General features: G+C 38.3%; 2 protein-coding genes across 4 annotated transcripts; one reads left to right on the forward strand and one right to left on the reverse strand.

The window, feature by feature from the left end:
• Positions 1-23,694: 23,694 nt before the first annotated feature.
• DCLRE1A (DNA cross-link repair 1A) lies at positions 23,695-46,215 on the reverse strand. 3 transcript variants are annotated; one of them, XM_081268736.1, is made up of 10 exons: positions 46,080-46,215; positions 44,473-45,598; positions 41,661-43,334; positions 39,585-39,718; positions 38,375-38,493; positions 35,875-36,015; positions 33,676-33,821; positions 32,684-32,838; positions 25,843-25,984; positions 23,695-24,450 (listed from the first exon to the last, which is right to left on the reverse strand). In XM_081268736.1, exons 2-10 carry the CDS (start codon positions 44,933-44,935, stop codon positions 24,290-24,292), a joined length of 3,135 nt encoding a protein of 1,044 aa, XP_081124862.1. In that variant the 5' UTR covers positions 44,936-45,598; positions 46,080-46,215; the 3' UTR covers positions 23,695-24,289. The 3 variants fall into 3 exon arrangements, with proteins under 3 accessions (XP_081124862.1, XP_081124863.1, XP_081124864.1); XM_081268737.1 differs by lacking the exon at positions 46,080-46,215 and adding an exon at positions 45,877-45,983; XM_081268738.1 differs by lacking the exons at positions 35,875-36,015; positions 46,080-46,215 and having other exon boundaries at positions 44,473-46,013.
• A 117-nt stretch (positions 46,216-46,332) lies between these two features.
• Positions 46,333-104,809, forward strand: NHLRC2 (NHL repeat containing 2). The gene is made up of 11 exons (XM_081268739.1): positions 46,333-46,730; positions 51,086-51,238; positions 70,718-71,173; positions 73,434-73,555; positions 80,841-80,970; positions 92,775-92,874; positions 95,716-95,947; positions 96,502-96,624; positions 97,686-97,895; positions 98,886-99,105; positions 102,200-104,809. The coding sequence occupies exons 1-11, from the start codon at positions 46,553-46,555 to the stop codon at positions 102,454-102,456; spliced, it is 2,181 nt and encodes a 726-aa protein (XP_081124865.1). The 5' UTR covers positions 46,333-46,552; the 3' UTR covers positions 102,457-104,809.
• Positions 104,810-107,192: the final 2,383 nt, after the last annotated feature.

The raw sequence follows: 107,192 nt of genomic DNA on the forward strand, positions 1-107,192 counted from the left end.
GTGGTTCCATGGTAAAGTGCCCTGGGTTCAATCCCTAGTACAAAAAAAAAAAAAGGTAAAAAAAATTTTTTCAATGTAAGCAAGAGAATAAAGGAAACCATGCTTAAGTAATTATGGGCTCCCAAATGTCACTTAAACCACAGGAAGGTGGTCCTTATGAGGTTTTCAGAAATTGTGAGCTCAAAGTACTAAAAGTAAAACCAAACATCATCAAAATGTGAAGCATCCTCGGGAAGGATGTGCAAACCAAACTCAGCCCAACTGTAATGAACCCAGGGCCTTTTAGCAGTTTTAACTGTCTCATCCCGTGACCTATCGGAGTGGGATCAGAGCTGCCAAATTAGGATTCCTGGAGATGAAACTTGGGGCTCAGAGATGACATTCTGTAAAGCAAGAGCATGGCCTGGGAGGAGAGGAGTGAGCAGTCTGTGCTGAGCAGCCACATGCATGATGCTTCTTGTTTCTTAGCCATAGTCACTCAGGAAGTGAAGCCTATTAGCCCACTTTACAGAAGGAACTGAGGCTTAGAGGGTTCAACAACATGCTATTAAAGGGCAAGAGTTCCAACCAAAGCTATTTGACCTCTGACTATACTAAACTGCTTTTCTTTAGTTGTTTTTTAATTTATTTACTTATTTATTTTTAGGTACCAGGGATTAAACCCAGGGGCACTTAACCACTGAGCCACATCCCCAGCCCTTTTGTTTTTTATTTTAAGAGTTTCCATAAGTTGCTTAGGCCCTCACTAAATTGCTGAGGCTGCCCTGGAACTTGTGATCCTCCTGCCTCAGTCTCCAGAGTTGCTGGAATTATAGGCATGCACCATCATGCCCAGCTAGATTGTTTTTTGACATTTTTGCCAGTCATTGTGTTACATGCTTGTAATCCCAGTGATTCATGAGGCTGAGGCAGGAGGATGGCATTTTGAAAGGTCAGCTTCTGCAATTGAGTGAGACCTCATCTCAAAAAATAAAAAGGGATGAGGGTATAGCTCAGTGGGTAGAGGACTCACCCAGAATATGCAAAGCCCTATGTTCGATCCTTAGCACCAAAGCAAAACAAAAATAGAAAGGGCTGAGTGTGTAGTTTAGTGGTAAATCCCTCTGAGTTCACTCCAATAAATACTATCAAATAAATAAATAAAATAACATCTTGATCTCCTTTTTCTTGGGGAGTCCAGACTGTAGACTTTGTAATCAGAGTCTGGGTGGTCCCCTCCCTCAGGTACCCCTCCACAATCAGCCTATCTTTTAGGACTACAGAAGTTCTGCCATGCCGTTCTTCCCTCTCCCTGCAATGTCCCCAAGGAAGAGTGACCATAAGAAACCAAGCTTGGGGCAGACCGAGAATAGAGAAGTATTCAAATTTTAACAGTATAATTTGAAAGAAATGAATTTAAGATAAATAAATTTCTGAGAGCCTTATAAAAATAATCCACTAGGAGAGACAAGTTAAAAATGTAAATGAATTCAGTCAAGCTTTAAATGAGCTCTTGAATGGTGTGTCCAAATGACTTATTCAAGGACACTGGGAATGTCTGAGGGACATCTCTAATCCTTCAGAAATGATAGAGCATTGAAATCAGGTCCTTTAGTATTAAAATCCAAGGTCATTTTTATACTGGATGAATTATAGTCTAATGTGATTGGGAAACTTTTATTTAACAAATTTTAAAAGATTTCCAAGTGTCAACAATTTGGGGGGGTTATCTCAAAAATTACATAGTCACCAGCTCTGAAATTTAGTGATATTTTATGACATCATTTTCTGTCATTTCCATTCACTGTAGTCAGATTTCCCCCTCAGGGAACTGTTTGAATAACACTTTATAGACATTATTGATTCCCATTCATTACCTGGGCCTCTTTCTCATTCACAATAAATATCATCAAGCATCTAATATGACTTGCTCTGTGCTAGTTTCTTGACTACATTTTTAGTTATCCCCAATGTATGGTAAGTTTCAAGTATTTATTTATCTCAAAACAAGATGTACTCAGTTAGCAGCAGCAAATAATCAACTAAGAGTCAAGATAACAAATATGGACTATTCTATTTTCTTCTGATTCTATCTTTATTCATTGTAAATTTTGAGAAATAAGTTTAAATGCTGAATATATGGATCCAGTTATTCCCGGAGTCCTCTGAGCATCTTCCTGAGCACAGAACCCCATTTCCCGATCATAGTCGGCCAATCTTATATGACAGCATCTCTGCCAGCATTGTCATTGCCCCTAAGTCCCCCACACTCCACCTACACTGTTTTTTGTTTAGCTCCCCAGATGCTCCATGCCTCACCCACAGTGAGACATTTGCACATTCTGTTCCCTCTTACTGTCCTGTTGTTTCTTCGTCTCCCTTTACCAGCTAGATCTTTCTTATTTGCTGCTCTTTAGAAAAACAAAAATGCAAAACCAACCTAAGTACGAAGGGTCAATACAGTGTGCATTTTTTTGTCAAAATCTATCGGAACCGAGTAAAAATAGTAAACTCCCTGCGTTACTCAGCTTTGGGTCGCTGCGACCAAAAAAAACCTGAGAACAACTTGGAGGAGGAAGTTGATTTTGGCTCACAGTTCCAGAGGTTTAGTCCATGGTCAGCTGAGTCCATTGCTCTGGGCCCAAGGTGAGGCAGAGCTCCATGGTGGAAGGGTATGGTGGAGGAACAGGAAGCAGAGAGAAGGAACCCTTTCCTTCCAGGTCACACCCCCAGTGACCCTTCTGCCTACGATGACCACCATTGTGGAATGAATGCCAGTCATTCCATTCAAACCACAATGGACTGATTAGGTCACATCTCTCACAGTCCAATCCGTTTACTACTCCTGAATATTTCTGCATTAACACAGGAATTTGGGTGGGGGGACACCTCATATCCAAACCATAGCACTCCCTAATTTATCAACATAAACTTTATTAATTGAAAAAGATGTTTTTCTATCCAATTCATTTCTTCATAAAATGTTCATTTAATCTACTCAGAGTCGATTATTGACCACTAAAATCTTTGACTGCATACTAAACATCCACTACCATTCACTTCTTGAGTTTTCAGTTCATCTCCATTGCTTATTTAAAATGACCCTATTTTAAGTTTCAACAAATATGAGGATTTCTTTATTCTACTCCTGCCCATGAAAAATGAAGTTTAGCAGTGGGTTATTAAGGAATAGAAAATGGAAAATCTGAGGGCTTTTGGGTTGTTGTTCAGTGGGTTGGTTGATTGGTCGGTTAGGTTTTGCCCTGCGCACACTCAATGGTGGGTGCATTCAATGACGCTCTGTCTTTCCCCACCATGTCAGCTGGATGGTCCTCCTCCCACAATCCTCACTTCCCTCCCCTTTAGGGTGTTTTAATGATCACCTTCTGGAAGCTTCTGCACATTAAGCCCATGGCAGAGGAAACGCAGCCACACGGGTTTGCATGTGTGGAAGTGGCCAACCGCCTGCTGGGCCCTGGACCCCAAGCATTTTCCATTTTCCATCTTGGATTATGTTACAATTAGAAGTTGGCTGTACTTCCCGGTCCCACAATATGCAAACTGTGGGTAATGAGCCGTTGCCCTCCACGGGGCCATGAGAGGGCTTCCAGCGTGGACAGAAGGCAGCTTACACTAGAAATGCAGTACAGTGAGGTGCACCAAAAGTCCCAACAGAGTCACTCTTATTCTCAAGTACGTCATCAAATATGTACTTTTTTCAAGTATGTCATCTCTTTACTTATCATCCTCATTTTCTTTTTTTTTTTTTGGTACCGGAGATTGAACTCAGGAGTACTCAACCCCTGAGCTACCTCCCCAGCCCTATTTTGTATTTTATTTACAGACAGGGTCTCACTGAGTTGCTTAGCACCTTGCCGTTGCTGAGGCTGGCTTTGAACTCATGATCCTCCTGTCTCAGCCTCCCAGCCGCTGGGATTACAGGCATGAGCTACCATGCCCAGTTTATGCTCATTTTCTTAAGCAGATGAATTTCCTAATCTTATTCTTAAGTGACCCATCATCTTTTAGGATGTCCAACTGAATGACATAGCAATGCAGAAACTCCTTTATTTTTCAATATTTGTGCATACAAAATTCTTTAATGTTTCAGGGTGCTTAGAGTTAAGCAACACCCAGCCTTGAGCAAAACAGTTTCCGAATCCTAAGGATTAAAGGGATGATTCACACATTTTTGTTGGCATTAAGAACCATCTGGAGCCCTTCCCTAAAAAAAAAAAAAAAAAAACCTGTAGACTGCAGAGTCTCAGAACCCATTCCTGCAAATACCCACCTTTCTCTTCTTCTTCTTTTTTTTTTTTAAAGTCTGGAGCCCTAGTCTTTACAAAAAGAATTCTGAGAAAGGCCCATGAATCTGAGAAACCTTAGAATAAAGAAGAGCTGAAACAGCTTCTTACTACTTGTCAAGCTGTCTTCTGGAAACAGAAGAAACCCAGCAGGAGTTAGGACGCCCTTTTGGAACGACTCTGCAGTGAGAGGTTTCTGAATATCTTGGGAACTGACAAAGGAAAATACTTTGTTGAAAAAGCATTTCTGACTGGAGTGGGATAAAATCTTAGAGTGGTTTTGATTTGCATTTCTCTAATTGCTAGTGATGATGAGCATTTTTTCATGTATTTGTTGATTGATTGTACATCATCTTCTGAGCAGTGTCTGTTCAGGTCCTTGACCCATTTACTGATTGGGTTATTTGTTTTTTTGGTGCTTAGCTTTTTGAGTTCTTTATATACCCTAAACATTAGTGCTCTATCTGATGTGTGAGAGGTAAAGATTTGCTCCCAGGATGTAGGCTCTCTGTTCACCTCACAGATTGTTTCTTTTGCTGAGAAGAAACTTTTTAGTTTGAGTCCATCCCATCTATTGACTCTTGATTTTAATTCTTGTGCCTCAGGAGTCTGATTAAGGAAGTTGGGGCCTAATCCTGCATGATGGAGATTAGGGCCTACTTTTTCTTCAATTAGATGCAGGGTCTCTAGTTGTATTCCTAAGTCCTTGATTCATTTTGAGTTGAGTTTTGTGCATGGTGAGAGATAGGGGTTTAATTTCATTTTGTTGCGTATGGATTTCCAGTTTTCCCAACATCATTTGTTGAAGAGGCAACTATTATGCATATAAACAATAATAGTGTTGGCAAGGATGTGGGGGAAAAGATACACTCATACATTGCTGCTGGGACTGCAAATGGATACAGCCAATATGGAAAGAAGTATGGAGATTTCTTGGAAAATTGGGAATGGGAACTACCATTTGACCCAGCTATCCCTCTCCTTAATCTATACCCAAAGGACTTAAAAACAGCATATTACAGGGACACAGCCGCATCAATGTAAATTCACAATAGCTAAACTGTGCAACCAACCTAGATGCCCTTCAATAGATGAATGGATAAAAAAATGTGGCATATATGCACAATGGAATATTACTCAGCAATAAAAGAGAATAAAATCATGGCATTTGCAGGTAAATGTATGGAGTTAGAGAAGATAATGCTAAGTTAGCCATTCCCAAAAAAACAAATGCTGAATGTTTTCTTTGCTATAAGGAGGCTGATTCATAGAGGGATAGGTTCGTGGGAGCATGGGAGGAATAGACGAACTCTAGATAGGGCAGAGGGGTTGGAGGGGAAGGGAAGGGGCATGGAGTTAGAAATGATGGTAGAATGTGATGATCATGACTATCCAAAGTCCAGGTAAGAAGACACGAATTGGTGTGACTATACTATGCATACAACCAGAGATATGAAAAATTGTGCTCTATATGTGTAATAAGAATTGTAATGCATTCCACTGTCATATATAAATAAAAAAGAAACATTGCTAAGAAGAAGAGAAAAAAAGAAAAAGCATTTCTGACTGCCCTGTTTTCTTTCTCCTCCTCCTCACCCTCCTTCTCTTCTTTCTCTCACTCCACCTTTTCCTTCTCTCCTTCTTCCCCCCCTTTCTTCTTCCCTGCTTCCTTCTTCTTGTGAATTTAGGCAGATACTCCCTTCTGCTCTCATTATTCAACCTCCTTTTGCAGAGACTGATGTGGAGTCTGCCAGGTAACTAGGTAACTATTTTTGCAAGCTATATATATATATTTTTTTTTCATTGCTGGGGATTGAATCCAGAGCCCTGTGCATGTGAGAAAAGTGCTCTAACACTGAGCTATATCCCCAACTTGCAGACACCTATTTTTAAGAAGAAGAAGTAGATACAGATCAACTGTGAGCACAAATTAGACATGGGCTTCTGAACTCCAGAGAGCCATGGGACCACTGTCTCCAGATTTCTTGCATCAGTTGAGAATAAATGACAGTTCTTATTTTTAAAGAAGAATATGGTAGGCATGATGTTAAAATACTAGAGAAATTCAGTTGCATGCCATTGCTCAGATCCTAGCAAGACAGCATTCTTCCTTGTCCCACTCCACCCACATGACTTGAACTTGAACAGGCAGCAGTCCACAGAATCCTACCAAGTTCAAAGCCATCACACGCAGGACCTAGGGAAGAGGCTGTCACAGGCTCTCAAGCATCCACAGTGGAAATCTCCAGGAACTGATTATCAAGATTGGTAACCAGGGTAACTCTCAGGCTAGAAAAGGAGCAGTTTTTGAAGCAGCTGTTGAGAGACACAAGGATAGCAAGACTAATTTAAGAGGTCATAAACATAGTTGTGAAGATAGTCAAAACTATTTACCAGCAACGTCTTTCATTCTTTTATCACTGAAGAAAACCAGCTGCCCTGTCAGTCTTGACACTGTCATCTGGGCGTGAGATGGAAATTGGTTAACAAACTCTCTCACCAAGCCAGGGGATGATGAAAAATGTCTCCATGAACCCTGAGGGATAAACAGGGGAAAATGTTCATTGTCCTTTGGACACTTAGCTGTTGGAATGGAAAGAGGGGAGCTTCAAAAACGGGTGTATGATCCAGAGTGGAGTTTGAATCCTGGCCGGATTTGTATTCACCTCCCTGCAGTGGAAGGTGTCATCCTGGGAGAATAATCCTGGGAGAGAAAAGAGAATGCACTTTCAAAAGCTATTCATTTTTACAGAAACAGGACAGCCCTTTCCTCTATACTCCCCTCCTGGAGTTAGACGTCTGTAGTGCCCTTCCAAATAGGGAATTAGCCCACTTCAACCTGGAAACCTGGCCCTCCTAAGCCCAGAGAGGGAATCCTGAGTAACAGCAGGGAATGGCCAGCAGAGCGTCTCCTATGAGTAGGAAATGGGCAGTTCTTACTCAGGGGCACTCCTGTAAGTCAACTCTAATTCTTCCCCCAAACCACCTGAAATTTTCAAATATCCTTTTTGTTGGTGCCTCTTAGATGATTGATTTGTTCGATGTCAGGGGAGGGACAGATACTGCAGTGGATTGTCATCCAATAGGAATCACCAGAGACGATCCATAGAGCTGCCAAAATATGTTAATCTATTGTACATTAAATTGAATCAGGAAATTGCAGTTCTGAGTGATAAATCAGTACTTCACAACTGACGTAATATATAGAATTTACCAATTGTTTGTATCAACACATTGTTTATCAAAATAAGTGATTGGCATGGTGGAGTTGTTCTGCTCCTGGGTGCCCTCTCTATGCTGGGAATACTGAAGAACTAATGTGCTATGCATGCCCAGTCTTCGATTCACTTACTGATGGGCTTTTCCATTGCTATTGGCCCATTTTATTATTTTATGGCTAACACAACCATACTGCAGTTAATACCACTGTAAGGTATAAGATTCTTCTGTTGCTCTACCTCTGAAGTCTAAGCAGGAGGAAATTCAGCTGCTCTCATAAACACACACACAAATAGGTAAGTAAATATTAATAAAGAAAACAAATAAATGGACTCAAAGCATTTTTTCACCTGACATATTTTAATATTAGAGAACATATTCATTGTGATAATTAATTTGAACATTATGATCATAGCCAAGACCTGGTAAAGTGTGAAGCACTCTGAAAACAAATAGCGGCTGAACTCACAGGCTCATAGAAAAAGCAGGACCTAGAGATCAGTTAGTTTTCTCCTTCTAGTGGAGAAAAATGAGACCCAGGAAAGTGAATTAATTTTCTCAATGTCACAAAGTTAGTGGCAGAAATTGTACTAAATTGTAGTCTCTGGACACTAAGTTAAGACTTTTCATTACTGTACCTGTTGCCCAGCAATTTTTCTTCTCAATGCGTTTTAAAAGACTGACAAGTTGCACAGAGATAATGTCAATGGCCTTTATTCCAGAGCTCACCCCTGAGTCCTCTGATCATCAGGAAATGGCATTAGCATCCTGCTGTGGTTTGAATGATGATGTTTCCTCCAAAATTCATAGAGGAAATTCCAAAACTTAACCTCCAATGCAAGAATATGAAGAGGTAGGCCCTTTAGGAGGTGGTGAGAGTTCCTCCCTAGTGAATGGAATCAAGGCCCCCGTAACAGAGACCTCACACAGGGTTCAGCCCTTCCTGAGCCCATCCCTGGCCCTTGTCAGACAGTGAACCTAATGGTGCCTTGATCTTGGACTTCCCCACCTTCAGAACTGTGGGAAAACATTTTCTGTTTTTTTTTTTTTCATAAATTTCTCAGTTATATAGTATGGTGGCACCAACAGGTGAAGATATGCTCCCAGCTCATTTGCTTAATGTCACCTTGTTTAACTGAAGCTGGCAAAATTCTCCTCTTCATTGGTTGGTGAAGTCTCCCTCCAAGAGGGGTTCACCATCTAAAGAGCTGTGCTGGGGACTGAGGGTGATTTGCCCACTCAAGTGCACCTTTAACAGGTTCCAGGACTTTCCATCTATCACTCATCTGGCCCTGTCTTGGCAGCTATGCAGAGGCCACCACCTCCCTGTGGATTGCTGTCATGGCTTTAGCTCTGGGGCCTTTTCAGTGTGGGTTCTACCCTGGTCTCATCCCTTCCCCCAAATCCTGTCCATTTCAAAGACAGCTTGAGGTGTCTCATTCATCCAGAGACCAGCTGAGTAGCTAGCTACTGAGTGACAGCAGACCCCATATCTGCCATTGATACCTACAGCACATACATGGTGCCCACCACCCAGAAGGTACTCAGGAAAGTGTTTCTAGCATAAATGTTTTGATGACAAAACAAGTAATAGTGCAGGAAAAACATGTTGTTTGAACCTGGTCCATGCTACCACAACACAATTGTGCCCTTAGTATTTCTAGGGAACTTGCCAGGTCACCAACGAGCAAATCAAGAAACACAAGATGGGAAAGATGACAGAGAGAGCCTTCTTGTTGCTCCAACAGAAGTCAGGAACAGGCCCTGTTCATTACACAGGGGAAGTGATGATATTCTGGAGTCCTGATGAAAGAGAGAAGCAATGTTCTGAGGCAAAGAAGAAAGAGGGGAATAAAGTCGGCCCTCAGGAAAGAACTACGCGCTGAGCACATCCTGGGCCAAGGAAATCTGGAAAAACACACAACTGGCTACGAAGAATATGATGGCAGCATCGTTTTCAATGTTTCTAGACCTCTTACCCTTTCCTGGAGAGAGAGGGGATGGGGAGGGAGAGTCTTTATTCTAGAAAGGATGAGAAAGATACACAAGAACGGCGGATGAAATCATAAAGCTGGAAATCCAAGCATTTGGAGGACTGGTGTCCCAGGAGCCATGGTCTGAACGAGAACAAACAAGTCTCTGTAGCTTACTGATAGTGAACTGATTACGAATGTGACTAAGTGGAAAAACTTTCCTGCTGCCAAACAGTTCCAAAGTCATTGGAACTTTGATAAGAAGGTGATAGTCCAGAGGTGGGTACAAACAAGTTCAGAGACCCATTAAAAATTAGGGGAAAAAAGTGAAAGAACATTCATTGGTGCCGAAACCCAGGAGGGGGAATGCCTCGATGTTTGAGGGCCCCCTCTTTCAAGGCTTGCTGACCTCGTCCACTCTTTCGAGAGCTGCTGCTACTCACACAACACTGGCTCTTCAGTAGGCTTAAGCCCGGCACTCCTACACCTTCATCAGAAGAGCCAACGATCGTCACCTGTCATTAAGTACTCTTGTCATCCCTCCCCACAAGATCTCCTCAAGCTCTTCCTCTCCCGTGTCTCTGTTCTTAGCCCAATGTTCCATAAATGAGTTCTGCTAATGCTCCCCCTCATTTCTGGCCCCTCTTGGGTCCTCTCTTTGCCCTATATTCAAGGCAAGCGACCCTAAGGGCTCCCTTCAGCCAGACCCCCTTCTCTTCCTTACAGACCCCCTACTTGCTTGGATCTGGCCAGTAGTGGGACCGTTGTGTGTTGTCCTTCTGAAAAACCACTTAGGTGTCCAGAGCATGGTAACCCCTGAATAAGTGTGATCATAAGAGAGCACTTTACCAGTTGTCTTTTGGGACTAAGAAGGAACATGTGTGTTTTGTTTACCCTCCCAGTTTCGTAAGAATTTCAAGTATCAGTATTTAAAGTTGAGGTGTTTCACATAAACCTGGAGAGATATGACTGCTCTCAAAGGGAAATATGGTAACAATGGGCCACCATCCTCCTTTGGCCGCCTTTGAGAAAAGCAAAGAGAGAAGCAAGCTAGTACACCCAGTTAGGAGAAAGTTTGAAGAGCAGCCTTAATAGAGAGGGGAGGGAGCTAGATTGGACTAGGAATGAATAGTGGAATTGAGGGTGTTAGGTGCAGGACAGGCTGGTCTGCAGGTCATGCCAAATAAAGTTAGCTGCAGGATGACCTGGCTTCTCAAACCCTCTGTCTGGTTCTTTATCATCTGTTTGCTTCAAGCCCAAATGCCCAAGCCCCTGCTCAAGGCTGAACACTTAACCCCCCTTGTGCCAACAAGGCAGCTTGCAGACCCAGAGACCCCATTAGATTTGGGCTATAAAAACTCCCTGTGCCTGTTCCTTCCCTTTATCATAAAGTTCATTCAGATTCAGGTGGGTAAGAAATTTCTAATCAAGCTTTTAACCAGCTTCTCCTCAGGAATTACCAACTCCTGGCTACTGATGGTACCTCCAGTCAAGGACCTATGCTGAATGGACTGACGTCATCATGGATCTGTGGTGGCAAGGACCCTTCGTTGATCTGGTTCCTGAAGTTATACCAGTCTTCTCTGCCCTCCTGTGGGGGCTCTTTACTTCCCTCCTCCCTTTCTCCCATGCCACCCTATCTCAGCAGGAAGCAGCCAGAATGAGTTTGACACCCACTCTCATTTAATAACAAAGAGGGGGGAATGTTGGGAATCACCCCAGCTCCAAAGACTAACTTCCCCAGCCCCCAAGAAGAACCATCCAATGGTGAGCCCTGCTGGCTCACATGATCCTTACCCACCAATCAGAAACTGTCAAACTGTTCAACCATTAAACTGTCATACTGTCAAACCGCCCCTGGCTTTATAAATATGCAGAGCTATTCCTCAAAAAACGGGCATTTTCTCCGGAGGAAAAAAAAAGTGAAAGAAAAGATTGCTCACTCATTAATCTCCTGAACACAAGAAAATGGTGCTCAAGCTTGGTTTGCCTGGACATTCCAGAACTTCCCCAGTGATCACCCTACCAGCTTCCTTTTTCTAAGTACAACTGGCATTTTCAGAACCCATCTCTGGGCTGTGTTGGCAGTGTTTCCACTGCTGACTGTCCCCTCAACTGCGACAGCAGGTTTTCCCTCCTGCCTCTCTGGCTGTTCTTTTTTGTTCTTCCTGGGCTCCCTGCCCCTTAATTTGGAAGTTGCTTGGAGGTTCTGTCCTGTCTTCTCCCCTCACCCTCCTAATAAACCATTGCTCACTGTCTGGCTACAGGTATCTGTACACTGATGACCCTCAGGCCTTTCTCTAGCACAAGTCTAAACCTGGACATCCACCTGTTCACCAGTGGCCTTCACTCAGGTATCTGTAACCCAATATGGCCTCACCGAGCTCACAGGTACCTCGGCCCACACTAGCCCTCCTGTCACTGCCCAGAGGACAGCCTGTAGTTTGTCCAGGCAATCTAGCCAGACTCCCAGGTCTCATCTTTCCCTTTTCTTTAAATCGTAAGTATTAACTGAGTGTCAACATGCACCTGGAAACCATTTTAGGTGGGCCCCTGGGATGGAGCAGTGAACAAGGTCAGAGCTGTCCTTGAGCTCCTTGGACACTTCCTGACTCTGACTGCTGTTCTTAAGACTGCCCTCTCTCTTATCCAACCACTGCTTTCCTACACTAGGTGTCCATAATTTCTTATCTTGATGGCATTAATAGCTTCCTACTTCATTTCTCTGATTCAAACCATTTCCACAAATCTGCCTGAAGCCCAGCTTGTCACACCACATCTACTTAACAGACTCCATTGACTCCACTGTTCTTAGGGTAAGGGTGAAACTCCGCATTAAGTGGCCTAAAGGAAGAACTGACCCAAGGCTTAGAGAAACCCTGGGAAGAAGTCCCACCTGTGTCCCTTCAAGCCTAAAGTCTTCAAATATTCATTTAATATTATTAATCATTTCCTTATTGGAAATGGAATACTCACTTATATCAAAGGCAGGAATTTGTCATATGTATTAACTATAACACAGCATCTTTTTATGCAGATGTGTTTCCTACAAGTACAAAAATGAAATCCTGTTCTATATAATGATACATAGTTTTTCATTTTATTTTTACATGGTGGATGTCCTTTCATATCAATAAACATTATTCTACCATACCATTTTAATGAATGCACAATATTTGTTTATTTTAAAATTTGGTGTTTTTCAAATATATATATATATATATATATATATATATATATATATATATTTGTTAAAAATCCAATAGTATCAAAGGAAATGAAATTGAAATACATGATGAAAAACAATTGTGTCCTGTGGCACCTGTCCCCACTTTAGTCTGGTCCCTAGAGTAGCCATTTAAGAATATTTTAGCTGCATTTCTCCTCATTTATCTCTGCATTTCTAAACACTGTGTGTAAGCTGCTTTTTAAAATTGATGTATCTATTTTGAATACTGACTTCCCAGAATGATGCAGTCAATCAGTCAACAGATACATAATGCTCACCTACTGTGTGCCAGCCACTGTTGCAGGATTTAGGGATCCAGCAGTGAGCAGAACAGACAAGGATATCCCATTCATGAAATTTGGATAACAGAGAAAGACAATAAAAAGCAAATCATTAAGCAAAACAATTTACTACACTGCTATACGCTATACAGAAAGTCGGGCAGGGATAGAAATCTGAAACACTGACTTTCAGTAGAGGGATCAAGACATTTGCAGTGACATCTGAGTTGACCCTGAATCATGGGAAGGGACTCAGTGTGAACATCTGGGAGAAGAACATCTGCTGTGCAGGTTGAATGCACAAAACCGAACCTCTGTAACAATGGCTTAAGCAAATGGAGTTTATTTCTGCCTTCCTGGGCTCCTTTTATCTTTGTGCCCCTCCAGCCCTTCATCTGGAAGGGCCCAGTTGGCTGTAAGTTCCAAACAGCAGGACGGAGGGAGGAGGAGCAGGGCACACTCCTCGGTAAGAGCAGGACTCAGCAACCTCCTGTCTCTTTTGCTCACCTCTCCTAGGCCAAACCTTAGTACTAGACAAACCACGCTGCACGGGAAACTTGAAATGTGGCTTCCACTCGGGGCAGCCACACACTGAGCTGAAATGCTCTTACCGTGGAAGAAGAGCAGAATGGGTACAGGGACCAACCTATTTTCTACCAAAAGAACATTTTACACAGAGGAAAGATCAATGACAAGGGCCTTGAGGAGGTAAAGAGTTGACTTTCAAAGAAGAGAAAGAAGGCCAGTGTCACTGAAGGGAGGTTAAAGAAGGCAGAGTCGGAGGACACGAGACCAGGAGGGAGTCGGAGAACAATGACAGGATTTTGAAACTGAAGTAAGGCATCTCACTTTTATTCTAATTGCAACTGGAAGCTACAACTTGGGAGATTTTCACTGGGAAACTTGATTTGAACATTCTCCCATCTACTTCTTTCCCTGTTCCTTGGGAGCAGTAGATCACTCATTCTAATTAAATACTTTACCACTCACTATTTAGACAGGAGTATATAAATATTGTTTATTGCAGAAGTAGAATACTAGAATTACATGCCCTTTCTTGTACAGCTTTTAGTTTTCTTCAATTAATAATGCCCTTTGCTTTTCATATGTATAATCATATGGCCTCCATACACTCCAGATTCTCCATTGTATCCTCTCTCAAATCATCTTTTCTGAACATTTGGTTCTTTTCCTGTCTTCCAAAATTTGGTTAGCTCTTCCATCCCCTGATGTCTCCCCTGTTAACTTCTGATCTTTGTAAATCTATTCCTTTTTAATATCTTTTCTACCATGCTAATGAATTTTGGGATGAAGTGGAGGAAAGTTAGCATGATTTATCCACGAATTTAGTTGCAATTCCATTATTTTTGCTAAAGAATTCTCTTCTTTTATAATAACTTTTAACCTTGTAACATACATTGAAAATGAGACTCACATTTTGATATTTTTGACAGGCTACAGAAAAGGTTAAAATGACCTTCAATAGGTCTTTGTCAAACTTTTCCTTTTTTTAATATTCCTGAATGCCAGAAGGGGACAATGAGGTGGCTTTGCTTTAATGAGGCCATCTATGCTTCCGCATTCAACTCCTGGCTGTGACATCACCTCTGCCCACACAGTTCTGCTAACCCTACAATATATTATGATTTATGACTTCCTGTCCACTTCTGTATATCTCAGTAGCCCCTTAAAGGCTGACATTTCTGTCTTATTTTTCTTTTCAGTACTGGGGATTGAACCAGGGGCGCTCTCCCCTTGAACCACATCCCCACCCAGCCCTTTTTATCTTTTATTTTTGAGACACAGTCTTGCTAAATTGCCCAGGTTAGTCTCCAACTTGCAATCCTCCCACCTCAGCCTTCCAAATTGCTAGGACTACAGGTGGCACGCTTACACTCAACATGTTGGGGTTTTAGCTGCTCAATTTATTGCTTGAACTATGTTAGTGAGCTCTATCTCAAATGCTACCTTGTCCCTGAAGATTTCCCTAAGGAATTCAAGCACAGTGTCTCAACATAATTAGCATTCAGTAAATACTTCTTGAATGAATATACAAAATCACCCAAAGAGGATTCCAATGACTTGCTTTTTATAGTATATATTAAATTTTTTTTCAGCTTCTATCACTAAATGTTGAACAGCTGAAAAGGCTAACACTGTTATCATCGAACATTCCTCGCCTAGAAGCAGATATGGAGCTAAAAGATACTTAATGTTTTTCCCAACTGTTTACTCGGCAGAGCAAGGATAATGTAACCAAACCCATCTGTTTCCTCTTGTCCAGGGATTGCAGATGGTCACCAAAAAAATGTGGTGAACTTCAAACCCCTCCTGACTTATCTCACCTGTTATTTGTCAGAAACTATTAAATATTTTAATACATATGAATAAATTACAGGAACACAACCTGGAATAAGTATAGGACTCTTATATGTTTCAATCTTCTTTCTTGAAACAAAAGGAGAAGTTTCTTAGCTGATTGTTTGCTTCCGTGACATGAATAGCTGGGTTGTTTAAAACGATAATCTTTTACTACACATGTTTAAAAAAACTTGACCTTACCCGGGAATTATGTGATTATAGGCTTTAGAGCTAAAGGGGACCCAGATAAGTTATCTATTTTATTAAAATCCAACTTTCAGATATGATCTTTGATACATGTTACAATTTTAAAGTGTAAAAACTGGTTAAAGATTTGCCTGTTATATATGCACATCAGCATCCTGGAGCAGCAACTATTTGGTGACACCTGGAATGCTGCTATGCGTTTTAAGTTTGTCCTGTTATTAATTCAAATAATTCTCACTGGGCCAAAATTGCAAGCTCATTGTTGTTGCACATCATCATTTTCTGGTAAATCAAAGTTAAAGTCTGTAAAACAGACTATTTTGCTTAGGTTTCAAGCCTATATTTTAGAACACACATTTATTTGAACTTCCTGTATATTATTCTTTTCCCAAACAGAGTTAGTAAAAAAGATGCTCAATGCTAATCATTAGTCATTAGGGAAACACAACTAAAACTACAATGAAATCCCACTTTGCACCCACCAGGATGGCTGGAAAAAAAAAAAAAAAACATAGCTCGTGTTGGGCAGAACAGGGTTCTGGAAGCTCGTCCGTTGCTGCTGGGAATGTAAAATGGCCCTGCATTTTGGAAAACACTTTGGCAGTTCCTCAGAAGGTTTAACATGGTTAACATGTGACCCAGTGATCCTGCTCGAGAAATGAAAATATACATCCACACAAAGACTTCTACACAAATGTTCACAGCAGCATTATTCATAAGAGCTCAAAAGTGGAAATAACTCACATACCCCCAATAAATGAGTGGATAAACAAAATGTGGTATCTTTAAACAATGGGATTTGGTCATAAAAGAATGAAGTATTGATATATGGCAAAACATGGATGAACCTCAAAAACACTATGTGAAGTTCAAAAGTCAGTCACAAAAGATCATGTAGCATATGATTCTGTTTACAACAAATGTTCAGAAGAGTAAATCTTTAGAGATAGAAAGATCAGTTGTGATCTAGGGTGGGGGGAAGGGAGGTGAGAGAAAATAGCTAACGGGCCTCAGGCTTCTTCGTGGATGATAAAAATGTTCTGAAATGGTGCTGGGTGCAGAACTCTGAATACACTAGGAACCACTGTACTGTATACTTTGGGTGAATTTTATGATATGTGAATGATAACTTGATAAAGCTATTTAAAAACAAAGAAGCAAAAAATAAAAGAAAAAAAAACAGTTTGGCACTCTTTTCTTGGATAAAAGACCAAAATATATATATATAAATTAATAAATAAATAAAAAGCTATGGCCGATTTAGCAAAACAAGGGCACTTGGCTTATATTCCCCTTCCAGACACTGTTGCCTTTAGTTCATTTACAATTTTATCTGTGTATCCCATGTGATATGTAATCGGAGCTCAGAGCCTCAACAGGAAGTCTGTAATAGTTCTTTGAAATGGACTTAAAAACAGTTTAATAACGTTATCTAACAGCATATTAAAGTCCAGCTTTGATGCCATTTTATGATCTTAAGCTCTTGCTTTCCATTTTGAAATAACAGAAGGGCTCATACAGATAATGTAACTTGTCTTTACTAATCTTTTTTTCCTGAAAAAAGTCAATCATACTTGGGACAAAGCACATAATATTCTCGGGTGTCTTTGAATTCCCATGCAAACTACTGCACTTTTAACCAGAATTTGAAACCACAAAATTCAGTCCAAAACATTAAGAGTAGCACCTTCAGAAAACCATGTTTGATTTAAATCAAGCCAGTTGTTTAAAGACAAGTCAGATTGACCACCATGAACTCTTGATGTATTGTTGTTTGTAAGTGGCTTCCTTGTGTGTCCTATTTCACCAAGTGGGTCAGCAAGCTTGGCCCACCCCAAAGTCACCTTTGTCAGGATATGAAATCACACCAGTTCATCTCTCAAAGATCATTTTCTTAATCGTTCTTACACTAAATTGGACTTACCTAACGGATGCTTGAATGTACTAAAACAATTCACTGTGTTTCGTATATTTTTATTTCCAGTGGTTCTTCTGGAAATAGTTTCACTGGAGGAACACACATAAAAGAAATGTGGAAGTTGATTATTAGAATGTAGATGGGGTTTTGTTACTGTTTATTCAAGATGTGTTCAAGCATCTTTCATTTTTGACAACTGTCCCTGGGTGGGACTTAAAAAGGTACTGGGTCATAAGATGAATAAGATATAGGTGTTGCCCTTAATATATTTTGTATTTACAAAGGGAAGGACCTCAAAGGAATCTGGATTTTAATGCTTCAGAAAAACTGCTATTGATTAGCTTGATATTGATGAGTGCTTTTAAGAGTGCTTCAAAATGCACTCTTAAATTCAGATTAAAATCTTTGTGTTTCCATATATACTAAAGACAAAAATAAAACAAAATTTTCTTTACAAATCAATTTTTATTCACCCAAGAAGCAAAAGAACATAATTAGATGCTCTGACTCAGGGTCACTCTGTGTCTTGTAAGGGAGCACCTCTTAACTTATGCCTCCACCTCACCTTAGTTCTGGCCCAGCTATGAATCGTTAAGAAAATAATAATTTTGTGTTATACATGGTTGTGTATACTTGGAACACTACATAAAACAAATAATTTATAAAATATTTGTTATCAAAACTTGAACTGAACTGTGAGGGCTAGGGATGGAGTTCAGTGGCAGAGTGCTTGCCAAGCAGGTACAAGATCCTGGGTTCCATTCCCAGCACGGTAAAATAATAATAATAATAATAATAATAATAATAATAATAATAATAATAATTTTTAAAAAGAAAAAATGAACTGTAAAACCATGAGGAGAAGATGTTACTGCATAAAGAATATGTCTTTTGGGAGGAAAGGGTAGACACTTTTGAGAGGAAGGGGAAAGATGAAACATAATTAACATATTAAAATGACCACCAAATTAGAAGCTTCCAAGTACTCAGATTAAAAGGAAGTTGTCATAGATGAACTATTCTATTATCCATGACCATTAATTTATGCTTTTGCTGATTTCACATAAATTCTTTATTGGCTTCTAAGATCAATACCAAATGAACTAAATGAACAGAGTAAAATAATTAGGTAAGTCATAAGCTAATATGGATTCTGAAGTACCTGAAGATGACTCACTTCTTAGTTCCTTTTTTATTTTTTATTTTTTTATTGTTGGTTGTTCAAAACATTACATAGTTCTTGACATATTTCACACTTTGATTCAAGTGGGTTATGAACTCCCATTTTTACCCCGTATACAGATTGCAGAATCACATCAGTTACACTTCCATTGATTTACATATTGCCATACTAGTGTCTGTTGTATTCTGCTGCTTTTCCTATCCTCTACTATACCCCCTCCCCTCCCCTCCCCTCTTCTCTCTCTACCCCCTCTACTGTAATTCATTTCTCCCCCTTGTATTATTTTCCCTTTCCCCTGACTTCCTCTTGTATGAAATTTTGTATAACCCTGAGGGTCTCCTTCCATTTCCATGCAATTTCCCTTCTCTCTCGCTTTCCCTCCCACCTCTCATCCCTGTTTAATGTTAATCTTCTTCTCATGCTCTTCGTCCCTACTCTGTTCTTAGTTACTCTCCTTATATCAAAGAAGACATTTGGCATTTGTTTTTTAGGGATTGGTTGGCTTCACTTAGCATAATCTGCTCTAATGCCATCCATTTCCCTCCAAATTCTATGATTTTGTCATTTTTTAATGCAGAGTAATACTCCATTGTGTATAAATGCCACATTTTTTTATCCATTCATCTATTGAAGGGCATCTAGGTTGGTTCTACAGTCTTGCTATTGTGAATTGTGCTGCTATGAACATCGATGTAGCAGTGTCCCTGTAGCATGCTCTTTTTAGGTCTTTAGGGAATAGACCAAGAAGGGGAATAGCTGGGTCAAATGGTGGTTCCATTCCCAGCTTTCCAAGAAATCTCCACACTGCTTTCCAAATTGGCTGCACCAATTTGCAGTCCCACCAACAATGAACAAGTGTACCCTTTTCCCCACATCCTCGCCAGCACTTGTTGTTGTTTGACTTCATAATGGCTGCCAATCTTACTGGAGTGAGATGGTATCTTAGGGTGGTTTTGATTTGCATTTCTCTGACTGCTAGCGATGGTGAGCTGCGACCGACCGGCAGAACAGACCCAGCGGCCCGCCAGCGTGGTAGACAGATCACGCCACTTCTTAGTTCCTTAGCTATTAATGGTTATTCAGGACCAAATAAATTCTAGACACACTTCATCCACGGGAATATAACTCAATAACAGCATTATTTTAAATTAGATGCCCCGCAAAACAATCTTGTATTTAGGCCCATTTTAAATAGTGATAAATTGGAATTAAGAGGCATTGACATCAGGGAGAAAGGTTTTCCTATTAGCTCAAAACATGTATGAACCTCAAAAACACTATGTGAAGTTCAAAAGCCAGTCACCATCTTTTCAAGCATCAGTGTACCTGGTTACACAACGTTCAATGTCAGGTAAGGCTATAAAAAAGCTTTCTGAAAAGTTCCAAGTAGAATGCAGTAAGCATTTCCCCCAGTATCGGCTTCTTTCTACTTCCCCTTCTAAGTCACTTAGGATGTTAAGAACTGCCAAGCTGGGTGTGGTGGTGCATGCCCATAATTCTAGTGACTCATGAGGCTGAGGCAGGAGGATGGCAAGTTCTAAGCCAGCCTCAGCAACTTAGTGAGACCCTGTGTAAAAACAATAAAGAGTTGGAGATGAAGCTCACTGCTAGAAGCACCCCTGTGTTCAATCCCCAGTACCTTAAAAAAGCAGTCATTCGTCTATTTGGGGTTGATGGTAGATTTCTTCGTCTTTCATTTCAGTATTAATTTTTTTTAACTTACCAAAGCGTTGGGTATTAGAATTAAGAATTCATATACAATTCTCAAGACAGCCTAGAAAAATTTGGTTGTGGTTGTGACCTATTTGTAAAACTATTTGGTATGTCCCCTAAATGAGGCTATGCATGTTTCCAGGAATAGTAACAAAACAAAATCATTCCAAGCTGCCATAAATTGTGATGTTCATGCGGAAAGGTATCTTTGCACAGGATAATAAAAAGGCTGGTACTGCTCTTAAGACAACATGGCTACCGTGTGCAGTGATACAGGCCCACAACCCTAGCAATTCAGGAGACTGAGGCATGAGGGTCACAAGTTCAAGGCAAGACTCAGCAACTTACTGAGGCCTTAAGCAACTTAGCAAGATCCTGTCTCAAAATAAAACCAAATAAATAAAAAGAGAGAAAATGACAGTTCTAGGGGGGAAAAAAACTAGTCAATAAATTTAAATGACCCTGAATGACTTGACCAGCTCCCCTATGTTAAAACCTGTAACTATGGACTATATAAATTTTTTCTAATTATAACTCTTCATTAGCAACTTCAAAAAGTTTATAACATCAAGACAAGTTAAAATATTTAAAATTTGTAAATGAAGTAAATGAGGATAGTTAAACACTACGACCATGCCTCCTAAAAGCTTTTTTTCCCCACTAAACGTGATCCTCAGAAGTTTTACCTCCACAATGAAGTACAAGCCAAGCTGATAAAATTCTGAAAAGTTCCAAGGAGAATGCAGTAAGCATTCCTTCTCATGATTAAAATAATTATTAAAAATTTTGTGAGTGTTTCTATGAAAGCTTATCAAGAAATACCCCAATTAATGTCATTGCTGGAGTTAAAGCCACGCACGCACGCACACACACACACACACACACACATTCATTCCATATATAATTTTCATATTTAGGTCTCATAAAAGCATTTTTTTAACTTGCATTGGCCCAAGTTTTCACTTTGGATCAACTACTCAGTCTAAGTTATAGAGATATAGATCCATAAATTACATAATTCCACTTTAGAAAATAATAATACTGCAGTGTAAACTTATAGTTAACCAATCTTTTGAGTAAATAGTTCAGATAAACACCATTCATGCAAACTTTTCTGCATCCTTCATTATGTGACTACGTAGGCTCTTTGAATCATCTTCTTAAAGTCAAATGTTTAATTCAATTGAGATTTTGTAACACTGCATGAATATTGCAACTGTAAATCCTAAAAGCCAAAAGAACATAACATGGATGAAATAGGCCAATTCCTTGATAGATTCAATCTTCAAAACTCACACAAGAGGAAACAATGGTACCAGGCCCATATCTATTAAAAGAAATTGAATCAATAATAACTTTCCAAAAACAGAAAGTACCAGGCTCAAACAGGTTCACTGGTGATTTGTACCAAATATTTAAAGGAAGAAATTATTGGCTAGCATGCATTAGGCCATGGGTCGAATTCCCAGTACCAAGGTGTAAAAAAAGAGAGGGAATATATCTTCTCTTTCAGAATATAGAAACAAGAAATATTCCTTAACTTGTTCCATGAAGCCAATATTACCCTATTATCAAAACTACACAGACATTATGAGAAAACTACAGACCAATATTTCTGATGCATATAGAACCAAAAAAAAATCCTTAATAAGGCTAGGCATGGTGGTGCATGCCTATAATCCCACGATTTGGGAGGCTGAGACAGAAGGATTGCAAGTTTGAGGTCAGCTTCAGCAATTTAGTGAGACCCTAAGCAACTTAGCAAGACAACGTCTCAAAATAAAAAATAAAAAAGGCTGGTATATAGCTTGGTGGCAAAGCAGCACTGGGTTCAAACCACAGTAGCACCCCACCACCACCACTGTTTTTTTATACATACATACATATACAAAAAACTCTAAAACTCAGCAATAAGAAAACTAACAACTTAATTTAAAAATTGAGCAAAAGACTCAACAAATTCTTCAACAAAGAATAATACAGATAAGAAACAACCATATGAAAAAAATGTTCCACACAATTTGGCATTAGGAAAATGTAAATTAAAACAACAATGAGAAACCACTATGTACAATGACCAAAATCTAGAATGCTGACACCACCAAATGCTGGCGGGGTCAAGGAGCAATAGGAACCTCATCTACTCTTTGCTGGTGGGAATACAAAATGGGATAACAATTTTGGAAGACAATTTGGCAGTTTCCTATAAAACTAAACATACTCTTACCATGTGACCCAGCAATTTCAATTCTTTATATTTACCTAAAGGCGTTCAAAATTTTTGTACCCACTACCCATAAAGACCTGCATACAGATGTTTATAGCAGCTTTATTCATAAGATGTGCTTCCACAGGTGAGGGGGATTGGCAGATTGTGGTGCATCCAGACACTGCAATAGAATTCAGCATTAAGGGGTGGGGGGAAGCTATCCAGGCAGGAAAAGATAGGACACCAGACCAGCGGCTTAACCTTCAGCCTCTGAAGACTCTAGTTGACTCAAAACAGGCCTTCCAACCCTTCTCTTTGGTACCTGATCTTTAATAAAGGAGATATAGGGATTTTGAGGATTTCATCTTTTTTTTTTCTTTATTTCAATTTTTTTTTTCAGTTTTCAATGGACCTTTATTTTTTTTATTTATATGTAGTGCTGAGAATCGAACTCAGTGCCTCACACATGCTAGGCAAGTGCTCTGCCACTGAGCCACAGACCTATCATCTTCTTCTAATTGTAGCTTCTGTGTTCACTGTAAGGAATTCCTGAATGACCAATGTAAAGACATGGTCTACTAAATATCAAACTAATAAAAAAGTGCTCTCCTTCCCCTTCCCTCTCCCACTATCTGCTAAGTGAAAAAAGCCAGTCTGAAAAAGCACATGGTACATAACTGCAACCGTAGGACGTGTCGGAAAAGGCGAATCTGTGGAGACAGTGGAACGATGAGTAACTCTCAGGGCATAGGAGGGAGAAAGGGATGAACAGGAAGAGTGCAGAGAACTTCTAACACTGTAACAATTCTGTATGATACGGTAATAATAGATGTGCTCTCATAGGTTTGTCAAGACCCACAGAATGTACCTAACCAATAGTGAGCCCTAGTTAAACTGTGGACCAAGGTGTTTCTGATATGTCAATATAAGTCCATTAACTGTCACACATGTACCTTCTTGGTGGGGGATTGCTCTTAATGGGAGAGGACATGGGGGTATGGGGGTATGGAACCCTGAACTTTCTGCTCAATCTTTCTCTGTGCCTAAAATTGTTCTTAAAAAAAAAGTTTATGAAAAAGGAAACAAAACAATGACAAAACCCACCAAAAGACACTCTATCAAATTTTATAGTAATTTTTATTTAAGAATATATATCATATAAAAATTTTATTTCATAATTTCAAAGATACATAATTACTTGTATATAATACTTTCGGTATAGTTTTTCCATCACTATGAATTCTTTTGCTCACCAAAACTGCCTTTGTTTTCTCCCCTAAACCATAATGTGAAATATAAATGCCTCCAAGGAAGAAGAGGCAAGAAATTGAGGATATTCAGTTATTTTTGATGAATTTTTTTTTTTTTGGTTCCAGGGATTGAACCCAGGGATGCTTAACCACTAAGCTACATCCCAGCCATTTTTGAGGCAGGGTCTCCTGAATTGCTCAGGGCCTTGCTAAGTTGCTGAGGCTGGCCTCAAACTCCTGATCCTCCCAAGTCACTGGGATTACAGGAATGTATCACTGTACCCAGCTACTTTTGATGATTCTGAGAGGCATTCAGCACCATGAATATCTTATTCAAATATAAATGAGAAAATAAATTATGTGATCTTCATGGGGCAGTTCACATAAAATGTATTTCATACCATTTAACTACTAACTACACCCAAGGAACTTAACTACTGCTGAATCCTCTGTGGTGGTATCATCAATATCCAGCTTCCAATTTCCACTCTTTAAAATATTTCTCCATTGTGTGCCGAGATTTCAAGGTGCCAACATTTACGGTAGGTATAATTTTCTGCGGTTTCAGCCACTGGACAAAACGCTTCATCTCTAGGTAGCTGCTGTGTTCACTGTAAGGAATTCCTGAAAAGACCAATGTGAAGACATTGCCTACTAAATATCAAACTAATAAAAAAGTGCTCTCCTTCCCCTTCCCTCTCCCACTATCTGTCCCCTTCCCCCTACTGATCTTTCTTCTATTTACCCATAGTTATTTTTAAAATTAATTTCTTATGGATGTACATGATGGTGAAATTCACTGTGGTATATTCATATATGTACATAGGAAAGTTAAATAAATAAAAACCAAACAAGCTCTCGAGTACAAAATAAAACAGAAAAGTAATCCTGAGCATTCTTGTCCAAATTTCTTGGTGCGTTAGTTCTCATAAGAAAATTTGGTATTTTTATAGAAAATAAAGATTAAAACATTAAAAATATAAAACTTAGAACATTGAAAAAAAACTCATTACTTTTCTATGCATATACTTAATAATATCCATTTCTAGAGAGTCCCATTTAATTGGGATTTTCTTATTTTTATTTATTTATTTAAAACACTCAGCTATAGATTTCAGGAAAATCTTGAAGAAATACAAGTCAAATGTGAAGAATGGCAGGCAGGAGATTTGACTTCTAGAACAAGTAAGCAGGTTCTAGTCCCAAGCTTTACATACATAAACAATTAGAAAAAGATGAAACCCTCAAAATCCCTTATCTCCTTTATTAAAGATCAAATACCAGAGAGAAGGGTTGGAGGACCTGTTTTGAGTCAGCTAGAGTCTTCAGAGGTTGAAGGTTAAGCCGCTGGTCTGGTGACACCAGCCATCCATGGAACTAAGCCAGCTCTGCGGGCAATGGTGAACTCCCTCCAGGAGAGGAGAACACCAAAGTCAAGTCTGTCCCTCCTGCTGTCGCCACATCTAAGCCATTCTCCTCCTGCTCACAATCTCATGCATAATCTAGACTTCCATTTATAGACACTGAGTTCCTCCTTTCAGTAGTTCTGCAATTTCCTCTAAATATCATTGATCACACAAAGGAAATAATCTGTCAATACCTATCTATTGGTTGAGCTCCTCTGTATCAGTGTACAATGGACTAGACAGAGGTTTAGAGTTGTAGAGAGATTTAAAACTCCTGAATTATTGCTGGGTGCAGTGATCCATGCCTGTAATCCCAGGAGAGGCTGAGGCAGGAGGGCTGCAAGTTCATGTTAAAGATCAGACTCAAAACCTTAGTAAGACCTTGTCTCAAAATAAAAAATTAAACAACAAAAAAGGACTGCAGATGTAGCTCAATGGGAAAGCTCCTCTTAGCCCTAGTATACCCTCCCCAAACAAGCAAATAAACAAAAAATAACCCTCAGGGATTGTTAAATTATTTTGTGCTTGGTTTTGTTTTGGCTTTGGGATGTTGATTTTAAGAAATGCAAATGATTATAAACATTAAATGTGAGAAAATTTAATAATATACCATATATTGAAATGTTTCCCTTGGTCTGAGGAGTAATATCTGCTATGCTGGAGAACTTGCTAGAGTGCGTCCATCCCGTGGGTCGAAAAGCCAAAATCCGATCATATTTCCCATCATACTTCTTCAAATGATTCTGCAAACCCTGTTTTAAAAAAAAAAAAAAACAGCACGTTGATTCAGCAGTCAATGGAGATGGGTCATGTGGAATTAAGCAGGATGATTACAGATGTCACATTGGCATGGTCACGAGAAGCTTTTAGTTGCTAAGACTGGCTTGCAACGACCTTTCAGCCATGTTTCTAAAAAAATGGAATCATTGAATAGATTATCAGCTCTTCTTTGCTTATCTAAACAAGTTCAGGTACTGTTAAAAAATATGAGGAAACAACTTGAAACACCGAGTAATTAAATGTAAGCAAATTACAACTCAGATAGTTAAAAAAAGCAAAGAAACACCTCTCTCCAAATTCTACTGCAAGAGACTCTAATATCACTAGTGGTAAACATCAGTGCCCACACGACTCCATACACATAAACTGACAGAGGATTGACAGAATTTTGTAAGGATGGCGACATTATGCTTCTAACAGATATATATTTTAGGTGGATACAATATTTTTTACTTATGTATGATGCCAAGAATCAAACCCAGTGCCCCATGCATGCCAGACGAGCCTTCTACCACTGAGTCACAACCCCAGCCTCCAGATATATATTTTAAAGATCACATTAGCATTATTCTCAGGTGTTCATACCTTTCTACCATTTAAACATGAACTAAATTTCAAACTCTTTATGCCACTATAATTGGAAGTAAAATGCCCCTTTTATAAATCTTGAATAGAGCTGGGCATTACCATGCTCATACACATGCATAATCTCAGTTACTTGGGAGGGTGAGGTAGGAAATTCACAAGTTCGAGGCCAGCCTGGGCAATTTAAGGAGAGCCTGTCTCAAAAAAACAAAAAACAAAAAACTAGAAGTGTGGCTCAGTGGCAGAGGGTCTCTGGGTTCAATCCCTAGTATTGTAAAAACTATATCTTGAATGGAACTCCAAACCAAAGTCACAATAAATGATATTCGATAAAACTCTTAGAAAATTGATAACCAAACTTCAATCTTTGAGAGCTAAGAGAAATCCAACTAAGGATAATAGTGGCATGAGAGATTTTTTTAAAAAAATCTTAATACTTTTAATTTTAAGAATACCACCCAGTTTCAGTTTTTTTTTTTTTTTCTGGTGGGGCTGGGGATTGAACCCAGCATATGAGGCAAGCACTCTACCAATGGAACTATATCCCCAGCCCAGAATAACATCCAGTTTCAATTATTCAATAATTCATTAGAATGGATTAATAATAAAATACACTTCACCGATGAAATGAAAATCCTTGGATTTTTCTTTTGTATCAATTACCTGTTTATTAATTTGAGGTCAATACAAGAGCATCTACCACAAAACAGTCCTATTTCTAACCAACTACTAGGAACATCAAAAAAAAGAAAAAAGAAAGAAAGGAAGGAAGGAAGGAAGGAAGGAAGGAAGGAAGGAAGGAAGGAAGGAAGGAAGGAAGGAAGAAATTTGCATGGATGGATGTACAAATAAGCTTCAATTACAATATTCTCTGCAAAGTTTCAAGCTGCTGCCTTGGTGTCTAAGCCTGAGCTAACCCAGTGTCTTCTCCCTCCCTTGCCTTCACGGAGAAAGGACAAGACAGGAAACTGGGTTTTAGTGTAATTATACATGAAATGCCATTAGCTCAGAGTTCAATTTTCAATCTATGTCATCAACCCAATCATTCCTATTTGTTACTTCAAAACACCCAGGACAATTTAAAAAGAGAACTAATTTCTGCTTTTTATGAAACAAATCAGTGACCACAAAAACACCATGTGGTGCAGTCTAGTGCCACAAACATAAACTTAAGATGTTATACAAGCCATCCTTCAGAAGAGACCGTCAACAGTTACCAGTTGTCCATTTACCATGATTTCAGAACAACTCTCATGAGGAAATTTATTATAAACAGTTTAGTTGACACAAAATCTCTGTTCTATGACCATTTCTGCTTATTGAACCAATTTGTGAGAAAAGTCCTTTTGGCAATGTCACCAGAACTATTTTTCAGTATGAAGACAATCATCTATAGCATCATTGTTTTTAAAATGTTTTACCACATTTGGCCAATCAGGTTTAAGTCAGCAGTGGTAATCAACCATATAGCATAAATAGGACCCAGGGGTTACTTTTTATAGCTTTTCAGAGGGTTTTAGGAAGACCATGGATACCCAGAAAACTGTATTAGGCTTATCTTTTCATAAAAAGTCATTACCTCTGATGCAATAAAATTATTTTTGGCTGATTAAAAAAATTATCTAATTACTAACTAAAATATAACACCATGATAACCAACAGCTTCTGCTACATCTGTGTTTTGAAGAAAAGAAATCTTCAAGAAATATCATCAATACCAGGACACTTTAATGGAGGAATCATCTGCTCCAGGATTATGCCATGTAGATCAGGAGGAGCAGAGAGGATATAGAGGTCACCTTCTGGAGGCCAACAGGCTCCAAGGCAGAGGATCTGTTAAGCCCCGCCCCCTGGGTCTGGTTTAATGGAAATCCTCCGCCCTTTCTTAGCTTTCTCTAACTCCCATCATCAGGGAGCTTCACAGAGGAATCTTGTCACAAAGGACTCCTTTTTTAGCATAAGTTCTTAGAAGTGGCAAAATACAGATAATGAGTATTAAAAATATAGATTTAATGAACATTTCTGAATCCTTAAAACCAGTTTGAATTCTTACATAAAAATTCTTGAGTTTGTAGCTGCTTGAAGATTTAATTCTTGTTTCAGTTTGGACTCGTAAATACAAGCTGTCTAAAAGAAGACCACATATATCAGAAAATAGCCTGTAAAGCCGTGGGCTGGTGAATCTACCTGTGTTCCAAATCTCACTCAGAAACCCTACTTCATCAATAACTGCCTTCCTCAGTTATCTTCCATTTCTCCCTGTGACTCACAATATAAAAACCCTTGTTTCTAATAAACAAACAAATCCTTTTTCTGGGCACAGGTTCTGTATTTCCTGTCTTCATTTCCTTGACCCTCATTCTTTTCTTAACCCTCCTTGGCTTCCAGGCAGATAAATGCCCCACCCTTTAAGAGTTCAATTCAGCAGTTTCTAGTATTTTCACAAAGCTGGGCAACCATCACCACTATCCCCTTCTGGAACAGAAGCCTTGAGCACTGGCAGTCATTCTCCATTTCCTCTCCCTCAAGCCCTGGGAACCATTAACCCACTTTCTGTCTCTGCGGATTTAATGTTCTGGACAATTCATGTAAGTGGATCATACAATAAGTAGCCTTCAGTGTCCGGCTTCTTTTGTCTGGCATAGTGTTCTCAAGGTTCAATCATATTACAGATGCATTAGTACTTCATTCCTATTTACAGGTGAATAATATTCTGTTTTATGAATAGATCTATTCATAGATCGAATTTCATTTAAACATTCACTATTTGATGGGCATTTGGGTTGTTTTGACTTTGGGGCTACTATGGGTAATGTTCTATAAACATTTCCATAGGAGTTTTGTGCAGACGTGTGTTTCAATTCTCTTGGGCATATAGGATGAAATGGCTGGGTCACATGGCCACCCCACATGATATGGTTTAAGGAATTACCAAACTGTTTCCCAAAATAGCTACACCAGTTCAAATTCCACCAGCAAAGACCCAGGTTCCAATCCCATGTATCCTCATCAATCGTTACCATCACTTTTATTACAGCTCTCCTAGTGGATGTCAAGTGGTGTCTTGGTCTGGTAACGCTTTGCAGTTTCCTGATGGCTAACCACAGAGACCCTGAGCCTAATAGAAGAAAAAGTAGGCCCAAATCTTCATCATGTCAGATTAGGCCCCAGCTTCCTTAACAAGACTCCTATAGCATAAGAAACAAAATCAAGAACCAATAAATGGGATGGATTCAAACTGAAAAGCTTCTTCTCAGCAAAAGAAACAATCAGTGAGGTGAAGAGAGCCTACAGAATGGGAGCAAATTTTTACCACATGCACATCAGATAGAGCACTAATCTCTAGGGATATAAAGAACTAAAAAAACTTAACACCAAAAAAACTAAAAACCCAACCAGTAAATGGGCCAAGGAACTGAATAGACACTTCTCAGAAGATCATATACAATTAATCAACAATATATGAAAAAACATTCAATATCTCTAGCAATTGAGAAATGCAAATCAAAACTACTCTAAAATTTCATCTCACTCCAGTCAGAATGGCAGCTATTAAGAATACAAAGAACAATAAGTATTGGCAAGGATGTGGGGGGATAAGGGATATCATACATTGCTGGTGGGACTGCCAACTGGTGCAACCAATCTGGCAAGCAGTATGGAGATTTCTTGGAAAACTCTGTATGAAACCACCATTTGACTCAGCTATCCCACTCCTTGGTTTATACCCAAAGGTCTTAAAAACAGCCTACAGCAGTGATGCAGCCAATGTATATAGCAGCACAATTCACAATAGCTAAACTGTGGAACCAATCCAGATGCCCTTCAGTAGATGAAGGGATAAAGAAACTGTGGTATATACACACAATGGAATATTACTCAGTATTAAAAGAGAATAAAATCATGGAATTTGCAGGTAAATGGATGGAGTTGGCGAATATTAAGCTAAGTGCAGTAAGCCAATCCCCAAAAACCAAATGGTGAATGTTTTCTATGAGGATGCTGATCCATAATGGGGATTGTGGGTGAGGAGCAAGGGAGGAATGGGGAACTTTAGGTAGGGCAAAGGGGAGGGAGCAAGAAGGGAAGGGGCAGGGGGACAGGAAAGATAGGTGAATGAGATGGACATCGTTACCCTAAGTACATGTATGAAGACACGAATGGTGTGACTCTACTTTGTGTACAACCAGACATGAAAAATTGTGCTCTATGAATTGAAATGCATTCTGCTATCATGTATAACAAATTAGAATAAATAAATTTAAAAATAAAAAAACTATAAAATAAAAACAAACTTGGAAATAAAACTATAAAATAAAATGATTACAATATGCTATACCCTTTTCAGGATATTACTGGACATCCTTATGACTGATGACATCTCATTAGTCTTCACACTAATTGCCTCCCACATTTAAAATACATCTGCAAGTCTCGCTTAAACATCAGGTGCCCGGCCCAGTGGTGCACGCCTGTAATCCCAGCAACTGTGGAACCTGATGCAGGAGGATCCCGAATTTGAGAAAAGTCTCGGCAATTTGGCAAGACATTCAGCAACTCAGTGAGATCCTGTCTCAAAATAGAAAATAAAAAGTACTGGGGAAATAGCTCAGTGGGCACCCCTGGGTTTAATCCTCAGTACCAAAAAACAAAAACAAAAACAAAAACAAAACCATCAATGGACAATGGACAAGCCAGGCACAGTGGCACATGCCTGTAATTCCAGTGACAAGGTAGACTATGAAAGAAGATCTCAAGTCTCCAGCCAGCGTGGGGAATTTAGCAAGACAAATTAAAAAATAAAAAAAAAATTAAAAGGAATAGGGATATAGCTCAGTGGAAGAACACCCTGGTAGAGCACCCCTGGGTATAATCCCCAGTACTGGGGTAGGGGAGAAATAATGGACAATACTCTGGCTTGATTGTGCCTGAATTGTTGGGTTTTGGGTGTGTGGGGGGGGTTGTACCAGGGATTTCACCTAGTGGCTCTTTATCATTGAATCACATCCCCAGCCCTTTTTTAAAAAAAATTGTTTTACTTTTGAGACAGAGTCTTGCTAAATTTGCTTAGGGCCTCATTTAAATTTCTGAGGCTGGCCTCAAATTTGCAATCCTCTTGCCTCAGCTTCCCAAGTCCCTGGGATTACAGATGTGTTAGGACAAATGCCAGGCATGCCTAAAATTTTTATGGATTACACATACTCATGAAAATAGGCCATAAATAGTTCACCTTAGTCTCACAGAAAAAAGTAGTTAGACCAGAAAGAATTTCCCTAATCAAGAATTAACATTCATTTTCTTTACACAACGTATTATTATTTATAAAACAGAGATAGCAATAGTAATTAGCATCCCATTTCAAAAAGTTCCAAAAAAGTTATTTTACAAATATTAGAGCAAAAGTAAAAACATATTTCTTTGTGCGGTATGTTCTGAATTGTGTTTAATACAAAATATCAGTATTTTTCGAAATATTCCATTGACAAGTATCAAAATGTAAATATATGGAATAAACCTCTTTATGTGAACAAACCTGACAGACAAGCCCCCAAATCACGGTAAGGCTGTGTCATATGTGCCTCAGTTTATAACCAAGAACTAATGCTAGAACTTCCTCTCAGGAACTTCCACTATTTGATCTAATCCTCAATAAGTAAATTTTCAACACACACCAATGTTACAGAGGTTTAATATTAATATTGGAACAGAACAGAACAGACCTGAAGTAAGAACTCAGAACTCTCCCCTCACTTCCACCACCCACCCAGAAAGAACTGGAAAGTGATCTTGACATGGAGGATTCAATGAACACACATGCATTCTTTTCTATTTCTGTTCCTTCCTGTATGACAGTTCTTTATTTTCTAAACACCTGGCACACAAACTACTTTTTAGAGTTACATATTCAGAAGAACTAAAAACATTTAGAATTCCCTTGAAAGACTTTCTAAGGCAAATTTTAAAATAGGTGATTTCATTATACCTGAATTTCTTGAAGTTTATATGCAAGTAAAATGGGATTCTAGTTTATGATCATTAGATCTTTTTCTGGTTCACCCTAAAAAACATTTCTCTTGAGTCCTTACCTTAAAATTAATTTGCATCATTGGGAGAAGGTGGACCAATGAACTCCACATGTCTGTGGTGATGAGGGGATTAATGTCAGGCATATTGAGGCACCGCAATGTTTGAAACTTTTCTCGGGACATGCCCACCTTTGAACCTAAAACATCAGCAACAGCTACAGGCAAAACAAAAGGTTAAAGACAGAAACATTACGGCATATGGAAAAATCATAAAATTGTCATTTAATCACATTTTAAAATAAGAATTTATCAAAAACAAATTCAAAACATTTGTACATTTACTATATCTCTAAGTGGCTGAATCATTTAATTGTTTATCTGTGTGAAATAAATTGTGATAATGCCAAAGAACTTACTTTTTATTTTATTTTTGGTACTGGGGGTTGGGATGCTCTACCACTAAGCTACATCCCCAGTCCTTTTTATTTTTTATTTTGAGACAGGACCTCACTAAGTTGCTGAGGCTGGCCTGAAACTTGCAATCCTCCTGCCTCAGCCTCCGGAGTTACTGGGATTTCAGGCGTGTACCACCATGCTAGGCTAACACTTCATATCTTAATGATTGAGATAATGTGATCACACTTAAGAAGAAATCGAAGTACCCCACAAAAATAGAACAGTATCTCCTAGACAAACTAGTGTAATATATACATAGATAAAGCAACAAAAGTTAACTAGCAGGTATCCTCAAAGGATGATACAACTATGCATTACTCATCCTTCAAAGTTAATGAAAATAATAATGTCACATGGGCACTTGTTTATAAATATCTTATAAGTACTAAGATAAGCATATTCATGTTTCAATAAAGTTAAGCCTTTCAAAGTTTAAATGTATCAAATATTATGAATCTTTCTTCAACTTCAAAGATAATATGGAATAATTTCAGAAAATATGTACAAATGCAGGAGTAGACACTGACAGGGCTTTATGCAAAAAGAATCTGGTGTTTATAATATGTTAATGTAAATTAGATACAGCTACCACCCACCTAGGAAGACTTTCTCTTTTCCGATACTGTAAGTGCCACAGACAACCAGAGTACGGGGGTTTAGAGTTACAGCCTCAAAGGCGGTGTTGATGGCAAACTGGATAACTTCTTGCTGAGATGGAAAGGTGTACTCTGGGCTGCAATAGCTTAATATGGAAATATGGTACTTATTAAAAGAGCAGAAGAAAGCTATGGTCTTAACATAGATGCTATTTTAGAAGATAAGCTGCAGCAACTCACATATGACAACAGTATAATATATTAAAACCACAATGGTTAGGTCACTTCCTGGAGTTAAAGTTATTTGTCACAAGTTATGGCTAATTTATGATGGGGATTGTGAGTTTTCATTTCTTTTTAAGGATTTTTTCCCTTTTTTTTTGTTCCCCCCGCCCCCTAGTAACGGGAATTGAACTTAAGAGTGCTTTACCACTCCCTTTATTTTATTTTTCCTGTTTTGAGATAAGGTCTCACTAAAGCCAAGGCTGGCCTCAAACTTGTGATCCTTCCCCTTAGCCCCCCAAGTTTCTGGGATTATAGGCATGTGCTCAAGTACATTTCTTTTATCAACTTCAAAGAAATTGCCTTTCTCAAGACTTTTTTCCTTCTAAGAATATTTCCAGCCAGTCCCCTATTTTAGTTATCGATTATGTATCTCAGTATCTTTTCTTTCCAACTCAAATACTATCAAAGAAAATACTACTGATAGGGATTATATGTGGACTAAATAATTTAAAATAATGAAACATGAATTTAATGTTTAGATCAATTCATAGTTTCATGGTTGATACTATCTCTTCTTGCACATACAGAAATATATATAGAATTAAAGGAACACAAAAGATCCAGTTGGGCCTAAACAGACTAACACCCAGTGAAAGATTAATTTTAAAATACTATCTATACATATTTTGAGATGAAAGGTAAGCACTATTTCACTAAAATGTAATAAATTACAAATACCCAATAAATACATTTTCCCCAATTTTCAAAATCACTTTTGCTAGTCAATCACCAGAAAAGAGGGAAAAATTCAGTCCTTTCTTCTATCAACACTCATGACAAAATACACAATTTTCTTTAGAACTATGTAACAATGTTTTTTAACTTCTTTTCGTTTCTTTCTTTTTGGGGTACTGAGGATTTAACCTATTGGTGCTTTACCACTGAGTTACATCCCAAACCCCAGAGTCTGGCTAAATTCCTGAGGCTGGTCTTGAACTTGTGATCTTCCTGCCTCAGCCTCCCAAACTGCTAGGATTATAGGTATGAACTGCCATGCCTGGCTTTCACTTATTTTCTTAATTTATCTACTACTTAAAGTAGACATAAAAGAATGGAAAAAATCAGTTACTATAAGAAAACTGGATGTGGAAAGGCCATTTTTTATTAAAATATCCCATTTAAACTTCTTCCAACAGGTTGAACTAGTTAATAGAATTAATTTATAACAAATTGATGAGGTATTATAGTACATAATATCACACTATATACCAGAAATATATAGTACTTTTATCTGTCAATTATACCTTGATCTATAGATTACATATATAATTAAAATGTAATGATTTGTACTACTATGTTTAAATTCAAAACTATCACTTATAAGTTACCTTTATAAGCAATTTTCAATACTCAGAAACAGAATGGCAATTTGGCATCATTTTCCTGTTTTTATCTGATATGTTAACAGACACTTTGGAAGAATAACCTATAAGGGTATTTTTCTTCAGTTTTTCTTCCTCCTTTCAGTAACAGGGTGTCCTATAAACATACTCAAAAATAGCCAGGTGTGGTGGCACATGCCTGTAATCCCAGCGACTTGGAAGACAGAGTAGGAGGATCTCAAGTTTGAGGCCAGCCCCAGCAAGATAGAAAGACCATGTCTCAAAATAAAAAAAATACAAAGGGTTGGGATGTAGTGCAGTGGTAAAGCAACCCTGGATTAAATCTTCAGGACAAAAAAAAATTTTGTTAGAAGAACTATGAAAAAAATTAGCTATCATCAATTATGTAGTAATTATGTAGTCCCAAATATGCTCTTTTTCAAGTGTATATTTTCCAAACAGCATTCCTCTGCTAATACTTTAAAATAATAATCATCATTAAGCCATCATTTTAATTACCAAGCAAATTCATAAAATACAGAATAAATGCTATCAGCAGGAAAAGGAAGCACTCAATGAACGCCTCTCTTACGTGGTGTCTAGGTACAGTGTGTGGATTTTCTGGCCTGCAAGAAGAGACCGCTCCATGCTGGGATCCGCTCTGAAGTCTCCAGTGTGCAATACAACAGCACCATTAGGAAGGTAGAAAAGGATCATGGTGGCACCTGGGCAGCTGAACACAAACATGCTTAGGGAAGATTACAACAGACTCGCACCTAAAGGGAGGGTACCTTCTTCACAAGTTAGCAAACCATTAGCTGACCACAGTGACACAACACTGTGCTCAGAGGGAATGCAACACTCAGAACTCAAGGAAACTTAGGTTGAAGAAAGAAAGGTGTGCAGGAAAGGCCTGACTCCCCAGGCAGGAGAGGCTCAAACCTTGCACATTCCCAAGAAAGGCCAACTTCAGGACTGGTCATTGGCCTGGGGAATGAGCTCTAAGCCCCTGGTATATTTTGTCTGATAAGACAAATATTTGTATGCTTGAGGCACAGGCTACACCATACTAGCTTGATCAGATAGTTATGCTAATTATGTAATCTATGGTGAACACCTCAATAAAGCTGGCTCAAAAACTCAGAACTTAAAATGATGTCTGAAAAACGAAATAGCAGAGCTAGCAGACAAAACCTTGAAGGAAAGCAACCCCAAGTATAACATTGGCCTGGATTTTAGGAAACTTGGATTTAGTCTTACTTCTTTCCCTAAACTTCTCTGCTCTCAACAGAACAGGAGCTAACTAACATTCTAGGAAAAGTGAAAAGAAGCAGAGTCATGTATTATGGGAACATGAGTGCTGATAGTGTTAGGTAGGTTAGTTAGCCATGAACAGGTGGGCAGAGGGAAAGGACAATGAAGGACACATATCAGGCCTATGCACCAAGAAAAACAGGAATCATAAAATAGGAACAGCAGGAAAACGTATCTAAGCCAGCAGCATTTGAATGCCCAACCTTCCCCAAGCTGTAGAGAATTATAATCCCTTGGGGGAATCATGATTTAAAATCCTGGGGATCCTAACTGAAACAGAAGAACATCAGAGAAGAGGCGTCTGGTATGTCAAGACCTCCCCTCAGCTCAGTTAATGAACTCCTAAAGAGGGACCACGGTTTCCAGAAAATGTCACCACCATCTCCTGCAACCAAGTTACTGGAACCCTTCCTTATCACCAAAAACCATTTCACAACCACCCAACTGCCCTGTCAGAATATGAAGACCCCGACAGAGAAAGTTTGCTAAGGGTAATGAACCAATTAAAGGGGACAGGAAAACTGAGGCAAGAATAAAGGACGCAATTTCCTTAAAAACCCCAACTCTGTGAGCACCGCACGGCCCCTCTCCAGGCAGTCTGTGTAGTCCCCATGCTGCACACTACCCAGCTTCTCACGCTATTAAACCTTCACTTCCTACTGTATGTTTCACTCAAATTCTTTCCAGTGGAGTCACAAGAACTGGCACCCAAGGATTAGTGGCTTCCAGGCCCCCACCCCTAACATCAGCACTTGACATTTAAAAGTGGGGGGTGGGGTTGGGGGAGTTAAAATAATTTCCAAGAAAGAAAAATCTGAATCATTTTTCCCCCAGTACTGGGGATGGAACCCAGGGACTCAACACACACTAGGAAAGCGCTCTGAGAGCTATATCCCAGGCCTCTTTACTTCTTATTTTTAGATAGGGTAGTTAAGTAGTTGCCCAGGCTGACCTCAAATTGTAATCTTCCTGCTTCAGCTTTTGGAGTAGGTGGGATTACATGAGTGCAGTACCAGGTCCAGTTTACATCTTTAGTATCTAAAGCCTGGTGGATTTCTTAATTTAAAAGTGGCAGTGGGGATACTGGGCATGGTAGTGCAACTAAACCCCTAGTAGGTAAATGGAGGGTGAGCTCTTGGTTTACATAAACGATATTAAAGAAAATTGCAAAAGGTATTTATTTATTTGTTAATTTTATTTGGTACTGGGGATTGAACCCAGGAGTGCTTTACCACCAAGTTACACCCTCAGCTCTGAATTTTTTATTTTGAGACAGAGTCTTGCTACGTTTCTTAGGGTCTCCCTAAATTGCTGAGTCTGGCCTCCTGCTTCAGTCTCCCCAGTTGCTGGGATTTTAGGAATGGGCCGCTGCTCCTGGTCAAAAGGTTATCTTTTGAAGACCAACATGTGAAAGTATTAAAAAAAAAAAATAAGATGGAGTCTCATATGTCAAGGATAGTGATTTGGGAATACAGTTCAGGGCAGAGTGCTTGTCTGGCATGTGCAAGGCCCTGGGTTCAATTCCTAGCACTGAAAAGAAAAACCATTAAATTAAAATAAGGTTAGGCAACATTTAGAGGATTTCTCTATATTTACTCTCTGATTCTGTAATTGGGGACATTTTTTTAACAAGTGGAAACATGTTTTACTGGAGTTTTAAGAAGCACCAGGCATTCCAGTTCTAACAGAAAAGGTCTTAAATACCCATGCCAATGTGATTTCCTTGTGAATATTTTTTTTAAAAAATGAACCATTATTAAGGTGACTGTAATACTCACTGATTGGCATCAAGTAGAACAACCCTGACACCATCCACCAAACACTCAGTGTCCATCGGCAATGGATGGACATATTGTTCTTGCACATGAAGCTTGCTCTTCAACAAGTTGCCAGTTATCTACAAAACAGGATGTGCTTACTTCTGACACAGCAAAACACTACATATTTTGTTTCATATCTAATTCAGAATTACAACATCTTAATAATCTCCCGATTTCACACTTTTATTCATTTAAACCCTCCACAATGTCAGGAAGGCCTTTCTAAAACAACCTGTCACTTTTCTACTTGAACATCCACACCGGCCCTCCCTCACTTGTGAAAGGCCCATCATTCCCAGCACCATGCACAAAACCCTTATCTGGTCCCTGCTATTGCTATGGGCTTGTCTCCTGAGGTTCCCCATAGTGTGTTCCAGACTTTCTGAATTTTCTGAAGAGTCTAGAATAGGTAGACTGCCTTTACACAGTCTAGAATAGGTAGACACCTTCTGAGGTGTCTGCCTTTACACAAATTCTCCTCTCTCATTGGAAAGTTATCTTCTCTTTCCTCTGCCTCATTCTGTGATCAGACATACCTTCATTTAAATTTGGGCTCTGCCATTACTTGCTGTGTGACCTGGGCATGCCACTTAACCTCAGCAAGCCTCAGGTAGCTTCACTAAGAAAAACAGGATACTTAATAAATTCTGTGAAGACTAAATAAAATCCCAGCTAAAGCCCTTGCGATAGGGACTAAAGTCTTCACCTTTTAATAATTAGTTCAAAGCACCTCTTTCACATGAAATGTCATTCTCTAACCTTGGCCTGTGACACAGTTCTCTTCTCCCTAGTCCTAGGCACTCCATTTTTTTTAATTACAACACAAATTCCCTGCAGGCTTAAGCTCTTTAAAGTTAGGTGTTTTGCCTTTTATACCTATTTAGGCACTCAAAGAACATTCACTGAATGAAATCTTTTTTTTTTTTTTTAGCGCGACATGTCACATGGTTTATTCTCCTCATGTAACAAAACGCATTTTTCAAAAATGGACTATAACTGCTGATTTTAACTCATTTCATTTTAAAACTTTTAAAACCTTGGAATCTGTTTTTTATATCTTTCCTACTACAATGATAGGTCTTAACCATTTAATTAATCCTCTTGTAACCAAAATGCTTAAAAATCTGCAGCAGTCTATAAAGTTGGAACTTAGAATACAAAAACTTACCTCACTACAATAGACTGGAAATGTGAAGTTTTTAGACAATCCGGCATAATGATCAGAATGGAAATGGGTGAGAAAATAGGCCGTGCAGCCTTCCACCACACCGTACTGAAAGGCGTCAACTGTGAAGCTGGTTCCTGCAAGGAAAGCACCACCAGGCTGGGTGAACCAACAACGGGGATATCAGCGACACCTGATCTGACCACAGATGCTGAACACCTATCCTTTTCACACCTCATTTCCTATTAACCATAAATTATTTAAAAACTTATGCTGCATAAATTTAGTAAAAGGTGAGAATAAGTCTTGTAAGTTTCTCCTAAATATTCCAGTATAGTGACTTTCATGTGTGTATAACTCCACCAAATAAATAAATTTTTAAACAATTTAAACCAATCACAAACCAATTAATTCTTTGTTAATACTTTTACAACATTTACTGGGCACCTGAAATCCTTTACTTCTGCAAAACAGCAAAAGGAGAATGTTTTGGAAATTCTGAAAGGTGAATTTTCAGCAGGTGATATTGATATGCTTCTAAAGGGGCAAAAATGGTTGAGGCCCCAAATAATCCCAAATCTTACAAAAGTTTGTGGCCCTCTAAAAGCCACAGCACTATATAAAAAAAAAAAAAAATATGGGGCTGGTGTTGTGGCTCAGTGGCAAAGCACTGGCCTCGAACATGTGAGGCACTGGGTTTGATCCTTAGCACCACATAAAAACAAAAACAAAGTAAAGATATATAAAAAAAAAAAGTACAGACGTAATCTGAACTTCATTATGGGGTTGGAATGGAAAAAAAAATGCCTCAAAAGTTTTCTCATAGGGGAAACAAGGAATACAGTCTTCAAATGTGTTTAAAAAAGAAGAGCCATGTGTGAGGACAGGTGACAAGCAAGTAAACAAGCAGCTTTCACACTTCTAGAGGCTTTTGACATGTGGGTTAGTCGTCCTGGCTTACTAAAAGTCCAGAAAGGTATTAAATAATACAATAATGATTAAAAATAAAACAAACACATTGAACAAATTATAGCTCCAAAACATCAATAAAGCACCTCAACAGAAATCTTCTAAAACCCAGTATATTTTGGCTGCTTTACTGTACATTCTTCTAAGAATAATTATGGATTTCTTCAATAATAAAATTCATAGTTAGATGTGGTGGTATGGGCCTGTAATTCCAGAGACTCAGGAGGCTCAGGAGGAGGATGCCAAATTTGAGGTCAGCCTTGGCAACTCAGTGAGGCCCCATGCACCTTAATACTTTAGTGAGACCCTGTTTCAAAACAAAGTAAAAACAGAAAGGGCTGGGAATAAGAACCCATGGGTTCAATCCCTAGTACCACATACACACATAATAAAAAATTGCTACACATTTTTCTATGAACTCATCTGAGAAGGTAGAAAAAAATTACAAAAATATGAAAAGGCAGGGAAAGTTCTAATATGGTTTTAGAATGTTTGGCTTTTATTTTGATAGGTACAACCTGTAGGATTTTTCTTCTTTGAAGGACTTCATACTTCTCACAAGTGCTTAGACACTGCCTCTTATCCATAATAGTTACTTAGAGCCTTTCCTCAATTTCTACTCGTCTTTCTATAATCTGTAATATCTACCTAACTAGCATAGTAACTTGTATGCAGAATATATTCAATAAAAGTTTGCTGAGTTAAATGGAATAACAATATAAAGCAAATAAGAAAAAGGAAACTAACAGGTGCAGTGGCACAACCCTGTAATTCCAGCAACTAGGGAAGCTGAGGCAGGAGGATTACAAGTTCAGGGCTAGCCTCAATAACTTAGTGAGGCCCTAAATGACTTAGTGAGATCCTATCACAAAACAGAAAATAAAAAGGCCTGGGGAAGTGGCTCAATAATGAAGCACCCCTGGGTTTGACTCCGAGTACCAAAAAGAGAAAAAAAAAGAAAATTATATTAGAGACTCATGACGTATCATGAAAAGCAAACACAGAGTACACAAATCGTTTCCATAAATATATACACACACATAAGAAAATGAATGTTAAGTTAAAAAATTGGGGGTCTTTGATAAATTGAGCACTGATGTTCCAACTTACCAGGTATTTTCTTATAGAAGGGACATGTCTTTTTTCTTAATTCCCCTGCATTAGCTGAGTCCGAAAATCTCATGTAACCTCTTTGCAGCCTTCCATGAGCCGATTTCTTGAAGGTATTGTCTTCAATGGAATTGGTTGTTCCCAATTCTGTATTGTTAATAAGGTGGCCTGACCTCTTCCCACGTACGCCTTCCTGTGGTGAATTTGACTTTTTATGTCTTTTTCTTTGCCGCTGTGACCTTTCAGCAGGCAGTTCCACAGAAAGTTGACTCTCATTTAAGTCCTTTGCATCAAATTCTAAATCACTTAAAGATTTTTCTGCTTTCCTCTTGTACTGCCGGGACCTCTTTCCATTAGGACTTACAATGGGATTTAAGTTCATCCCATCTATTGCACTTTCCCTCAGTGATTCCTCTTCTTTTCTTTTTGGTGGTAGTCCAAAATACACACCTATATCCATCTGCTTCATTACCTTGGTAGAAGGATTTCTTTCATTGCACTTAGGATCAGAGGGCAATATCTTCAAAGGAAACTTAGCAGTAGTAGGTGTACTTGATTTTTTTCCTGTATTCAAAACTGTAATGCCACCATCTAGCATACCATCCAATACCTTTCTGCAGAAATGTGGTGAGTTAGCATCATTTCTAGTACAGAAGTTCTCACTTGATAGTTGTCTAATTTTACTTTGGGTCAAAGGAAGATACTCTCCTCCCTGGCTTCCAAAAGGTTCTGACATCTTTCTCTGAAGTAGTGGTACAGTTGGGTTTTCAATCACCTGTTTTTGTTTATTTGGTTGAGATGCGTGAAAGTCTGGCTCACCAGGCTTTGCTTTAGTGGTCTGACAATTAGAAGCAGCAGGCTCCCCTCTTAATGCAGGTGAAGACAATAAAAACCGTCTATCAGCATATTCTGGATCATCATATAAAATACTACACTCTGTTTGGGAGCTAAGTTGAGAAGAATTTAGAGCACTGCACTTATACAATTCTTTAGTGTTATTCTGCTGGGCTAAGAAGCTATTCACTTTGGGGCAGCTCTCCTCCAGGTCCTTCAGGAAGGGACCAGGGAGGTTTTTAAAACTGGTAGAACTATCATCTTCTTCTAGGCTGCCATCTTTAGAACTCTCAGAAAAAAATAGTTCCTGTTGTGAATCATCCAGCTTTTCATCTATATCATAAGTTTCTTCGTCACTCTGAAGTGGAGAATAGGAGATTTCACAGCTGCCAAAGTCATTTTCTGGCAATGGCAAATGTGTGCGTTGTAAGTTGTTGTGGCTGTCTAATTCTGCCCCAGCAAAAGGCAAACCAGCTCTTACCAGTTTGTCATTCTTAACAAATGCTGTAAAATGTAAAGCTTGCTTCGAGGTCTGACTGTTTGTAGAAGAAATCTTTTTATTGGTTTCAGTTGGAGGCTGAGACTTTTTTAGACACTGTGTCATCAACAAGGGATCATTTGAAATGTTTTTTAAGTTCTCAGTTTGTTTCTGTTGCAGAGACCATCTTTCCTCTAGGCTACAAGAAAAGCCTGGCTGGGTCTCACTGAAACTCCCACCTGCCACATGTGACGGGCTGCTAAATGGATCAGTACTAGCCCTACTTTGAGCAAGCAGGAAGTGAGTGTATCTCTTATAATGAGAAGGAATTGTTGAGGTACACAGAAGGCCATCAGGACACTCTGAAAATTTCAATGAAGAAAAAAGTATTACAGGGTAAGTTTTGACAGTATCAATACTACAAAGTAACCTACCAGTGGAAAACCACCAGTCCTCCTTTAAGGACTTGAGGATTTCCAAGGATAGCTATTGTTAACTGCACAATAAAGAGATCAGCATAAAAATACTGATACAATTCAGCATCATGTTGCAAGCTACTATTTATCAATTTATTATTTTAAAATCAAATACTCTTTTAAATTGCTTTTCAAATAATCTTTTCTTAAAAAAAATAAGATGACCTTAAAATATGTCATTCAACTCCTTCAGATATTTAAAGTAGAATTTTCTACACATTAAATATGACCTTCAAGTTTAAAGATAACGAACACATAGCATTATTTCGGTTATTTGGCACATTTTTCGTTATTACATCTTAATCAACTAAGACTCCTTCCTATACACTAGCCTGATGACTACAACACAATCATATTTAGAAACAAGGATGTATTTTCTATACAGTTCCCCAAAAGATAATAAGTTGGCCAAGATATTTAACTTTTAAGAGCCCTTATCTGTAAAATTTCAGTATCACCTACCTTATATGTTCATTGTGAGTCAAATAAGTATAAAGAATGAAAGTACCTAGTGCAGTAAGGGTTCAATTAACATTTATGAAAAATAATTGAGATGTTCAGACACCTTTATGAAAAAGTCAAAATATATTTAAACTGTATTTAGGTTTGGTGTCGTGGTGCACACCTATAATCCCAGTGACTTGGGAGGCTGAAGCAGAAGAATTGAAAGTTTGAGATCAGTCTGGGCAATTTAATGAGACAGTGTCTCAAAATAATAATAATAAAGGGCTGGGGATATATGGTTCAGTGGTAGAGCTCCCTGGGTTAAATGCCCAGTACTACCTACCTTCCTCGCCTCCCCCTGACCCCCCAAACAGACACATACAAACACACACAAGCAAAACAAACAAAAAGCTGTTTTCAGGGTTGTAACTTTCTTTGCAATGATATCATCACCTGGGATAGTATCTCATCTTTCTTTTGGTTTATTGCTTGTCTTGCTCATTTCACTGAGCAGATACATCTGACTTCATACAGGCCTTTTAGACCACTTAGAGACTCTTGCATCTTTTTGTAACCTTACCTGTTTCAGACAATGGTGGAGAATCCAAACATTCAAAAACATGCCATCGAGGTGTTTGGCCTAGCAATGAGGAAAAAGGCATCTGGCAGTACGGGCAGTACCCATCATGAACTGGACGCGGCTTTGGGGACACTTGCTTGAGCTTTTGAGTTCTTCGGTGCCTTCCTGGAGTGGTCTCTTGGTCTTGGGACTGTTGACTACCATCTCCACAACTTGAATTCTGACTAGAAGATACAGGAGTCTGGGAACTGGTTTCTCCAAAGCACATTTCACAGTCCACCCTTCCTTTAGCTTCTTTGTTTCTCTTTTTGTTTCCTTTTCGTCTTGACTGGTATTTCCCATCTGTTGCTTTTTCAACCGATTTTGGAATATTTTCAGAGCAATTATTTGGATGTCCTAGTTTTGGTTTTCTTTTAGATTTGTATTCCCAGATGTCTTCTTCCGAAAACATGTCTTCTATCATGGCAAAATGATTTTACCATTACAGAAGCATTAATCTTTAGTAAATCAAGTCCATTTCTTGTCACAAATTTTTTAAACTTGTTACAATTTTTTTTTTTTTGGCTGAGGAATAAACTGAATGTAATGAAAAATCTACTAACTCAATGGGAACCTAAAGCTTTGGCAACTAACACATTGGCAAGCTACAAACCCTGTGCCCAAGAACACCTTCTGTTCTATTAATACCACAGCAAAACTCAGAATACCCACCACAGGAGTAGCACCTGTAAAGTTTTCACCTGCGGCTGTTATTTCATTCTGGTATTTTGGTCCTTTCCAGAACTTGATTCATAAAAATAGAAATACTTTGAAAATTAAACCCTAATGGAATGTATAGGTTCAAAAATATCCTAAAACAATCCTTTGTAGAACTGTTATGCAGTTACTGTCAGTTCTCTTTCAAGTGGGCAATTGTTCAAATAGCACAAGTTCAGGTACAGTCTCTGGGCAAGGAGCTCAGCAAGTGTCCCAAACACTAACTGGCTACCTCAGTTTACTAGTGAAACTTGACACACCGTCATCAAGTAGGTGTGTGATTAGTGTCCTCATCCGTGACTCCGGGATGTTCAACATCTGCAGTTTGCTGGGTCCGTCCAGTATCCTCCTCCTTTAGCAAGGTACAAACCTTGAACAGTGAACAAAGTGTAAATATGGGTAGTGATGCTTCATTGAGGTCACACTCGGGCGCTCCAGACCACAGAAGCTCTGTGTCCCGCAGTGGGGGCGACCCTTTCTCCACCAGCCTCCTCTGGAGGTCCTTGCCAGAGGCCTCCCACCCTCCTCTTTGGACTCTGGAGGTTGCGAGGAAGCAAGTGCGGCCTTAACTCTCCCCACGTTAAGCGCAGCCAGCTCCAATACTGCCGTCAAATCTCTCCCCTTCAGAAGTCCCTCGTGGCCACCCACCTGCGACGGCACCCAGCGAGCAGCTGCAGCTGCGCCAGAAGCCCTCCGCGCCTCCACCGCCCGCTCGGCTGGCAGTCTATTCGCGCCCGCACTTTCAGCACTCCCAGAGGCACAAAATAGCTTTTGGTTACAAGTCAAAGCCACTGGCCAGTCATTCCCAACTTAAAAAGCTTTCTCCCTCGAGGACATTCCTATCCCTTTACCTTTGGTCCTTGGCGGGAACTGCTTCTCGCTGCCAGAGCTGTGTCGAATCGGCTGATCTTAGTCTAAAAGTGGGACTCTAAATGAAGATTTTTAAGTGCCCTTTTAACTTCTATGGATTTATTTATTTTATTTTGTTTTGAAACCTATTCGTTTCCGAAGTGGAGGGTTGGGGAGGGGTCCCTTAGCGAGCAAGAAGCCCCCCCATCCCAGGCTTTGCCCCTGTTGAATCTGGCGCTCTGAATGTCCAGACTCGGCCGCGGCGAGGGGACCTGGAAGGGGCGGGGTGGGCAGCGACTGCAGCCTAATTACAAGCCCGGGAGTTGCGGCTCTCTGGACTTTGGCATTGAAACGCATGCTTGAAAAAGAAAAGCCGTGCCTGGCGGTCAGTGGGGCTGGCGGGGCCGAGGCGGAGGCGCCGCTCTGAAGCCCGGGGCCGGGCGGGAGAGCGGGGCCGCCTCGGAGCCCGCGGAACATGGCGGCGCCCGCATCGCGGGGCGGCAGCCTCTCGGGCCTGCTGTCCGCGCAGACCTCGCTCGAGTACGCGCTGCTGGACGCCGTCACCCAGCAGGAGAAGGACGACCTGGTCTACCAGTATCTGCAGAAGGTGGACGGCTGGGAGCAGGACCTCTCGGTGCCCGAGTTCCCGGAAGGTGAGGGGCCGGCCAGGGACGGGGCCGCTCCCGGGACCTCCCCTTCCTCGGCGCGGCAGCCCCGGGCTCGCGCGCTCCGGCCCTGGGTGTCCCCGAGAGGCGGTGCGCGGGGGGGTTTCTGGAGGGTGGGGACGTGCGGCGGCCCGCGTCCGGCCCGAGTCCGGCGGCAGCTCCGGAAACTCGGTGGTTGCCCGGTGCTTCCCGCCCGTGGCCCGAGCCTGGTGGCCCTCAGCTCTGCATCCTGCTGGCTGCCTTTTACTGACCGCGGCTTGCTGAACTCTTAACTCTTAAGGGGAAGTTATCTGAGCCCAGTAAAGTGCTCTTACAAGTCCTGTTTCATAGTGGAGGAAACTGAGGCGCAAGAAGGCCGGGTAACTTGCGCAGCTAATGACCGCCCGAGTTTAGTTACGGTCTGCAGGCCCCGTGTTTGCTGGTTTCCTCGGCCCAAAGTCGGGAAACTTATAATTTTTAAAATCTGAATCATTTATAGCCTGTCTCCAAGGGTTTGCATCCTGGCTGGGTGCTCCTTTGGAACCTAAGGGGAATAGATACTCCCAGCAGTGCAGTTTGAAATGAAACCGTTCCTTACCTTCTTTGGGAGTGGCATTGTTTTGTCTGGTGGTGTTGGCATGTGTCCGGGCATGACACTGAAACCACATGTATAGTTAATTGGTTAGCTGTGGCAGGGTTCGGTTATCTCTTGGAAGGGATAGCTAACCTCTTCTGACAACAGTCTTTGGTGTCTTTGCACACCTTTTGCACTCACCTTCAAAAGTGCTTTTTTTTTTTTCCCCCCCTGGAGATTGAGCCCAGGGGTGCTTTACCATTGAGTTACATCTCAAGCCCTTTTTATTTTTTGAGACAGGGTCTTGCTAACTTCCTGAAGTTGGCTTTGAACTTGGGATTCTCTTGCATCAGGCTCCCAAGCTGCCGAGACTATAGGCGTGAGCCACGGCCACCACCGGCTTCCTTTATTAATCTTACATTGGATTCGAAATGTTGGGGAATACCTCCAAAAGAATTGGGTGCATGAGCTGAGTGCATGTGGTGCAAGACTGTAATGCCAGGGACACTGCAGGCTGAAGCAGGAGGATTACAAGTTCAAATCCAGTATTGGCAATTTAGCAAGATCCTGCCTCAAAATAAAAAAATAAAAATAAAAAAGGCTGGAGGTGGAGCTCAGTGGTGAAGTGTGCCTGTGTTCAGTTCCAAAAAATGCAAAAAATTTAAACACTAGAGATTTTTTTTTTAAATTAATAAATTCTAAAAAGGGCTAGGGATGTAGCTCAGAGACAGACTGCTCCTGGTTTGAATACCCAGGAAACCACCCCCCCGCCCCCCCCCACACACAGAACTGGGTACATGAATGCTTGAATGCTTATCCCATCAGAAACTTCAAAAACATTGTATGTATATATGCGCAAATGTATGCATAATTTGTAAAAACCCTGTAAAAAAGCAGCTATATAGTTATAATATAACTAGTTATAACTATAGTTATAGCTATATAGTTATAACTAGGAAGCCACCAGCTAGGGTTTTGGAGTGTTTTTGTTTTCTAGTCTTGTTTATATTTATAGTAATGTGTATATATATATGCATGTTTTATTATGAAGAGGTTTGGCCTCTGTGACCCATAAGGAATACACATAATAAAGGAATCAGACTTTGTCAAATACAAAGTCTAAATTTTCTACTGAACCTCATTATTGAGAACATAATGCTAGAAATGAATATTTTCTTGGCTTATTAGTATACTGTAATCAAGTCATAAACATACTTTATCTCAAAAACTGAGTTCTTGGTCCATTTTTTAGAAGAAACAATGTTTATGGGAGGTCTTGCAGTGTAATGGATGGATTTAGGCAGGTCTGGGACTAAATTCCTATTACTCTGTTAGCTGTGCGATTTCTGAGCAATTTACTCAACTTCTCCAAGCCTTTTCTCATTTGTGAAGTGGAACTAGTATTATGTTTCAGGATATTATATGGAGGGCATATATGTAAAGTTCTTAATTAACAGGAGAGCTTACTAAATGTTAGCAGCTTATTGCATTCATTTTTATGATAAAATGCATTTAATATCAAATACATTAAGCCATTATTATTAAGGACCTAGCACAACAACTAAAATATAATTTCTTCCCTAAGCTCTCAACTTAAGTACTCTGGACAATATATAGAAAAGGCATTGAAGCAGATTTATAAATAAATGTCTTGCAAGTAGAATATGAAATTTTCATTAATTGTTAGGTATAAACTAGGCATGGTGGTGCACACCTATAATTTCAGTGACTTGGGAGTCTGAGGCAGGAGAATCACAAGTTTAAAGCCAGCCTCAGCAACTTAGTGAGGCCCTATGCAACTCAATGAGACCCTGTATCAAAATAAAAAAATAATAATAAAAAAAAAGAAGGGGTTGGGGATATCTCAGTGATTAAGTGCCCCTGGGTTCAACCCCTGGTACTACCCAAAACAAAAGCATCCCTGTGTTCAATTGCTGCCTTAAAAAAATTTATATGATTAGTAGGTATCTAATAGTTCTGTATAATTGCTTGATCTGACACATAATTAACACTTTTATCAAAATGGATAATAGAACTACCCTGAAACCTCACTAGTTAAGCCTATTGATAGAAATATTGGTTTGATTTGGAAATTTTCTTCTAGAATTTTATTTTAATTAAGTAATTCCTGTTACTATTAGTAGTAATTTGTTTTTACTATATTAGGCCCCCTTGTATGAGGTTTCGGTTACCTGTGGTCAACTGCAGTCCAAAAATATTAAATGGAAAATTCCAAATTAAATAATTCATAAGTTCTAAGTTGTGTTCTGTTCTGAGTAGCTGGATGAAATCTCATGCCTTCCTGCTGTGCCCTGCCCAGGATGTGAATCATCCCTTTGTCCCTTGATGTGAAACATCCCCTTGTCTGTATCCCTGCTCTGTATTCTGCCCACTCTCTGACACTTAGTAGTTGTCCTGGTTATCAGATTGAATGTAGCAGTACCGCAGTGCTATGCTCAAGTAACCCCTATTTTAATGAAAAATGGTCCCTGAGGGCAAGAGTAGTGATTCTGGCAATTCAGATATGCCACAGAGAAGCTATAAAGGGCGTTCTTTAAGTGAAAGGGTGAAAGTTCTCAATAAGAAAAAAATCCCATGCTGAGGTTGCTAAGACCTATGGTAAGAAGTAATCTCTTATCTGTCAAATTGTGAGGAAGGAAAAAGTGATTGGTGCTTGTTATTGCTGTCACACCTCAAACTTCAGAAGTCACTGGGGCCCAGAACATGATGTGTTCAGTTGCAATGGAAAAGGCTTGAGATGTTAAGGTTCAGTGCTGTTGGTATTTTCAGGTGTCCACTGGGGGTTTGGCACACAGCTTCTGTGGATAAGTACTGTATGTATTTATACCACCTAATTTTGGTTTTAAGTTGCTATAAAATATTTTCCAATTCAATATGCAATAAATATTTTTAATAGCTACCTTTACTTATATGCAATGAATTTATCTTTATTTTCTTAAATTGGTTAAATGGGGATGCTGTACTTTTAGTATTAGTTTAACAAAATCATCATAGTACAGAGTTAAAATTTGAATCATAGTCAATTATAAATTCTGTTTTACAAAAGTACAGATCAATAAGATCCTATTTTTCTTTGAAGGGAAGGGAACTCATTCTTCATCAATATTAATGTTACTTTCAACTTTGTATTTAAAATATTTTATTTTGTACTTCCGGTCTCATCTGACTAAAACATTTCAGCTTCTCTTATGAGATTGGCTTAGGCATTTTGTATGTTATATTTTATGTCAAACATTTTGCTCCTGTTTTTGGTTAGTCCTGTCTTACTGTTTTTAAGCTTGAGCTGCATTCTCAATATCTCATTTATACCTAATTGTGTATGCAATTAGATCTTCTTAATATTTGATATTTCCTCATTTCTGCCTAAACATATTTTTGCCCCTTTCACAGACTGTTACACTACTTCTGAAATAATGTAGTAGCTGCTGCTTACTATATTTGCATACTTCCCCATAAAAGCAGCTTTCCCATCCTCTGTGCCTCCTATTCCCCTACCTGGTCCTCATTCCCTCCTTTCCTTCTTTCTTTCCTCTTTGGACTTTAACCTCTACAGACTTGCCTTATTGATTGGTAGAAAAAAGTGGTTTTTATAAACAAAATAATGTTTATTTCAACTGCCACAGACTTTGAATAGTTTCATCATCTCCTAAGGTGTTTGACTATTTACACTAGTCTTAGAAAAAAACAAAGATTCACATTTGAATGGAAAGTTTCAGATAAATTATCTGACTTTTCCTTTAACTATTGTAATTTTTTGTGTAAATTTCAGGGTTAGAATGGCTGAACACAGAGGAGCCTATTTCTGTCTACAAGGATCTCTGTGGGAAAGTGGTCATCCTTGATTTCTTCACCTACTGCTGCATAAATTGTATTCACCTGTTGCCTGATCTCCATGCTCTGGAACACATGCACTCCGATAAAGGTATCTGCTCTTTGATGAGTTTCTAACAGATAGCCCTGGGGTAGGCGAGTTGCTGACTCATTTGCTCATGGGAGAAAGCATTTGAAAGACTTCAGTGATTCTAAATGCTGTCTCTAATCTATGGATTAAGAACTCCCTGTGCCTTTTCATGAAGGGTTAACTTAGTGATGATGGTTTGCCTAACTCAGAAACAGAATTTAGATAAGTCTTATCTCTGAGGATAAGGGCACAACTTTCTTTTTTCATGATCAGATGTCTGAAAAGATCTTTTCGTATGTCTAAAAGAGTTACCTAAATTTGTTCTTTGAAAAAAATGAAACATCTGGCCCTGATTGTATACTATTCTCACTGTGATATAAGGTTTAAATTTTTTATTAAGAAGTGCAAGTTAGGGGCTGGGGATGTGGCTCAAGCGGTAGCGCGCTCGCCTGGCATGCGTGCGGCCCGGGTTCGATCCTCAGCACCACATACCAACAAAGATGTTGTGTCCGCCAAGAACTAAAAAATAAATATTAAAAAAAAAATTCTCTCTCTCTCTTTCTCTCTCCTCTCTCACTCTCTCTAAAAAAAAAAAAAAAAAAAAAAAAAAAAAAGAAGTGCAAGTTCTAGCTCAATTCTCTAGAAATATCTGTTAATATCAAATGACAAGAACTACAGTGGAATGCAAAAGAACATACTTTTTCTTTCATCCTGCTTCATTAAAAAGCCATTTATTACAGTTAATGTTTTTCAGAGCACATTAGAAATCCTCCTTTATGGTATTACAGATTCCAAAAGTGAATGAGATTATATTTAGTATTTTCTGTAGAAGTTTGAAAAATTATCAGATTTTTTTTACTTTAAAAAAATAGTATGAGAGGGGCTGGGATTGTGGCTCAGCGGTAGAGCATTCGCCTAGCACGGGCGGAACCTGGGTTTGATTCTCAGCACCACATAAAAAAATAAAATAAAGGCATTGTGTTGTGTCCATCTACAAAAAAGATTCATATTCTCTCTCTCTCTCTCTCTCTCTCAAAAAAAACCATGAGAGTAAATGAAATTGATTAAAGGTTTCATTTAATTAGTTTTTAACAAATTTAATTACTATTCTTAGAGTCGATCAAAAAAGAGAAAGGATCACAGATCTTGTGGAGTAAAGATGGAATAGACATGTACAAAAATGAAGAATATCTTGAAATTTAGTTTTTTAAAAATGTGATTATCTAGATGTACTTTAAATGCAAATGAAACTTTAGATGCTTTTTTTTTTAAAGAGTGAGAGAGGAGAGAGAGAGAGAGAGAGAATTTTTAATATTTATTTTTTAGTTCTCGGCGGACACAACATTTTTGTTGGTATGTGGTGCTGAGGATTGAACCCAGGCCGCATGCATGCCAGGCGAGCATGCTACCGCTTGAGCCACATCCCCAGCCCTTCAGATGCTTTTAAGTTATACTAGATTGTGTCTTAAAATTACCAATCAAAAGATTTATCAAGAACCTTAAATATTCCCAGTGGCTAAATCCTATTTTCAAAAATTCATCTCTATGAAGAAATATATCATTATTCCCTGAGCTTTAGATGTTTGTGTCTCTTATTCAAACTTGCACATTTATAAAGCGTGAATTATGTGCACTGTACTCTGCTAACTGATGAGTAAATATGTAACAAAGTTGAATAAAAAGCATTACTGAACTCCTGAGGAAAGGGATATCTGGCTTTGCTTATAGACATTAAAAAGTCTTCTCAGAGAAACAGGATTGAGCTAGAACTTGAGAAGTGAGCAGGGGTGCACCTGCGAATGAAAATAGGCAGAGGGCTACGCTGGCCCAGGGAGTGCTAGGCCAGACAGGCAGGGGAGCCCAGAAGAGTCAGATTCTTGCTCCAGGAACAGGCGAATCATTTAATATGGCAGGATCATAAGGGCTTGTCATAAAAATAAAAGGAGACAGAGGCAGTTTAGGACCACATTGTGAAGTCCTTGTGTAGCATTCTTAACTGTTTAGACTTTTGCTTCCTTTGAGGATCTGGAGATGTAAAAGCTTGTTTTTGAATTCTTTGGTTTTTTAATGGGAGGGTGAAATGATGAGTTTGCATTGTAGAAGGGTACCGCATACTGGGTTAAGAATCCCAGGGTTAACCATTTCCTACCTAAGATGGTCTCCTGAATGGCATTTGGTAAACTTAATTGGTGAACCCCCCATACTTACAGCAAGTTCATTGATTTCCTCAAATGGAAACCCTTAATTGCCTACCACTTTATTGGAAACATTATTTTTATGAAAGCGTGTTGTGGGAAATTATATTTTTGTGTGCAAATACACTTCTGAAAAGTAAAATACATTTTAAGTAGAAAAAGAACTCATGGGAGATGGTGGAGTAAAAAGTAACAAATTTATGTCCACCTAGACAACATTTGCACTGGCAGAATCTGTCTGATTTGGAATTCTGGAATCTGTTAAAGGCTTCCAGCTTCCAGGGAGGCCTTGGACTGCAAGATGCTTTCATTTTGATCACTTTCAGCTCTGAGCACAGTAGCAGCTACCCAGCCCTCAGCTCCAGCACCATGGCAGATATCTGATCTGTGCTCTGCTTGCTGATGCCCCATCTGGTCACAGAGGTGCAGACAAGCGGCAGTGCCCACTGTTGTTGACCTTTCCACTTTGTGGCAAGCTCCTTCCCATACGACTGAGGTGACTTCTGGTGGATCTTAGGGGCTGGTGCCTATTTTTCCCCCTTTATTTCTTGTTGTGGGAGGCTGACATCGAAGACTAAGATATTCAGTTCCAGCTGTATAATGAAGAAACTTAGAAAGTCATTTTTCTTGCCCAAGGGAAGATGCAGACTCAGAAGGGATCCAGAAGCCCTTAAGTTTACAGTCAGGATGATCTTCAACAGAGACACCCTAAACAATCAAAATAACAACAGACCATGAATCTTGGGGAAGGGAGAATTACCATATTATTTGATGCAACTATTCGGTTTCCAACCAAAAAAATTACAAGGCATGCAGAGAAACAGGGAAATGTGAAAACTGGAGGAGGTGTTGTACACCTGTAATCCTAGCAATTCAGGGGGCTTAGGCAGGAGAATCAAAGTTCAAAGCCAGCCTTGGCAATTTGGTGAGGCCCTAAGCAACTTAGCAAGACCCTGTCTCAAAAAATAAAAAGGACTGGGGATGTGTCTCAGTGGTTCAGTGCCCCTGGATTCAATCCCCAGTGCACCCCCACCCCCCCACCCCGCCCGCAAAAAAAAAAAAAATACAAAGCTCCCCCAAACTTACCACTTCATGATTTTAGATACACAGTGTTTAAAGATGTTATTGTATGATCTCAAGAACTGAAAGGGATGGGCATGGAATTGTTACTGTTAAACGATACTTTTTTTGTTATTGATGTTACCCTGGTACAAATTCAGATTGGAGTAGGATAACTTTCGTTGTTAAATATAATTTCCATGGTAAGTGCGTGCGCGCGCGCACACACACACACACACACACACACAGCTAAAGAATATGCACAAAAGGAAATAAGAAGGGAATTTAAACATTTACTTAAAAAAAAATCAATGCTGAACACTAGAAAAGTCACTGGGTATAGTGACTCATGCCTGTAATCCCAGCGGTTTGGGAGGCTGAGGCAGGAGGATCACAAATTCAAAGCCAGTCTTGCAAAAGCAAGGCTCTAAGCAACTAACTCGGTGAGACCCTGTCTCTAAATAAAATACAAAATAGGTCTGGGGATATGGCTCAGTGGTCTAGTGCCCCTAAGTTCAGTCCCTGGTACTCACTCCCCAAAAAAAGGAATATGTGAAATGAGGGACAAAAAAAGCTCTGAGGTTGTGTAGGAAACAAATAGCAGCATGACAAAAGTCATTGTTCCCTTATCAGTAATTACTTTAATTGTAAATGGTTTAAGCTCTCTCATCAAAAGGCAGAGGCTGGCAAAGTGGATAAAAACATAATCCACCCATACGTGGTCTACAGGAGGCTCACTTTAGATCCCCAGATACAAACAGGTTGAAAGTAAAATGATGGATGGGGCAATTCTTGCAAATAATCTCCCAAAGAGCACAGAGGAGACTGTGTTAATATTGGACAAAAAGGACCAGAGGTCATTATGTGTTAATAAAAGATCAATAGAACTAGATAAAAACTTATGCACTTATTAACAAACTATCAAAATACGTGAGACAAAGATTGAGGGGAGAAACACATGTTCTCCAGTGGTAGTTGGAGGAATCAGTACACCACTCTCAGTAGAGCAACCAGATGGAAGATGAGGAAATAAAAGACTCCAACAGCACAAGAAACCAACCAGATCTGACAAGATTAAACAATTCTTTTCAAGTGTATGTGGGACATTTTATTGAAAAGTGGCCAGCACTTCACTAGGGTAATTTTTCCTGTTCAGGAGGAGATAAGCCCCCTGAGAAAATAAAGTCTGAAATAATTAGTGAAGAAATAAAAAACAAAGACAGAAAAATAGTTTTAAATGCAGAGCACCTGGTAGGTTCAGCCCACATAGGAGCTGGAGCTGAACAATTTGAAAATGGCTCTGGTGGTTTTATTTAAGAGGGTGCATCAAAGGCAGGGATAAGGTTTCAGGGGTGGAGTCTTGCTTCATGATGTCTTGCAGTCTAGCAGTTTGATTGGCATCTTGACAGGCTACACTCATCTTGGAGAGGCTGTGTGGCCACAGCAGGTCACCCCATCTCTGGTGCTGTGTGGGACCTGGTAGAGTCAGGTTCACATGTATCTGGGTGATCTTACTAGTGGGATTGACACTGGAAGTTCCCAAATACCACATTTTCCTATTCAGTGGGTTTCCATGCCGATTTGGACCACATATAGTCCACGGATGGCTCTCCACAGACATTTTCCAGGGTGAATCATATATTAGACCACAAAATAATTTTCAGAAAATTTAAGAAGATAGATACTTTACAAAGTATGTTCTCTGATCATGATAGAATGCAGTTGGAAATCAATAACAGAAGTAAAATTGCAAAGTTAAAAAGATTTATGGAAACTTTTTTTTTTTTTTTTTAGTTTTAGATGGACACAATATCTTTATTTTATTTTTATGTGGTGCTAAGGATCGAACCCAGTGCCTCACACGTGCTAGGTGAGCACTCTAAACTTGAGCCACAACCCCAGCCTGAGTTATGGAAATTTAAACAAGACACTCTTAATAACCAGTGGACCAAACAGGAAATCACAATGGCAACTAGAAAATATGAAGAGAAAATTTAGGGCACATAGTAAAAGCAATGCTAAGAGGGGAGTTTGTAGTCACAAATGCTTACATTAGGAAACAAGAAATACTTTAGATCAGTAACTGGCTTTCAGGCTTAAGGAATTAAAAGAACTAGCTAAACTGTAAGCTAGCAGAAGGAAACAATAAAGGTTTGGGAAGAGAGAAGCATAGATAGTAAGTAGAAAAATAATAAAGGTCAAAAATTGGTTCTTTGAAAATATCAACACATTTAACAAACTTAACTAGATGAACTAAAATTTAAAAAAAAAAGAGGAGGCTCAAATTGCTAAAATCAAAAATAAAATTAGGGACATTTTTTTTTTATAGAAATAAAACAGATTATAAGAAAATGCCAGACAAATTGGGTAACCCAGATGAAAAGACCAAACTGAAGAAAAGAAGATCTGAATAGACTTCTCAAGTAGCATTATTCATAACATCTAAGATATGGAATGTGAGCTATGCATGCATTGAAATATCATTCAGCCTTAGTTGAGTGTGGTGACACATGCCTGAAATCCCAGCTACCAGGGAGGCTGAGGCAGGAGGTTGGCAAGTCGAGGCCAGCCTCAGCAACTCAGCAAAATCCTGTCTCGGTGTAAAAATTAAAAAGGGATGGGTGGAGATGGAGCTCAGTGGCAAAGTGCTCCTATGTTCAATCACCAGTACCAGAGTAAACAAAGCTTACACACTTGTGCACACATACATAGAATTCAGTCTTAAATAGTAAACAAACAGATGATACTTGAAGGCTTTATGCAAAATGAAATGTGGAGTCACAAAAAAAATTCCGCATTATTCTACTTACATGAGGTACTAATAACTGTCAGAATCATAGAGACAGAAAGTGGAGTGCTGTTATTGGGGGAGGGAGAATGGGAATTCTGTTTAATGGGCACAGCTTCTGTTTTTCGAGATGAAAAGTATTCAGGAAATGTATGTAATGGCTGCCCTCAACAGTGCTCTGAATTGTATACTTTAAAATAGTTAATATAGTAAATTTTAATGGAAAAAACATAATAACATAAATATGGCGTTTTAACCCCTATTTTAAAAATGATTATTTTAAGGATGCATTTGTGCCCTCTGTGGGGGCGGGAGGGGGGGCAGGTCTGTGCAAGCAGTGCATCAGCACTGATTGCTACAGGCACGTGAAGGACATTTGTTGAATATGTAAGTCTGATGAGCCAGTGTGAGCTTGAAATCTTCCATACTGGATGTATTTACCCCACAGAATCAACAAGTGCTTCAAATCAGGGTTTTGGTTTTTCTGAACTGTTTTTTTATTTTTTTATTTTTTTGGTTTCATTCCTCTCCCCGCACTTTTAATGAGCTAGTTACTAGCATACCATTGAGTAGGATTTGTTACCCAGATAGCTCATTTGATAGAGTGGGACAGTAGACTGACTGACTAATTTGTTTTTCTGCATTTGGCTGTTAGAATATTGTTTGTGAAATAAATTTTTAAGCATTTAAAAAAAATGCTTTGAAAGTGGTCTCAACTTTGTAATTTCAAAGTAACATACTTCAACAATATGCTACTATATGGAAATCCTGGGTAACTTAAAAGATTTTTATGTTGTCAAAAATAAGTTAATTCATATTCACAAAAGAAGGTATACACAGAGATTACCACATGAAAGTTCAGTAAGCTGTCACTTAATTAGCTGTGCTTTCTTGTAGCTAACTGTCTTCTTCTATTACTACCTGATATGTTTCTGAACATATCTGGTGCAGTGCTATTTATGTTCTTGAAGTGTCATTCTGTAGTGTATTTTAAATTCTGTGGAATGTTCTGTTCATCTTCTGAGTAAGCCAAAATTTCTCTTCCTAATGAGGAAGTGCTTATTAATTCAAAACACCTTAAAAGAGACCCAGTTTAAAACCCAGTCTCTTTCCTCTGTAAAATAGCTTTTCAACTCAGATTTACCTGGACATGGTGGAACATGCCTCTAATCTCAATGTTGGCCAGACATTGTGGTACACGCCTGTAATGCAACTCCAGAGGCTGAGGCAGGAGGATCACAAGTTTGAAGCTAGGTTGGTCAGTTTAGTGATACCTTGCCTCAAAATAAAAAGGCCAGAGAATATAGATCAATACTTGCTTAGCATATGGGGGGCTCTGAGTTTAATCCCCAGTACTGCAAAATAAACAAACTCAGGTTTGCAGTTTCTCATAGTCTATGAGAAATCACAGATGCAAAGAGACTTAAAGAAAAAGGTAAATGATGTTTAATAGTGATGAGTCATTCTGATACTTAAACATTTTTTAAGAATGTAACTGTCCTAAAGTCACTAATTCATAATACTTTAGCACATTATATATTAAACTTCAGCAGTTTCTTTTACTACTAGAGAGTTTCTAAGTTTTTTAACTTTATGCTTTATATATTGGTATGTTATTCTCTAGCACCCAGATTTAGCACAGTGCCTTTTGTTTTATAAGAAAACATTTATCAGGGAGGGGAAGATGGCAGCGAAGGGAGTGCATCACCCCAGTGCGCCGCGTCACTGTGCGGGAGAAAGACGAAACAGCTGAAGGCTATCTTGTTGGGAATTTCCAGTGAAATTGAGGTGCTCCAGAATCTAGTGGAAGGATTTCCATCGCGCGAGGTTCGGCTGCGGGGGCTCGGACGCGGGCGATTTCTCCGCATGGAGGGTCACATTGCCTGATCAGCGGATTGCCCCGCAGCTGGAGTCTGCGGCGCGCGCTGGGAAGCGGCGAGGTGCCGGAGCGGGGGTGCAGCGATGCGGATTCTGGGGGCTCCTGCCAGTGGTGCAATGGCCGTGCTTAGTGCTGAGTTCCGGCTTTGAGACAGATGAGAGAAGCGGTCCAGATCGGTTCTCAACACCGGTCGGACCACGGAGGAGGACAGCGGCCGCCATCTTGGAGAGCTGATGTAATCATCCCTGTTTTCTACTGATCACAGCTCATTCAGCTATGGAACAGGTGATTTCAGGCTGGTATTTGCCTGCGTCTCGCAGACAGATGGCTCAGGCTTGGGGCTGGAGAACCAGCGGAGAATACTCCTAGGGGCTTCCTCCTGGCAAGGCGTGCGCCGGCCTCTGAGCGGCCGGATTCTGGTTCCCGGGGCTGCTTTGGCCCAGGGCTGGGGAACCTGCGGAGACTGCGTGTTGAGGCCAGCTCCAAGTGGAGCGTGCGCTGAGCTCGGGGCGGCTGGGTTCTGACTCCCGGAATAGTTTTGGCCAGGGGCTGGGGAGCCCGCGGGGACTGTGTCTTTGAGCTTGCTCGCAGCGGAGCGTGCACCGAGCTCGGAGAGCTTGGAGCGGCCGGGCTCTGGCTCCCGGAGCTGCTTTGGCCTGGGGCAGGGGAACCTGCGGGGGTCGCTCCTTGGAGCCTGCTCCTAGCGGAGCGTGAGCCGGGATCAGAGAGGCCGGGTTCTGACTCCCGAAGCTGCTTTGGCCCAGGGTTGGGGAACCTGCGGTGACTGCTTCTCGGTCCGGGTCCTGCTGGGTGCTGTGGGGGCCAGGGGGGCAGAGTGGAGCTGCCGCCTGCGCCCAGAGCAGGCCAAGTGAACCGCCGGCATGGTATCACGACACCCCAACTGTAGCTGGGGCCAAAGAGAGTAGCCGCCTACGCCTAGAACAGGACCAGCGACCCGACGGCGCGGTAGCCAAGTCACCCCATTTGGAGTAGGGGCTGTGCAGAACCGCCGTCTGAGCCTGCAAGGTAGGCAGACCTGCGACCCACTGGCAGGACAGGCCCGGTAGCCTGCCACCGTGGTGGACACGTAGCACCGAGGCAGTCACGTCGCACTGGTTGGAGTGGGGGTGGAGCAGAGCCCACGCCCGTGTCTGGAAAAGGCCCAGCGACCCGTTGGAGAGGCAGTCAGGTACCCCCATTGGGAGTGGGGGCTGAGCAGAACTGCCGCCCGAGCCCGCAAGGTAGGCAGACCTGCGACCCACCAGCGGAACAGGCCTAGAGGCCGGCCAGCGTGGTAGACACGTCACACCAATTGGAGTAGGGGCCGAGCAGAGCCGCTGCCCACATCCGGATCAGGACCAACGACCCGAGGGCGTAGTAGTTACGTCACCACAATTGGAGTGCGGACAGAGCAGAGCCGCTACCCGCGCCCGCAGGGTGGGCAGACCTGCAACCGACCAGCGTGGTAGACAGATCACCCTAATTAGAGGAGGAGCACAGCCACTACTCGCCCTGCAAGGGAGAATTTCCAACTATACAAGAGCAATATAAATAAATAGGGGGAACATTTCAAAAACACAACAGTTTCACCAAGCAGAAAGAAATGCGAGCAGTATGAAAAGACAAGGAAAGAAAGGACCACAAGCAATGCAGGTCAACTCAACTTTAGAAGAGGTAATAGCTGCAACAGATGGAATGTCAGATAAAGAGTTCAGGATATACATGCTTCAGATGATCTGGAGTCTCAAGGAAGACATGAGACAGCAAAATCAGACAATGAAAGATCACTTTGACAAGGAACTACATAAACAAATCCAGGAAGCAAAAGATCAATTACACAGGGAGATAGAGGTAATAAAAAACAAACAAATAGAAATCCTAGAAATGCAGGAAGCAGGGACTGGGAATGTGGCTCAAGCGGTAGCGCGCTTGTCTGGCATGCGTGCGGCCCGGGTTCGATCCTCAGCACCACATACCAACAAAGATGTTGTGTCCGCCGAGAACTAAGAAATAAATATTAAAAATTCTCTCTCTCTCTCTCTCTCTCTCTCTCTCTCTCTCCTCTCTCCTCTCTCTCACTCTCCTCTCTCTCACTCTCTCTTTAAAAAAAAAAAATGCAGGAAGCAATAAACTAACTTAAAAACTCAATTGAGAATACTACCAGCAGAGTAGATCACTTAGAAGATAGAACATCAGACAATGAAGACAAAGTATTTCAACTTGAAAAGAACATAGACAGCTCAGCAAGACTGTTGAGAAACCATGAGCAGAATATCCAAGAAATATGGGATAACATTAAAAGACCAAACTTAAGAGTCATTGGGATACAGGAAGGCACAGAGCTCCAAACCAAAGGAATAAACAATCTATTCAATGAAATAATACGAGAAAACTTCCCAGACTTGAAGAATGAAACAGAATCCCAAATCCTAGAAGCCTACAGGACGCCGAATGTGCAAAATCATAAGAGATCCACACCTAGACACATTATAATGAAGATGCCCAACATACAGAATAAGGAGAGAATTTTAAAAGCTACAAGAGAAAGGAAGCAGATTACATTTAGGGGTAAACCAATCAGGATAACAGCTGATCTCTCAACACAGACTTTGAAAGCTAGAAGATCCTGGAATAACATATTTCAAACACTGAAAGAAAATGGGTTCCAACCAAGAATCGTGTATCCGGCGAAATTAAGCTTCAGGATGGAAGATGAAATTAAAACCTTCCACGATAAACAAAAGTTAAAAGAATTCGCAGCTAGAAAACCATCTCTTCAAAAAATCCTTGGCAAAACATTACAGGAAGAGGAAATGGAAAATAACAATGAAAACCAACAGTGGGAGGTAGGACAGTAAAGGGGGGAAAGTAATCAAAGAGGAAAACAAATCAGGTTTAGTAACATTAATAAACAAATATGGCTGGAAGAACAAACCATATCTCAATCATAACCCTAAATGTTAATGGCTTAAACTCACCAATTAAGAGACACAGGCTAGTTGAATGGATCACAAAACAAGACCCAACAATATGCTGCCTACAGGAGACTCATTTGATAGGAAAAGATATACATAGACTGAAGGTGAAAGGTTGGGAAAAATCATACCACTCATATGGACTGCGGAAACAAGCAGGAATGTCCATACTCATATCTAATAAAATATATTTCAAGCCAAAGTTAATCAAAAGGCATAAAGAGGGACACTACATACTGCTCAAGGGAACCATACACCAACAAGACATAACAATCATAAATATATATGCCCCAAACAATGGTGCAGCTATGTTCGTCAAGCAAACTCTTCTCAAGTTCAAGAGTCTAATGGACCACCATACAATAATCATGGGAGACTTCAACACACCTCTCTCACCACTGGACAGATCTTCCAAACAAAAGTTAAATAAGGAAACTATAGAACTCAATAACACAATTAACAACCTAGACTTAATTGACATATATAGAATATACCACCCAACATCAAGCAGTTACACTTTTTTCTCAGCAGCACATGGATCCTTCTCAAAAATAGATCATATATTATGTCACAGGGCAACTCTTAGACAATATAAAGGAGTAGAGATAATACCATGCATCTTATCTGATCATAATGGAATGAAACTGAAAATCAACGATAAAAGAAGGAAGGAAAAATCATGCATCACTTGGAGAATGAACAATAGGTTACTGAATGATCAATGGGTTTTAGAAGACATCAAGGAGGAAATTAAAAACTTTAACTTAGAGTTAAATGAAAACACAGACACAACATATCGGAATCTATGGGACACATTGAAAGCAGTTCTAAGAGGAAAATTCATTGCTTGGAGTTCATTCCTTAAAAAAAGAAAAAACCAACAAATAAATGATCTCATACTTCATCTCAAAATCCTAGAAAAAGAAGAGCAAAACAACAGCAAAAGAAGTAGAAGGCAAGAAATAATTAAAATCAGAGCTGAAATTAATGAAATTGGAACAAAAGAAACAATTGAAAAAATTGACAAAACTAAAAGTTGGTTCTTTGAAAAAATAAATAAAATCGACAGACCCTTAGCCATGCTAACGAAGAGAAGAAGAGAGAGAACTCAAATTACTAGCATACGGGATGAAAAAGGCAATATCACAACAGACACTTCAGAAATACAGAAGATAATCAGAAATTATTTTGAATCCTTATACTCCAATAAAATAGAAGATAGTGAAGGCATCGATAAATTTCTTAAGTCATATGATCTGCCCAGATTGAGTCAGGAGGATATAGACAACCTAAACAGACCAATAACAATAGAGGAAATAGAAGAAACCATCAAAAGACTACCAACTAAGAAAAGCCCAGGACCGGATGGGTATACAGCAGAGTTTTACAAAACCTTTAAAGAGGAACTAACACCAATACTTTTCAAGCTATTTCAGGAAATGGAAAAAGAGGGAGAACTTCCAAATACATTCTACGAGGCCAACATCACCCTGATGCCTAAACCAGACAAAGACACTTCAAAGAAAGAAAACTACAGACCAATATCTCTAATGAACCTAGATGCAAAAATCCTCAATAAAATTCTGGCGAATCGGATTCAAAAACATATCAAAAAAATTATACACCATGATCAAGTAGGATTCATCCCTGGGATGCAAGGCTGGGTCAATATACGGAAATCAGTAAATGTTATTCACCACATCAATAGACTTAAAAATAAGAACCATATGATCATCTCGATAGATGCAGAAAAAGCATTCAACAAAGTACAGCATCCCTTTATGTTCAAAACTCTAGAAAAATTAGAGATAACAGGATCATACCTTAACATTGTAAAAGCAATCTATGATAAGCCACAAGCCAGCATCATTCTGAATGGAGAAAAATTGAAGGCATTCCCTCTAAGATCTGGTACAAGACAGGGATGCCCTCTCTCACCACTTCTGTTCAACATAGTCCTCGAAACACCGGCCAGAGCAATTAGACAAAAGAAATTAAAGGCATAAAAATAGGAAAAGAAGAACTTAAATTATCACTATTTGCAGATGACATGATTCTATACCTAGGAGACCCCAAAGGGTCTACAAAGAAACTATTAGAGCTAATAAATGAATTCAGCAAAGTGGCAGGATATAAAATCAACACGCATAAATCAAATGCATTCCTGTATATCAGCAACAAATCCTCTGAAACGGAAATGAGGACAACCACTCCATTCACAATATCCCCCCAAAAAATAAAATACTTGGGAATCAACCTAACAAAAGAGGTGAAAGACTTATACAGTGAAAACTACAGAACCCTAAAGAGAGATATAGAAGAAGACCTTAGAAGATGGAAAAATATACCCTGTTCATGGATAGGAAGAACTAACATCATCAAAATGGCGATATTACCAAAAGTTCTCTATAAGTTCAATGCAATGCCAATCAAAATCCCAACAGCATTTCTTGTAGAAATAGATGAAACAATCATGAAATTCATATGGAATAATAAAAGACCTAGAATAGCAAAAACAATGCTAAGCAGGAAGTGTGAGTCAGGCGGTATAGCGATACCAGACTTCAAACTATACTACAGAGCAATAGTAACAAAAACAGCATGGTACTGGTACCAAAACAGGCAGGTGGACCAATGGTACAGAATAGAGGACACAGAGACTAATCCACAAAACTACAACTATCTTATATTTGATAAAGGGGCTAAAAGCATGCAATGGAGGAAGGATAGCATCTTCAACAAATGGTGCTGGGAAAACTGGAAATCCATTTGCATCAAAATGAAACTGAATCCCTTTCTCTCGCCATGCACAAAAGTTAACTCAAAATGGATCAAGGAGCTTGATATTAAATCAGAGACACGGCGTCTGATAGAAGAAAAAGTTGGCTATGATCTACATACTGTGGGGTCGGGCTCCAAATTCCTCAATAGGACACCCATAGCGCAAGAGTTAACAACTAGAATCAACAAATGGGACTTACTCAAACTAAAAAGTTTTTTTCTCAGCAAAAGAAACAACAAGAGAGGTAAACAGGGAGCCTACATCCTGGGAACAAATCTTTACTCCACACACTTCAGATAGAGCCCTAATATCCAGAGTATACAAAGAACTCAAAAAATTAGACAATAAGATAACAAATAACCCAATCAACAAATGGGCCAAGGACCTGAACAGACACTTCTCAGAGGAGGACATACAATCAATTAACAAGTACATGAAAAAATGCTCACCATCGCTAGCAGTCAGAGAAATGCAAATCAAAACCACCCTAAGATACCATCTCACTCCAGTAAGATTGGCAGCCATTAGGAAGTCCAACAACAACAAGTGCTGGCGAGGATGTGGGGAAAAGGGTACACTTGTTCATTGTTGGTGGGACTGCAAATTGGTGCAGCCAATTTGGAAAGCAGTATGGAGATTTCTTGGAAAGCTGGGAATGGAACCACCATTTGACCCAGCTATTCCCCTTCTCGGTCTATTCCCTAAAGACCTAATAAGAGCATGCTACAGGGACACTGCTACATCGATGTTCATAGCAGCACAATTCACGATAGCAAGATTGTGGAACCAACCTAAATGCCCTTCAATAGATGAATGGATAAAAAAATGTGGCATTTATACACAATGGAGTATTACTCTGCATTAAAAAATGACAAAATCATAGAATTTGGAGGGAAATGGATGGCATTAGAGCAGATTATGCTAAGTGAAGCTAGCCAATCCCTAAAAACCAATATGTTTACTGAACCTGATCTGTGAGATTGGTTGTTATACTAAGCACTGTGGAAAACCATAGAGGGGTTTTCTCTCGGAGGGCAGGCATAATCAGATTCGCATTTTTTAGAAGTTCAGTCTGACTCCTGGGTAGATAAGTCAGTGGTGGAAATAGCAAGAGTGGATATAGCAGATCTGTAGTCCCTCACATGCTAGGCAAGCGCTCTACCACTGAGCTACAATCTCAGCCCCTGGTTTTGTTGGGAGAGCCTTTGAGACTTGGATTTCATCCCCAGATGACTTCCATTGCCCTGAGGCTGAAGATCTAATCCTTTTTGACTTCAAGGTTGACCCTCTCTCCTTATTCTCATCCATCCCTTGCTCACCTTTTGTTTTCTGCTTGGTCACTTCTGTCTCTTCTTCCTTCTGACCTCTTTGCATGTGCTGACTTTCCTCCCTGGAATCTCCTTCACTCTCTTCACCTAGTGAACACCCCCAGGAAATGTTGAGGTATATTGATTAGGAAAACGTACAGTGGATTGTGATGGATAGTAATTGTTGCAGATATGTAATATGTATAAGCCTCAGCAACTTAGGGAGGCCCTAAGTGACTCAGCGAGTTGCTGCCTCTAAGTAAAATATAAAAAAAGGGCTGGGGTGGCTCAGTGGTACCCCTGAGTTTAATCCCCAGTACTGAAAAAAGAAAGAAAAAGAGAAAGAAAAATACTGCTTACATTTCTCCATTAATTAAGGGACTGGTTTTAGAACTCAATTACATTTATTTAACCAGTGAGCAATATAAAAGCTAAAACATACTTTAAACAAGAATCAGTCAGTGCTACTTCCAGGTTTGGAGAATGTTGGCCACCTAATTTTAAACCTTTCCACTCTCCTTCCCTACCCTCCCCAAACATAAAAATGACAAGGAGAGCAAATAAAACAATATCTGACCCTGCAGTTTATAATACTAGGAGACAGAATATCATGGCCTTCACATCACATGTAAGTTGGGAAATAAACTAAATACCAGGAAAGGTCCTGCTGCTACAAGCCTGCAGGTGCTAAGAACAGGGACAGAGGAAACTTAAAAGACTCCTCAAGAAAAAATAAGTGGATTAAAGGACTCAAGCAAACAAAGCAAAAATAGAATAACCTCCTCACTCCCAGAAAGAGAAACTCCAGTATGAAGTGTCCAGATTCAACACAGATTTGAATGTATTACCAGCTCTGAAAGAATACAGGGCAGGGGCTGGGCATATAGCTCAGTTGGTAGAATACTTGCCTTGCATGCGTAAGGCCCTGGGTTCAATACCCAGCACCACAAAAAACAAAAAAGAATACAGGGCTAGGATGGAAGCATTTCTTCCATGGGAGGAGCATTGCTTTGGGGAGAGAATTCCATATGTTGCAGATTTGCCATCCCTTGAGATGGGCAGCTGAAGGTAAAGAAGGAAATAAGAGGGAAAAGTTTAGGATCTAGCAGAAACAAGACACACTCCTCCCTTCAGAGATGCTATCCATCAATAAAACCTCACAGAAAAAAAGAAACTGTCAGAAGAGGGCACTCTCAAGCTGGGAACCTGCCCACAAAATGAAGAGGAATAGGAAACGCAGATCACATCCGTATAGAACCGTGGAAAGCTGAGAATGCAATTCAGAGTTGAAATGTTGATGCAGAGTCTCACTTTACCAATCACAAAATTGACAAAAACTGTAACACTTCCTCCATACTGAATTAAATATCCTCAAACAGCATTTAGGAATAATGAAAAAACAACTGCATTCAGAAATTGAAAAAATAAGAAAAAGACAAAAAAAGAAGAAATGTGTGTTGATTGAGATCAGGCAAGAAAAGAAAGGAAAAGTTCAAAATTATATTATAATTGAAAACTAAATTATAAGGCACTCAAGGGACAATAATTCATATAAAAATGTACTAAGGAATATTTAAGTAAAGCAGGGGAAAAAGGAAGCCTGGAGACGGAAAATGAACTAAACAAAAAAGTTCAAAGATTTAGAAAAAAAATGATTGAATTGGTAGGTGGACAAAGGAGGTCCAACATAAGACTACTTGGAGATACTCAAGAAAATCAAGACAACTGGCCAGAACCAGTGTAATAACTAAAATTAGAATTTAAGAAAACTTAGTGTGAATGAAAGAAAACTTGAATTTACATATTGAGGGCTCCTACCAGGTACAAGGGAAAATTGACCCAAAACAGTTCAAGCAGTATCCCAATAAAACTATTCCATTTTAAAGATTGAAAGAAAAAAAAAAAAAACTCAAGACCTGGGACAAAAAGATGACTTGCAAAGAAGACATGTTATCAAGACTTGTCAGACTTTTCACAGACAGGATACAAGCAAGCATTTCAGGAGTAAACCAAGGATACTGTATCCAACCCTGTGTTCAAGCATCAATCAAAGCTGTGAAAAACAGTTTGAGTGTCCAAGAACTCAGAATACCGTGCACATGTGTCCTTCCTGGTGAATGTACCTTAGGGAGAGCTTCATCCAACTAGGGATGATAGGGAAACTGCCTGTGGGTAGCTGAAGATTTCATACACGTAATAGTAGAGGTAGGACCAAAACAAGGATGTAGGGTTTTAGTATTAGTCATGGTTTGATAAGAGAAGCAGAGCCATTAGGAGTAGTGAAAAACAGGGATTTATTGAGCGTATGTAAGTGCGGACCTCTGCATGAGGCTGTTGCTTTTGTGTGCAGCAACTCAGCTTGAAGATGCCAGGCAGTTGAAAAGGAAGGATGGGTTTGAAGTAGGGAAGAACAAAGACAATTTGGAATTGGGCTATCCTGCAATAGCCCATGAATTTGATCACATGTGTTTTTATATAGAAATACTTTCATAGGCTTCCAATTTATTTAATGAGGTGAAAGCAGAGTCAAGTTCCTCTGTCAGGGAGCTGAACGCTCTACTGGCCCAGGAGTCAGAGAAGACGTAATGCCGTATTCCCCTGTGTTCATTATTGCCTGCTCTACCTTTGCCTATCCCTTATTTGTAGCCTGATTCACTTTATTTTAGGTGTATCTCTTATATCCAGTGTATATAAAACTTTTTTCTTTTAATAGATGAGTTGAACCCATTCATATTGATTCCTATGATTATTGTCTAAAAGCATTGTGCCATTATGTGTATAACCCAATACACATATTATGGGCATGACCTAGTAAACACAATAACACAGTTCTGACACATAATAAGTATTGCTGTGTTTCCCAACATCGTGTGTCATTAATTTATTTTGATGATTTGAGAAGTTTGTTTGGTTATCTTTATACTTACAACTTTAAAAAATAATAATAGCTAGGTTCTTTGAGATTTTATTGTATACTTGGCACTATTCTAAATGCCTTACACAGACTCTTTTAATCTGCCTGACCTAGGAAGCAGTTAGTGATAGTTCCCTCATTTGCAAAAACCGATCAACAGAGAGGTGAATTAACTTGCCCAAGGCAAGAAGTATTCAGCCCTTCCCATTTCTTTCCCTATATCCAGCTCTCTGGCAACCATTCCTCATGTATCTTTATTCAATATGCTTTTGAGATGTATTTAATCATTTGTTTTCAGCCATTTGTTTGTGATGTATCGAGGCAGGACTTTCTTGTAATTTGTCTTTTTTGTTGCTTGCTGACATTAAATTCAGTAAATTTATATCTTTGGCCAAATTTTAGAAGTTTATTATTTAGTTAGATATTCTTCCCAGTCTCTTTCTCCTCTTCTTCTGGGATTCTAGTTACATTTTATGTCTTCTGACCTGTTCCACAGATCTCCGAGGTACTGTTTATTTTTATTCAGTCTTCTTTCTCTGCATTCTTTCGTTTGGATCACTTCTGTTGAACTATCTTAGGTTCTTTGACTTTTCCCTCTGTCATTTTATTGCCATTAAGCTCATTCAATGAATTTATTTCAAATAGTATTTTCATTACTGCAGTAAACAAATACTATTTTTTAAAAGCTTTTATCTAGCCAATAGGCATGAAAAATTTTAATACTACAATAGCCCATGAATTTGATCACGTTTTTTTTTTTGTTTGTTTTAGTCTTTTTTTTAAGTTGGACACAATACCTTTATTTATTTATTTTTATGTGGTGCTGAGGATTGAACCCAGTGCCTCACACATGCTAGGTGTGCGCTCTTACCACTGAGCCACAACCTCAGCCCCTGATCACGTGTGTTTTTATATAGAAATAAAGATTATCATTAAATTTTTTTTTTTTAAATGGGGTGTTTTACCACTGAGCTGCATCCTTAGTCCTTCTTTATTTTGAGACAGGGTCTTGCTTGCTAAGTTACTGTGGCTGGTCTTGAACTTGTGATCCTCCTGCTTCAGCCTCCCAGTTCCCTGGGATTACAGGCATGCATCACTACACCCAGCAAAATATGTTAATTTTTTTAATATATTTTTTTAGTTGTAGATGGACACAATACCTTTATTTTTTTATTAGTTGCTCAGAACATTACAATGATCTTGACATATCATATATCATACATTTGATTCAAATGCAGTATGAATTCTTATTTTTCCCCACATGTACAAATTGCAGGATCACATTGGTTGTATAGTCACATTTATACATACTGCCATAACAGTACCTTTATTTTATTTATTTATTTTTATATGTGGTGCTGCTGAGGATTGAACCCATACCTCACATGTGCTAGGCAAACGCTCTACCACTGTGCTACAGCTCCAAATAATAAAAAATTTGTTAATTTTTTATACATGTGTTCTATGCCATTAAAGATACTATAGTTGTATTTTTTTAAAAATTTATCAACTGTTTATACCTCTTAATGACCTGAAGTCTAATGTATAGATGATGCTGTGTAATACTTAATAATATTTCTTGTATGCTTTCTGTCTTTCAGATGGTCTTCTGATTGTTGGTGTCCACTCAGCTAAGTTTCCAAATGAAAAAGTCCTGGACAACATTAAGAGTGCTGTTCTCCGATACAACATCACCCACCCTGTGGTCAATGATGCAGATGCCTGCCTTTGGCAAGAGCTAGAAGTTTCCTGCTGGCCCACTCTGGTCATCCTTGGGCCCCGCGGAAATATGTTATTTTCTTTGGTTGGAGAGGGACACAAAGATAAATTATTTTTATACACTTCAATAGCTTTAAAATATTACAAAGAAAGGGGACAAATCAGAGATAATAAAATTGGAATAAAGCTCTATAAAGATTCTTTGCCACCTTCACCATTGCTGTTTCCTGGCAAAATAACAGTGGACCATGCTACTAATAGATTGGCAGTAGCAGATACTGGACATCATAGAATTTTGGTCATTTGGAAGAATGGACAAATTCAGTACAGTATTGGAGGTAAAGTTTCCTTTTAATTATGCTATATAATATGTTTTGTAGTTTAAAATAACTCAGGTAAATGTATTAAAATTGAAATTTATAATTAATAGCAAACTGTAGAAAGACAACACATTAACTTACATTACAAAATTATTGTTATTTAATGTATATGAATTAATCTTACTTCTTCAAAAAGCAAACAAAAATATCCAAAAAAGTATTTTCAAAGCAGGAAATCATTAAGTTATGTATCCTTTCAGTATAATTATATATCCTGTCTTGTTTTTAATAAACTGTACACTTACTTATGAAAATACATATGTTTTGGACCTCTAATATCTTAAATAGAAGTATTATACTTTGTAATGTTGTGAACAACCAATAAAAAAAAAAAGAAGTATTATATTTTATTTTCCAACAAAATCTTCTTGAAGACCAGGAAAGTGCCTCAAGAACTTGACATTTAGATTATAAAATTAATAAGCCAGGATTTGTACGTAATTTTACTTTTCTCTCCTTTTTTCCATAAGAACTTAAGCATACTTCTGGATCCCTTTGAATGTAGCAAAATAAAGAATCATTTAAGCATAAATCATTTTGTTCCATATCTTCCTGGCCTTACGTTTAAAAAAAATAAATAAAGCCTCTTGTTTAACATGTACATAATTAATAAAATCTAAGTACATCCTTACTAATTCTGCTTATCCAAGGCTGAACTGAAATGTAACAACATATTAGTCAAAGAGAAAAGTGATTCATGTCTTTGGGTCATGAATCAAGATGCGCAACACATACGGCCTTAGACATAGGGTAGGAGCACCCGAAGCACAGGTCAGCCAGGCCTACTCCTGAGCCATCATGCTGTTCCCAGGTTGCCAAGGTACTGCCTTGCCTCTTGAAGAAGTGATGTCTTTTGTTTAGTGTTTTTATTTGAGTATGTGTTATGTTTTGTTTTGGCTACTTAGTATTTTTGTGTAAACCAAGCATTTATGAGAATTCTTTTGTCTTTTATATCTAAAATTATATAAAGCAGTTTTTAATAGATTCTACCATTTTCTTTGCTAATAAATTAGGAAACCACCCGAAAACTATATTTCCCAAATATTTCTAAGAATAATGCTATCTGATGATATATTAATAGTTATTCTTTAATATTTTAAAAATAATTATTTGGTCACATACACTCAGGAAGCACTAATATATGATTTAACAAATTTTTGTGAGTCATCTGACACCTTGTATCTTACTCTGTTAGTGTTTCTCGAATATCCAAAAGGGGACTACAATACACAATATTTTCTAATTTAAAGTGACTACACAATTCCCCCACCACGTGCTTTTTTCCCTGGGAACTCTTATCAACATCAACAACAGTAGTGTCATTAGTAATATTGTATGCCTGACATTATTCTAAGCATAATACCTGTATTAATTTATTTTTATTCTTGCAATGCTGTAGGTTAGGTACTATTAATTCCATTTTATAGAAGAAAAGCTGAGGCACAGAACTTGCCCAAACCATTAGCTAGGAAGGGGCAGAGCTGGGATTTAAGCCATGTGTGTAGACTCCTCAGGTCATTTCCTACCTATCTCACATCTAGCACAGTGGAGTTCTGCAGAGCAGTTTGTGGCTGCTGACTTAAAGACTTTGAATTGCTTTTCCCCAGGACACAGAAATAGCAACTGTGTTTTATCATCTTATATTCCCCACCCTTGGAACTCTTCCATCCCTTGTAAAGTCTGAGTAGGCCTTTGTACCAGAATCTTTAAGTATGGATGAGATGTTATAGGCCTAAATTCATGATGAGGTAAAACAGAGAGCAAGGACTCAGCTGAGGCTGTTGCACTGTTTGAGATAGTGTGGGGTATGTGTGCTTTTCTAGGGAAGAGGGGCATAATTTTCACTTTATTATAAAGGAGTTTATCTTATTATTTTGTTGAAAATAATTCAGCTAGCTGTTGAAAGGTTAAAATTGTTTTTAACTTTTTAGTTTAGAAAGTTAATAAGTAATTAAAGTGCTTTTAAAATTTGTTTCTTCTGTGTTGCTGAAGTTCACTAGTAACTATTACATCAAAAGCCCTGTCATTACCAATACTCACTCTTGAGAAAAATAGATACCTTGGGAAACATTTTCATTTTGAGGGAAGAAGTATCATGTTGTTTATTTTAAAATCGCAGCATTAAATATAAACTTTAATTTTCATTTTTGTTGGTTTTACTTTGAAATTACTTCTTAGTCAGAAAATTTTATCTTATGAGTTATGTCTTGTCTTTTAGGACCTAACCCTGGAAGAAAAGATGGAATATTTTCAGAGGCAACTTTTAACTCCCCACAGGGTGTAGTCATGAAGAATAATGTCATATACGTGGCAGACACTGAAAACCACCTCATAAGGAAGGTAATTTCCCATTTTAAGTTTTACTACTTCTGATCAGAAAAGCTTATATTTATTTACTACATTAAATGTTCAAGGTTGAAGGGTGATGTTTAAGCATATCAGATCATCCTTATTCCACCTTTTCAGGGGTACTTGCTTTAGTTTTATTCTTAAGTATTTTGTTTTCATTTGTGTCAGTTTATAATTGCCACAGAAGAAGAACCCAATAAATTATTTGTTTATCCTTTGTTTGAAAGTTACGTGCCTGATTACCCAAAAGCTCTCATTTTGAGGTTTTTCTCCTAACCACTAGTTCACACAATGATCCTTTGTCCTTTCCAGTTAAATTTTCTCCAATCTAGAAAAAAAAAAGTCCTACCACTCCAGCCTCTCCTCAGCTCTGAACTTGTTGGCTGGTAACACTCACTGATAAATTAGTTTTAAAATTTATTTCATCTCATTAAAAGTAATATGTGTTCTTCATTTTTTAAAAATTATTAATACAGAAAGAAAAAATTAGTTAATAAAAAAGTTTACTGTTTATCAACTCCAGTTCCTTAGAAGTGACCAACCACAGTTAAAAATTGTATCTTTTCAGAAATTTGCTACTCATATACAAATAAATTTATACTTAAAAGATTATTTCTATAGAGAACTTTTAAAAAACAAAGGGATTCATACCATATAAATACATAATGTTTTGCGGGTATTCTTTTTTTTTTTTTTCAAATTAGTCACATGAATGATGCGACTGTCATATTCCATTTTGGACATACCCACTTCCTTTAAATGTTCCCCACCTGTAGCTATTTGGGCTATAATTCCTGATCTTTAAATTGCCATCTATTTGGATGATAAGTAACTAAGTTACTCTGACCCATCCTGATAGATGAACATATTGTTTGAGGAACTTTCTTGCTTTAGTCACTACTACTTTCAGGGTTGACATTTGTCCTCATTTATTCAATAATATTATTAGGTTATTGCAGATACATATATAGAATATATAATATTATCTTCTGCAATGTAAATCTCCATGGAAACAAGAAATAGGTTTTCTTTCTTTTATTTATTTTTTGGGGGTGTTCTAGGGATGCAACCCATGACCTTGTGCATGCTAGGCAGGTCTTCTACCACTGAACCACACCCTGTTGAATTTCCTGTGGAAATTCTAGCACCTAGAACAGGGCCTGGTCTATGGAAGGTGTTCAGTAGACATTTGTTAATTTATGAACAAATAACATCTGCCTAATGAAGCATTTTTAAATATATATATATATATATATATATATATATATATATATATATATTCCTATTAATAAAAGAAGGTATTATGTGAGAAAAGGATTTTAGGGATTAATAAAATAGATGTAATTTTTGAAACTCTTTGAGGTTGTCTTCTCAAATATGATAATATATTGCTGAGTATGTTAGTGATGGCATAGTCGTGTAATGTTTCTAAACTTACTGCTGAAGAACCTTTTTAGGCAGAGCTTCTCATGGGACTGATGTTTCCATGATACCTACTTTGTAGAAAAGTGGTTTTCTATTATTGAGCCCTTAGAGATCAATATTTCTTCCTCCTTTTTGTGTTGGGGGTTGTATGTTTCTGTAATTCTCCAGAATGTCATGGACATAAGCCATCCATTGAAGTAGCAAGAGGGCTAGCCCAGAAATCCAGAGGACTTGTTCTTTTTGAAGTGTGCTCTATCCTTCTGCTTTATAACTTAGTAGGTTTTGAAGGACTAACCATAGTGTTGCATTTCAAATGCTTATGCATTTAAGTAACATAATCACAACAAAGTTAGGCTTTCTAACTTTTCTCTGTTATATGACTTAGTGTAACGTCTGTAAAAATAGGTAGCAAAATTACTTCTTCCCTTCCTTTTTAAGAATATTTATTACATTGTTTTTAAGACCTCATTTGCAGAAGATTAAATTGATCATAGTCCTATTTTCACACACATGAACATCATTGTTCCAAGCAGAACCTTGTTTGGTCTAGAACATATATTAACTTGGAAATTTCCTACATCCCTATTCTCCACTCCAACTGCCATTCCCTTATGTGAACAAGTCTGTAGGCAGCAGTCTGATACATTTAGTGCATGTCTTTTGTACTTACATGTGACCTTATAAAACAGTGTTTTATGTGCATAGCTATCTTAAATGATACTATTTTGTTATATTTTATGTATCATGAAACTCACCAGTTAAGCGTACAATTCACTAAGTTTTTAGTAGATTTAACAGATTTTGCAAATGCTCTACCACTGAGTTATATTCCCTGACCCCATTTCATTCTTTTGTATGTGCCTATCCAGTTACTTCAGAATCATTTATTGGAAAGAATATTCTGCCTTCATTAATTAATTTTGGTAACCTTCTTGAAAATCTTGATTATAAACGAGTGGGTTTATTTCTGAACTTTAAAGTCTGTTCCATCAACCTATATGTCTGTCCTTTGGCCAGGACCACATCACTTTTGTTGCTATAGCTTTAAGTGTTTTTATATCAGCAAATCGGAGTGCTCCCACTTTTCCTTTTCCAGGACTGTTTTGCCTCTCCTAGGTCATTTGTAGTTTCATATGAAGTTTTGGATCAACTTGTCCATTTGTGAAAAAAACGAAACAGAAACTTTTGAATGCTTTGTATATAAATGTCTACATAAACAAATTGTTTCTGATTGTTAAACTTTCTCTTCCTTTTTATCGTATTGCTGTCTAGGACCTCCATTGTGTCTAAGCATTAACAGAGTAAATGGGTATCCTGTCATGCTCATGATCTTAAAATGTGTGTGTATTTTCTCCAAAAGTTTAATATTTGCTGTAACTTTAAAAACAGAATATCTGTTAAGTTAGAAAAATTTCTACTCCTAGTTGCTGAAACTTGTTTTATTACTACATTTATTGAAATGATTGTATGATTTTTTTTTTTTTTGTCCTTGGTCTGTAGATGTGTAGAATTGGTAGATTCTTTTGAGGTTGAGCCATCTTTTTATTCCTGGGATAAACCTTACCTTGACATTAATTTTTTAGGAATCAAGTTGATTTTGATTATTCAAATTTACATTTAGTATTTTAAAATTCATGTTCAAATTTAAATGGCTCCAAAACTTCAAGTACTCTGCTCATCTGATATTAGAATCAAGGTCACACTAACCTCATCAAATCAACTAGTTTCATTTTTCTGTATTTTGGAATAATTTGCCTAACAGGAATTACTGGGTTTTGAACATTTGTTAAAACTCTCCTGTAATATCACCCAGGTCTGATTTTCTTTTTTAATAAGAAGAGTTTTTTAATTTTCTTGTCTATTTCTATGATGTATTTCTGAAGTCAAGATCTATTTCAAGTACCCTTTCCAAGTTGCCTATTATATTTTCACAGATCAGGTTCAGTAAACATATTGGTAAGGTTAAATAGAGGAGTTTTCTATAATCTCAGACAGCTTAGAGAAGACACTAGAGAAATAATGCAAAGAGGTATTGCCAAAAAAGATTAACATAAATTTACTGTGGTAACAGAAGAAAGGATGACAACCTTAAGATTGTTTAAATAGATGAAGAAAAATCTTTGAAACCATTTAATCTATATTCATGATGAAATGAACATGCTGGAAATGGAAATAAATGCCTTTAATATGATAAAGGGCATCTACAAAAAGCCTCCAGCTTCACTTAATGCAAAATAGTGAATGTTTTCCCCTCAGTATTGGGAACACTTTTACTGCAAGTTCTAGCCATTGTATTAAGGCAAGACAGAGAAATAAGAAGTATAAAAAAGTGAGGAATAATTGTCTTTATTTGCCAGTGACATGTATACACAGAAAATTCTAAGAGATCTATTAGTAGCTATTATAACTAAGAAGTGAATTTAGGAAAGTCATAGAACATAAAACCCATTTAAAAAGATCAAGTCTTTTTCTTTCTTTTTTTTTTTTTTTTTTTTTTGATATTGAGATTGATCCCAGGGGCACTTAACCACTGAGCTACATCCCTAGCCTTTTGCTTTTTTAAAGACAAGTTCTCACTGTGTTGCTTAGGGTCTCATTAAATTGCTGAGGCTGGCTTTGAACTTGCAACCCTCCTGCTTCAGCCTCCTGAGCTGTTGGAATTACAGACGTGCACCATGGTGCTGGCCTCTATTTTTATATACTAATAACAATCAATTGGAAATTAGAATTTTAAAATTCTATCTACCTAACAGCAAAAACATAAAATACTTAGAATAAATTTAACAAAATATGTGCAAGACCTGTATATAGCCTGTCCTCTCTATCCACAAGTTCTGCATCTATAGATTCTGCTAACCAAGGATTGAAAATATTCAGGGAAAAAAAATTGCATCTGTAGTGAATATGTGCAATCTTTTTTCTTGTCATTATTCTCTAAACAATACTGTATAACTATTACATAGTATTTTTATTACATTAGGTATTATAAGTAATCTAGAGATGATTTAAGGTATACGGAAGAATGTATGTAGGTTATGTAAAAATACTGTCATTTTATATTCAAGACTTGAGCATCCTGGCATTTTATTGTACTGGGTGGGTCCTAGAATCAATCCCCCATGGATACTGAGGTATTTCCAACTATAATATATTGCTGAGAAAATTAATTCCATGTTAGATATTATATGAATGTATCTAATAGAATTAATATTGAAGGCTCAATATTAGAATATTTGTTCTCTCCAAACTGATCTATATATAAATCCAGTACAATCCAAATCAAAATTTCACTAGGCTTTTTTTGTAGGGGTTGACAAGTGGATTCCAAAATTTACATGGAAACACAGAACAAAGGGTATATAATGTCTAAACCAATCCTGAAAAATAACAAAATTTAAAGACTTATGCTACCTGATTTGAAAACTCCTTATATTGCTACATTCATCAAGAAAGGCAGGTTCTTACACAAGGGGTAGATATAGATCAAGAAAAATGAAGGAAGAGCCTTAAGTAGCCCCATATGTATACAGTTATTTGATTTTCTTTTCTTTTCTTTTCTTTTTTTTTTTTTTTTTTTTTTTTTTTTTTTAACCCCTGGGATTGAAACCAGGGGCACTTAACCATTGAGCCACATTCCCTGCCCTTTTTATTTTGAGCTAGGGTCTCACTAAGTTGCTGAGGGCCTAGCTCAGTTACTGAGGCTGGCTTTGAACTTAGGATCCCCTGCCTTAGCCTTCCGAGTTTCTGGGATTACAGGCATGTACTACTGCGCCTGGCTAGTTATTTGATTTTGAAAAAACATCAAAGTACTCAAACACAGAAAGAAAAAATAATTTCAGCAAATGGTGCTAGAACATCTAGATAACCATATGGAATTTTTAAAACAGAATACACTTTTCTAACACAACATAGACAAACATCAATTCAAGATGTCTCACAGACCTAAATGTAAAAGTTGCCTAACAGGAATTACTGGGTTTTGAACATTTGTTAGAACTCTCCCGTAATATCACCCAGGTTTGTTTTCTTTCTTTCTTTCTTTTCTCTCTCTCTCTCTCTCTCTCTCTCTCTCTCTCTCTCTCTCTCTCTCGATAGAACCCAGGGGTGTTCTACCACTGAGCTACATCCCCAGCCCTTTTTTACTTTTTTGAGACACGTTTTCTCTAAATTGCTCAGGCTGGCCTCAAACTTGTGATCCTCCTGTTCAGCTTCCTAAATCCTTGGGATTATAGGCTATGCCAGTGTGCCTGACAAAACTAAATTTTTGAAACATTTCTCAAATGGCCCATAAACACCAGAAAAGATACTTGTCATCCTTATTAAGCAAGAAATTGCATATCAAAACTACAGTGAATTGGGAGGCTGAAGCAGAAAGATCACCAGCCTCATAAGCAACTTAGACTGACTCTCTTAAAAAATAAAAAAGGCTGGGGATGTGGCTCAGTTAAGCACACCTGGTTCAATCCCCAGTATCAAAAATACGTACAAACAAAACCCACAATAACAAGCCATTTAATACTCCCATAGGATGGTTGAAATTATCTTTGTGATTTATAAGTAGACAATTATTAAGATAGGACACAAAAAATAGTAATCATAAAAAATGATATCAAACTTTATCAAAATTTGAAATACCTGCTCATTAAAATTTACCATTTTAAAAAATTAAAACACAGAGTTTCAGAAACATTAACAAACAAACCCACAAAACATCTATTAGGGGTCTAGTATCCATGATACTCAGAGGTTCCTACAACTGAATTAGAAGACAGCACAATTTAAAAAATGAGCCAAAGATTTGAACAGAATCTAAGAAGATAAAGGAATGACTAGAAGCATGGAAGAAGGTATTCAACATTGTGAGTTAAGAAGGAAATGTAAGTTAAAGCCATTTGGTCAGCCAGGCATGGTTGCACTTGATTATACTAGGAACGCTGAGGCAGGAGGAGCGCCTGAACCTAAGAGTCCAGACCAGCCTGGGCAACATAGTGAGACCCCTGTCTCAGGAAAAGAAAAACAAAAGCACATGAAGTGCTGATCTTTTAATAAAGACAGTATGCTGATGTTTGCAGTTGACTTTGAAATGCATCAAAAAATAGAAATGGATTAATAGCTAGAAAAAATATATGATAAAGCAAGTAAGTGAAGTGTTGATACTAGGATCTAATTAGGTGATAGGTGTATGGATATTTGCTGCAAAATTTAGTTTTTCTATGTGTTTGAAAGTATTCGTGGTAAAATGTTGGGAAGGTGTTGGGATTTGAAAGCAGAGTATCTTTTTTTTAAATCAGTGGAGTACATTTGTTTTATGGTGGGGTGTGGCTCAGTGTAAAATGCCTGCCTCGAACACAAGGCCCTGGGTTCAATCCCCAGTGCCTAAAACATTCTTTTTGTTTCATTTAAGAAATAGAGTCATCGACTGCATCCATTCAAATCCCAGATCTGTGACATACTAGTTGTGGGATCTTGAGAATGCTGATTGGCTGGCTCATTCTTGGATCAGTGCCAAGCAAAATTGAAATATAGACATTTAATTTTAAGAAGCATGCATTTTGCTAGATTGTGTTTTAAAATTTCACTTCCTTTTAAAATATTTTCAAGGTAAGATGAGGTCCAGGCCAGTTCTGGCAGAGGCATGATGAGGATGGGAGAGGAGGAGTGAAGTGGGGGGTAGACAGGTGGGGAACTGAGAGGCACTGATTATACTGAATAGAAAGTTCCTTATAATCAATTGGCCTTTTCAGAAACACTGTGTTGCAAATACTGTCTGTGTTCTGTTGGAAATCTCTACATCACAAAAGAAAAAAAAAGATAGCATGCTACGTGTAACATATCCATTAAATTTTTACAGATTGACCTAGAGGCTGAGAAGGTGAGCACTGTAGCTGGCATTGGAATTCAGGGAACAGACAGAGAAGGAGGAGCAGCAGGAGAGCAGCAACCCATTAGCTCCCCATGGGATGTCGCTTTGGGAACATCAGGTATGTGTGGTTTCAATATTCAATGGGAGTAAACTTTGCTTAATAATAGTTAAGGTTTAAAAAAATATTCTTGCATTACTCATTTGGATTAATTGTATTGCTGGTTATTTTATACTTTTGTACTTATGACTTGGAGTTAATTGTATACAACAAAGGCAACAGTAATATATACAGGCTAGTATAAATGTTACACACAACAATTATATTTTATATACAAGATGGAGTATATAGTCCTCTAACTTAAAGTTTAAAATTTTTATCTTAGCATTTTCCAGTTAACATATTTAGTTTAAGAATACTCAGAAAACTGAAAGGATTATAGTTTCAGAACTTGGAGACTATTTATGAAGTATATTACTTAGTGTCCTTGTTAACTCCAGTTTGAAAAAGAAGTCAAGAAAGCAAAGAGGGAGTTACTTTTTCTTTAGATTTTAACAGTTTGTACAGTATTGAAATATGGTAGCTTCTTTTGAGCAATTAAAAACATTAACCCTACTGAATATGCAAATATTGATAATAAACAAGACTTAACATTGTTCATATGTTCTTTTCTACCTATATTAATTCACTCAAAGAAATCCTGGAGTCCTTTTATTAGTACACTTATTTTTACTGGCCCTTAGTGGTACAGAGATGGTTATTTACATGTCTAAAATCAGATAAACAAATAAAGAGTTAGCAGAGTCCATTAAAAATGGAATTTGAGAGGCTAAATGGTTCATGAGGTCTTAATATAGTCAAAGAGTCAATACATGCTAGCTTTGTTGAATTGCTTTATATTTGAGATAATTTTCTATTATGTTGCCAATTTAGTTATAATTCAAAGGCATTTTTTCCATTGTGATTAGCTTTTGTAAAGCTTTTAATATTAAAGTAAATGAATGGGTTGGTACCATGCACATGTAATATATTTAACTTAGTGTGACATGGAATATGTTTTTGAGAACTCCATTTTTGGAATTCCTGTTCTAAACAGTAATGAGTTGTTTTGTCATCCTCTAAGGGAGGCAGCACTGTGGAGCAGTACATCCCAGGCCCAGGCCAAAGGGGACACGTCATATGTAGAGAATTTAAAATTATAATAAACTAATTAAAACTCATCTCCATTTTATTACCATGCATTCGAAATTCTAAACAATTTCATAGTTAAATCCTTGCCAACATCTATCACGCTGCCTCCTTGCCTTTGCTACAACACTGAGCATAAATCTTACAGATGGCAAAGCAGAACATAAATCTTATGGATGGAAAAGTAGTCTGAAATGTAGCTGTCAGTAACATAGTTAAAGTGAATGAGAATTTCTGCTTTGGCATGCAATTTCCAGCTCTCAGGGGGAGAAAAAAGTTCTGCACTTAATATATAACATCCCCTAACCCCCAAAAGTTATTTACAGCCAGGAGTCCATACAACAATGTAGCTACTGATGTTTGCATTTTGCCACTTTGTATCATCTTTGTCTATTAGTAATTGCCTCAATAATGCCACCAAGAAATCATCACAAGACTCACACAAACCTAAACTAACCAACCTTTCTTCCTTTTCCTTTTCCTTTTCCTGTGTGTAGTGTTAGAAATTAAACCCACGGCCTCTGTTGTGTTAGGCAAGTGCTCTACCACCGAGTAACACCTCCAGCCCTTTTTATTTTATTTTGAGATACGCTCTTGCCTATCTCAAACTTAGGGGTCCTCCTGCCTCAGCCTCCCAAGTTGCTGAGATTGCAGGCATGTGCCACCACATGCAGCTCTAAACCTTTATTTCTTGCTCACTTATGGAGTTGGGGTTTAGCTGATCAGCATGTTTGGGTATAAATCTAGTCCATGTGGTGCTCACCTTCCATGGACCGGTAGCTATCTGAGGTATATTCTTCTATTAACAAAGCAGAAGTGCAAGAGGGTAAGCCCAGTTATACACATTTTAAGCCTTTGTTCATGCCATACCTATTTACCTACTATAACATCGTACCGTTTGTTAAAACGAGTCACATAACCAAGTTCAAAGTCAGAGAATAAGGATATATACTTTGCTTACAAAGAAGCCATGGCAAGTGAAGAATTGAGAACCATAATTCAGCTTTCAGTATGTACTTAAATTTTGTCTAGGCTAAAATTTTTTCAATCATACTTTATGGTGTAGGATTTCTGGTTGTCAATCTCTGTAGTGAGAAGCCACCCAAATCAATCTCCAAGGAAATGCTGGCTCCATTGTCAAGCACTCCATCAGGTTTCTTCTCTTTGAAACTTACTTGTTTATTTTGCTCAGTTTTTAAGAAAGGAGATGAGCTCTGCCTCAGCTCAACAGAGCATGGCTCTGCGTTTAACTTAGAGTTGAAAATATCTTCACTCAGGCACTTGGCAGGAGAAGCAGGAGGTAGGTAAGGTGAATGTACGTAAGCTCAGTCCCTTGCAGAGTACTGGCTAGGAGAAAGCAGCTTCGGCTCTGTGGTAGACCTGCAGCCACAGTGGTTACTCTGGCCCAAGACATTGGTGGGTAGGCTTTATAAGGTATGTACACATTTCTGTGTATTCCCAGAAATTCTATTTAAGATTTGGAAGAATTATTTAGATTCTCATCACATTTTCAAAGTGGTGTGTTACTCAACACATTTTAAGAACCTCTGCTTAAATTACTCTTAATTTAATTGCATGAATCTAATTCTGAATTAATGTATATTGTCAGAATATGGAAAATTGGATTATAGGATATTTGCTGTACTTGTCTTTACTTAATTGCATTTTAGCATGATGCCATTTATTTAAAAATATATCAATTCATAAACATAATATTCATTTATATTTGTAATGTGTGTATATATTCACGTTACTTATTTCCAAACACAGCCCTGTAGGACATAGAGTTTCTACTATAAATATTTGCTGACATTTTGAGTTATTGCCTTATAAGTGACCTTTGTCTACTGGAGAAAATTTTTCTGGTCTTTGTATTATGGGTAACTATACTTCTTTTTCCTGAGTATTAGGTTGTTTATGTTTTCTCAGGTTTGTTTTTAAGTTAAATCATAACTGTTTGCCTTGTTGTATTGATTGCTGGGAAACTCAGAGACAAATTTATCCTTAGTAAAGTATAATGAACAACATGACATTTTTTAATATTAACATATTTACCTTTGCTTCAAATTTTTTATCAAATTTTATTTATCTCATTAGAGATAGTTTCTTTCTAATCTACCAATGCTTTGTGAAAGAAAAACAGAAGTACATAAATACAGTAGAATCTCTCTTTACTGTGGTGAGTCAGTACAATAATTGACCATATAGGAAAAAACCTTAGGAATCTAAAAAATTTTTAAATACTGTCTTTTAAGACATATAAATGTACACTTGTTAGCCAATATTTTGATATGAGAATAAAGCCTTTTCCTTAAGCAGCACCTGACAGTCTTTCTTTTACTACCCAAAATGTGTTGTTTTGATTTCCTTAAGTGTGATGAGAATTTAAAAACACATGTAGACATCTGAGAGCTAAAATCGACTCAGTTTTTTTAAAATATATTTTTAGTTGTCAGTGGACGTTTTTGTTTTATTTCCTTATTTGTGTGTGGTACTGAAGATTGAACCCAGGGCCTCACACATGCCAGGCAAGCACTCTACCACTGAGCCACAACTCCAGCCCCTCTACTCAGTTTTTATGAAAAAAAAAAGTTTTAACTCATTCTTTCTGTTTTCATACTTAATTCGACAATTTGACTTAACTACTGGCCTTTACTGAATCTTTTTAAACTATTCTACTTCTATTCAAAGTAGAAACAATTTTTTGCTTTTATTTGCAGTGGTTCATATATATTTGAATTATTATTGGAGGCTGAGGCAAGAGTATCTGGAGTTGTTACTTAGCAGGGGACATCTAGCAAGACCCTGTCTCAAAATTTTTAAAAGGAGGGAGGAGCTAGAGATGTACCTCCAAGGTACTTTGTCTGGGTTTACTCTTCAGTATTGCAAATAAACAAACAGTAAAAGAAAGTAAAGATGAGGTAAAGAGAATGAAAAATAACAAGGACAAATCCATAGTTGCACATATATACTCAACCAAGGGTTCCAGCTTAATAAACAACATACTTCAAGGTGAAAATAGAGAAACAGATTTGAAATCCTCTGAGTACTTTAAATATATATGTAAGTTGTGAGTGTATGTGTCTATTTTGCATAGAGCCTGCATATGTAACCTTGGTGTGCTGTCACAGTGATAAAGCATAAAAATGATTAACATAAAGTGATTTTTACAAAAGTGAGTTTCATCTTTTTTCTTTTTTTATTTGATTGTCACTCTAAATATGGCCAGAACTTTATCATGCACTAAAAATTATTACTGACTGCAATAAATACATTTTTTAGCAGATAGTTTGCCATATTTCTAAAATGTGTATCAGATCTGCATTGACTCCACTGACGCCAGACAATAACCTGAAAAATGTTTTATCACAGAGGTCAGAACCCCTGCCAGTCTCTAAGTACTTTAGACTTTACCTGATTTAGAATCATTTATAAAAGTATAATGTGCCTGAATCCCATTAACCTTCCTTAGCCCTTTAATCAGCATTTTTCCCTAGATAGAAATTTAGTTTTTCTTATAAAACCTCTAATGATTGAAATCCAGTTATTTAGCCTGCTGGTCTGATTATCTATAGTGTTGGTACTTAGTGCTTAGGTAATACATTTTTATTACTTCCATGAATATTCTATAAAATACCATAAAATGTTTCTGTTTTATAAATAATTAAGTGATCAGAAATTTTTGTAGCATTATTTTATGCAGTGACTAATAGATTTTTATTTTGAAAAACAGTTGTTGCATCTTTATATCTAAAATTTGAGGGAAGATTTTATACTCTTGTCACATTGACTTGATGTTGGTAAGATTATTTTCTTAGGTTAGCAAAGGTATAATTTGCATAAAGAAAATTTGCTAGGTATATAGTTCTATGAATTTTAACAGATGCGTTCAGTCTTGTACCTATTAACCACAGTCGAGATACAGAGTTGCTTCCATCACCCCAAAAAGTTGTCTCCTGCCCCTTTGCTCAGTCTCTCCACCATCACCAAGCCCCTCCCACCACTGGCAGCTGCCTGTCTGCTGTTCCTCAGCAGTGTCTTTTGTCAAGTTTCTTCCCTTCAGCTTAATGCTGTGGAGATTCCTCATTGTTCTACTTATCAGAAGTTTGTTCTTCTTTGTTATCAAGAACTAGTGCGTTGTCCTCCTGTGCCCAGTTTCCTTTTCACCCTTGATAGACATGCGATTCACAAAGCCCCCATAAAAGCTATGTACAGGAGTTTTTTGTTGTTTTGGGTGTGTGTGTGTGTGTAAGTGAGAGAGAGAGAATGCATATTTACTTCTCTTGTGCAGTGTGTAGGAATTAAATTGCCAGCTGTCTTTCCAAAGTGGCTGCTTCTTAGAGGTCCAAGTGTCTGTCAGCATTGCTTTTACCTGAAGAACTGCCTCTAAAGTTTCTTTTCATTCAAGTCTGCTGCCATGATTTATTTTGCCTTTATTCTGCCCTGAAAAAGTGGTTAGCTTGTATATTTTTAAAGATATTTTTATTCCATACAAAAATCTTGATTGACAGTGTTTTCTTTTGCTATTCTTTAAGGGTGTCCCTTCTTGGTCTTCTGGCTGGCATCGATTTCTACAGGAGGTCTCTTGTTCCTTTACATGTAAAGTATATTTTTCTCTGATTCCTTCAGGCTCTTACCTTTGGTTCCCAGAGTTCCATATGTCTAGGAGCTATCCCGCCTGGAGTTCTTGCATCTCTGGTTTGATATCTTTTATTTTCAAGCAATTCTTAACCGTTTTTACCTCTTCAACTAATTTTTTCTGCCCCTGTCTCTCTCTTCTTTCTGGGACTTGATTCGCTCGTACATCAGGTTCGTCGATGTCATATCCACCAACTCTTGCATGTTGTATTCTCTTTCTTTCACTCTTCTTTCAGCCTGTGCTGGTTTGGTAGTTCCTATTGATTTGTTGTCAGGTTCACTAACTAACTCTCCTCGGCCTCACTTAGTCAGCTGATGAGGAATTCTTCGTCTCCAATATTATGACTTCTTTTAAAAGTAACTTTTCCATTTTATTCTTAGAGATTCTATTTCTCTGATGAAGTTTCCCAACTATTTCGGTACATTGACTGTGTTTTCCTCAATCTTTAACTCAGTAAGCATTGATGTTTTAACATCTGGGTTCCATAGTTCCAAATTTCACATCTTCTCTGAATCTGGTTCCACTGGTTTCTTTATCACTCCAAAATGTGTAATTTATTTTCTTACCTTTAAGAGTGTCCTCTCATTGTTTCTTATATGCCGGCCATTTTGTGTGCCACTGTACATTTATGTCACATTACAGGAGGCTGTCACCTGGGGCTGAAGCTTGAGCAGGCCTGGGTTTCATTACTGCTGTGGTTACTATCAGTGTACCGCAGCTTTCTGTTTTCTGTACCTGGGCAGCTGCTCCCTTTTGTGCCCCTAGCGCAGGGAAGGAGGGCTGAGGTGCCCCACCGTCAGCTTCCAGCTACCCAGCACAGCAGAGCCACACAGCACTTCTCTCCGCACACCTCCCCCAGGGACAGACTGCTGCTCTGGTCACTTTGCACTAGGCTTGTGTTGGGGATGGGGTGTGTGTTAGGCTGGTCCAGCCTCATTCATAGGAAGTTCCTGAGCACCTGGATGCTGTCTCTCCTCTCTGGCAGCTGAATTCTGTTTTGTGTCTGTGACTGATCTAAGTGTTTCGCTTCTCTCCCAGCATGAGACCTCTACTTGTGTCCCTAGGTCTTTGGCTGAAGACCAGATGGCCTCCCGAGTCTGGCCTTCCTCCTCTGCCTTCCCACAGCTGTCATGGGGTTGTCACGGGTCTCTCCTCTGCACTTGCTGCTTTTCCCTCCTGGCTTGAGGGTTTGCTTCGTAGAAGCTGTGGACGAGTTTGTCTGTACCAAGGAGGATTTCAGAGGCCACCAAGAGAGTACAGTCGTAATGGCTTAAAACAGCTAAATTTATAAACACTGAATTTCAGATAGTTTTCACATTTGTTGGTTTCATTCCTGTTTTCTGAAACTATTTCTGTAATATTTATTGAGGGTTATAAAAGGTTTTCAGTTTTGGTATCGTCTTTATTTTTACTGTTTTACTTTTCATCATGAGTCTCTAAATGTCAATAACACCAAGTACACTGTTAATTTAAAAATGGAAATGTTCTTGATTACTATTCTTCTTAGAAGGAGCAGAAGTAATACCCATACCTAGTGATGCATCCATGTGCTTTAGAGATTCTAAACTCTAGGGAGAACAGTGTAAATCAGTAACATGACTCTTTACTAGTTGGAGAGTCATCCAAGGTGACATTGGCCACGTTTCTCTTTTCCTTTCTTAAACACATTTTATTTACAACAAACTCTTCAGCTCGCAGTGAAACAGATCACCAGGCAGGTGAAAACTTCTTGCAAGGTGGACCCTCGTGGTGCTGTGGGGCATGGACTCTGAGCCAGCCTGCCTGGGCTCCGAGTCCCTCCATCTCTGCAGCTATGGACTTGAGACGAGCCCTATAGCCTCTTCATGCCTGAGTTTCCTCATCAGCAGGGAAGATACAGGTAGCACCCACCCCAAGGCCAGGAGGATTAGGAGCACGAATGCGCATCAGTTCATAGAAAGTTCTGTGTGAGTCTTTGCGGTTGTCATTGTTTGCTACAAGAGAGTTTTGTCATGAAAGTCACAAAGAGATACTGATGATATGAACCATAACAAAAATGGGAAGGCAGAGAACTAGAAAATATATCGTTAGATTATCCAACCATACATACACAAGTTGTAGGGTCTACAGAGAGAAGGGCAGACAGGGTCAGCCTAGCTGCACATCCTGCCATGGGAAATGTGGTACATTTGATTTATCTATCTGATCACACTGAACACAGATGTGGGGACATTGTCCAGAGCCATCTGTGGGTCAGAGCAGAACAAAAGGGGCCAACCAAAGAACTGAACAGAAGAGTACAGGTTCACCTCTGTACTTCTTTCTTATCACAACACTAATAATTCAGCCAGACTCACTGATGAACTCGTATTCCAGATTTAGCTATGTGAGTTTTAGCAACTTATTTAACCTTGTAGAATTTTAGTTTTTTTATAAAATGAATATGATGATAACAAGACTTCTCAAGGTTGTAAAATAGAAGTAAGGAACCTGTGTACAGCACTTAGAGCCTTAAACATAGGAAGCGTTCTAGGTGGTCACTGCACCGCCTTTCTCGTCGCTTGATGTGTAGAATCCCAAAGACCTGCCACAGCCTCACAGCCTGGCTCTTCTGCTTTTCTCATTGCACTGCTTCTGAAGGAAGTAAGTTCCCAGAGACTAAGGTTAAACAAGTGCTCACACTTCATTACTATGAGGCTTTTGCTGGTGTGTGTAGTGAGCCCAGCTGAGCTGGACTGACCTGTTCAGAGAACTCGACCACGGAGGCTCTGTGTGGTTGGCCTTTCAGATGTGCACCAGCATAGCTCTTTTTTACCAAGATGGGGCTCTTAGGCTGAGAGCTAGTTTTGCCTAACTCACCCTGCCCCGGTTTTCCTAGGGGAGGACATTCATGTGGAGACAAGGTGATAGTCCAGCTAGCGGGTGCTCCTTGCGGTACTCCCTGATGATGGCTTAGAGCAACGAGGTGGTGACAGGTGCTCAGATTCTGGATATATTTTAATGAGGAGCCAACAGGATTTACTGAGGGATCATGTGTGCCCTGTGAGAGAAGGATTAAGGGTGACTTCAGGCTTTGATCTGAGAAGCTGGAAAAATAGTGTATCAGTAATTTTGCCACCATGATAGTGATTCTTGAAGAGGACACATACATCCTTCATTAGATTTGCTCATAGGTGTTTGGTGTTTTCTAAAACATTATCATTATAAAATTGTTTGTATTTGTTTGATGGTATACAAATAGAATTCATTTTTATGTAGGCTTTATATCTAATACCCTTACTAAATTTATTTATGGCTTCTAATAGTTGCTCTGTAAAATTTTAAAAGTTGGCTGGTGTGGTGACGTATGCTTGTAATCCCAGAGGCTCAGGAGACTGAGGCAGGAGGATCAAAAGCTCAGGGCCAGCCTTAGCAATTTAGCAAGGCCCTCAATGATTTAGTGAGACCCTATCTCAAAATAAAAAATAAAAAGGGCTGGGGATGTGGCTTAGTGGTAAAATGCCCCTGGGTTCAATCCCAAGTACCAAGACAAGATCTTCTCATTTGACAGATGAGGAAATTGAGGTACACAAGCTGGACAAATGATACAACGGGAATTCAAAGCCAAAGCCACCTGGTTCCACAGCTAAGGAAATAGAGAAAGGGTCCAGAACTCTCTTCTTTCAGTGGCCCATCACTCTATAGCATAATTAGTTCTATTCAGAGAAATGGGAGGACTGAGTGGTGGACTTGAAACCGTTATCTTTTATGATGCTTCATTCAGATAGGATTCTAAAAATGTTATTGAATAAATATGGGCTTTGGAAAATTAGGATTAGAAAACCTTCCAGATTAAGTTAAAATTCATGAGAATTGCTCATTTGGTGGACTTTCTGTGCCTTTTGTTTATGCTACTTACTCAAGTTTTTGTTTTTTCTGTTTTGGCCATTTCCTTAGTTCTTATCACTGTCATCTAAGCAGGAGCAAAAACTCATTTTCATTGCTTAATGCTGAGAAGTTTATAATCTTGGGTTCATGGTAGATTGAACACAAATAAGCAGTTGTAAACCAAGCCCTTTGTGAGTATCCTCTGTTATGAGACAGGCTTAGTAACGCTCACTGTAAAATTAACAAGTGCTCATGGAAGACGTGTCCTGCTTTTTACCCTCAATGCCATCTTCTCAAGGGCTGTTCAGTCTGTAAATGCCTTAGGACTCCCCTAAAATGACATGCTATAAAATTAAGGTCCAAAGTCATGCAGTAATGGTTGTGGCTGACATTTGAGTGTCGCTGCCTCTCAGCATTGTCCCAGTGCTCCGCAGGCCTTGGACCTTTCAGTGTATCTAAGGTAATGGAATGTGGTATAGCCTCAGTGTTGCAGTCATTCTAGTAGTCCCAGAGTGTAGCTCTAGAGTAGCTGAAGGAGCAGTGTGGAATGTTAAAAATTAATTGTGGAAAGCTTTTGATCTAGTTTTAAGGTAGGTAAGTAGAGGCTCAGTTCCCAGAATGTATGGACACCAGTATCATTTTTACCATAATTTATGATTATAGACATATTTGAGTATGAAATACTAAATTTAAATGAATTGTTTTTCTTTAGATTTTACTGGATAGCAATTAAGAGCGCGGAGAAAGAAGTAGCATGTGAAATGGTTAAGGGCATTGATGTTTCCGGCGGACTGCCTGGGTTCAGAGTCAGCTCCTTCACTGGCTAGCTCTGTGAGGCTGACAAGTTTTCTGACCTCTTCGAGCCTGTTTACCCAGCTATAAGTCAGCTATTAAGCATCTCTCTCACGGGGCTTTTGAGAAACTGTAATGAAGCTCTGGAAAGTGCTTGGCACATGGCAGCCACAGTTATTTGAGGACGATCCTCATCATTGCATTTTTTTGTTTGTTTGTGGTTTTTGTTTTTGTTTTTTGTTTTTTTTTTTGGGGGGGGGGTTGGTTGGTTGTGGGATTTTTTTTTCTTTTTCTTTTTTTTTTTTTTTTTTTTTTGTTAAATTGAAAGAGATACCAGTTAATGAAAAAAAAAATTTCTCCTGGATACAAACTACATAAAATTAAAGGAAACATAAATAACATGACCTTTCTAAGACATTCCTTTTATTATAAGATAATGTCTGAGCAAATTATTTTAGTTATAGTGCCTCAATTACTTTAGAATACATTTTAAATTAAAATAATAAAATATCTTAACAGTAGAATTAATTTGAGAAGTAGACCTTTGTCCCATTGTAATAAGTTGTGATATCATTCACTTTCTAAAAAAGAAAATTATGTTTAGTAAAAAGCTGTGTTGTCATATATTACAGTCTTGGTTTTATTTTTTGTATGTCAGTCCTAAATTTTTTTAAAAGTTACAACCAATTAACCATGGGTTTTTAAGTAGTTGTTTTGATTTGTGTCTGAATTACAGACTCTGATGGAAATACACATTTCTTGAACTCTTAAAAGTTCTGTTCTTTCATGGAAATTGTTCAAAGAAGCTATTATTAACGAGTAAAACCTAGAGGGTTTGTTCTAGATATTTGAGAATTTCTTTGAAGAGTATGTCAGCTCATTTATTTTGTTGTATATGATAAGAAATCAGATAGTTAAAAACATTGTGCTCAGAATGCAGAGAAGCATAAGTCTATTAAGAATACTTTAATTCCCCTAATTTAATTATTACACATTGTATACATGTATTGAATAATTCTAGTGTATCCTAACACTTTGGATTCTCATGAAATCTTACAATTCCAGATGAAATTATAAGTCTGAGTGTAGTAGCGCACGCCTGTAATCCCAGCCACCCAGGAGGCCAAAGTGAAAGAATCTCAGGGCAATTTAGCAAGACCCTGTCTCAAAATTAAAAGGGGGGGGGGGGCAGGGATGGAAGGACAAAGTACAGGAGTTAGCTCAGTGGTAGAATGCCCCTGGGTCCAATCCCACTACTGAAATAAAAAGAAGAAAAAGAATGTATAAGTGAAGAAGTAAACCTCTCACAAAACAGAAAAATTTCAAAAGCAACATAAAACATATTTTTTCTTTTGTGATTTATAAATATATTGCTATTGTTCATGAATTTAAATTTCTGAAACAAGTGGAGTGTTTATATTACCAGATGTGAATATAGTAATTATTATTTTTTATAAAGGTTCAGAGGTCCAGAGAGATGACATCCTATGGATAGCCATGGCAGGGACCCATCAGATATGGGCACTCCTGCTGGACTCTGGCAAACTACCGAAGAAAAAGTAAGTCTCTGCATCTTTCTTTGAGTGGACTGTATTCTAGGGGCTCAGAGTTCCCTCCCCCAGGGTTGCCATGCTCATCAGGCCCACTGGACTAGGCAGGACACTCTAGGTTATGCTACCAGGGCAAACAATCCAGTTCTTGCTGGCTCAGAGCAAGACACTTTCCTTGCTCACTGTGCAGATTCTCTGGGGAGCGCTGCTCTGCCACCCTGGCTGATGAAGCCACTGCCTTTTAGAGCTTTGCCCATCATCAAGGCAGATCAGGAGGGAAGGAGGTGGCGAGTCACTCACTGGTCCCTAAACTTCTGCAAAGTGACATACATCACCTATACTCACATTTCACGAGCCAAGCAAGTCTTGTGATCACATGTGGCTTCTAGAAGCCCAGGAAGAGCTGTCCTCCTGAGCATCCAGAAAAAGAACTAGAAATATTTGGTGAGCCCTTAACTAATGACACATAGTTCCAGTAACTGCTGTTCTTCCTTCAAATGGAGGAGCATCGCGTGGCAGAGTGGTCACTAAGTGCAGGTTTTATAGTCAGGCCTGAGTTGAACCCTAGCTTTGCCGTTGACCGACTCTGAGTTTAGGAGAACTCATCTGTTTGATTTCTAAGCCTCAGTTTCCTTACTCATATTGATCTCCTATGCTTTCTTTGATAATGAATAATCTGTGAAGAGCTCAGTGTAATGCCTGGCACATACCATAAACACAGGTCAATTTACTGCCAACATAGGGTATATGAGAATGGAAAGGTGGTGTCTCTATAGATCTTTTCCCATAGAGCCTTTCTGCCTCTGCCTGACATTCCAGGTATAGATGGCCACACCCTTCTCTGTGGCCTCACTATAATCCAGATATCGTTCCATCACTGTGCTTGTAAGTTTGCCCAGCCTTTCTTTTTCTTCCTGTCTCTCCCCTCTTTAACTAGGTCCTCATACTAGACCATCTCTTAAAGAAAGAAGCTCTGTCCCATTCATTGTTGCATCCCCTGTACCTAATTATGTGTCTGGTACTCAGTAAGGTTTTGTAGAATAAATGAAGTATAAAAGTCAGTAGACCATAAAAATCATTAAATCACCATAGAAAGTAAGGTCCTCTCAATTATCTTTATCAGTAGAAAGGAGCAGTTATATAGAAAATTGAAAATATCAGGTATTCTAAGTATTATGTATATGTGTGTGTGTGTTGCTTTGAAACATTTATGTAATGTTTTACAACAATCATATAAAATATTTATTAAATACACTCTGTGCTAGGTACTAGAGATGAAAGGATATGCTCACTAAATTAAAGATAAAATGAAAACATGCAGTTGCCGTACTCGGTGGGCTACAGAGGAAGAATCAGATCGCAAACAATTCAAAAACAGTGTATGTAGAAAAGAATCACTGGAGCGGTCTTCATGTTGAAATTATCCTGAATATAAGTAAGAGGAACACCCATTACCAGTAAGAGTTGAGTGTCAGAGAAAGCTTCCTGGAAGATGCATACTGGACTGAGACCCCATGGAGGAGCAGGGCTTCCACAGGGACAGGGGCGGTTTCCAGGCAAGAGCTGGCACTGGTGATGCCAGTGGCAGCTGATCACCCAGTGCCTTGTGAGTCCTCTTAAGAGATTTGGACATTCTGCAAGCCTTTATAGAAAGGGTCAGGCTGGGAGTGACATGATTAGTTCTGTGATTTTGAAAGAACCCTGGCAGCATTCAGATTGGGACAAAACTGGAGGTAGAGATGCCATCGAGGAGACTGTCAGTGCTATCCAGGCTAGAGGTTACCAGCAGCGTGCGTGAGGCTTAATTGTAAACAGCAGGCAGAAGTAATGGAGCTTGCCAGAATATGTTCTTCTGGGTGACGGTTATTTTGGACATAAATGGTCAAGGGCTGTCTAAGTTTCTTAATTAAGTAAGATCGTCATTCTTGTTCATAATAGGAAAATGAACACTTGGTTCACATTGACCCTCACCTTAGTTTCAAGGATGTATTATCTTTATTCATGGCTGGTCCTCAAGTAGTAATGACCCTTAATGTTTTAAAAGGTACTGCTTTTTCTCACTCTTTTTTATTTGATTAAGGGGGTTCATTTTTTAAGTGTTCAGACTTTTAATAGTAATTACCTTTCAATTTATTTGTTTTGAATATTACATTTTAAGTCAGCTTTTTCCCTATGCATGAATTTAGAAACTAACCTGTAAAACTTTCTCTATATCACAAAAAGGATCATTCCAGTATCCTGAGTGGACATTTCCCTAGTGTATGTAAGAAATTGATTTGATGTGACTCAGTAGTCAATGCAGTAAGGTCAGCCTATGTCATTTTCCTAAAGTAGTGATGCCTGCCCTGGCTCTCTTTCAAAAACTATTACTTAATTCCTTTTGTTATTCTCTACTTTTACACAAGAGCATAAACATTTTTAATGAAAATGTAAGCTTTAAACTATCACGAATTAGGTAGTCTTGTTAGTTCCCTTTCGGAACTTAATGTTTCATGCAGCAAACCAGTCAGGACATTAAACTGGGAATAAACTTTATCAAACAATCTGACCATTATTTTTATAATTCCAATCCTGTCGGGGATTTCCTATTTGGCCTTTGAGAGGGCTTTCAGTTGTGTGTATGTTGAAGAAAAGTAGGAAGGTTTCTACCCTGTGGCTGAATAAGTAATGGTTTGGAAAATTACAGAGAAGGCTGACTAGCACAGTTTCACTAGGCCAAGATCACTAATTTTGATTTTTTTTTTTTTACAGTGCTATCACCATTGATTAGATCATTTTTATTAATTGTTGGATGACTATATTGGACACAATATCCCATCTATTGATGCCATCTATGACCTTGTCTTTCAGTGAGCTAAAAAAAGGAACCTGCCTTCGGTTTGCTGGAAGTGGAAATGAGGAAAATCGAAACAATGCGTATCCTCACAAGGCGGGCTTTGCCCAACCTTCAGGTCTTTCTCTGGCCTCTGAAGATCCCTGGAGCTGCCTATTTGTAGCAGATAGCGAGAGCAGTACAGTGAGAACCGTCTCCCTGAAAGATGGAGCAGTGAAGCACCTTGTAGGAGGAGAAAGAGATCCCATGGTAAAGAAAGTCACTTTTGCAGTGTGCCCAGTCACTGATCAAGCTGTCAGTTTCCTGAATTGTGCAGAGTTAATGAAACTTAGGAGAAGTCATTCTTGGCCTGTTCATGAGATCAAATGGAGGTCAAGCCTAAGAAAATATGAGTATAAAGAAAAACAAGCAAAGCCAGCTAAGAAAAGTAAATCAGTGCTACTTGATGATATGTAACCATGTAAACGTTAAGGCTTTAGAGAGAAAGAAGGGATAGAATGTTGCTCACTGAGAAGAGAAGAGCGCATATTAGATGTTGGTTGAAAAGGGCACCAGCCTCGATGATTTAGCCTGTTCCTCACCAGGCGTGGGTAGAGTGGCGATGCACCGAAACCAGCCCAGGCCACAGTCCTGTGAGTTCCTGCCAGTCTACAGCAAGTGTCCAGCCCTGATTGTATGAAAGACAGGCCTTTTCCCTTTTGACTGTAATAGCACATACAGCTATATTAATTTTCACTTTATTTTCTAACAAACATTATAAAAATTAATAACTGCTGTTTCTTTCTCTTTAAAAAAAATAAAAGAATTTATTTGCTTTTGGTGATGTCGATGGAGTAGGCCTCAGTGCAAAGCTTCAACACCCACTTGGAGTAGCGTGGGATAAAAAGAGAAATTTGCTTTATGTGGCAGATTCCTATAATCACAAGGTGAGTCTTGACAGAATTATATAATGTCTTGCTTTTGCCTGTGGTGTTTAAAACGCTGAAAGATCTGTGTACCTCCTACAAGTGCCACTCCAGAATACAGAGGAACAACAGCCCTTGGCAGCTATGTACCAGCTTGTTCTGTGTTTCTTCTGGTCCTTTCTTTGGCAAGATATTATGATGATATCTGAAGCAGGAAAAGCACTAAACTTGGCTATAATAAAAAGTTATGAATTGTGTGGGTTCAGCAGCACGCACCTAGAGTCCCAACTTCTGAGGAGGCTGAGACAGGAGGATCTCAACTTCGAAGCCAGCCTGGGCATCATAGCACAAGATCCTGCCTCAAAATAAAAAGGGCTAGTGATGTAGCTCAGTGCTAGAGCACCCCTGAGTTCAATCCCCAGTACCCCTCCCCGCAAAAAAGTTATGAATTGTGATCCATCAAAATATGTTCAGGAAATAAGGAGAAAGCAAATAGCGTGGAAGATGATGTGTCAACTAGCAGGCGAGGCCTTCTGAGCTCTCGTCTCACAGTGCCTGCTGCCACGAAATCCCATCTCCACCAGCGTCCCCACTTGTCTTTTTAGTGGCTTTAGTTCCCATTGCATGTTTCTTTTTTAGAAAGCATCCATAGATAACAAATGTTAACACTTTGTAATAAGAGATCATAAATTTAATATGTTTGAGACGTGACTGATGTCATTAAAGAAGTTCAAATCTTCTGTCAGTGCTAGATGCTCGTGAGAAAAGGGTCAGTTCAGTTGTGAAAGTATGTTCCACTGTAAAGAAAAACAATAGAAATATTTATTTTTAATTATAGAAAAAAATTTATCCAAGATTACACCTAGAAAATACACAGTTTTTAAGTTCTTGGGGTGGAATACCTCTTCTTAGATTATGAGTGTTGGGCTTTTCAAGAGAATAAGGAAATACCTACTTTTTTTTAGATTTATTGATAATTTAATGGCAATCCAAAACTCTAACATTTTCTGGATGCTATACCTTTCCATTATACAAGCCTGAGGTGGATCTTCAGATACATAAATTTTGTTCTTTTTCTTTAGATTAAAGTTGTGGATCCAAAAACAAAAAGCTGTACAACATTAGCAGGAACCGGAGACACAAATGATGTTTTCAGTTCCAGTTTTACTGAGTCAGCTTTTAATGAGCCAGGAGGCTTGTGTGTTGGAGAGAACGGTCGGTTATTGTATGTCGCAGATACCAATAATCACCAAATTAAAGTGATGGACTTAGAAACAAGAACAGTTTCTGTGGTAAGTGAACTGCAGCATAAGTTGAGGGTGTGGTTTTAAGAACAGTACTCAGGTGCCATGGCACTGACAGAGATGCTTTGAGTCAGACCATGTCCAGTGGCTCAGGTGACACGTGGAGGTGGTATAGTAAGCCCTCCTCCGCTGTGTTCTGTGATAACCAGACCAGCAGGACTGCTTTGAGGATATCCTGTCATTCCTAAAATATAAGTTCCATCTGTGCTGAGAGTTTGAGAAAGAGACTGGGAGTTGGAGAGAATTTGATGAACCTTCAAGAGAAAAAGAAGGACTCAGATCTGTTTTTAAATATATAGATACACCAGCACATACTACATACACACGGCACGTGGGTTGGGTGGTGTTACGCAGTGATCCTGAGATTATCGTGTAATCTTTGTTCCCTATGGTGAATCCAGGACCAAATTATCTGCCAGAGGAAGTTTTAGAAGCCACATTTTAAAGATGTGGACATGGTCTATAATAGTTGTAAGAGAAGTGTCTATCATAGCTACCTCTTGATGAATCACCTTTACCTGGAGAAAAAAAAAAAAAAAGATTTGTTTCTTCTAAAATTCTAGTAATCTGCAAAGAATATGTTTTAAAATAAAAAACAGTTTACCATCAAAGCTGTCATCTTTCTTCACATAGATCTCTGTTATAAGATGAACAACATACTTGGCTACAAATTATAAGGGGATGGATATATCTACTACATTTAAATTCATAAAATCTTGCTTTGATTTCCTGCCACCTATAAACATAATTGGACAATTACTCTTTTATAAGTATTGGTTCTCTTTTTTGCTAAGATGAACATTTCTCTCTACTCACAGAATAATCTGGAGGGCATCAGGACAAACACCTTCTAATTCAGACTAGAATGACAGTTTCAGTGATAGAGAAATTCATTTTCCTACTGAAATCTAAAAATAAACTCACTCTCAATTGCTGTACAGTACTGGTGCTTTAATAACAGATTTTTTGATTTCCTAGCTCCCTGTCATCAGATCTGAAAATGCCGTGGTAGATGGCCCATTCCTAGTGGAAAAACAGAAGACGGTACCCAAACTGCCTAAATCTGCCCCGAGCATTGGGCTTTCCACAGTAACTGCTTGTCCTGGGCAGACGCTGCAGTTCAAGCTCAGACTGGACCTCCCGTCAGGAGCAAAGCTAACTGAAGGAGTATCCAGTTGCTGGTTTCTAACAGCTGAAGGTATGAAAATATTTAATAAATTTTTTGTGTTTAATACAATAATTTTTGCTCATTTATCATGTGTTATTTTTTACTCAGTGATTGAGGAAGATTATATGAAAAAAATGAATTTAGATCTAACCCACATTGGCAGTTTTCTTTGATCTCAGAGGTCCTTTCCTCCATTTTATTAAAGAACAGTGTAACTCACTGAATTACACCTCAGTTGTTAGCAGTTTCTTAGAGAATGGACTTGCCTATACTTCTTCCCATATTCTAAGCTTGTTCTTCATTTTTTCTTCATTTTTGTTCCCAAAAAGAACCTTTTAAAGTTAAAGTCTGAAATAGAGAAATGAAGTGGCACCTCCTTATTTAACAACTTTTTCTGTAACTCATCTGTCTAGTCACCTTAATGCAGTCCCTGCCCTTTATAATGTGAGCTAGCTTCTTGTTTTATTCGTGGATGCTATGGAATAAGCATACCTCTTGGTTTTACTAGAGTTTTTCTAGAGCTTTCCATCATCTGTAATGTAGCGGACAGCAGTTCTACAGTGGGATAGTAGTGGTCCAGAACTTCTGAAAGTAGGACTTCTTGTCTCAAATGATCATCCTCTGTCCTAGTCTCCCACGCTCTTTCACATGTTCTCACTCAATCTTCCATTTCCTCCCCAACTCTTTTTCCCTCATACCCTCTCACACACTTTTTTTTTTGTACATTACCCAAATCCTGGCTTCATGCCTTCCTACCTTCATACATTCTCAGAACAGAAGCCACTCAACAAGTCTAAATCAAGAGGACAAAGAGAACTTGGTGGGCCAGCTGTGTAGATGCCAGTTAGAGACTGGGAGGCTGACTGGGGCGGGCTGACTGAGCCTACAGGGAAACCACCCCTCTCACTCCCTACAAGGAGCGGGGCAGCCATGCACTACTCAGAGAGTTGGAGCTAGCTTTGTAGACAGAAGAGTTGTCCCACAGCCCTCTGGGTTCACAGCAGACCCTATACTGCTGGTTTAACTGTTGTGTCTGTGCCCCCAGGTCTGAAGTGGTGCATCAGCTGGATATCATTAATCTCATTTCTCTCTGTGTAATTGTAGAGCAGCGTATTGATTTTTAAAATAAAATGTTGACAGATTAACATTTTTAACTCTGCTTTGTTAAACAGATGAATTACTCTCAAGTCATTGGGATATAAAATACAAATGGTACTAAAGTGAAGTGTCTGTCTCTTTCATCACTTGTCCAAGATATTTGTGCCATTTTTATTACATACAGGCAAATAAACTTTTAGGCAAGATTTTGAAAATTATTTTATGGAATACATTTGTACACTTAGGATTAAAAGATATTTTCTCTTTTGGGCTGCTTTTTGAGACAGTTAAAGTGATTAGCATATGTGAAAGTTTTTTTTTTGTTTTTGTTTTTTTTTTTTTTTGAGAGAGGGGGGAGAGAGAGAGAGAGAGAGAGAGAGAGAGAGAGAGAGAGAGAGAATTTTTAATATTTTTATTTTTTAGTTCTCGGAGGACACAACATCTTTGTTGGTATGTGGTGCTGAGGATCGAACCCGGGCCGCACGCATGCCAGGCGAGCGCGCTACCGCTTGAGCCACCTCCCCAGCCAATATGTGAAAGTTTTAAGCCAAAAGAAAAAAAGCAGAAAAAAAAAAAACCTCTGGCATATATTATAAATTCACAGATCCTTAATGTCATATATATGAAAATAGGTAAAGAAATATTTTCTTTTATTTCTTGATTTGAATATTAAAATAGAGCAGTTTATTATTTTCCCATCTGGCTTTAAAATTTAAGAAATTCTGTGCTAATTTTCTATCAAGTGAAATCAAGGATTAAGTAGAGCATACTCCCAGTCCAGAACTAAGTAAAGAAAGCCAAAGAATTTTCAAGAGAATTGTAGACCTGTTGAAAAACTCCTGCATAAACTCTCTGCACTTAACTCCAGTTCTTCCCTTTCACCTTCTCCTTATTCTTCTTAACTTTTTTAATTGCAGTTTCTAGAACTGAACAATGGGGTGTCTTAAATTTTCTCAAATTTCATTTTTCAGTCAACCGAATATTAGAAGCAATCAACCAAAGGGGAGAGGAGAGAACACTAATAGAGGCAGGCTCTTGAGTCTGTGGCTCCTCAGGAGGCAAAGAAAAGAGACAAAAAGCTAAAAAGTGTCTCATGGCTACTCAGTGGAGGACTCAGCTTTTGTACAAAGGCCAAGTCATTGATGAATCGTGAGAGATGTTGAGTGTTCTCTAGCAGGAAGACTTTCTTGCTGTGTTTCCCAAATCTGACTCCTGGTGTCTGCCCCTGTGAGCAGAATGTCCCTGCAGTACTGCTTCCTCAATAGGACACAGGCCTTCCTCAGAGAGAAGGCTCGAAATGAATACAGATGGTTAAGAATTTTAATACTAGAAGGCTTAAAGTTCTTTAGTGGTTTATTGAATGTTTGTTATATAGATGATCTTAGTATCTAAGTCTAAGATGAGTTTTATCTATTAAAATGAGGTAGAAAAAAAATCTTAGTTTCTGTATTGTTTGGACTCAGAGATTGTATATATGGCATTATCTGTATTTTTATTATTATTACTCTGATATTATTACTCTGATATTATTATTACTCTGATATTTCAGAATTTACCATTATGTTAACTAAAAAGCCACTGTGGAGTTGTACATACACTTGTATTCTCTAGATGAAGTTCTTTTTGTACTGTGTCTCTGTGTTTCTCTGTGGTAAAATGTTCTGTTATCTCACATAGCTTGTGTTTATTTAAAGCCTGCTTAGATTTCATTTTGAAATTTGGGGCTTAAGGATCTAGAGCCATATTTGTAATATTCAGCTTGATTTCAGTAGAATTAAGTTTATGATTTATGGTGTTTAAACAAAGGAAGAATTGTAATAATTACATATAGAAATCACCAGATGGGGCTCATTTGTGGTCATTATGTCTTATTTATATTTATGCCTCTGCCCCAGATTGCAGTGCCCAGCATTAGAAACTCTCATCAATATTAGTTGATTGAATGTATCTTGTCTCCCTGAGATTTTTCCAGTCTCCTACTTGTCTTCTTATACAATCTTAACAATTTATTTCTTTTATTTTCTAGGCAATGAGTGGCTTCTTCAAGGACAGATACCATCTGGAGACATAGAGAACATTTCCAACCAACCAACGATTTCACTGCAAATTCCTGGCAATTGCTTATCACTTACAGCAGTTGTAACTATCAGCGTGTTTCTCTATTACTGTAGTGCAGACAGCAGTGCTTGCATGATGAAGGGAATTTTGTTCAGGCAGCCTTTACAGATAACTTACACACAACCAGGGTACATAGATCCAGTAGAGCTCAGGTATGTATTCTAGCAAGCCAGCTAGCAGCACTTAGTCACAAGCCCTGTCCTCCATTCCTTTCATTACAGAAAACATTTTATTTCTGCTTCTGGATTCAAGACGCCCATTGCTCAGTTCTAGCAACTAAAATTAAAATAAAGCTATGCTTATTTATTATTGTACACAAATTCATTCTGCTTTTATATTAGCTAAGTCATTGACCATCATTTAGACAAAGATATGAAATCTCTGCAGCTATTTGGCAAAAGACTGAAGATTACACTATAAAGAATATTATAAGATAATTTGCAGTGCTGATATAATCATACCAAGTATTTTAACTAACTTTTTCTACCTTTATTAATAGAAATAAACACATTTGCATATGTAAATTTTATAGTAACTTTAGATAGACCTAAGCTCCAGTCTACATGTTTGTGTAAGGATACCTGCCATTTAAGGCATAAGGTTTACTTTAAGCCAAAAAAGAAAAAAATATATATTATTTTCTTTACAGTAGATGCTTAGAGCATGTGGTGGTTACATATATCTTTATTCCCTTCTGTGATTTTCTCAGCTGAAATATTTTTAAAAAGAGTTTTGATCTATTTTTAATATAAATTATTTGTTGTTTTAACACAGCATTATTAATGCCTTATAACTTTATACAGAAAAAGTTGAACATATAGGCCTGTTCCTTAACTGTTTTTTGGTTTGGTTTGGTTTTTGAATGAACACATTATCACTAGATAAAGAATGGGTCCCAGAAATAGTATAACTTTCAAGGAGAAGGGACTTAGGACACATTACTGTCTGTGGTAAAAAATTTATTGTGACAGCTGAATCTAATATAAATGGGTATGTATGTTGTTTCAGAAATTTATATTTTACTTGTAAGCTTTAAATGCAGATTTGTTGGTTTTGGGGTTTTGATTCCCATATTTAAAATTTAAATTTTGATTGTTGATTGTGATGTTTTTTAAGATCACATTTAAGTCTTCATATTGAAATTTTCAATGTGAAGTACTTTTGTGTAATTCACAGGTATAGTATATCTTAACTGCTTTTTAAAATATTAGAGCCAAAACATATACTGTTTTGTTGGTTTTTGGTTTTTTGAACTCCAAAAAAAAAAAATAGCTACTGAGAATACTGGAGATTTTTAGAAAAAATTACTGTTATCACAATTATCTTATAACTATCTAAAAACTTACTCTTGTTTTTCCAAAAGTAGATTCAACATGTTTGTGATTTAATCAGCTTACAAGATCTTAACCTCAGGCGGACTATGTTTATTTATTTAATAAATATTTATGAACAATATGGAATAATATGCTTCCCCTCCTTATATTTTTAGAGAATATGACATAATATGCTTCCCCTCCTTTAAAAACAATGCTAAATTTGAAGTGTAATCTTTTAAACACATTGTCTACCCATTTATGTATATTTTGGGAAATACAGTTTTGAAACATAGTATTTACTTGTTTCAGAAGGTTGGTGAAATCTCTTAAGAGAATGTATAGATCATGACTTTGATTAGTTAATAGCCTACAAAAACTACTTTTACAGAAAAATATAAAATAAAAAAGAATTCTGTTTAAAATTGTATGTAATTACCTCATTAAACCTTTTCCCTCCACAAACAACCAAAACATAATTTTCTCTTTTATGGAGAATAGACCTTATTACTTTTTAATGTCATTGACTTATCATACTTCTCATTTCCACTTGGACAGGATGAGAATATTTTGGCTCATTTCCTGTATAAGGACATAAATAGTCTCACTCTCTAAAAGAAATAGAGTTTTAACTTGCTAATGTAGAAATAACTGATGACTTATTTTTTAGTATAATACCCAGAATATGTTTATATATTTTTGTGTACATTAAAAATTCAAAACTACTTTTTAAGCTTTCCCTTTACTTGCCTAGGTAGAGTTTTGGATTAGTTTTAAGCAAATACTTTTCTTGATTTTCAGAGTACTCTTTTATTGAACATTCTTACTCTTACCCACTGCCAGTCTGCATTGTTTTATACACTAAAAATTTTATTTATAATGGATTAGTATGATTTTGAATAAATCACACTAAAGCAATATAAATGTGATTCTAGAATTTATAACTAACATAAACCTCTTATATAAGAGTAGGCACTATAAAGTTTATTTTTAAAACTTCTTGATCCATGTCTGCCTTCTGTTTATCGTTAGGGCTCTTATTTTTTTACTTTTGCTTTTCTGTTGCACAAGTTATGTCCAGTGGGTTTCAAAAGAGTTAAAGTTTCAGTTAAGTCACCTTAATTAAAATGCTAGTAAGATAACATTACACACATTTTGACATAATGCCTGGATTTTTACCCTGAATTATATATTTTTTTCTCCTTGCTGTGATATCATTTTACAAATAGTAAGATTTTTTTTTTTTAAAATTATACTCAGGATTAATATGATCCCTGGAAAGAATTTTGCTTATCTTGAGTATTCTATCTCAAGCAAATATTTAACCTATTCACAAGAGAAAACCTTGTGTTTAATCACCTATAAGTGTAACTTTGGCAAAGTTCAAAGACTATGAAAAACAATTTTATCCCTAACTGTCTAATAATGTATTTAGTTAGAGTATTATCAGGTCTTCAAAAAGCTACAGTAAGCTTAATATATAGGTCTTAATGCAGCCAAAAACTGTATAATATGTGTGGATGAATGTGTGTGTATGTGTACATGGATATGAAGATTAGTTCAAGAAGTTCTCACATTTCTTTTATGGCCAGTCTACTTTTGAGCTAATACCCCTGAGATAAGTTATTCTTTACTTGTTTTTCCAAAGTTGGAAAATTGGGGAAGATAATAAAAATATGTACCTATAGCATAATAATTTTTTTCTTTAGCATTTAGTAAATAATGAAACTGCTACTTAAAGGCTTAGTTAATAATAATGATAAGTTGACCACAGACACACATGGCTTGACATTTTCTTTGCAACTGCAAATTTACAGGAAAATCTTTATCTACCAACTATTTGTTATGTTAGTATTCTCCATAGAGCTGGGGTTGAAGAAGAGAAAGTTCTGTAATAAAGCATATCATTGTTTTCCAAACAGTACTGTAGTTATAAAGATGCATACCTACAGTCATATTAAAACTTTAAAAAGATATTCTGGACCCATGAATAATCCACTTGCTTCAGAGAAGGTCCAGACACCCTGAACCATACTCCAACAGCACGTGCCTAACAACTTGCACCAGGTTACGTGTTTTAACCTGAAGTTTCACTCTGATGGTGCCTACAGGATCTTCAAAGTGCTTTAATAGATACTGCCTTAATTGAGCTTCAAAATAACCTTATAAACTAGACAGGAAGATTATTGTTTCCTTTGTGCAGATGAGGGAACAGCTTTGAGATCAGAAAGCTCCCAAAATGACGTTGATACCTAGAGCAGGGCTGGGTGTCCACAGTTTCTAGGTGATGTGGGATGACGAGGGAGGAGAGTGAATGGTAGATATTTTGTCCTGGCTCAGGTCTCCTAATTCCTGGCTCTGCTACACTAGGGTATAAGGTTAAAAAGCCGAGATGCAGAACACTTACTTCTGTGAACATTTTCTTAGGCCTCCAACTAGGTAGTAAGCATTTCCCAGTGCTTCTTCAAACGCTTTGTAGAGTAACTCAGGATCGCCTTAAGAGGGAAGGACCAGAAGCTGAGATAGGGGTGAGCAGTTATACCAGCAGAGTCAAGGTCACACATTCAGGAAGTGGCATCTTTCCAGGCTCTATGTAGTAATTCGTCAATCCAGAGAACCCAGTACTCTTAATGATTATTTTTGAAGTTTAAATCCATTTAATTGCATGATTTTTTTGTTATAAACTATTATTCAGGCCTTAAAATGGTCTGAATAATTGTTTCCCCAAAGATTTTTATATACGACTCTTCTTTAATCCACAAATTTTCTTGGCAGATGCGTGTATTAAAGAAATCCCAGTGCTGGTCCCACCTGTGTGGCTTCAGTTGGTCTGCAGACAGTAATGAAGACCATGGCCGCAAGAGTTAACAATTCTTAGCACAGGACTGTTTCAAACCCTGATAAGATCATTTGTATTTTAAGAAAATTTTGTTTCCTTAGCAAATTAGCTCTAGTAATGTAAAGTCTAGTGTTTTCTTGCTTCATAAATACTGGTATGTAGATCATTCCACAGTGACACAAATACATGCAATTCAATTTCAGTAAAGTTTTTGCCAGGGTCAGCCTATGATTTCAGCAGTAGATGCTATTAAAATAAATGAAGCAAAGTACTAGCAGTGATTATCTGCCAGTGATTCTGATTAATGATCATTCTTATACAGAATGCAGTCATCTTTTCACTGTTAAATGGCTTGCTTAATAAATACTAACAGTAGCATGCACTAAGGAATTTATTAATTTTAGTATAAAATCCCATTCCTGAAATCTATAAGGTGATGTATGTCCATTTAAGAAAGTGATGAATGTTGACATATTTTAAAAGTGGAATTTACCATTAATCACCAAGATTGCTTTTCCACCTGTGGCACATAGTTTATGTGAATGAAGAATTAGCACTAATCTTAAATCACTGTTTTGTCCCAAATAAGTAAAAGTTTGCTTTTCATTCATTTCTTTGCAATAGGTTAGTATAAAGAATAGTACTTTAAGTGAGAGGCTCGAGTCGTCTATGTACATTCCACAGCCGACAAGCCCTGGCCCTTGCACATATTCAACCTGCAGTTTAGCCTGGCCTCCTTTGGCAGAGTC

Source organism: Spermophilus citellus (assembly GCF_964194105.1).
Source record: "Spermophilus citellus genome assembly, chromosome: 15".
NCBI classification, from domain to species: Eukaryota; Metazoa; Chordata; class Mammalia; order Rodentia; family Sciuridae; genus Spermophilus; species Spermophilus citellus.

What these genes read in the sequence shown, in the direction of transcription:
- NHLRC2 (XM_081268739.1), top strand. Translation starts at nt 46,553, where the DNA reads ATGGCGGCGCCCGCATCGCGGGGCGGCAGCCTCTCGGGCCTGCTGTCC. An exon ending in CAGATTCCTATAATCACAAG is followed by an intron (nt 96,625 to 97,685) that starts GTGAGTCTTGAC and finishes CTTTTTCTTTAG; the next exon opens with ATTAAAGTTGTGGATCCAAA. An exon ending in CTGGTTTCTAACAGCTGAAG is followed by an intron (nt 99,106 to 102,199) that starts GTATGAAAATAT and finishes TTTATTTTCTAG; the next exon opens with GCAATGAGTGGCTTCTTCAA.
- DCLRE1A (XM_081268736.1), bottom strand. Translation starts at nt 44,935, where the DNA reads ATGATAGAAGACATGTTTTCGGAAGAAGACATCTGGGAATACAAATCT. An exon ending in CTTCTATAAGAAAATACCTG is followed by an intron (nt 39,719 to 41,660) that starts GTAAGTTGGAAC and finishes CTTTCCTTGCAG; the next exon opens with GAACCAGCTTCACAGTTGAC. An exon ending in AAAAGAGAAAGTCTTCCTAG is followed by an intron (nt 32,839 to 33,675) that starts GTGGGTGGTAGC and finishes TTTTGCCTGTAG; the next exon opens with CTGTTGCTGATGTTTTAGGT.